Source organism: Acomys russatus, chromosome 11, assembly GCF_903995435.1.
Source record: "Acomys russatus chromosome 11, mAcoRus1.1, whole genome shotgun sequence".
Taxonomy (NCBI): Eukaryota; Metazoa; Chordata; class Mammalia; order Rodentia; family Muridae; genus Acomys; species Acomys russatus.
Genome location: NC_067147.1, coordinates 45,126,792 through 45,270,970, shown reverse-complemented (window position 1 = coordinate 45,270,970; position 144,179 = coordinate 45,126,792). Strand labels below are relative to the sequence as shown.

At 44.2% G+C, this 144,179-nt stretch overlaps 2 protein-coding genes across 3 annotated transcripts in view; one reads left to right on the top strand and one right to left on the bottom strand.

The window, feature by feature from the left end:
• Arid5b (AT-rich interaction domain 5B) overlaps positions 1-5,737 on the top strand; it is a 174,510-nt gene extending 168,773 nt beyond the window's left edge. For both annotated transcript variants that reach the window (XM_051153186.1, XM_051153185.1), the window contains 2 exons: positions 269-467; positions 3,566-5,737. In XM_051153186.1, the coding sequence (XP_051009143.1) occupies positions 269-467; positions 3,566-5,731 (2,365 nt within the window). In that variant the 3' untranslated portion in view covers positions 5,732-5,737. The remainder of the gene's footprint in view (positions 1-268; positions 468-3,565) is intronic.
• Positions 5,738-62,790: 57,053 nt separating this feature from the next.
• Positions 62,791-115,783, bottom strand: Rtkn2 (rhotekin 2). Its single transcript, XM_051152494.1, has 12 exons — positions 115,745-115,783; positions 115,295-115,491; positions 105,617-105,675; positions 101,986-102,039; positions 100,216-100,333; positions 96,779-96,973; positions 85,762-85,856; positions 79,166-79,272; positions 78,132-78,263; positions 68,905-69,067; positions 64,586-64,693; positions 62,791-63,338 (listed from the first exon to the last, which is right to left on the bottom strand). Exons 1-12 carry the CDS (start codon positions 115,781-115,783, stop codon positions 62,806-62,808), a joined length of 1,800 nt encoding a protein of 599 aa, XP_051008451.1. The 3' UTR covers positions 62,791-62,805.
• Between the last annotated feature and the right edge of the window lie 28,396 nt (positions 115,784-144,179).

Sequence of the window (144,179 nt, the reverse complement as noted above, 5' to 3'; positions counted from 1 at the left end):
GTTCTATTTTTAGTGGTTGCAGTTGCTAATCACTTACTCTACTTCATCTATAAATTAAACCTTTCCAGGTATTAAAGTGCAGGGAAAGTATAGGATACACAGAAAGCTTGGCATTATTGACAGTTTCAGCAAGCATGAGAAGTCTTAGACTGCAGCCCTATAGACGGAGGGTGGGGCAGTGTGCTATGGCAAGAGAAAAGAAGCCTTACAGTGATGATGTCATTGGAAGGAAGCAACTGAGGCACCATCTCTTCTGCTCTCCTTTTAGGTTAATCCTGCCATATGAAAGGTTCATCAAGGGGGAAGAAGATAAGCCTTTGCCGCCCATCAAACCTCGGAAACAGGAAAACAATTCGCAGGAAAATGAGAACAAAACAAAAGTATCCGGAACCAAGCGCATCAAACAGGAAATTCCCAAGAACAAGAAAGAAAAAGAAAACACCCCAAAGCCCCAAGATACATCTGAGGTGAGTCATCGTGTCTCTCAAAGACTCTGCCCTGGGAAATAGACTTTTCCTCCACAGCCTCCAGATCCCAGAAGCTGCTGCTGGGTCCCTGAATACCTCCCGGCTGGTTGGAGAAGTCACAGATTCTAAGCTTCTGGGCTAGCAGGATGGCTCAGTGAGGAAAGGGACTTGCCATCAAGTCTGATGACCTGAGTTTGAGCCTCAGGACACACATGGTGGAAGGAGAGAACTGATTCTGTCTGGAAAGTTGTTTTCTGGCACACATGTATACACACACACACATGTACACACACACACGCACACACACTCACGCACGTGCACACACACTTGGTTTCAACATGAATAATAATAATAATAATAATAATAATAATAATAATAATAATAATAATAAATCCTGCTGCCCATTTAAAACAAAACAACAGCAGTTACATTTTGGAGACAGCGTGTTCTAGAATTCAACCCCTGAGGGAATTTGGGTACTGATATTCAACAGCCTCTAAAAACTAGGCTTATAGTAGACATGTAAGAAACAGCTTCATTAAACATCAGTTTAAAACACAGTCTCTCTCTCTCTCTCTCTCTCTCTCTCTCTCTCTCTCTCTCATACACACACACACACACACACACACACACACACACACACACATCAACTCTCAGATGATTCATTTTTTAAAAGATGATATTAATTTCTTGCCTTACTGGAAACTGAACCTCAAGCCTCAGGTTTGGCATGTAACAGAGTTCTATCATTGAGTTCAGAAACAAGGGTCTCTGCAAGTTGCTGAACCTGGCCTTGAACTCGTTCTATAGCCCAGGCAAGACTTGAACACATAATCCTCCTGTACCAGCCTGAATCAGGCCTAACTTTATGAAGTTTCATGATTTTAAGCTCTAGTACCACTAAAAGGAAGAAAACACAAGACGTTGCAGACTTCTAAACACTCACAAGTTTTGCAACCTAAAGGGCCCAAAGCAAGGAGAGTCCACGTTAAGGCTTGCATTCCATTCCTCTTAGTTCTGCTGGTTTGGGGATTTATCATGGGGCTTTGGATTGGTCAGTTCTATTAGACACCAGAAGCACACCACAGCCAAAGCACCAGAGGATGCCTAGCGGATCCTGGGGCCAGCTGACCTTCAGTGGCTCCATCTGGGTGGGCAAAGTTTGAAACAGTGAGTTTGTGAACAGTGGGGAAGGATCCTCAGTCAGCGGTGGAGCCCCATTAGCTCAGAAGGTGACCGCTCCCAAGAACAAAGTGAGCGGCCTAGCTACAAAGAACCCAGTGGACCTCTGAAAACTGTGGGCTCCCTGTTCTGCACAAGAAGATCATGCTAATGCAATGACTCCCCCTTCCCTGAAATGGGCTCTGGGTATCTGGAGCCTCCAAGTCTGTCCTATGAAGTCCTGATATCTCAACCTCTCTGAGATGATGCATTCAGTAAGCACCAGGCCTATCAGTTCCATAGACCTATGCCATCTAAACTCAGTGTTAGGGGCTGCATTTAATGCTGCATTACAGTTTTGTTTTGTTTTGTTTTTTTATGTTTTTGAAGTAAAGCACTAAAAGCCCACTATCCCCAGGGATTACAACATACAGAAGGAGACATTATCATTGAACAGACCCAGAACATACAAGAAGCACCATCTATCTCTGGGAAAAAAGAAACAAATGTTTGTTCTTTTGTTGGCTGGTTTTCAAATCCCTCCCTAAGCGGGATTTACAGACAGGCATGCCAGATTACAATGTAGGTGAAGGCCAAGGTCACAGAAACTTTGAAGAATTGAGTACAATTTTCCCTTTGCAGTCTCTCATTTTTATCTTTTAGGTCAATGTATAAGCTCAAGAGACACATTATGATTATTAGTGTAGAGGGGGCAATGACATCTGTACTTTAAGAGATAATTCTTTTTTAAAATATATTTTATTAATTTATTCATATTATGTTAAAAGATAATTCTTATGCAAGAAGAGGGGCAGGCTTTTGGGCATCACACATGCCTGGTAATCGGGGATATCTTCACACATACTCAAAGGGGATAGCCACAAAATGGGTGCAAGTCCTTGAACATACTTTTCCTAAATATTCCTCCCGAAGCAGCGTTATTTAATCTTCCTCCAAGATAATGATGCAGTTGGTTGTTTCTTCAAAGCAGAAGATGTTCTGGTGATATAATTGGGAGTGGGGAGCAACTCAATTCAGATGGACCGTGACTGTCCCACCGAGGCATGTCAGATTGACCGTGAAGAACAAGGCTTGCCCGTCAGCTGTATCACGGTGGAGAGCCAAAGCTTATGTGACTCCATCATAAATGGCTCAACTGTGCCCATACCTCCAGCAAACGGGAGGTATTCATCCCACAAATAGAAAAGCTGCATTGGGGGTGGGGGGGTGACACTGCTCACCTGAGTTATGTTCCTTTTGGGCTTTGACGGCAACGAGTTTGGTATGCCATGGAAAAACTTAGAATATTCCCTGTCCCTGGGTGCACACACTCCATCTGTGTATGTCTTCGGTATTTTAACAAGACCTACACATGGTGGCGTTTTAAGGAATGAGTAATGTCTGAGCGTAGCTGGCATCCAGGGGGATCTCACTGAACTCCTTAAGGAAGGGGCGGTTCTCAAGGAAAGGCCAGGAGTAAGTTTGTTGTTTGTTATTGACATGGGATTGGTTCAATTTTTTGAATGAGAGAAGATGCTTTTTTAAAAAAAAAATCTTTTCTGAGAAGTATCATAAAATGCAATGTGTAATTTAAAACCTAGTTGGATAATTGACTGATTTGACAAGAAGACAACCTTAGAATTAAACTCTGTATCAGAACGGAGTGACGGGAGCCCGCCGTACCTCCCTCTGCTGTTTTGATAGATGTCTCATAAGGGGCTGAAGCGAATATGCTTAACTCCCTGGATGTTTCCGTAGTTCAGATGTCTTTGTTCAGAGCCATGACTGGGGAGTAATAAAGCCTTGCAGAGACTTGGAGAGTTGACCGACAAGCCTGGTTTCCAGGATAACTGCTGTGCATGATGCTTATTTCCTAACGAAGTGTGTCAGCTGTCCGTGGTCCCCTTCTGACTGTCTCCTATGATGTTCCTCTCCAGGTTCCATCAGAGCAAGGGAAGGAAGAAGAGACAGTGAGCCAGAAAAGCGTCCCAGAGCCTCTCCCAGCCCCAGAAGTAAAAAGGAAACCAGAAGGGCACAAGGATCTTGCACCGAGGGCCCCAGTGGCCAGAGCAGACCCTGAAAAGTGCAATGAAACCGACCAAGGTTCCAACAGTGAGAAGGAGGCGGAGGAGGTGGGCGACAAAGGCCTTGCCCCCCTGCTCCCAAGCCCTCCCCTGCCTCCTGAGAAAGAGCCAGCTCCAATGCCTGGGGCTGGCAAACAGCCCGTTGCCTCCCCCAGTGCCCAGATGGACTTAAAGCAAGAAACCAAACCCTGCTGCTTTACAGACAGCCCTGAAAGTGACCTCCAAGAAGCACCCTTTCCCAGCTTCCCCGCCACCCAGCCACCACTGGCAAGCCAAAACGAGGCCGAGGAAGATAAGCTTCCAGCCATGGCTAATTACATTGCCAACTGCACTGTGAAGGTGGACCAGCTGGGCAGTGACGACATCCACACTGCCCTCAAGCAGACCCCGAAGGTCCTTGTGGTCCAATCATTTGACATGTTCAAAGACAAAGACTTGACTGGGCCCATGAACGAGAACCACGGACTCAATTACACACCTCTGCTTTACTCCCGGGGCAACCCTGGCATCATGTCGCCGCTGGCCAAGAAAAAGCTTTTGTCTCAGGTGAGTGGGGCCAGCCTCTCCAGCAGCTATCCCTACGGCTCCCCGCCCCCCTTGATCAGCAAAAAGAAACTGATTGCCAGGGACGAACTGTGCTCAGGTTTGTCCCAGACCCACCACAGCCAAAGCTCTGAGCACATGGCCGTCAGCCGGCCATCGGTAATCCAACATGTCCAGAGCATCAAAAGCAAGGCCCCCGAGGAAAGAAAGAGCATCAACGACATCTTTAAGCATGACAAACTGAGCCGGTCTGATGCTCATCGCTGCGGTTTCTCCAAGCACCAGCTCAGCTCCCTGGCAGACTCCTACATCCTGAAACAAGAGACCCAGGAGGGCAAGGATAAACTGTTAGAGAAAAGAGCAGCCCCTCACGCCCACGTGCCCAGCTTCCTGGCCGACTTCTACTCATCGCCGCATCTCCATAACCTCTACCGTCACACGGAACACCATCTTCATAATGAACAGTCGTCCAAGTATGCCTCCAGGGACATGTACCCAGAATCTGAAAACAGCGCTTTTCTTTCTCACAAACACCCAGAGAAGGTCCACGTCAATTATCTCGCGTCTCTGCATCTGCCAGATAAGAAGCTGGCTGCCGCAGAAGCCTCTATGGATGATCAGCCAACAGACCTGAGCCTTCCCAAGAACCCACACAAACTAACCAGCAAAGTCTTAGGCCTGGCCCACTCAGCCTCAGGGCCCCAGGAGATCAAAGGCACCTCCCAGTTCCAGGTCATCAGCAGCCAGAGTCGAGACTGTCACCCCAAAGCCTGCCGGGTATCACCTATGACCGCGTCGGCCCCTAAAAAATACCCTGAGTCACTTGCAAGGTCAGGAAAGCCTCACCACGTGAGACTGGAGAACTTCAGAAAGATGGAAGGCATGGTCCATCCCATCCTGCACCGGAAGATGAGCCCTCAAAACATTGGGGCTGCACGCCCCATAAAGCGCAGCCTGGAGGATTTAGATCTTGTGATCGCTGGGAAAAAGGCCAGGGCTGTGTCTCCCTTGGACCCGGCGAAGGAGGCTTCTGGGAAAGAAAAGGCCTCGGAACAGGAGAGCGAGGGCAGCAAAGGAGCCTACGGTGGGCATTCTGGGGCCACATCGGAAGGTCACAAGCTTCCGCTCTCTTCCCCTATCTTCCCAGGTTTGTATTCTGGTAGCCTGTGTAACTCGGGCCTCAACTCCAGGCTCCCGGCAGGGTACTCCCATTCTCTGCAGTACTTGAAGAACCAGACGGTGCTTTCTCCTCTCATGCAGCCTCTGGCTTTCCACTCGCTCGTGATGCAAAGAGGAATTTTTACATCGCCGACGAATTCTCAGCAGCTGTACAGACACCTGGCCACAGCTACCCCCGTAGGAAGCTCCTACGGAGACCTGTTGCACAATAGCATCTACCCTTTAGCTGCTATCAACCCTCAGGCTGCCTTCCCAGCTTCTCAGCTGTCATCCATTCACCCCAGCACAAAACTGTAAGCCTCACGCGCGTGTACGCGCCGTGTGCCCAGCATCCCCAAATGGTGTGGTCCATGCATCAACCCTGGAGGGCTGGCTTGCAGAGTTTGGAAGTCAGTATTCCTTCTCATCTGGTTCGTCCCAGCCATAGAGGCCTAAAGGCCAAGGTGAACATACCTACCTTTTTGAGGGGGACAACCCCAGCCTGGTTGGCCAGTTATCACCTCCCTACCAACGCAGATGGCCTAGGGCCCCTCCAGGTCATTTCCTTTTCTCGTTGGTCTTGGGAAGGCATCTTGTGTCTATCCTAGAAGCACTCAGAGGACACCGTCTGAGTTTGGATGGCAAAGAAGCGCACTCTGAGCATAAAGGGGGCAGGCTTTTCAAAGGAAACGGCAAGAAAGACTGGCAAGTAACAGCCAGAGGACGTCCCTCTTTTTCATAAAACTCGCCAAGTTCAATCAATGCAATGTATAGTAAAACTTCAAGAGACCTTTCATTCTGACACTATAAAACAATCCAGAGAAGTAAACACTGTTAAACTGTATATATTCGCTTCTTAAAGCTACCCGTATCACTGTTCGTTTGCCTAATTTATATACAGGTGGTTCTGTTTTCCCCGGTTCCTTCTTGTTCCTGCCCTGGGGTATTTTGGGTTTGTTTATCTGTTTATCTGTTTGTTTGTTTGTTTGTTTTTTTAATTAAACAGCATCCCTTCTGTTTGCAGGTCTTCTGTTTTTTGCTTTGATTTTGATCTTGTTTGGTTCTGTTCTGTTTGCAAGGCTGTCTGACCCTCCTAGCTGTGGATGCGTATTTTAATCAGCCCCGCTCACATATCTTCTTTTGAGCAGCTTTGGGTGGTCAAGTTATTGTTTACAAATTGAAGCAACTGACTTCAGTGGAATGGACTGAAAAGAAACCCGTGGAGAGCATGCACTAGCGTAAAAAGCCTGTGCCTTTGCGGGTCTGTGCCTTGAGGATTTGGTCCCTCAAGTGGCATCGTTGAAAGAGCTTAAGACACTGCTCCCCCCCAGCCAAATGCTTTGCTTTCAAGTATTGGATTATGTGAAAACAGTAAGCATTGTGCTCACCTTATCTAGGCTGTGAACCCTTCCTACATACCAGAGAAACCATAAAACAAAAACCTTGTTGGCCAGAAGCCACTGAGTAAAAGTCTAGAGGACAAACTTGTGGGCTGTGGAGATGTTTAAGGTATTTCAAAACTTAGGACAAGAGCCAGGGTGAGTCACGCTGGTGCTGGAACTGCACCTTTTAACTGGTCTGGAGAAAGAGAACTTGGGAAAGAATGGTGTGTTACTGTCCAGCAGACCTTACTACCTAAGGTCTGGCCACTGGGCATCTCAGCCAGGCCTTGGCCCATTGAGTGGCAGGGTTATTGTCATCATCAGCTGGCTTCTTGGGTTTCCTTAGCAAGAGTCGCCCAGGTTACATCTTTGGGGAACAATTAGATGACCCGTTTCAAGAGCAAGCTATCCTCCTTGGATGTCTGGGGTAGGCATTTGATGAGTATGTGTACAGATAAGGTGATTGTATCAAGTTTTCCACCACATGGCCGTACTGGCCACTTTGGGAGCATTTTGACTGTCGCTCTTGACAGTTGATTCCATTTGCTTCCGAGGCACAAGATCTGCTAAGTGCAGCAAGTGGATCCTTAGAGTGGACTCTTGTTCCCATGTCCACCCAACCCTGCCGAAAGCTGCTTTGAAGCCCCCAGCCCTCCTCTCTCCCAACACTACCAGTAGACTCTAGCACCATAGTAACCAAGTCTCTCTCTCTCTCTTCTTTTTTTAACCTCTGACATATTTAAGTCTATGAAACTTGATGACAGTTTTCAACATCTCTGAATAGGTAACTGAACTACAAAAATAATCAAAAACCAGTGACCGTGAAACTACGGCTCTTACACAAAGCCATGCATGCCATTCATTTGTATTCAAATGTCCTCATGATGTGAAGCCAAATAGTCCATGTAGTAACATGCTATCCAAAGGTGGAAACAAAAGAATGTAGCGACCCAGTGTTAAGAGTTCCATTCGCTTCAATTAATTATTTACCTTCCTGTGGAATAATATATATATATATATATTATATATTTAATAGGACCATAGATAGACTAGTATAACTTAGATCATAAAAGTGCACTTGCAGATTATTCTGTTGTTGCACAAAAAAGAGTATGTGTTGGGGGGGGGGTGGCTGTGTCTCGATTCTAGCCAGCGTAGATACTGGCCAGGACACAGTATGAGAAAGTTGCACTAGATTGAGCGGTCACAGAATCAGAAAAGAAGAAAAGGAACCAGGGATTCTGTAGCAGGCATGGGCTGGAGCCATACACAGTCCCTGTGAGTTCGTTTCTTGAAGGAAAAACAGGGATGTCTGCCCCCTGCTCTCTCTTTCCGCCCCCCCTCCTCCCACCCCGCCCCCTCCAACCTCGAGCTCACCCATTTGCAAGATGGGGCGATTGTTTTCCTCAGTGCAGTGACTTGAGATGTGCTTGGTGCGTAGGAATTTGATCGCAACATTTTCAAACAATGTCAACATAGTCCAGTTATTGTTTTCCTCGTCTCTTCTGAGAGGAGACTCACTGTTTCTGTTGAAGGAAGCTCAGGCCCTCCACAAAACATCAGGACAAATGCAAAGACGTGGGGGGGGCGGGGAGTCGGTAGAGGCAGGTTACGTTCCCAACAGAGGTGGTGTCTATTTGTTTTAAAACTCCAGAGATCTTGGAAATCTTTCAAAAAGACCATTGAATTTTTCATTGGCTGAGAAGGACATTTTAAAAAGTCTTAAAATCGGGCTTTGTTTGCATTGTTTGAGTTCAAGGGGCCTTCTTATTGAATGGCATTGCACAAGCCTTTCTTTGTGCAATCAGACCATTGTTACTGGTAGAGTTCTGTAAAGGAAAACTGTGGAATCCAATTGGCACTGGAGTCATAAATCCGTTTACCAAGTGTGGCTTCCGAGAAATGTTGCAATTCAAAATGCACCAAGCCCGTGAATTATTAGAGATTTGGAGATTCTAAATAACATTTTAAAAAATATGTAATCTCCATGCAACTTCTGGTCTCACTTGTAGAAAATTCAACTTAAAAATAAAATACAAAGTAAAAATAAAGATACGAACCAAGCTTTAGGAATGAAATATTTTTCCTAGTAATTAATTCAGACATGTAGTGTTTGCCACAGGACTAACTGGTTTATTTTCTAGCTAGACGCTCTCAGTTTCACGTGTTCATCAGAGCATATACAGAAGGGTTTGTCTCGACGTTGAATTCACAGCTTTGCAACCTGGTGCATGAATCCTCAAGTACTGTATTCTCACTGTGTTGGTGTGTCTGATGGAAATTTCAAGGTGGTCCCACAAATATATTTTATGTAGTGTGCCTTCAAAGAGAACCATTTATTTCTCTTCACTTGTTGTCCCACTAAGTCACGTTTGGTGGTGGTCGGCCAAGTCCCACGTGGCCTAGCTTGACTCACTGTCCCGAGCTGAGAGAGTCACGGGAACAAACTCGCCCTGGTGAGACCCACACCACTGGAGTAGCGGCTTTGAGCACTTCCACTCCAGTGTCGGCTGTTGATGTCTTTGATATTCTACTTGTCTCCCCGTGGTGGAAAGAACTCTGAAAGAAAAAAAAATAGCAGCATAATCTCTTGGCTGTTTATACTTTTTTAAACTTCCCTGTGTTGTAAATATTGTACACTTTGAGCGACTTCAGCTATGTAACCTCTAGGCTCTGTAAGGTGATTATTTGTATATAGCAACCTGGCCCAGTGATGTGTTATATAATTTCCCAATGGAGAGGTTATTGAGTAGCCTCAGCTTTAGTTTAAACACTACCAGAAGAATGCTGAGCCAACTATAAACACTCAATTTTGTATGTTTTCCAAATTGTACTTATTACTGCTTTTGATACTGTACTCCGTGCCAATAGTTTCCCAATCACATAGCAGGCAAGAGATATTTTGTACTTTTTGATCCACTGTAATATTTAATAAAAAAAAATGTTACTATCTGTTTCCTTTGGGGGTATCTGTCACTTATTTCAGGGGACCTTTGTGGCCTCGGCAGAAGTCTCTGTTCTCTGAATCAGAGCTGGTAATGAGCGTGGCTTATTGGGAACCTGCCAGAAAGCGTCATGTATATATGGTTAAGGCTGATTTACTCAGGAGAAAACTATTGTTTAGAAAGGTTTTCATTTGCCCAAGACTTACGAACAGCATAGTCGAGATTAGAACTCAGGGCCCTAAAAGACCGAATTTCCTATGCTGGCAGGTCCCATAAAGTCACTGCTTGTTGATTTAGTCGACAGATATATCTTGAGACTTCTGTCGTCAGGCTTGTTGCCTGGAACTGGGAACACACTGGAAACTGAAACAGAAATACTGCCTGTGGTGCCTAAGAGTCTTGCTGAAAAGAGTCAGTCAGTTACCCTTTTAAGGGTAAGATCCTCATTGTGGGGGAGAAGACCTTAGTGACTAATGTGACCCATGAAGAGGAAGTCACCACTGAACCTACACGCAGGATAAGCATGAGTTATCTAAGGGAGAGGGGACTGGGAGAGAGTAATGCAAGCAGCAGGGACCATGTGTGCAAAAGCCTCAGGGCAAGAGTGAGCTGAACTTCTTATAGTATTGAACGGGGCGGTGGGGGGCGGGTAATAACTTTAGTAGGCATGATTACACCAATGGGGGAATGCAGTGAGGTGAGGGTAAAGTCTGGTAGAGACCATCTAAGTGGACCAGACGGAGCCTCTAGTTATTATCCTGACCAAATAGAGAGCTCTAAGCAGGGAGATAACAGGTTTGGGTTTGTCCCCATTGACGTCATTCTCCAAAGAGCTTCTCCGTGAAGGCGGGATGAGTATGGCCACCCATAGAGGTGGTGGCCTTTTCCCTGAGGTAGTAGACTGGATGACCACATCTCAGAGGGATTTGGAAGAAAGCAGCACAAGGGGTTGGGGAATGTAGGAAAACAGATTCCGGGGGTCTGTATCTTTTATATCCATTGGGTGGCAGTCATAGATGGAGATGCTGCATCTTGCCCTAGAAACCTGCAGTCTTGGCCCTGGGCCTCCTCTGCTTACCCTCAGTTGAAATGAAGCAATTACAAAGCAGCACTGCTCATGTCCTTCCCAAGGAGTGTTGGAGATGAGGCAGGAGGGACAGGGATGAGGTCAGGGGGGACTTTGGTGACAGCGTAGGCTTAAGACAACATCACATGATCAGGATGGGCTTTAAGTAGACAAAAGAGAACAATTTGGAAGCAAGCATGCCACCACTGCTCTGAAAGAGTGGGGGGGGAGGTGAACACATTTAGATTTTTAAAAAATATCTAGGACCCCTTTTCTCATTAGAATGGACCGACCAAATGGACTATGGGGCCAGCAAGAGTTGTAACAGCATCGCTGTGGCCTTCACACACTCCTTGCTGGCTGGTGTCCCCTTTCTGATGGGAAGAAGCCCTAGCCCCCTGGTTCTCTACCCATCATTCTGATCCATGTGAATTTCATCATGTAATGTGACTTGGTTGAATGCATCAAAAAACACCTACCCCTCTGTGACGCGCTCGGCCTTTGTAGGTCAGAGTCCCTGATTCATACACAACAGGAAACAGCATGATAAGTTATCTATTTTTGCCAGGATTGCTTGGCAAATACAGTCAGAATGGGACAATACTTTTGGTAAAGATTCACTCAGGGCAGAAAAGCAATGAAAATGCCTAATGATGCATTCCAGGAGAGTGGCCAAAGAGAACAAATGTTTTACAGCTGATAGCGACCAGGAACTAAGCAATTATTTACAGTAAGTGTAAGTAGCAGAGAAAGAGTTGGAGATGACCAGTGGTCAGGAATAGGGAAAAAGAAAAGAGAGCCTTAAGATTGTTCTAAAAAAAAAAAAAAGTTAAATCACATTCATTTGTGGTTCATGGATTCAGAATTCCTAAATCTGAGGACCTCTGGGCAAGTTACCAGAAGAAACATTGTGAGGCATTTGTTGAAATAGTGGACTATTTTTAATCATGTTTTCCAGAACCGCAGGCATTTAGCCAGCCACCTCATGTATGGGTCACTCAGGTTCCTTCTCAGAACCACCATGGCAGTCAATGTTGCTGATCGCTGTGGGGTGCAACTGTCCAGTACAACTTCCTGGGGTGGCGCAAGTGTTCTGGAAGTCTTCCCCAATATCATATCTCATGGCCAGCATGGCGACTGAGTCCCTGAAATGTGCCCAGCATAATGAAGGAGCTGACTCCTGAATTCTATCTAGTTTTAGCCATTAAGGTTGAGTAGCCATGTGTGGCTACACATCAAATGCGACAACATCGATCTAGAAGATCCAGTTGACCAATTTGAGTGTTCAGCTAGACTCAACTGTAGATATTCCATATCTACACTGTAAAGCAAGTGCTGTTGTGCCTCTTTTTTGGCAGAAAGGCATTAACTCATTAATGGTGATGCTCTCTTTTGTTCTGGATTTACACATTGCAGGAAGTAAGTCTTGGTGGATAAGTAAAGCAGTCACGGAGGAAGCACTAAGCAATTGCCTACAATTATGACACCTTGCAATCCAGCCCACCCTTTTTTTGATTAAATCTGAGTATGGGAAGAATAAACTCACTTTTCTGAAAGTCTGTGACAGGCTAGACACAGGCATATTCAAGTTACCCTACTTTACGGCCATTTGTCATTGACTGATGGAGCTGGGAGAACAGTCAGCATTAGATAGATTGCCAGGTAGCTTGCAATGAGGGTAGGGGTGGAGGTGGGGCATCATGTAAGGTAAGTCTGTGACAAGCATGTTTGGTATCTTCAAGCCTGGGTCTTTTACTTCCCTAATGTAGTGACATCAAATTAATTTATAATCTGACAGGACGCACCACCTACGCTGCTTAAAATGCTTTTTAATTGGGAGAGGGGTGAAGGTTGTCATAATAACCCATGGCATAAATGTGATACTTATTTCCACAAACACGGAAGTAAATTAAATGGAAACTATGATATTTATTTGTACTTTACAGTGGAAGAAAGGGAATCATTATTGAGAGTTTGTTAGCCTGTCAAGATAAGCCAGGCTGCCCTGTAGTGGTGGCTAAACTATCTGTTTGCTCTCACCCATTATCTGAGTGTACGCATCTTCACCTCTATCCCCTCTCTTCGACCCTAAAATTCCCAAAATCAAATCCACCAACATGCCGAGTCTCAGCATCCTAAGGCAATCTGAAAATTAATGAGACAAGAAGAAGAAAGGACAATAACAAGAAATGCTCTCAATAAACAGAGTTATCAAAGAAAACAGAGTCAACAGACTGTTTAGTTTATTAGAATCTTAAGTTTAAAGAACTTAGATGAAAAAATTATGAGTTTTTTTTGGGGGGTGGGGAGAAGGAAACTAACAAAATTCTCTCAAGAATTGTGAAGTTTATATAAATTAAAAAATTGGTTAATATGCAAATGTTTCCTGACCAAAAAGCACCAGGTTTTAGAACCATTTCAGACAACTGAAGAAGAGAAATGGGTATATAATTCTTTATGAGTTCCCTGTGATCTCATTGCCAAAACTTTGAAACAGCTAGTGAAAGAGAGAAAAAGGTACAGACTGATTTCATTCGTAAACCAGATGCAGAAATCTTAGTAAGATACTAGCATATACTAAAGTATACATATGCTATCATATTTTAAAAGTTATGAATTTATATATACTATAAAAGTGTATTTTCACATGTATATACATTTAGCTAGATCCATGCATGTGTATATGAAAATATACTCATAAAATTACATATTCTAAATATATTAAAATAGTATTAAATCATGCTCAAGAAAAGAGTACATATATATATACACATATATATATATGGATAGTAAAGGTTAGAAATTTTACTAATGAAATAATATGTTGAACCACCTGGAATTAAATTAAGTTGAGCCCATATGTCAAGCAATTGACGAATGAACTCCGAATGGATTAAAGATTTCATGCTAAAAAGATTTTGAAGAAAACACTAGAATCAATTCCTAACCCTCATAGGGGAAAAGTCATCCTAACTGCAACTCACGATTTAGACAACGTGCCAGCATGATCTATACAAAGTCTCCACTTGGAAAATCAAACTCTAGGTGATAATTTTCCTTGGGAAATAAAGATATGCATCTTCACACAAAGGCGTCATTTCTTTCACAAAAGACCTCTAGAAATCAAAACGGAAGCAGGCACAGGCGATGAAGAGCATAAATGTAAAGCCTACAGCTGGGTGATCTTTGGCAAATACGTTGTACGTGTGACATGTACTTACTCCCTCAGTATTCCCAGGGGATTGCTTTTAGGAACCCCCTGGTGGAGTTACTGAAACCAACAGTTAATCAATAGTCTAATATAAATGGCTCGGTATCTGGAAATCATCTACACACACCCTCCTGCATATTTGAAGTAATAAATTACTTTTAAATATATATTCATTTTTAGTTATGTGTACGTGTGTGTTTGTGTGGGGTATGTACGTGTGAGTGCCAATGCCCATGGAGGCCAGAAGGGGGCGTCTGATTCCCCTGGAGATGGCGCCACAGGTGGTCGTGCGCTACCTGACCTATGTGTTGAGAAGCAACCTTAGATCCTCTGCAAACGCAAGTGCTCTTACTCGCTGAGCCATCTTGCATGCCTATCTAGATTAATAACAATGTAAAATATGATATGATGCTATATAAATAACCATTATACTGTATTGCTTAGGGAAAATACACAGTAAATAATAGCAGTAGTAGTAGTAATCTTTTCATGTCTTGTAGAGATTCATTGATTTTCATTGCAAATACTTTACTTCCCTCTGTAACCTGACCAAGGCAGAATTCAGAAGGCCATCATAGCTGCACATAGAGGACAGTGCTATGAGGACTGTGGTCCTCAGGGCCGCAGCCAGCCAGCCACGCTGACCCAGAAGACAACTCCTCTTTTGTCATTTATCCTTAGAGATTTGCTTTGATGGTTCTCAACACTCTTTAAACAACTGAAATCGCAAAGCACGTTTACCATCTCTTTATTGCTTTTATTGAATAGAGAAGTGTGGGTCCCGTGCAGGGCCCTGTGTCTATACTATGAAACAAACAAACAAACAAACAAAAAAAGTGAAGGGACAGGACAGATGGCTCAGCTTTAAGGACACTTACTAACTTTCCAGGGGTCACGGATTGGGTTTCTAGTACCCACTCAGGCGACTGACAACTGCCTGTAACTCCAGCTCTAGGGAACTGGAAACTTTCTTCTGGTCTACATGGGTACCTACACACCTCTGGCGCACACACACACAAACATCCACACAGTAATAAAAATATAAACAAAAATTGTTAGAATGCTTAGAAATGAAAAAAAGCAAAATTAGTACTTTTTAAAATAATATGATTACTCATCTGAAAAAAATGCAAAAGAATTTGCAGATAAATTACTTACTATAATGAACAGGAGAGCTCCGCACACTTGCTTAATTCAAGATTAAAACACTGATGTCTGTAATAATTTTATCTGCCAACCACAGCTAAAGTGATATTTTAATTTTTTTTCCATTAAGGACAGCAGTAAGACTAAAATGTATCTAGGAATTAAATCTAACAAAAATAATTTTGAAAGCAATTAGGCAAAATGGAGTACAGATGTGTTTCATGGGGCTGGGATCTGAGAAGGAACATATTTAGGCTCCACTGAGCTCTCACACTCCTGAGGAGCGTATATGGGTGTCAATTTCAGAGTGGCTCTCCACACAGGAAAGCACAGAGAGAGAACACAAAAGCCTTCACTTACCAGGAAACTGGGACAGAGGGGAGGACATCCTATTTGGACTCCAGATGAGAGAAGCATGGGAGAATAGCAAAGTAGAAGGATCCAGAGGGTCCTAGAAACCTACAAGTAGAACATTATGATAGGCAGATTTGGGCCCAGGGGTCCCGCTCAAACTAAGGCACCAGCCAAGGATAATACAAGCGGTAAACTTTGAACCCCTACCCAGATCTAGCCAATGGTCAGAATATTCTCCACAGTTGAGTGGAGAGTGAGATATGACTTTCTCACGTACTCTGGTGCCTCACATTTGACCATGTCTCCTGGAGGAGACGACCTGGTGGCACTCAGAGGAAGCATAGCAGGTTACCAAGAAGAGACTTGATACCCTATGAGCATATACAGGGGGAGGAGGTCCCCCTAAGGAGCAGTCATAGGGGAGGGGAGTAAGGGGAAAATGGGAGGGAGGGAAGAATGGGAGGATACAAGGGATGGGATAACCATTGAGATGTAACAAGAATAAATTAATAAAAAAATTTTTTAAAAAAGCTTTCCAATACGCAGTGGAAACATTAGCAAATGGAACAAGAAGCAATAGGTAACTCTTTAAAATATCCATTTATCACTGTAAGAAATGACCAAAAAGTTAGCGTGCAGCACAAAGAAATGTGTCGGCACAACATTCATAGCCTATTGGTAATTCATAACATAGGGGTAAATGTTGCTATGAAAGCAAGGGGACCTGAGTTCAAATCCCCAGCACCATTCTAAAAGCCCAGGCATCGCCACAAGTGCCTGTAACCTGAGCACAGTGGGAAGCCAACAGGCAGATCCCTAGAGCTGGCTGGCCAAGCCACTCGAGATTCCATCTCAAAGAAATAATGTGGAGGTGAAGGAGAAAGATGCCCAACTTCTTCATCTGGCCTCTACATATGCATATACGGATATATATGCATGCATAAGTGTGTGTGTACACACACACACACACACACACACACACACACACACACACACCTCAAACTTAAAAAAATAAGGATTAAAAGCAAAGGAATAAGATACACACTGATATACTGTTTGTGGATATGCTTGAAGAACATATGAAAACATAAATAGAAACAGATGGTGGTACAGTCCAAGAGAAAGGGAGGAGATTCTTGTGGAAGAGAAGGTGACATGCATACATGCATACATGCATACATGCATACATGCATACATACATACATACATACATACATACATGGATATATATATGTATGTATGTTCTCTCTCTTCCTCTCTCTCTCTCTTCCTCTCTCTCTCTCTCTCTCTCTCTCTCTCTCACACACACACACACACACACACACACACACACATTCATATTGTAACTGACACCCATATACGCTCTTCAGGAGTATAAGGGCTCAGTAGGACCTAAATGTGTTCTCAGATCCCAGCCACGTGAAACACATCTCCACTCCATTTTGCCAAATTGCTTTAAAAATTATTTTGTTAGATTTAATTCATAGATACATTTTAGTCTTACTGCTGTCCTTAATGAAAAAAAAATTAAAATATCACTTCAACTGTGCTTGGCAGCTAAAAGTATTACAGACATCAGTATTTTAATTTTAATGCTTAATCTTAAATATTTAATCTAATCTTAATATTTATTTATATTTGAATATATAAAATATGAATAATATTTTTAAATGTTTATGTATATGGGTGTTTTGTCTACATGTATGGCTGTGCACAATATGTGTGCCTGGTGCCTTCAGAGGTCAGAAAACGGCATCAGGTCCCCTGGAACTGGAGTTGCAATGGTTGTGAGCCATCATGCGGATGCTTGGAATTGAACCTGGGTCTTTTAGAAGGGCAGCCAGCGCTCTTAATGGCTGAGCCATCTTTCCAGCATCCTTAATTATATTTTTAGATCTGAAGCCGAGTAGAAAAATCATGGTACTTACTAGACCTGGGTGAAGTGAATATGTCGATGTATAATTTAGTCTATTTTCATATATTTGAAAGGGCTCACACTTTATAAAACAAAACAACCGGCATGCCCTGCTGCCCACAGCTGGTTTACCTCCTCCAAGCCTCTGAGAGCAGCTCTGACTGTGGAGAGTGAATAGCTCTGCTTGGTCTCCTTCAGGGATGCTGTAAGACAGAGCCTCCGATGAGCACTGAAGTTCTGCACAGCCGCCGTGCAGCTGGTGCAGATGCTGGGGTAGGGAGCACCCCACAGCTCCAGGAGGCTCTGGTGATATGAGAGTCACCAAGTGGCTAGGTCCTCATTTGCCCTGTTAGCGCGTAACACGCATAGCGCCTTGAAGGAAGAAGGCCTGCGCGTAACACGCATAGCGCCTTGAAGGAAGAAGGCCTGCGCTGCCACTGCCACCAATTCAAAACCTTGGAAGATGCAAGCCTGAAAGGGCTAAGTGCGTAATGAGCCGGGGTTCCTGCGAGAGACAAGTTGGGCCCAGGGGCATCATTCTGGAAGGTGTTTCTCCTCGCCAGTTGGCCACTCCACAGCCAGACACATGGAGATGCGTGCCAACACTTCTCCTGTGTTATCGGACCCAACTCTTGAGGTTTCTATTACCAAAGACTACACAGCTCCAAGCACCACCCAGTTGGAAATCACATTTTAGCACAAATTTCAGGGGAATGCAAATGCCCAGTTCATAACAATAATATAATTTCTTTGCGAATCTAGGTGAGCATTAGTCCTTTGAAGACAATGCTTATGTTGCTAGTTCATTAAGGCCTACGAGGAAAAGCTACAGTGGCCTCCTGTTACAATGATTTGCTCCGACCTTAAAAAATATGATTTTTATAGGGAAAATAAAGACATATTCTGGAGTAGAAAACTACTTTCTTCTAAAGCGTAAGACAAAAAAAAAAAAAAAAAATCAAAGGCACCAAATAATGTTATATTTGGGGCAGCCCTCTTCAGACTGTCATGTAGCTCTTCATGACAGACAGACAGACAGACAGACCTCTGCTTGCAGGACAGAGGCAGTGACCCCTCTGTGCCTCCAGGAGGCTGAGGTCTACGGTAGATTCTGAAGTCCGACCGGGCGACCACAGTGACAACTGGGGCTCGAGGGGGCCTCTTTAAAAGGCGTGGCTGCTCAGCTGAGACCAGGGAAATAATAACGAAGATGCATGGAATCCCACAGACAAGATAGTGCACGCAGGGTGTTCTGGGAACCGGGAAGGCAGAGGGCTGCGGTCAGATAGAGGAAGCGGGGCTTGCAGAAGAAGTACTAACTTGCTGGGCAAACTTGGTGACTTGATAAATGTCGCACTTTTGGAATAATTGAATAGGGTGTGCTAGGCCCAGGAAATGCAAGAGTTCCATGTGAGTCTATGAGACAAATTGGAAACACACACACACACACACATACACGTGAGATCAGTGGCTTTCTTAAACCACAAACCTGTGCAAAAACAAAAAACAAAACAAAACAAAAAAACAAAAAACCTCACTCAGAATACCAACCAAGAAAATCCAAGAGGCAAATATAAGACATGACTTGCAGGGTGCTCATTATAAGCCCAGCCACAAAGTGCGAACAAACCCCAGAATGACTTAAGTTGAAAGACAAACCAGAGCCTGATGGGGAAACACCATTTCCCCCATAAATTAATGTTTAAATTAAATGGAATTCCAATAGAAGTAGCGATTTTTAAACATCTTGGTATAGGTTAAAGTAATATAAAGTTCATTTATAAACCAATTGTGAAGATTAATCTGAAACATTCTTGAAAATGAAATGTAATATACAGAATTATCCCAGCTTGACAGCTAAGGCCAACTTAAAGCGCCAGTCACTAAAATAGTTTGGACTAGAAAAAGAGTAGACCAAGAAATAAGAATAAAGACTCTATTAAATGAAACCAGGCCCACCTGAGAATTAATATGTGAAAAGGAGACATTTTAAAACAGAAGGAAAAGGAGATCCCTCAATTAATGACGCTGGATCAATAGCTCATTAGGAGAGGAAAAATTAAGTTGGCTCTTTGCTTTACTGGACACAGTAACATCAATTCCCAGTGGATCAAAGATTTAAATACAAAAAGCAGGGAAACACTGAAATTCAGACCCAGCACACACACATACAAACACACACACACGAGAGAGCGAGAGAGAGAGAGAGAGAGAGCGCTCACTCACACACACGAGAGAGCGAGAGAGAGCACTCACTCACACACACACACACACACCAACACACACACATGAGAGAGCAAGAGAGAGAGAGCGCTCACTCACACACACACACACACACACACACACACACACACACACAGAGAGAGTTTTTTTTTTAATCATAAAGGCTTAAAAAAGTGAATGGCTAATTTTATACTCCTGAAATAAGGAAGAGTTTTTTAGGAAGAACTGGACACATAGAAGCCTCAAAGACAAGATCAATATTCTATTACATAAAAACTGCTATTGGTGTTGTGAGTGGTGTGCCCTAAACCAAGAGGAAAGAAAAGTGACGGGCTCGGAAACTTCATAAGTCACATGACAGGAAGGGAGTGGATGCCTTTCTCTCCAAGAGGTGCATGCAAATAAAATAGAGAATTTATCCAAAGTCCAACACAGGAAATATGGACAAAGGATACAGAGACCCAATAGCTAAACAGCAAAAATAAAAATGCAATCAGTAATTACAAAAGGCAGCAAAAAAGCAAGCAGAGAATTAAAAAAAACAAAACAAAACAAAAGAAAAGACAAACAAACAAACAAAAAACCCTCAGACTTCGAGAAACTAAGTAGCGACACTCTTTTCTCAATCAATTATAAAGAACAATTAGCCTTGAGCAAGGCCAAGGTGGCAAATGGAGGGGGGCCCACGGCTGGTTCCCAGCATCTACATGGTAGAGCACAACCATCTGTAACTCTAGTTCCGGGGTATCCCAAGCTCTCTTCTGACCTCCTCAAGCCCTAGGTACCCTGGTGATGCACAGACATGCATGCAGGCAAAATATTGATACTCATAAAATAAATCTTTAAAACATTTTAAAAAGCGTTACTATTCATATGGGGGAAATTGAGGTGTTTTGTGTGTGTTGGGGAGCATGGTATATGACCGTGCACATGAACTCCTCTCTTTCCAGTCAGTTTTACAGAAAACAGTAGACTGATGTTCACACTGGCATGCATAGGTAGGCCTAGATAATTTTTCTGAAAATCATAAAAATCAACGTGTTTCCTTGGACACAGAGCTGGGGCAATGTCATTTTATATATATATATATATATATATATATATATATATATATATATATATATATATATATTTCTTTGTTCTACCATTAGATATTTTACTATTATTTTTATTTTATGTGTTTGGATTTTTACCTGCATGTACATATGGACCCCTTGTAGGCCAGAACAAGGAATTAGATCTGTACTAGTTAGTTAGATCGACACTTTGTACCACTGAACCATCTCTCCACCTCAACTCTTTCAAAGCTACAGGCATTTATTTACAGAAAAATAAAGTCCATCACTCCACTATCTAGGTAATTGATCCATCCTGAGCCAGGCTCTTGTACCAGCTCAGTATACTACATGGGCAGTACTAACACAGTCTCTACACCTGGAAAAGCTGCCAGGTGCTTCCAGGAGCCTCAATAACAATTAAGCAGCTGCATGAAGTGGAAGGAAAAAAATTCAAGCAAGAATTTGCAAAGGAACGACATTGATGATGAATTAATCCGGACCCTGTCATATAGCAAGGGACATCCCTGCATGTGTCCATTTCCCCAGCCCTGGGGCTGTAACTGCACCTGACATTTCTACCTAACTTTTGTGCGTCCCTGTCTTCACAAGGAAAGACTGGGTTCCCCAAATCTTCTCTCACACACATTCCAGCTCTGCAGAAAATAAGAACGACTGTCAATAGTCTAGTAGTTTTCGGAGCATAATACATACTTTCCCCCCCGCCCAAAAGTGGGGGGTGGGGGGAGGAATTAGGGTGCCCTTTATGGTCTGCTGTCCATCGGGCATCAACAAAGAGGTCACTTACTGATGTCTTCGGTGTGTCAGCCACGGAATGCATGCAGAGTTCAGTGTGTCCGTGGGTACAGGAAGAGGCATGGGTGGTATTGTGGAAATCCCTTCTTGGTCTCCGCCCCCTCCCCTTCCCTGTTATCGCGATGATCTGAGCTGAAAGCCAATCTTAGCCTGCGGTGCAAGCAAGTGTGTGTCAGCTTGCTGCAGGTAACTTGTGTAGCAATAAGGAAGCTCTAGCTACCATTTGTTTCTCCTTGACTCCAGTGGGGCCACTTTACTATGCAAAAATTACTGGGCATATGGGAGAAGACAGAATTGTTCATTCTGCATATGTGAGAAGACAGATGGATTGAAAAAGTGTGGTCCAGAGTCCTGGAGGGCTTCTGGGAAAAAAAAATATGTTCTATTAGTGCTTGACCAGTTCAGAGCACATATTAGCAAAACAACAACAACAAACATTTAATGAGGTGAAGACTCATCTAGCTGTGATTCCTGGGGGGGGGGGGGGGGATCCTACCAGCCAGCTGCAACCTCTCAATGTTTCAATCAACAAACCATTTAAAGTCTTTATGAGAGAAGAGTGGAACAAATGGATGGCAGCTGGGCCTCATGATCTGACTCCAACAGGATGGAGGAAGAGGCCCGCTATCACTCAAGTGTGTGAACGGGTTAAAACATCATGGCAGTCAGTGAAGGAGGAAATCGTTGTATGATCATTCAAAATATGTGGCACTACCAATGCCTTAGATGGAACTGAAGATAATACCACATACAAAGATAGCAAAGAAAGGGATACAAATGATTGTCAGTAACTGAGCATCTCACATTCTGACACTTAGCAGTGGTGAGTTTTTGGGGGGTTTCCAGAAAACTAGAAAAGTACTTGAGTCTCTTAAGTTTTTCCTCCTGTTGAGTTAACACTGTTTAATATTACCGTATTTTTGTTATATTTTAATAAATATTTTATTACACTAGTAATTTGGTTTAGAATAGTTTTTTCTTGTTTTACTGCTCTAAAAACTGGGTGCGCCTTATGGTCCAAAAAAACAAAACAAAACAAAACAAAACGGTAATCCCCAAACTCAGCAACGATCAATATATCTTTCATTGAGAACGTAGAAGACTTGGAAGACATAGGGCTTAATTGGAATAGAACAAGATGAGGCTCAGTCTAACTTAGAAATAGACGTGGGAGCACGTCAATGAATGGCAACAGAAGGCAGGGCAGGGCATAGGCAAGTCCTCTCGCCTCCAGATGCAGGCCGAGAACCAACAACCAGCCTTCCACAGAAAACTTGGGCCAAATGGCATAGTGGCCTAGGTGAGTTGGAAGAATCTCCTGCCCCGAGACAGTAGAACATCTAGACAATTCCCAAGACTGAAAAAGAAAAACACTGACCTCGTAAACACTTCCTTTCTTCCTCACCTTTGTGTGTCTGTGTGTGTCTTCCTCACCTTTTTTTTTTTTAATAGAGCAAAACTTTGAAAACTGCGCTGCAGAGGGCAGGTATAATTTGTCCTGACTCAGCGTGTGGGTATCAGGGCTTGGCTTCTCAAGCCTCTCTGGAAACCAGGGAAGAAAATGCTGGCATGCGTTCTTCCCATGCAGAAGCGTAAAAGCATCCTAGTGTGGGCAGTGGATGACTAAAATTCCGGAGACCTTGGCTGTGCCCGAGGCTGACTCCCTGGTCTCCTAATGTCTTAGTTTGTTTTCCTGATGCTGTGGTAAAACACCCTGACCAAATCAACTCGATGGAGAAAGAGCTAATTTCCATCATTTGAGGGAAGGCACAGTGGTGAGGACTGGAGTGAGCTGGTCACAACGCATCCATAATCCGAAACTGAGAGCAATGAATGAAGGCCTGCAAGGGCTTGACTTGGTCTCTGCATCTAATACAGCACAGGACCCCTATGCCCTGGGAATGGTCCACCCACAATGAAGGCAGAGGCTACCCTTAATGTAGACAGTTCCTCATGGGTGTGCCCTGAGACCCACTTCCTAGATGTCCAGCTGACAATATTATTATACCAACTTCTCCACGATTGAGTTTTCTCGTGTTTAAAGCAGGACCGGGTGGGATGGGCAGAGACTTACACGTGTGTCTGTGCTGCACAGATGCATCTGTGGAGACCGTCCCTACAGCAGGCATGGGCTGAATCACTGGTAATGCCATCATGACTCAAACAGATGACATCTGACTTCCTGAAGGAGTCAGACAATAGGTGAGAAAAGAAGCAGATAATTTTAGAAAACAAGAGAGGTCGTAGATAAGAAGCCACCACTAGGTCAAAGACTAGTGTCCAAAGTGAGAAAGCTAACTCAAAAGAGAGGCGTGAGGTATCCTGCACAGGGAGGCCTCATCCTCAGTGGAAGAGAGGAGCCAGCTGCTTCCTTTCCCAGAAAAGCTCCTGACTAAGCCCTTAGCTGGGACCTCAGATTCAACAATGCTACAAATATAGTTCCCCAAATCGCCTGGCTCCCATCCAAACCCCCGGACCCACAGTGCCATCACAAGGAATACACACTGTAGGTCTTCTTGGCCCATGGAAATCATCAGGGTAGCAGATGCAGTCAAATCCAGCACAGGAAGGGTACGGGAAGCCTGGCATCCAGACAAGCCAAACCCAGGAGGGAAGGCAGGGCATTCTGTGCCCAGTATCACCTACTTATGATCTTTTTCATTGTGTGTGTTGTGGGGTGTTCCTCAGAACAAAAATGGCCTATCGGGGGGGGGGGGGGGGGGACAATAATGTTAAACGGTGACGGTGTGTGAACTCATTGAACTTCCATGATAACTCCTTAGCACACACCGATGTTACTCCCTTTTCCAGTTGGCAAGAGCACAGACACAATCCAGAGAATGGTTTGCCCAAGTGTAAACTGGCAGGGATGGGGACCCGCCATCTGAAACCATGGTCATTTCTTTTAGCCATTGTACTGTGCAAACTTTTCAGGCCCATCATTTGTTTGTTCTTAAGTTTAATTGGGGTTCCTTGGAGGTTCAAGCTCAAAGTTTTATAGATGGGCAGAGATGATAGAAACTGGCCAAAGTTCTGGAGGTGAATGGTGCAGGTGGCTCAGATAATGTCACTGAATGAAGACTTAAGAATTATTAAGGTGCTCAACTCTATGTCACATATTATTGTAACACACACTAGCCATAGGATAAAGAGGTGAAAGATGTAAAATTTAAATAAATTTGCATAGATTTGTATCATTAAATAATTTGTATCCCTAAACTTGTCAACCACTTTAACATTTTTTAAAAAAATCTATTATCATAATTGTTGTTGTTTGAGATGGGGGTCTTGCTATGTTATCAGGATGGTCTCAAGTGATCCTCCAGTCTCAGCCTCCTGACAAGCTGGGGCTACATGACTGCCTTAGAGTTTTAGTGCTGTGAAGAGACACCATGACCACAGCAACTCCTGTAAAGGAAAACACTCAACGGGGGCTGGCTTGCAGCTCAGAGGTTTAGTTCATTGTCATTAGAGTGGGAAGCATGGTGGCACACAGGGAGGGATGCACGGTGCTGGAGAAGGAGCTGAGAGTTCCACATCACCCCCAGTGACACACTTCCTCCAGCAAGGCCACACCTCCTAAGAGTGCCACTCCCTATGAGCCTATGGCGGCCATTTCCATTCAAACCACCACAATGTGCATGCTGTCACACCTTTCTCACTGAACTTTTACAGAAATTAAGTAGAAGATGAGAAGGATTTTCTCATAGTCTAGAGAACATGGACCAAGGATCTCTCCCTCTTCCTGAGAACTCTCCTCTCTCTTGGGTACTGGGCAGGTCATTTTGTAGAGAATAAACTATCTTTTCACTTTGTGTCCCTCCTATCCAGAAGACCAAAAGTATGCTAGTTTGTCAGTTTGCTGAACATTTTTCTTGCATAAGTTCACAAGTGGCCTAAACAAGACCTGTACATCCATCTCCTTACAACCACTACAGAAGGTAACAAACCACATGTTCAGGGTCCTCCTTGGCACATCCGTGTAATTGAAGTACAAATAAAGGACTACTGCATGAGTCACAATGCACTTAGCCATCACCAGGGATGGGGGATTCTTGGAGTTTTCAAGGAGCCGGCACAACACTGAAATTCTAGGCAGCTTTGGTACCAAGAGCTGTGGGATGCTAAAGAAGGAGAGGTTGAGCTGGGCATGGTGGCACACGCCTTTAATCCCAGCACTCGGGAGGCAGAGGGAGGCGGATCACTGTGAGTTCGAGGCCAGCCTGGTCTACAAAGTGAGTCCAGGATGGCCAAGGCTACACAGAGAAACCCTGTCTCGAAAAACAAAAAAAAAAAAAAAAAAAAGAAGGAGAGGTAGGGGCTGGATAACTTGTTGTACTTAGTAACTAAAGGATGCCCGTGTGTGCGATGCAGCAATTTTCTCCCAATTGGAGATTTCCCCCTGGAGGTAGGGCATAAGCTCTTGTAACTCACAGGACCTAGGAAGCTCAGAAGCTTGCAAGGTGCACAGGCCCCTCCCTGAGGTTACAAATGCAGCGAGAATTGGTTGAGAGACGGTGCAGCTTTTGTAAGTTGTCACCCAGGCTGGGGCAGGCATTTTGGTGATGCAGCTGCCTTATTTTGAGTTGCCCATCTTGTTTTAGTTAAGGTTCTATTGCTGTGAAGAGACACCATGATCAAGGCAGCTCTTACAAAGAAAGTCATTTAACTGGGGCTGGCTTAATGTTTCAGAGGTTTAGACTGTTGTCATCATGGCGGAAAACATGGCAGCATGCAGGCAGACATGGTGCTGGAGAAGGAGTTGTGAATTCTACATCCTGATTCCCCAGGCAGTAGGAGGAGACTGTGTGCCATACTGGGTGTAGCTTGAGCACAGGAGACCTCAAAGCCCCACCCCACAGTCACGCACTTCCTCCCACAAGGCCACACCTACTCTGATAAGGCCACACCTCCTAATAGTGCCACTCCCTACGGCCAAGCATCCAAACACATGAATCTATGGAGGCCATGCCTATTGAAGGCACCACACACCTCCTATGAGCAACCCCAATAAACTCACTGGTTCACCAGGGAAGACTTGGGCCAGACCATCTCTTTTGTTGGTCATTGGTGCCCCATCCAGGATGAGTAAACATTTGTTAGTGTCTCCCCAGGAAAAAGCCACACCTCAGTGGCCACACAAGAATTCAAAAGTGGGTTGAGCTGTAGCCAGATCTCCAAGTTTCAAGCGCCAGTAAATCAATGAAGATGGGAATAAAAACTCAACACAAACTTGATCGTCTGCCCTAGTCTGTGAGAGATTAGATAATGTGGGGCTCAAGGGAGATTATCAAAACCTTTAGGTTCCTGATGTGTGCTGGCTTGAGCCTCCATGGGTCTCTCTTGGGTCAGCACATAGAAAGCAGAAGTTGTATAAAACTTTCATCTTCGTTGCTACTAAATTCTCTTTCTCTTCCAGTTTGGCTCTGAAGCCCACATTAGATCTCTTACTGCCCACATCTCTCCATACTGAGAACTTTCTAGAAAGTTCCCTTTCTTCTCCTTTGCTCATCCCTGCCTCTGGTTCTCTACATTCTCTGCCTCCTATCCCTTTCAAAGTGAACAGGCCTGCCTGGGTAGATGTAGGACTCTACCATCCTCAGGGGTCTCACCTCTGATCTCTGAGCCTATCTGGGGGAGTCAATGTTAAAAAAAAAAAAAAAAAAAAAAAACTCAAGATCTCTTGTCTCTTCTCTGGCTCAACACTTCAATTATGTAATCCTGTTCACCACCTCACTAAATCTCTAAGGCAGATGATATTAAATATATTTTACAAATGAAATAATCTCAAGTCGTCACTCAGTATCATAGTTACTGTGCAGAGACACCATGACAAACACAACTTATAAAATTAACTACTTATTTAGTTGGAGGCTTGCTTACAGTTCCTGAGGGTGAGTCCATGACCATCATGGTAGAAGCATGGCAGCAGGCAGGCAGGTATAGCAGATAGCTTACATCTTATCCACAAGGAGGAGGCAGGCAGAAAAAGAGCCTGGACCTGGCATGGGCTTTTGGTACCCCAAGGCCCACTCCTAAGGGACACACCTCCTCCAACAGATCCACACCTCTGAATCCTTCTCAAAATACTTTGATCAACTAGGGACCAAGCAGTCAACTATAGGAGCCTACGGGGGTCATTCTCAATCACCCAAGAAACATATAGTGGATGGAGGAGCTCTGCAGATCTCTGAAACCCAATGCTCTAGAGTTCCTGCCTGAAACCCCTGGGTGCCTCAGCTTGAGTGTCTTCTCTAGTGTTTCAAACATTTCTGACTCCAAAGAATGAGAGTTTAACATCGGCGTTTCTGGCTAAAGACTGTACAGCTCTGGGCTAACCAGGAGTCCCCTCCTCGGAGATGTTTGCATCCAGACTTTCTGAGCTATTACAGTGTACGTTGGGGAGCCTGGCAGGACAGGTGAAGGGATTCTAGCTGAGAAGGGGAGGGCAGGGGAGCCAGAACAGCTGAAACAAGGAAGAGGAGGAGAAGGAGGAGGGGTAGAGGAGGAGAAGGCTGGGGGAAGGAGGGAAGGAGGAGGAGGAGGAGAAAAACAAGAAAGGATGGAGGATTTACTCCTCTTTTCAATTTCAACACTTACTATAAGTTCTAGCATCAAGCAGAGTGTGACCCCGGCCCAAGGCTAGCCACCAAAGTCAATGACATAGAACGTGAGAATTCCGGGATACACATCTGCAGTCAGCTGACTTTTAACAAGGACACCTGCATAGCTCAATATGAACACCATGTCTCATCCTCACTGTCAACTAGACTGGATTTGGAATTCCTGGGAGACACAACTATGAGGGTGCTTCCACAGAGACGGGAAGTCCCACCTCAGAGGTAGGTGGCACCATCCTAAGGACTGGGCTCTCCCACTTAATAAGAAAAGAAGAAGAGTGTGACTGAGCACCAACATTTATCTCTTCTTTGCCTCTAGACTATAGATACAATGTAAGTGGCCCCTGTGCCAGGCTTTCTCTGCCTTGATAGACTGCATCCTCAAACTGTGAGCCAACATAAACCCCTATGTTGCTTTTGTCAGGTATTTGATCCATAACAATGACACAAGTAGCTGATATCAGTGTCACAATTGTTACCAGAGCAAAACAATAAAGTCTGCCCCTACCCCCCACATCATATGTAAACATTAACCCAAGATGACCACAACCTAAGTGCACAAACGTTGTGAAACTGCTACAAAGCTCTTAGGAAAAAAAAAACAGAAGGGACTATCAAGAAATTAAAAAAAAAAAAAAAAACAGTATAAAGAATTAGAGAAGATCAATCTGACAATATAACAATCTGACAAATCAAAATATCTTATTCCTATGCAGTATGCAGAATGCATAAACTTATTAATAAACCGGCAAATCAAATAAAAAATGAACAAGTTAGTACAGGTATTTACTCAAAGGAGATATGCATGTGAGCAACACACAGTTAGAAGATGCTTGACATGTCTGGTCATTAGGCAAATGTAAGTCAACACCCAATGAGGACCACTTCACACCCAGAAACATGGCTATAGCTTTATAAAAATAGAAAACATGTGCTGGGAAAGATGCGGGGAAATGATGAGCCTCACGTATTGCTGGCTCTGGGGATGCCTAATGGTGCAACCAGTTTGGAAACCAGTTCACCTTTTCTTTTAAAAGGTTGAGAACAGATTAACTGTGCAAGTCAACAATCCCAATGCTAAGTCGATGTATTACAGAAATGAGAGGTGTTTAAATAAAAATGTACACCCGGATGTCTACAGCGTTCACTATTTCTAGTGCCCAAACAGTGTACAGGATCCAATGAACAGCATCTAATGAATGGATAAGCAAGGTGTGGTCTGTGTTGTCCTGGAATGCTATCCATCCATAAAGTGGAATAAATCACTGATACCCCCGCATAACATTTCAGAGCTACACAAATGTCATGCTCAGTGAGCCAAACTGGCATAAGAGACCACAAAATCAGAAATTTTAATTTATATAAAATAAGCAGAATAGACAAAATCTAGGGTGATAGTTGCCTCAGGTCAGTGACAGAGGAAAGTGTGGAGGCACTGAGCTGATAGGTACAATCTTCTTTCAGGATGATAAAGCTGTTTTGGGATTATGTAATGGTGATGTTTTCACAGCCGCACAAATGAGAACCCTGAATAAAGCACCTTAAAAGGTTGAGTTTCTTAGCATATGAATTGGATCTAAATCAAAGGTTAGTGAAAAATAATCGCTCACTACTCAGTATTAAAGGAAGCAAAGGGGACTGGAGAGATGGCTCAGAGGCTGAGAGCCATTTATCATTTCCCAGTCACCAGTATCCACTTGGGCAGCTCACAGCCTGTAACTCTAGTTCCAGAAAATCTGAAGTCCTTTCCTGGCCTTTTGGACACTATATTCATTGTACGTACTCAGCACACATACATGGGCACACATGCACACACACCGACACACACACAATCAATCACTTTTTGAAAAAAGTCCAATACATTTTAAAAATAAAATGAAGCCGGGCAGTGGTGGCACACGCCTTTAATCCCAGCACTCAGGGGGCAGAGGCAGGCGGATCGCTGGAAGTTCGAGGCCAGCCTGGTCTACAAAGTTAGTCCAGGACAGCAAAGGCTATGCAGAGAAACCCTCGAAAAACCAAAAATAAATAAATAAAATAAAATAAAATAAAGGAGGAAATACAAGTAGTGGGTTGTTTTTTGTTTTTTGTTTTTGTTATTTTTCTCTCCGTTTAAAGTCTATGCCTTGTGGGATAAGAAATAACTATTCCACGACTAAACCAGCAACAGTATCGAGTAGTGGGAAATTCAAGAAAAGACTTTTTTCCAAGGAACACAATTGTCTTAGCATGCCCCCAAACATAGACCCTAGGATAAGCACTGAAGTACAAACGAGTCCTTTGGGAAATGAAGCAAATAGCAGCCAGGGAACACGGAAGTGAGTCAGAGGAGGCAGGGCATCCTCCACAGCGCCCATCACCAGGCAAGCTTTACTGGGGCCAGGGAGCTGGAGGCACCTGGTGCCAGGGAAACCTCTCTTCATAGTGCCCCACCCCCATCCAGCGCATGCTCAGTTCATACCCCAGCTTCTTGCCCTATTTGCGTTCATTCGGGGTAAGCTCCTCCACAAACAGGAGTAAGTCACTACCCAGAAGCCCAATGCTGGTAGTTGGAAACGGTGTGTGTGTGTGTGTGTTGTGGTGGTGGGGTGTTAGAGAGTGGAGGTGTGGGCTAACTCCCACTGAGATGGAAAGCCCCAAGGATGAGACCTCTGACAGCTCATGAGAGCCTCTGCAGCTGGGCAGAGGACATAGATTTGAAAAGAAGAAGAGAGCTGGATTTGAGTCTTAAAAAAAAAAAAAAAAAAAAAATCACCATTTAGGGACTGGAAGATTGATTTTTTTATATGCAAAATACAGGAGGGATACAGTAAATGTCCACTTTTATTAAAATGTCTTTTTATTTAAAAAGAAATGCCTGTGTGAGTGTTTCCCTGTGCATATGTACAAGAACCATCTATGTGCTTGGGACCTCAGACACCTGAAGAGGGCAATGAATACCCTGACACTGGGCTGTAGAGGGTTGCAAGCTACCAGGTGGATGCTGGGAATCGAACCCAGGTCCTCTGCAAAGAACAGCAAGCACTCTTAACCACTGAGTCATCTCTCCAGCCCCTCTTTGGTATTGTAATACATACCTGTGTGTTTTTCAATTTGAAAGTGAGGTTCTTGTTGACAGCATATTTGGGTCTTATTTCTTATTCCCTCTGTGAATCTCTGTTGGTTTTTTATTTGACTTTTTTTTTTTTTTTTTTTTTTTTTTTTTTTGCATCTAGACTAATGACATTTAAAGTGGCTATTTACATAGTTGGATTAATAGCTACCATATTTCTAACTGTTTTCTATTACTGCCCTTATTCTACTGACTTATTTGTTTTGTTTTCCATTCTCTTTTTCAAACGGCTCTGGTTTTAATTGAGCATTTCTTATTATTCCGTCTTCTCCCATCTCGGCTATTAATCATACTTACAAATATGTTTAACAACTAGGCGCAGATCTGCCATCCCAGCTACTCAGAAGATGGGAGCAGGAGGATTGCTCCAGTCTACGAGTTGGGGGTCAGCCTGGGCAACATCAGGAAACTTCCTCTCCAAAGTGTAAGCTAGCTTGCTCTGTGTCTCTGTCTGTCTCTCTGTCTGTCTCTGTGTCTGTCTCTGTGTCTGTCTGTCTCTCTCTCTCATCACTATGTGTTATTATGGAAGTCCTCAGTTACTCAGTCTAGGAACTGAACTTCCCAGTGCTCTCTATGAACAGATTTTCCATTTCATCTCCTGTTGTTTCTCCATTTGGTGGTGTTTTGTAGTAGTAGTTGGTGGTGGTGGTGTGTGTGTGTAGTGAGATGGAGCCTAGCACCTCAGGGATGTTAAGCAAGTTCTCTTCCACTCAATCCTCAGCCTGTGCTGCTTAGTGTTTTTATTATTGCTTTATACCCTGCAGCCTCAGAAAAGCCCCATAAGCTCCAGGTATCTCTGGCCCACCACTGCCTTGAGTCATCCTCAGGTCAGACTCCAGTGTCTCTGTGTGGAGGAAAGTACTATTGTGTCAGCATCCAGCTCCTCTGTGTGAGCTCCACCCTCGGGCTCCTGGGAACCATAGCTGTCCCTCGGTGTGAGACAGCCGCACTGTGCAGGCCAGGTAAGGTCATGGAGCTTCTACAACTCCTTCAAACTCACATCCTGTCTTTGGGAAGAATTCTCTCTCTTATCCTGGCCTTGGACCCCACTCAGGCTCCTCTGATCATAGCCTCTTAAGAATGGAAGCAAACGCGATTAGATCCACTAGGGCCATCCATTTGCATTCCTGAGAGAGAGGCAATGCTACAGCAGCCAGCCATGGTGGGTCTTCAGGGAACTAACTGGAGGCCGAGGCCATTCCATCTGCATTTGGACAATGCTGGAGGCCACTTAGGATTCACACCTGTACCCCTCATCAAGCTAAGCACTGAGGCCTCCTGCCTCAGATTGGACATCCCACATTTCTTCTGTGGAACCAGAGCGTCTTTATCTCTCTGCTTAGATCCCTGGTGATCCCCTTCTGCTCTTCTTACCCATCTCCTTCAGGAGGCACGTCCTTAGCCAAGCGCTTTCTCGTGACCCTCATCTCATAGCACTCCTGGAGACTCAACTCGGACACTGCCCAAATAGGTCAAGGTGATAAATGCCTTCTATGTCTACACTTCACGGACAATTCTGGACTCCAAAGTGGTTTGGCTTCTTCAAACAGAACAGCTAATACCATTTAAATGGCAGATGCTTATATAAAGAGAAAGACATTAAAGTTTATATATATATATATATATATATATATATATATATATATATATATATATATTATGTATATATTCCTAATATATGCATATATTTATATTTGTATGGGCACATATAAGTATATATTATTTGCATATATAATATATATTTTCTATCCAGCAAAACTCAGTGCTATTGGCTGTTTCCAATGTATTTACTTAATATTTCCTCGTGATTATTCTTCCCACCGTAGCCAGAGAATTAATTTATTTGATTGCTCACTCCACTCCAGACCTGAGTCATACTTCCTGTCTCTTCCTTTCACAACATCTCTTTATCTCTCAATGGCTCCATTGAGGCAAACATGGTACCGGAGTCTCGCCGTCCCAACCATCCTGTCAAATCCTGTTCTCGGGAAATGATTAAATTGGTGAGCAGCTGAAATGTTCAACTTTGAGCTGGCAGCGGAGGGAAGGCCCTTGAGAGTATTTCAGAAACCAGACAGTGGGTGTGAGGAGACTGCTGGGGCTTGCGATCTCCTAGATGCTCTGGTACCAGTCTCCAGTAAGTGGAGACTAGGTAAGGGCTTTTCTCGTACATTCGGGGCAGAAAGAGCAGAGACCTCGACCCCCCCTCCCCCCTCACATTCGGGTCTTCACCTGCTGCAGCTGAGAGCTAGTCACAAAAGGCTTCGTGATTGGAGGACAATCCCTGTTCAAATTCTGGCTCTACACTTGTTACCTGAACTAGCGTTAAAAACAAGACAAAACACCTAACCTCTTCGCGGCTCCATGTTTCTGAATGTAGAGAGCGATTCCTAGATACGAACAGCAGTGTGTACAGCAGCCGTGCCAGCTGTTTGGGAAGGGGGAATCCAACCTTCTCCCCACATCCTGCAAGAGCCACTCAACTATGCTGATCTACTTCTGGCTCAGGAACTGGAAGCCCCAGCCAACAAACCCCTAAATTCATATCATGAGACTTTCACATTAAAAAAACCCTCTTTTGGGGAGGGGGGTGCTGGTTGAAGCCACAGTCTTGCCAAGATGGACAGGGACCTAGAGAGTTGAGGGGCATGTTCAAAGCCCAATGTTTCACACCTGTTTAGTCACCGACCCTTTTGAAGTTCATATTTACACGTCCTAGATAATGTTTCACCAACTGCACCTCCCGGGTCACTTCCCAGGTGTCACCACTTGAGGTCATCTCAGCTCTATTCCAGAGCCCCAGGCAGTGAGTGAGGCAAGACACCCCACGTGGTTATGTTGGTGCTTGGCCACCGGCCATGGGTTTTAGAAACTTTGTTCCCCAAAGAAGGTCACACTGCACGTATGTGTGTTCTGGCAGAAATGTGAGGCCAAAGGACAGTCTCTCAGAAGCAAAGACAATTCTGTCCGCTTCTTGGTTTGGGAGTAGGTGGCTTTCTCAATTTTGGGGTTCTCCACAGAGACTTCCTGTCTGAGCCTAGGCTTGGTCAAAGAAGTCCTGCCCCCCCCCAGCCCCCACCCCCGTCTTGCCAGTGTGCCTATTTCTGCCCTACAGCCTTGCCGAAGCAGGGTGTGGTCCATTACCATGTCTCAGAAAGAGCTCTCACGCACAGCCAGTGATGAGCTGGGTCTGACAGCTCCCAGGACAGCTGTTCTCATGGTACCAAATGGAGTTGGTGTCACCAAGGAGAGTCACGATAAGCACCCGAGGGACCTGGTCTTCCGCTAGCACACCATGGTGGCTGGTAGCCCACTGTGGTAGCCCACTGCTGTGCCACCCAGGATCCTTGGAATCTGTGGTAACTTTGGGGGGGGGGACATATGAGAGCCTGAAGGTTGTCAAGGAGGTGACAGACAACATAGCACGGTCTCACTGGAGGTGGGAACAGAACACATAGGTGGGGAAAATTCTCCAGTGACCAGAGGAACTGTTCTAGCCCTTAGGGTGTCAGGCTTTACAGTAGCTAGGTTCTGCAAAGACCAAACCAGAACACCAGACAAAATCCAAATTTCAGATAACAATGAGTACTTTTTCTTATTTGTTGTTATGTGACACTGGGGGTGTACTCTTTTACAATGTTATTTATATGAAATTCAAATTTGACAGAGAATCGTGTACTCTTCCACCCTCAAACAGGAAGGTGACATTTTAAAATATCATTCTAAAAAAACATACATTCAGTGTCTGAAAAAATGTAGAGAAGTATGGAAAATAAAGATAAAACCCAGCCAAAGTTAACAAGTGTGAACATCTTCTGATCCTTGCCAGTCAGTTCTCTCTCCCTCTCTCCCCCATCTCTCTCTCTGTGTCTCTCTCTGTCTGTCTCTCTCTTTCTCTCTGTCTCTGTCTCTCTCTCTCTGTCTCTCTTGTGTTTTAATAAGAATCATATGCTTAAAAAATTTATAGTGCTTCAAACACTGTAGCATCGTGTGTGTGTGTGTGTGTGTATGTGTGTGTATGTGTGTGTGTGTGTGTGTATGTGTGTGTGTATGTGTGTGTGTGTGTGTATGTGTGTGTGTGTGTGTGTGTGTGTGTGTGTGTGTGTGTGTGTGTGTGTGTGTGTGTATGTTCTAAGGCTGAATTGATGACTCGGTGGTTAATAACACTCACTGCTCTTGTAGAGGACCTAGGTTTGGTTCCCTGCACCTACATGGCCGCTCACAACAGGCCCTAACTCCAGTTTTATGGTATCTGTCACCCTCTTCTGACTCCCATAGACAACAGGCATATATTTGATGCATTTAGACCTATGCAGGCAAAACACTTGTACACATAAAATAAATCTTTAAAATATGGTCTGCATGTAAGAAAATGCATGCAATAAAACATCTATTATGCTGTTTTTTGTTTGTTTTGTTTTTGTTTGGTTGGTTGGTTGGTTTTGGTTTTTTTGTTGGTTGTTTTGTTTTTTGTTTTTTTGTTTTTTTGTTTTGGTTTGCTGAGACAGGGTTTCTCTGTGTAGCCTTGGCTGTCCTGGACTCAGTTTATAGACCAGGCTGACCCGAACTCACTTCAATCTGCCTGCCTCTGGGATTAAAAGTGTATGCTACCATACCAGGCTTATAATGCTGTCTTTTATTTCACATGGCATTATCAATATTTCATATGATGCTTTGTTCTTAAACATTTCTTATCTTTTTTAAGATAGGGTCTCACTCTATAACTCTAAAGGGAAAGATTCCAGAACTCACTGTGTAGACCAGGCTGGCCTCACGCTCACAGAGATCCCTCAGCCTCTACTGTTATAGCATCATCTGGTGCTTTGTATTTAATTAATTGCTTGTCCCCCAAGATCTTTACTGTTCTATGAGCCAATACTCACATGTACCAAGTAATGCTGTGTAACCTTGCCTACAGAGTTGTCCCCAATTGCCCAATAACTTGCCTATACTTGGGTTGGGCAGAAGAGAGGTGGGCAGAGCTAAGGTTGGAGGGCTGGGAGGACAGGAGGATCATGGGAGAGAGGAGAGAGAGGAGAGGAGAGGACAGGAGAGAGGAGAGAGGAGGAGGAGAATTGACATGGGTTAGCATAAAGAAGAACCATGTGGCCGGGAAGAGCTTGCTTTGAGGATCGGGAGACAGAGCGAAGCAGCCCAGATGGAGAACATGGGCAAGTTTTTATGGGATTTTAGCTGGGACTAGAAAGGATAGCTTAGGGGGTTATATCTGCCCATCCCCAGTGGGCTATTAAAAATCTAACAGGTGTCTGTGTACTTTTACTGATGTGATAGTGGGTTAAATAATAATTATATGTATTAATAGTAATGTAATTATATGTATTAATAGTAAATATTAACAGTTTTCTACAACACTCTGCCTCCCAAGGGCCTTAAAGTAGCCACAAAGCCTTTCTCCGTAGACTTTTCTGGATGCCAACACTCACTTTTCTTCCATGCATGCAAAGTAGAGGCGAGAGAGGACCTGCTCTTCCCTGACATTTAGCTTTTAGACATTTGATGCTACAGGTCCAGAGCACCACTCCAGACCCACTGTAGGAAGCACACTTGCCTGGATTTTCAGCAAAGGGCTGAGAAAGCCTTCCACTTTAAATTTTATCAACATGCAGCATATTTGGGTCCAAGCCCCACTGGTGGGGGTCCTCTGGACACAGAGATGAGCAAGACATAGAAATCCTATCCAAATGAAATTTAGATTCCTCTGCAGTGATGGTAGCAACACTAGGGAACTAGAAGAGGAGCAACTAAGAAACAGGAGAGTTTCATGAAGGAGACCCGGAACCATGACAGCATTATCAGTCATACAGTGCCATGAACGTGCAGCCTTAAGAGACAAGGTTGCAAATGATAGCGCTAGAGTCACATGATTTTCAGGAACACTTTTGTATCTGGCGGATAGACTCTTTACCTAACCTGTACCAGATAGTCCATGCCTTCTTAGAAATAACCAACTGGTCTGCACATTTTTTTTCAAGCCCCCCCCCCCCCCCCGCAAGAAATCCTTACCAGTCTGTGTTGATTCGGTTCTAAAATGGTGATTTCAGTGTGTGGAATGGCCTCTGCCCCCACCCCCAGGCTCATAGGTTTGAACACTTGGTCTCCAGCAGGTGACACTGTTTGGGTAGGCTGTGGTACCTTTACAATGGTTCTCAACCTTCCTAACGCCGCTTAATATAGCCCCTCATGTCGTGGTGACCCCCACCATTATTTCCATTGCTACTTCATAACTGTCATTTTTGCTACGGTTATGAATTGTAACGAAAACAGCTGTGTCTTCTGCCGGTCTTCGGCATCCCCTTTGAAAGGGTCATTCTCCTTTAAGAGGCGGGCTTGATGGGGGAAGTGGGTCACTTGGCCCTGACTGCTTTAGCCCCTAGCCTCACTTCCTATCTGCGCTCCGCTTCCTGTCTGCAGATGCAACATGGCTGGCCAGGTCCCTGCTCTTGCCCACCTGTTCCTATTCCTTTCCCATCACAACGGGCACTATTCCTGGGACTGTGAAGCCTCTCCTGAATTCCCCCTTGAAATGTGTTTGGTCCCAGCAACAAACTCCAAATCCAGTTTATTTCCACAGAAAAGGGGGAAAAAAATTTAAAACTCTGAAACTAGACCCTCAAAAGCTTACCACTCTCCTACCCTTGACACCCGCAAGATGCTTCTGGGAGGATTCTGCTCACTAGACTCACCAATAACCTTGGCTCTATGCAGTCAGCTTTGCATCAGCAGCCTACAACATAAAGCAAAAGGCTTGGGGCCAGTGGATCCACTGTGATAAGGTGGAGTGGTCGTGTTTTTGACCAGATGGCCCACATTCAGTGGGATGGTTAAAAAGTAGTAAAATCTGAGCTGAGAGATAGATAAAGACCTGAAAAGGAATTTTTTTTGTTGGTCTTGTTCTATATTATGGGGACAAAAATACCAAGGTAGGGGCTAGTGAGCTGGCTTCAGGGGTAAAAGTGCTTGTTGCCAGACCTGCTCACCTGGGGGACCCGCATGGTAGAAGGAAAGAATTGACACCCATAAGCTCTGGTGTGGCTCCTCCACACACAAACACAAACAAACAAGTTTAATTTTTAAAAAATGGTATTTCCAGACCTGGGACAACAGAAGGAAGACAGAAAATAAGGCCAAGAGGACCTAGGAGGTAGGAGTACGGGTGCCCGAAGGTTCAGTTCACCGTAGAGTTTTTGCTTAGTGTAATTTAAAAACTAGATGACAAGCAGAGAGTCAATAGCCCTGCATGCCCTTCTCTTGCCTGGTATTTGTAGGAGGCCACTGCAGCTGGAGATTTAGCATGGAAAAAAGGAAGCCCCACCCACCCATCGCCAAAAACATGGAAAGAAAAGCATGGATGACCCCAATGCCACACAGCCACTAGCCTTGTCTTGCTGTATGTGCCTCTGATGTCTCTACTTCTAGCTGGGTAGTGTTTCCTCCCAGTAGCGGTCCCATCTTGGAGGTATAGGGGTTGCAGCAGCAGCACCTCCCTCCCGCGAGGGGGCGCTGTTGACTGCCTAGAGATGCCCTCTATGTTGGGTTTGTCTAGAGTGCCTCAGTCCCAACTGGTTTCCTGGAGAACAGTCTGCATCTTGTGACTAGTGGAGCAGATGGTCTCTTTTTTAGTTATTTATGCTCCAACTGGCTCCCAAACGTTTTAGGTGTTGCACGCATAACTACATGCCTTATTTAAAATAAAATAAAATAAAATAAATTCCATCAAAAATTTAAGTTGGTGGTTGAAAATACTCAGTGAGGGTCTGGACTGATGATGATGGCTCAGCTCAGCGGTCAAGAGTCCTTGCTGCTCTTGCAGGAGATTTGAAATCTTCTGACCGCTGTGGCACACATGTGGTGCACACACACACACACATACAGGCAAAATATTCATACACACGAGCTAAAATAAATCTAAATAAGACCCTCAATGAATCGTTTTCAGTTAAGGTGAAATACAAAGCCTCCTAACCCTGGTGAAAAGAGAGTAAAGCCATTTGGTAGGCTCACAGGAAAACAAAAAGAAATACAAACAAACAACAACAAAACAAGACACCAATGGCTCAGGAAAAGCCTGGGTCTTTCTAATACTGCATCGAAGACTTTGCCTTTAATAGTCCTCATAAAGGGGTTTTCTGCGAGATAGTAAATAAAAACATCCCTAAAATAAATGCAGCCGTGGCTTCCTAGAGGCTGTTTCTTGAAACACCCCTCCCAGAAGCATTATCTAGGCTCATCTGAGCATAATTCCTTCAAGGTGACTAGACCAAGAGGGCAGAAGTTGCGGATGCATTCTGCAGAGCAGCTATAGTTCACGGTGGGCCATGGGCAAGATGAGGATGACAGGTGTCCAGTAACATCTGACCATCGGTCAGGGCTGCATCTGATACACCTTTGAAAGGAGGCCATTTGGAATGGGGGGGGGGGGAAGCAGCTTTCCCCTGATCTTAGCTTAGCGTAACCTCGGGCCATCGTGGGGTTGGATGAGGCAGGTTTGTGGATGGAGAGTCTTCATGAAGTGCTAGAGTAAACACTTTGTGTTTTAAGCCAAGGAGGAAGGCATCTCACGGCAGGCAGCCTTGCCAAATGTGAGCAGGCTCTGGGTGGAGCCATCCAAGGCCCGTTTGCAGCTCCATTTGAGTTACCCCATTTCTTGGCTCTCCAAGAGTACTGTAAAATCCTACCCCTGACTGATGGTTCACATATGAAATGACAGGCAAGGCAATCTATTTTTTTTTTTTTTTTGGCGTGGTGTGTGTGTGTGTGTGTGTGTGTGTGTGTGTGTGTGTGTCCAGTTTACAGCCACTCCTGAGTTAACATGGAAGATTGACAGATTGTTGTCACATCATTGTGTGAACTCCAAATGGCTCCCATGTAAAGAACAGGCTTGGAAAAAGAAAACTATGGGGAGTTCAATAAAAATAAAAATAAACCTCTAAAACAAAAACAAACAAAAACCCTAACATCTCTTTTTCATCATCATTATTTTATCGAATCATTTTTAATGTGCTGGATCTCTATCTAGATCTCTGTGTAGAAATAGCCAACATACCCTGTCTTACATCTCACACATGTCCAGCGTGTTAGATCACACATTTATCGCATGCTAAGTGCCCTGTCTTATTAGGTGTCCATCTCATTCATAGATAGGAAAATGGAGTCTCATTTAGACTTTCCTGGTTTTTCTTTTGGGGGGGATGGGTAGTGGGTGTTTCGAGACAGAGTTTCTCTGTATAGCCCTGGCTATCCTGGAACTTGCTCTGTAGACCAGGCTAACCTCAAACTCACAGAAGTCTGCCTGCCTCTGCCTCCCAAGTGCTAGGACTAAAGGTGTGTGCCACTCCCATGCAGCATGACTGGCCTTTCTTTAAAACTACACGAAGTTGCTTCTGAGACCTAGTTTCTTAATTTCTGTCATCATTGTTGTCAATAGCATCATCTACACATGCTCTCTGTCTCTGTCTCTCTCTGTCTCTCTCTGTCTCTCTCTCTGTCTCTCTCTCTCTCTGTGTGTGTGTGTGTGTGTGAGAGAGAGAGAGAGAGAGAGAGAGAGAGAGAGAGAGAGAGAGGTCAACTTTACAGAGTCAGTTCTTTCTTTCTACCTTTACAAGTTTCAGGGACATGGGGTCAGCCTCCCACTGCAAGCGCTATGTATGACACACTGAGCCAACTTACTGGTCCTCTAGCCATATTCTTAGCCACTGGGGGGGGGATACAATTATCTATAGGGGACTCAAGACAAATGGGAAGATGGAAATAAACATAAATTGGTGTGTGTCCCAGGTGTAGAAAAAGAAATCAAGGCAGTCTCTAAGGAGTCCAGCTTCCAGGTTGGAATGAAACTTTGCCTTCTATTAATTAATGTCTTCTCTGGATGGGAACGGGATGCTCCCTGGCATTTGCATACATGCAAACTCAGACACCCAAGCTTTCCGCTATGGCTGCCTCCAATCTACGAGCTCGTTCTTCCACGCTTACCCCAAACGGTCACATCGATTTGCACCGCTAATGAAGTAAATACCCAAGCATCCCTGTTCATGAGCTATTACCTCCGTATTGATTGTAGCCTTAATTGACAATTACTTGAATAGGCTGGGCTACGCTGAGCTTTTATTAATTTTCCATTGTGATGCCCGTTACTAAACTTCATTACCATGTGTAACAATGCAAACTCCGAACTGTGGCTAATTGAAGTGGAAAATTCCACTGGCCCTGTCCCCAAATCTGTTTATTCTGGAAAATAAGGAATCTGGTATTATTAAATTTGATATCAGGATGCTGAGCCTCGGTTCTGTGGGAAGAGAATCGTGACTTTGGCTGTGAAAAATAAATAGAATTTGCTAAATTGTTTTTCCTTTGCTGTTATTCCAGAGGACGTGTAGTACCCAGAGACTAGGTTTTCTACTTCACTGCCTAAAGAAACAGTGAGCTCCGTGCCACTGACAAATTATGTTCATCTCCACTTGCCTCGCTTTTAACGTTTTATTTATTTAGTTAGTTAGTTGGGTTGATTTTAATTAGGAGAGAGAAATAGACAGAGAGATTATTCAGCTTTAGAATTTCCCTCAGCTATACCCTGTAAACAGAATATTTGTTTGTTCCTGTTGTTCTCCCCAGCAAACCACATGCCTTGCTTTGAAGCCATTTTTAAATAAGCAAACAGCCAAACACCAAGACCCTGCTGGAAATGGAAGTTGCAACTTTGTCAGAAACTGTCAGTTTTAGGAAAAGAAAAAAAAAAAAAAATGCTGCCCAGAGAACTCCAAGAGATACACAGGGACGTCGCTCCCTACTCCAGCCTGGCTAGCATCGTAGTCTGGCCTCCCTTTGTCATCTAGGATGCCCCTGATGGTCGATGATTCCACTGGAAATGCAAATGAGGAAGGTAGCCTAAATCACAGGCATGCTTGGAAAACGGAGAAAATGCAATTATGGGGGGGGGGGGGTCCCTCTGTCTGATCTGTGGTTGGGAAGGGCTGACCTTGGGGATAAGATTATGCATTCTGATTCTGAACTCACTAATTATATATACAAGGCCCTGTCCATCTTACACACGTGTGCTCTTTTAATAAAATTCAAACTTCATTTTCATTATCGTTGATGAAAATGTTAAAAATATATCTGAGTTGTCTTAGTCGATTTCTCCAGAAGAAAAGTTGTCTAAGTACCTAGAGCTTTATTGGTCACAGAAATGAAATTCTAGTTCCTATTCTTAACGTGTATCAACAGGAAGTTCCACTAGAGTGTGCCTAAAAAGACTTAAACTCAAGTGTATTATATTAGAATACAATTTTGTGAGATAAGAGAAAATAAAACAGGCAATCATGAAGAAAAGGAAGTAAAATTATGGTTTGTCAAATACAATTTTTTTTCTATGTATCTCTATTTAAATCATTGATGGTGACATCAAATTGCTATGAGCTTAAATTTTGTTAGGGCAATGCAAAGTTTGGGCATGTGGGAGGACATAGTTTCATTTTTTTATTTTATGTGCACGGGTGTTTGCTTGAATGTATGTTTGCACATCACAGGCCAGAAGAAGCCTTCAGACCTCCTGGGATTTGAACCTGGGTCCTCTGGAAGAGTAGCCAGTGCTCTTAGTGGCTGAGCTATCTCTACTTATAAATGTCAGGACTTACTGTGCAACGTGCGCTGCATGCCGCCTGGTGGCTGCGGGGAGTTGTGGCGACCTCACGCGTGAGGTCTTAGAACCGTGGGCTCCCCTAGATTTCTAACTACGAGGCCAGAATGGAGAAAGGAGCTGTTTTCTTCAGATTCTTTCTGTAGCTCCTTCAAGACAAGCACCACGGGGGGATCGTCGGGTGATAGAGGCTGACTGAAACGCCTCGAGCTCCTTGCTTGTCCCTTCTCCTCCTGCTCATGGCCTAAATTAACTTTACCTTTCTCCATACCATAGAAAGCTTCGGCCCCCTGGACATCACTAGCGCCCATTAATGCTTGTACTCACTCTCTCCGATGGCTGCCTGCCTACACTGGGTACATTTTCGTTGACCTTAGTTGAGATGTTTGGAAGACCAAAGCATGCTTTGGACTCAGTCTAAAGGGAAGTTAGAGGAGAAACATCACGGAGGCCCTGCCTGGCCCTCAGCGCCCCGTTTCTGTTTCAAGTTATTTTGCTGGAAGGTGTGGGCCAGAGTACAGGCCAAGTCCACTGTTTTGAGAATAGCCACCACTGCCTCTCACTTAATTCATTTGACCTAACTCATCAGTGCCTGATGAGGGAACTAGTACAGGGCATTTGTTCTTTTCAAGGTTCCTACTGCTTCGTAAAGACCATGATAAAACATAACACACACACACACACACACACACACACACACACCACCATCACCACCAACAACAAAAACCTCAGTGAGGAAAGAGGTTACTGCACCTCAGGGGTTATATACAGTCCATCACGAAAAGTAGTCCGGGCAGGGACACAAACAGGAACCGAGAGGCAGGAACGGAAGCAGAGACTGTGGAGGAATGCTTCTTCACTTTACTTTCTTATACATCTCAGGACCCTTTCACATCAATCATCAATCAAGAAAGTACCCCCGATGGGGACATTGTCTGAGCTGAGTTCCCTCTTCTCAGATGACCCTCGCTTGTGTCAAGTCGACAACAAACAAACAAACAAACACTAGCCAGGACAATTCAGCAAAGGCCAGCATTCTTGATTGTTTTGTTTGTTTGTTTGTTTGTTTGAGGCAGGGTCTCACCCCGGAGTGACCTGGAAATTCACAATGTAGCCCAGGCTGGCTGAAAATTCATCAGTCTTCTCTATGCTGACTAGGCAGATATCCAAAACTGTCATATGTTCTACTAATTATTCCCGAAATGACATTTTGTGTCCTGCATGCTATCTAGTTACTTTCCCATTCATTCGTTCATTCCTCTTAAGATGATTTCGTGGTTTGTTTTTAAATGAGCTTGCAACTATTTTCAGTTCAGAACTTAGCCGGAGAATCAATCTTGACTCAGTTGCTAGGATACTGTGTCTTTGGAGCAGAAGTAAAGAATCAATTTCCCTGCACTTTAAAGAACATGTATTTAAGTAAATTACTTCCCAGAAATATTGATTCATTTCAAAAAGCATTAAATAATATGGAAACAAGAGGATTTTTTTCTGTGAACACTGCATCTCGACAGTGAAGAGGATATGCGATTAAATAAGATATATTTACAAGGGTAATCTCGACCTTGTTCAAGAGAGAAGATAGACTTTCATGTAGTGACAGGACTATTCATGTAGTGAGCTCTCGTGGGCTGCTACATAAATAATGATTGCCAAATTATATGAGTGTTTTTATGTGAGAACTCGCTTTGTGAATTTTCCAAAGGAACGTAGTCCTGGAATTACATCCAAGGCTGAATTTGTTCTCTAGCAAATGAAGTATCCTTACGACATGAAGACATAGTCTAATGGAGACATCACAATGATGTCTTCCAAGATGTGTTTTAAAAATGCTTAAGCTTCTTAATGGGCTCCGTGTACCTGGAAGGGTTCCTAAGGCCAGTGACAAGCCTCACAGGCATCCTTGGCCATCAGCAGCCCTGCTCCAGGGAGGAAAGCCAGCCAGCCTGCAAAATGTTTCTGCAGGAACTTTTGGCTGCCTTAGGCGCCTAGAGCAAATGTTTGTTTGCTTCAGAGAGGGGAAATCAAATGCCTTTGTGTGAAAACACTTGCTCGAGAAACAAATGTTTGTTTTCGTAATCGACATTTGGACTGCTGGAACATTACCACTTCAGATATTGGTTGGAGAAATATACATTTAATATGGGAAACCATTTTAGGATCGAGCACCAATCAGAGAACAAATCAAGGCGGGAAGAGAATGAGGTTGAAACTGGACCCTGTCAGAACTGACTAGGAAAGCTCTGCCTTGTTTTACATGTTTCGGCTTGTTTCCCAGCAACAGTATAAACGAAGAGTGGTTTACGTCCTTCTAGAAGCGTATGACTTATAAATTATCAAGGATAGAAGCCAGCATGTATTTATCTAGTATTAATATTTAAATGCCATTTTCCTATTGAATGTACTGCACAATCTGTATTAATCTGTTACATCAGACTTAGTACAAATTCATGTTTCCTAACGGGAGGATTTCTTCTCTCGGTTCACTTTTGATTATCTGTGCTCAGTGGTGGGAGGACAGATACTCTCCAAACAGCAGGAGACACAGAAATAAACCTCGGCTTCTGAGTGCATTAAATTTTTTAGCAGCAGAAAGAAACTAATTACATTTTAAGGGAGAGAGAGAGATTTGCAAGTGTGGCAAGAGTCATTTATATATTAGATATATTATATTTGGCCATAGTTAATCCATAAATAGAAAGCACAATTACACTGAGAATGAAGATGAGAACAAAACATCTTTTTAAATTAAAACATTTTTTTTCATGTACAGTTTGAACAATATTTTCAGTTTGATGAAAACCAAGAGCGTATGCAAATGCATTCATTGGCCTTTATAGCAGCGCACTGGAGTTTTCGTTTATATGGAAAGAAATTGCACCATCCAGGTTCATCAGAACATTTATGAGCTGAAATCGAGAATCCGATTACTATATACTTTAAAATACAATAAAATTATAGCTCAGATTTCTTTGCTGCTAGCTGTAGCCCTATTTGATCTTCCACTGATGTGTATATTATGCACTGAAATAGAAAAGCAAGCCAGCGTCAGCTTGGAAACGTCAAATGGAAGAATTATTCATTAGAACTTCAAGAAACAGACTTTGTATCCAAAAATCCACCCATTACTAACTGTTTCCATTTGTAAATTTCATGAGCAAGATAAGTGATATAATGCATGTATATTTGAAGTACTTTGAGCTCCCAGAACTCAGTAATTCAAAGAATTACAGTAAATTCTCATTTCTTTTGAATCCAAACTACTAGAGAGGCAGAAATAATGAGATTTTTTTTGGGGGGGGAGGTGCAATTTATAAAATGGTAATGTCCCTGGAGCATTTACCAAATCCTAAATTCCTTTAAATGGTCACAGAAAGATTAAAATTTTGTTCAGCATAATTCTGTGGTAGGAATATTTGATAGCATTCTAATTCTTTGAAGATAGTATTTAATCTGTGGGTACCCCATGGTAACTCTTTTCTCAGCTTCAATACAGATTTAGTATCTTGTGTTTCCAGGAAATACGGGTCTTGTGTTTCTAGTTTAATCTGGCCATAAAGCGTATAACACAGATTAAACCTTATGGAGTTTGACAATGGGCACACATGTCTCATTTTATTAGCCATAGATGATGCTGAATGGTTCGCAAGTGATAGGAACCCACTCAGGCAAGTTAAAGGCTGGGAGTTGCTGATAGGACTGGGGCCCTCTCTTAGAACCCTCATCTGTGTTGGGCACACACCGGAGTCCAGGATGTGAGAGCTCTGGGAATCCTAGGGTTGTGTGCTGCCTCTCTGCCTCTCAGGGCTTCTTCTCCTTAGCATATCTGCTTTCTTCTCTTCTCATCTGAAAACCAACATTTACTCTTTGTTCTTTCTGGTAGGAGGGATGCTCTGCCCTTTCTGGTAACGTACATAGAGCAACGGCAATCTTCCTTGGGCCCTACTTGAATTGAAAGAGGAAAATAAGTGAGCCTCGATGGAGTCAAAAATCCACTTCCCAAACTCCATCAACCCTTCTGCCCCTCAGCATACCCGTCTGAGAAGAGGCAAAGAACCGCATGGCCTAGGGGAATGCCAGCCACAGAGGGCAGGAGGTGGCTGATAGCAATCAGGGAGGCAGAGTCAGGGTATCTGGGAGACGGAATGAACAGCTTCCTCACACATTGTTTTCAGGATCTCTTTTAGGGATGCCAAGTAGCATCTGTTCATTTGGTGAATAAGCATCAACATTTGCCACATTATAAACTAAAACAGAGGCTTAAAATTAAATTTTAACTTATTTAAAAAAAAATAGCAGTTCCCCTTGGGGCTGGAGAGATGGCTCAGCAGTTAGGAGCTCATACTGTTCATCAAAGCTTCAGAATTTAGTTCCCAGCACCTACATTAGGCAGCTTACAACCTCCTGTAATTCCAAAAGAAATCTGACACCCTCCTCCGGCCTCCACGAGTACTGCACCCATGTGCACATACCCACACGTAGACAAACATGTCCTTAAAAATAAAATACATCTCTAAAAACAAAACCTGGGCTATGTTAAAGCTGATAATATATTTTAAAATTAAACTAAAATTCCCCAAAAATAAATTAGAAATATGTGAGGAGAGTAACATCATTTTATGTCTGTATATCTGTAGTTTATAAATCTCTTTAGCACATGGCTTCATTAAAAATACATACAATGGGCAGATTCTCGGTGTCTGACTTTGCACTTAATCTGTTCTGGTAAGCTGACTTGGCTGAAGCACATGTAGGAAGCAGGCCTTACCTAGCTCAGTGTTTAGGAAAGGGAGAAGTTCTTTAGTACCCCTGTCCTATGACATGGCTATGGTTTTTGGTCATATTCCAAGAGCTGCCAAGGAATAGTTTGTTGCAGTACAGTCCTGTCATGAACAATTTGAGAATCTAAGACTCTCTCTCTCTCTTGAACTTTCACAGCAAGCAGTATTTTGTAACTTCATGCAGCAGAAATCTGAACTATATGATTGGCTGACACGGGTTTTGCAAATATTGGTACATTTCACCATCCAATACAAAGGATCACATTTTGCAGTATCACTGCCATTCATTGGAAGAGTTTTAAACTCCAGGAAGCCTGTCATGGAAGGTGACAGAGTTGGGTTTTCCAAAGTTCTCATTGTCCCTTGGAAGGCTTATGTTCTCACGCTAGCAACATATACTCTGAGCTGTGCATCCTGCAGGGACAGATTGACCCAGTTCATTTTTATTTATTTATTTTTAGAAAAACACATGATAAACCTACAAGTTGTTTATTTGAGTGAAAACAAAAGCAAGAGGCTGGCTGAACTCACAGCTCAAAGGACCGTATAACTATTTTTCCTCAGCACAGTCATTATACATTGGCTTCTGTGGTGGCCTTGTATGCCTCCTCTTTTATCACAGAGAACATTATAGACCATTACAGTAATCCAGGGCCAATGTTCAATAAAGTTGGCAATTGCTACCTGCTCTCTCAGGACATTCAATGAGCCCAAATTTCTCTCCTCTCCTTTCCTTTCCTTTCCCTCCCTCTCCTCCCCCGTCCTTTCTCCTTTCTCCTCTCTCCTTCCTCTTTCCCTTCCCCTAATCCTTCCCTCCCCTTTAGATGCCCTATGTTAGTTAAGGAATATAGTGGCAGTAAGATAGCCTGGTATCCACTGAGCCACCAATAGTTGTGATTGCACAGCTTTTCCCATGAGGACAAGTGTCAACACAGCGACGAAGCAGGCTACCTTTCTGGTGTTACTACTATAATCATTTTGCCTTCACATACTGTCAAAGGGCCACACCCATTACTACCACCACCAAAAGCTGAGGGCCACCTTCATTGTCACCTGTATGCCAGTCTGGTGGTAAATATCTATTTCACACAAACTGAAATAACCCAAAGCCCACATCTGATTATTTAGTCTGATAGCTTCTTATCACAAAGAAAACAACACATCATATTAAAAATTTTAAAATAGCAGATTAAAAAAAAAAACTATAAATAAATAAAATCTTGCTAATAATAGTTTGGGGGAGGGATGTAAAACCGAGAGAAGCTGAGAGATGGTAGAGTTAAATATAACATCTAACAGAAGACTATTTAGAACAATAAATGGGTTTCTTATTGACCAATGAATTTGCAGGAACTGAGGGCTTACTTACTCCATGAGCCTGTGAGACGTGGCAAATTTCCAAGTCACAGGGGATTTAAAAATGCAAGGAAATCCTCAGTGCTTAAACTGATGCAAACAGTAACAATAAAAACAACGGCGAGAATGTTGACTCTCAAAGGAAGCAGTTATAACAGGGAATATTATTGACTTCAGATCACGGTGTGAACAGAGGACTCCTGGCTTTGGAGGGAGGGGTCATCCTGGCTTCATCCTAGACTAGCTGTGTGATTGTGAGCAAAAAATAAGCAAGACAAAAGCAAACAAGGCATAGAAAATAGCTCGTCGTGGAAGATGTGGTGTGTCATGGTGTATCCAACAGCTACTGCCTCTCTCTCTCTCTCTCTCTCTCTCTCTCTCTCTCTCTCTCTCTCTCTCTCTCTCTCTGGTTTTTTGAGACAGGGTTTCTCTGTGTAGCCTTGGCCATCCTGAACTCGCTTTGTAGACCAGGCTAGCCTCGAACTCACAGAGATCCGCCTGCCTCTGCCTGCCAAGTGCTGGGATTAAAGGCGTGCGCCACCGCAGCCCGGGGCTACTGCACCTCTTAAACCTCACTTTTCATGCATGTGCAGTGGTATTGGTACTCCATACTTCCCGTGATACACCATAGTATTGCATGTAGTGAAAGTGTTGAGGGGGATCCTGCACATTGGACACAATTAAAAAGCATCCTTCCTCTAATCAGTTTAGGAGGCTGCAGTATAGTAGCGAAACTTTATTGTTTACCTATTAAAATGACTCTTATTATATACCTAGGTAAACTATTAAAACTCAGAGTTACACCTTAGACATTATAAAGGCAATTAGTTGAATAATTTAAGAGCTTGGTTAATTCAAAGGAGAGCAGAGTAGGGGGAAGGGGGGGACCAAAAGGAAACTGATAGCAACATGGTGAATTTAAGCCTAGTCACACCGATTATCACATGAATGATCTAAACAATCAGGCCTGGTAACTCATACCCCTCATTGTGGAAGTTGGGAGAGAAGACTGCCACAAATCTGCGGTTAGCCTGGACGATTATAGCGAGTTACGATCTAGTCAGAGCTATATGGCAAACCAAATTCCCAAACCTAAAGTCAATCAAAAATTGAAACAGCCAAATTTAAAAAGCTGAAGCGATGGCTCCTTGCTGCTCTTGCAGAGGGCCTGCGTTTGGTTCCCAGGATTCGGTAGGACGGCTCATAACTGCTGGTTACTCCCAGCTCCAGGAGAGCTGACACCCTTTTCTGGCCTCCATGAGCCCCTGCATACCATGTACATATATACACAGAGAGATGTACACCTACAGATAAATAAAAGAAATCTTCGAAACCCAGAATTCAGAGCAAATGAAAAAAAAAAAAAAAGAATGAGTTTACTAATCTACAAGAAGTTTGCTTTCACTGTACAGAGCAATTGGAGTTCATAAAAAAGGAAGAGACAAGATACATCAGATGGACCCTAATCAAAAGAAAGTGCTCAGGACCGTACAAACAGCAGCTAAAGTGAAACTTGAGGTAAAGAATGAGACCAGGGGAAAGGGAGGTCACTTCAGAACCAGAAAAGGATCAATTTACCCAGAATCCAAAATCCCTGAATATTTATGACTTTCAAAATATGGCACGGAAGCTGACAGAATTATAAGGGAAAGATAAGCAAACACACAGATCTAGAATTCTAGCACCCGCTCTGTCTCAGTAACTGACTGAGCATCTCGATGGAGTTCAGTAGGCTTATGGGTGATTACAAAAACTGATAATTAGAGAACATTTTCACCTGACCCCGCATCCCCAAAACAGCTGAATGGACTCTTTTTCAAATGAATTTGGAATGTGTAGCAAGAAAGATTACCCTCTAAGCCACGGACCAAATCTCCGTATATGCAAAGGATTCAGGCCACAGAAAACATGCCCTCAGAAATGGTATTAAATAGAAATCAGCAATGGAAAAACAACAAAAAAAGAAAACAAACAAACAAACAAAAACCAAACAAAACTCCAAACATCTAAAATCTAATCACATTCCTAAAGGAGTCACAACCAGAGATGACAACCAAGGAGATTGGAAAATACTTCAAACTGAAAAAAATATAGAGCATTTTACTTCTAAATTTGATGATACACTCCAGCGTTTTGCTAGAAACCCGTTGTCCAAACTTTTATAGTAGGTGAGAATAGCTCTGAATCTCGGCTAAGGAGATGGCTCAGAGGGTGAAAGAACTCACTTCGGCAAGTGTGAGGCCCTGACTCCAAATCCCAGAGCCCATGTAAAAGTTGGACGTCGTGTGGCGTGTGCATCTGTAATTCCAGAACTCCTCTGGCTACATGGGAGATAGAGACAAACTGGAGAATACCCAGAAGCACCCGGGGCCAGCTAGCTCTGATCCTACCATGGGCATTTTCATATTATGAGATAAATAGGAACTTTGGTTGTAAATGGTTAACCTTCTAGCTGCTCTCAATGGGTGTAGTGTGCCTAAAACTCTTAGGTGTTTGGTATCACTTCTTGCAGAGGTAAGTGGGCAGCCTGGCCTCCGACAGGGGCTCTTGAAGGACACTTGAAATAAATCTTCTAGAGTCTGGGACAGGAGAGCCTTCCTTACTCCCAGAGACTACTGTGAAGAAGCTTAAACATCACATGACAAGTTACCAGTCAGGTACATGACAAAGGGGTGGAAGGAATGGGAGAAGCAGGAAGCCAGGAAGAAGCTATAAAGGTGACATACCATCTTCTGAGTGAGGCACAACCATCGTCATCACAAACTCACCACAGCCGAGGTTGCCTGCCCTTGGCTGGCATGAGACTGGCCCCTCAACAGTCAGTCACGCATGTGGAAAGGGTGTGTCCAGACCCTACTCTGCTCTGCTAAGCTATTGGCTACTGATAGATTTTGAGAGATGGGGAGACAATGTCTGCTGAACCCGTAGGGCTCCAATGGATACTTGCAAAGCCATGGTCATACGGATGGCCCTGGTTTAGGTCATAAAATAAAATTTAAAAAGTCACAGTGTGGCAAAGGGGTTTGTAGGGAGGTAGGAGTCAATAGAGACAGGAAAAAAAGGGAGGAGTCAGGGGAAGGGTAAGCAGGATGAATGTATGAAAATGTCAAAGAACTAATATACTTAACAAATATAACTCCAAACAAACAACAACAAAAACATGATAATTATGGTACCTAATTAATCACAGGACAAATGTAAAACCCCAAACGTTTAGAAGAAAACATCTACCTTATGGGTTAGACACAAACCTTCTTTATTCTTTACTACGATGCCCCAAATTATACTCTGTGATATTTGAAAGAAAAAAAATAAAAGGAATTTAATTTAATCAAAACTAAGAATAACAGAGAAAGGACAGTCACCACTTGGGAGAAAGGTCATCGTGAGCCAAAAATCTGACAGAAGGCTCGAAGCCTGAGAATGCAAAGACTTTGACAATGCACCAAGCAAACACTACAAGCCGGGCACAAAGAGGTCTGCAGATCACGTGATAAGAACGTCACTGTGATGACTTCCGCTTTCATTCCCAACGTAGCTCAGCAGCCTGTCGAAGGAGCACAGAAAGCATCCATGGATGTTCACAGGAGTCCCCTGGGTACCACACTGAGCATAAAAGACAGTGAGCAAAGGAGAAGCAGGGTGACCACTGGGGCTACAGTAGTAACTCAAGCAAGAGATGCCCATGGCTTGAGTGCAGGATGAAGCAGTGCAGATGGCTGGCCTCTGCACGCCCATCGTGGTTTGCTGATAGAGAACAAACACACTGAGGAAAGGAGGAGCCAAAGGCACGGTCTTTTGATATGAGCAACTGGGAAAACGGAGTTGGTATTTATTAAGTCAAGAAAACAGAGGAGCCAAGTGATGGTGGCGCACATCTTTAATCCCAGCACTTGGGAGGCAGAGGCAGGAAGATCTCTGGGTTCAAGGCCGGTCTGGTCTACAGAGCCAATTCCAGGACAGCCAGGGCTACATAGAGAAACCCTGTCTCAAAAAACAAAGAGAAGTGAGAGAGAGAGAGACAGAGAGAGACAGAGAGGGAGGAGGAGAGGGGGGGGGGGAGGGGAGAAGAAAAAGAAAAGAAAGAAGAAAGAAAGAAAGAAAAAGAAAGAAAGAAAGAAAAGAAGAAAAGAAAGAAAGAAAAAAGAAAGAAAGAAAGAAAGAAAGAAAGAAAAAGGAAAAACTAGCTAGGCTGGGAGTGGGGAAAAGAGAGAAAAAATCACATAAAGTTGAAAATGGCCTTCAGACTCACAAGAGTAGTAAATAGGAGCTAGAACACATAACCTCACACTTTTAAACACAGAAAAAAAGACTGGAAACAGATACTAAAACCTTAGCAGTGGCTGAGGTCTCTGAAAAGCAGTAATGGAAACCAAGGAGGAGAAAGCCTACCTGCTATGTACTTCGCTCACATACTTCTGTAAGTGCACACGTAGAAGCCAAAGGTCACATGCCTCAGGTGGCATCCACCTTGAGTGTGTGTGCATGCATGTGTGCATGTGTGTTCTTTTATTTTTATTTTTTTTAAACAGGATCTTTTGATGACCTTGAACTTGCCAAGTAGGCCAGAGAGGCCCTGGGCATCCATCAATGTGTCTCCCCTCCACAGGTACTGAGGTTACACACCTGTGGCCACATCTGATTTTTGCTTGTTTGTTTTTGCTTGTTTTTCGAGACAAGGCTTCTCTGTGTAGCCTTGGCTGTCCTGGACTAACTTTGTAGGCCAGGTTGGCCTCGAACTTACAATGATCCATCTGCCTCTGCCTCCCAAGTGCTGGGATTCAAAGCGTGCGCCACCACCGCCTGCCTCTGACTTTTTTCATGTTGGTTCTGAGACTCAAACTTGGGTCTCTGTGTGTTCAAGGCGATCACCTTCCTACCTCAAGTCATTGCCCCAGATCTCAACACATATGTCTTGATTCTAACTATGTTCTGTGTTACTTCTATACATCATGTCTGTGCGTGTGCATAGATAACTTTTAGGATTTGTGTGATGGAATGGGTCACATGAACACACGCAGGTCTCATGAAACCCAAGATGGCATCCATGACGGACAGAGCCACTCCATCTGCTTAGGCTGTGACACAGATTTCATTTCATTCCTTTTCTAAAGACAGGCTCTCACTCCATACCCAGACTGGCCTGGAAATGACTATAGTTCAGCCTGGCCTTGAACATGCAGCAATCCTCCTGCCTCAGGTCTCCTGAGTGCTGGGGTTACAGCCACACTACCATTCACAACTCTATTTTTTTGTTTTATTTCTAGACAAGGTCTCACTGTGTAATCCCGAATGTCCTGGAATTCACTATGCAGACCAGGCTGGATTAGAACTCACAGAGCTCTGCCTGCTTCTGCCCCACAGAGTGCTGCCGGGGTTAAAGGTGTGCACCACTTGACCCTGCAGCTCTACTGCTGTCCTTACCTCCTCTTCCCTGACCCCGTGAATGAAATGCAGTATGCGTGAAAAGGAGGCTCATTCTCTTGACTCAGGTCGAAAACAACACTGTGAGGTTTTAGTACATACCTTGCAGGCAGGAAGTTTAGGGTGGGGCTTGAGATAAACTGATCAAATAATCTGAGTTAACCTTAAAAAACAAAACCAAACAAAAAACAAACAAACAAACAAAAAACGGGCTGTCCAAATAACATATAACTTCAAAAGAGAGTCTCTGGCGAACACTCAATGGAAAATAAATGATGATGCCTCTGCCACACACCCATCTAATGCTGTTTCATGAAACTCAATATAGAAACCCCCACATAGCATTTGAGGTGCTACTTAGGGGCAAGGGAATTAGGAGATACCAGTTTCTGGAAATTACATAGTTTACTACTGTACTGGCTAGCCTTTTTTTTTTTTTTTTTTTTTTTTTTAAGATTTATTTATTTATCATATATACACATATATCAAAGCCTGCATGTACACCAGAACAAGGCACCAGATCTCATTATAGATGGTTGTGAGCCACCATGTGGTTTCTGGGAATTGAACTCAGGACCCCTGGAGGAGAGCAGCCAGTGCTCTTAACCTCTGAGCCATCTCTCCAGCCCCACACTGGCTAGTTTTATGTCAAGCTAGAGTCATCCAGAGAGGACGGAGCCTCAGTTGAGAAAATGTCTCCATAAGATTGGGTTGTAGGCAAGCTTGTAGCTTTCTCAATTAGTAGTTATTTGTTTGGGAGAGCCCAGCCCATTGTGGGTGGGGGTCATCCTCTCCTCCTGGTCCTGAGTTCTGTAGGAAAGCAGGCAGAGCAAGGCACGGAGCACTCCTGCATGGCTCCTGCTTCCAGGTTCCTGCCCACACTGCTTGTGATAATGAACTATTATATGGGTCCCTAAGTGAAATAACGCTCCCTCCCCAAGCCCGCAAGTTGCTTCTGGTCCTGTTGTTTCATCACAGCAATAGTTAACCCTAACTACCACAACAGCTATTTTGAAAACATCACCTGTAGATCCACAGAGAGGAGGAGAAGCCCAGAAATTCAGCAAGGCAAGAGAAACAAAGGCTGTCAGTGAAAAGTGTTGCTGGTTTCAAGAAAATGAATTCTGGCTAGGTAAGGAAACCGCTCAGAACTGAAACTCACCAGAAGAAACAGGGACGGATTTTCTAAATAAAATAAAATAAAACAAAACAAAGATGGCTCAGCCGGTAAACTGCAGGCCACTGAAGCCCAAGGGCCAATGTTGGAATCACAGGGCCTATATAAAAGCTGCATGTGACCGTCAGCATCTGTAGTCTGAGCCCCCTTGCTTATGGACGGACTGGAGGATGCCCCCAGAGCCTGCCGGCCAGCCAGGCTACACAAAGTGGTGAGCTCCTGATTCAATGAGCGACCTTGCTTTAAAAAAACAAAGTGGAAAGCAACTGAGAATGACACCAGACATCAACCTCTGGCACACGCATGCACACACATGCACATACACAGGAACCATGGACACATATACATATGCATAAAAGCAGAGCAAAGAACATGTCAGTCGGAGGCTAGCTAATCCTGGGTTGAGGCGTCACTTCTGTCTGTGAGAGAAATTGGATTACTTTTGAGGTCCATTCTTTCCTGAGGAGCTCCTAAGCACAATGATTAAGGAATTAATTTTTCCCCAATGGAAAGACTTCTCAATAAACAAGTATGCCAAGATGCTAATATTCTGTTCACATTTTATAATTACTTTACAATGATCTCAAACGAGAGCTAAGCTGGGAGAGCAAACAGGCCTTTGGATGACTGAACAGCAAACGAAAGTCTTGCTTTCAGGAGACGTTCTTTTGGCTAAGATTCATTTAGGAAGCTTACCACTCAGGGCTGAAGAGATGGATTGCTCAGAAATGAACTGCATTTGCTGCTCTTGCAGAGGTCCCAAGTTCAATTCCCAGCATTCACCTGAGATGACAGAAGCCCTCTTCTCATCCCTGTGGGCACAGCACAGCACAGCACAGCACACACAAAGGAGAGATAAACTTGTTTTTTAGGATCCCAAGTGTGGGATTGGAACTGGCTTGTGAGAGAACAGGTGAGGTTAATCCACTAGACGACCAACTACCTCGTGCGGGAACTAGATTGTTGTCAGCTGAAAAGATCCCATGACCAAACTCTGGGAGGAGATATATAAATGAGCCAAAAGCTAGAGGCGGGGCTTTTTGGACACTTCAGATAGTTTTGGCTGCTCATGGTTACACTTTGAGACACTCCTAGAGAGAATCACTCTAGGAAAGGCTTTGGGGCTCCAGCTCCTGCTGAGGTTCCAGGTTCTGGTTACTCCAGGTTTCAGCAGAAAAAAAATCCTGTTGTTTACGCCAGAAAAATCATTCCTAGGAACTGATATCCTTACGGTTTTGTTATTGTGTCTGTTAATCCTCTTTTACTATTGTTTTTGGTTAGTCAGGCTATAATTGGCATACGCTCGATCAGTAAGTTGTAATAAAAAATATTGGTTAAGAAAATTGAGCCCCCCCCCCACATACAAATAAAAACTAAAAAAAAAAAAAAAAAAATCCTCGCCACTCTTTCTGGTAGAACACATGATTGACTTAGGAGGTAACCAATGGTTAGCTAGCTGCTCTTCACTCCCACAAAATCCTAAATCTTCCTCATTGGGTATGCCTCCCTGATGGTTCCCATGTGTTTCTCATGTCAGTTTTGGGTATCAATGAGTTTTGTCTTTTCATAGTTAACACGTTTCTCTGCAATGTTTCAAAGATACTGACAAAGATACTGAGAGTCCCTTCCAAGTTAGAGGGTGACTTCTCACAAGGAAGCTTTCGGTTTGGTTTTATTAGGGAGAGACCCAGATAAGTTAACATCTGAATTGATGGGACTGTTACACATGACCGCTGACTCCCTGCCAACCTTATATTGGAAGTTTCCTAGACAGTCCATCTGCTGTGTCATGCATGTAACCATGACAGGGGTGTGGGGCAATGATCACAACCAAAGTAGCAAGTATTGAGCACTGTCTTCTTGGGATTTTACATACAGTTGATTACATGCTGGTTAAGGCCTTTCTGGTACTACTTTATATGCCTTAACAGGCTTCAGTTGGCCAGCTGATGGTGCAGGATGCTGGCCACTTACCGTATCACTGTAAGATGTGCTGCACATGAGAAAGCCCAGAGCTATCAGTCATCTTTGGGTGCCCGGCTTCCTTCTGGGACTGCCCACCCCAACACACACAGACACACAGGCACACTCACCTGTTCCTAACATATATATTCTTTCATCTCATATTGTTACACATTTGGGGACTTTCTACAGTCTAGTTGAAGATTTCACTGAATGTGACCAGCTGGACAATGAGGAGCTGAGATGCCCCTTTCTCCATAACCCAGCTAAGAGTCATTATAGTAACTACACACTGCTGCCGTTTGCACTTGCTCTCTCTCTTATACTCTGCCTTCCACAGAGAAGCAAGGAAGCTGGGGCTGAAGGGACAGACTCCAACCATGTCCCAGGCTACCAGGTATCACTGGAGCCATTAGTGCTAAGTTAACCCCATAGGGTTACTCTTAACCCTTTAGATTCTGGTGCACTGGCCTGTAAGCTCTTCGTAACTAAAAACAATACAAACCCTCCCTCTTTGTGTGGCATATGCATGTGGGGACAGGTATGTGGGCACACGTGCAGATGACAGAGCAGAATGGCAAGGCTGGTGGCCCCACTGAGCCTTCTCCCCAGCCCTATCTGTTTTCTCTCCCGTAGATATTTTGCTATAAGACACAACTCTTCCAGTTTTGACAGGATTTACTTTGGTGTCTTGGAACATGTTTGTGGCACGGTATAGTTATGCAGGTAGCCTCCATCTTTTCAGCTGACCTCTCCTTTAGCAGTCTCTGTAGGAGATTACAATGTTTCCCAAAAGAAAATTACTGCCCACCGAAGGCATAGCTTTCTGCATGATCTCACTTAATGGTTAAACATGCCAGAACCAGCCCCCTTTCCTATACTCCCAGAAGAAAACAAAATGTTTCCAAACACTTCTCTCTCTCCCTCTCTCTCTCTCTCTCTCTCTTATTTATTTTTTATTTGTTGAACCTTAAGGTCTTTTGTTTTATCCACACCCACTGATTGGTTATCCTCTCTCCTGAGAGAAATGGAAATTTTCTTTCAGAAAGAAATGTAATGTATTTCAGATCCTACAGCACACCTACAGATAAAATAGTGAAATGGAAGACTCAAGGCGGGCTTGCCCACATCTCTCCCTCACCACCCGAAGTGCTCAGAGAGTAAATTTAGCACGAGGTGGGGGGAGGGGGGGACAGAATTAACACAGGGCGTTTCCTCCTGCCTAGTGACTTCCTGGGGGAGAACCTGGCTTGATAAACTAAAAACAGGGGTACCTCAAAGACTTTTTGGAATACGCAGACTATACTGAGAATTCAACCAGACCGCAAGGTGCCTGGATATTGAGTTTTCTTGTATCTGAGGGTAGATTTCGCTCAGAAACCACCTGTCCGTCTGTATCTACCAGTTCAGTCCAGAGGAAGAACCTCAGGGAACATGCTAGAAAAAGGCTTCATGAATCACATTCTTTAATTACTACACACGTTTTAATTATGTTGCTTAGACCCTTTTTAAAGTACCTTTGGTCTTAAAAGAAAGAGTGAGACAGAACTAATATTCTCGGATCCAGAAACTTGATCCACACATATGATTAAACACTGCTAATTATATAAACATGTCAGAAAATAATACAATCTACTTTCACATGAAACTCTGCCTTTTGAAAACTCAAAGGTGGGACTGGCTTGATGGCTCAGTGGATGAGGGTGCTCGCCAGTAAACTCAAGGACCTCAGTGCAAGTCAAAGGACCCACTGGGTTGTCAACTCGCTCCACATGTGGGCTGCGGCACGTGCACCTTATAAACAAACTAACGAGGAAGTAAAATATTTAAAAAGAAACACAAACAAAAATGCCTTAAAAAATGTAAAAGTGGTGTCTTCCCCTCCCTACCCTTCCAGGTTAGCTAGGAAAATACACAATCCAGGACAACAGTTTTCATGGAACTATTATTAGCAATAAAGTAGGTTAACATATTTTGGGCCAAATAGATGGCTCAGTGGCCAAGAGCGCTCGCTGCTCCAGCAGAGGACTTGGGTTTGGTTCTTTGGCACCCACAGGAAGATGATCACGTGATCCAGTTCCAGGTAGTCCAAGGACTTCTTCTAGACCCCACGGGCCTTCATGTTCTCATTCTCAATCTCTCTCTTCCCCCCACCAAATTAAAAACAGAAATGCTTTTTAAAAAATTGACTCCTCAAGACATGGTTTCTCGGTGTAGCCTTGGTTGTCCTGGAACTCACTCACTCTGTAGACCAGGCTAGCCTCGAACTCAGAGATCTATCTGCCTCTGCCTCTGAGTCCTAGGACTAAAGGTGTGCGCCTCCATCACCCGGTTAGAAACCCTTTGGGAACATAACAGAGAAGACAGCTAACTGCTGGAATGCAAATGGTCACTAACTGCAGCTTAGCTGCCGTCCACTAACCCACTCTTGAACATACCAATGTTCCAGGTAAGCTCTCTGGCCGGGGGAGACATTTCACTACAGAAGCCTCCCCTCCCCCTCCTGCTGCACCTCTAACATGGGTGCCCCTGCTGTGTCGCACAGGTGATTGCATTTGAGTGGCATTTAACATGAACTACACCAACTGCCCCGTATAATTTCAATTTGGGCTGAATTAATTAACTTCACAGTAGGTGACTGAGGTACCTACAAGAAAGACTTGACAGTGTCACCTACCTCCCTTGCACAGGCTGTCTCTAAGCCAAGACAGCTCCTATACTTTTTTTTTTTTTTTTGGGGGGGGGGTTTGAGACAGGGTTTCTCTGTGTAGCCTTGACTATCCTGGACTCCCTTTGTAGACCAGGCTGGCCTCAAACTCACAGTGATCCACCTGCCTCCGCCTCCCAAGTGCTGGGATTAAAGGTATGCACCACCACTGCCTGGCTTCCTATACATTTTTAGTGAATGGTACTGAGAGTGAGAGGTTTTAACCTGAAGGGCAGAGACGAACATCGACAAGGGACGTGTGGTGTGTCCATATGCAGTCATATCTGTTTGGAAGGAGTTGTGTCTGCATGGAGGATGCAGACAGCTAAGAGTTCCTAGAGTCAGCAGGCACCGCTGCACTTTGTATTTTTGATAGTCTCTAGCTTGAGGAGTGTGTATTTACATTAAAAAGTGTTCTTTCTCTTCGAAAGATGTCAAAATAAGGAAATTACCGTTTCCGCAGCAATTAAAAAAAAAAGATACCACTGTAAATGCTGTTGTAATTTACATCTCAGACCTTGAGATGTCGATGCAATTGCCCAAGACATTAGCTCCCCATCATCAGAAGTACCAGAGTATAAAAACATCCATTTCTTTTAACATTAAGTTTCTCCGATTATGATTTTTATCAAGACATGACAACAAAAGAAGTGAATCGGAAGGACACATGAGGACCAGCTGACACATAGCTGTGGCACCTTTCCTATCACATGGCCCGTCCCCTCCATCACAGTTCTGGTTCAGTAAACGTGAAACTACTTCTAAAAAAAAAAATCCCTCGGCAGTTTTTAAGTCAGTATCTTCAGATATTTTTAAGCTGTGAAGGAAAGACCTTTTCAGTTGAACAAAAACCAAGCCACGCCCATCTAGTCTTGAGGTTTCCCATGGGGGGAGGGGGTAGGAGTCTCTCTCCACACAACCTTCTACTTTCATGGAGGGCTGTGTCTGCTCTGGCGTCACAGACACCAGACAGACACTTGGTGTGTCACTGCTCCCGGGGCTCCACTCTTACTGGCAAGCAACAGTACACTCGTTACCTGGAAGTCACAGGTTCAGAAATGAGCCATAAGACAAGACAAAACAGACAAACAAAATACCTCTCTCTGCTACCTAAAAACAATGAGAGGTCCCGGTCACCGCCTGCGTCGGTCAGGCCCTCATCTTAACTCCGACGCAGTTCCCCATGCAGATCAGCAGAGACATCTCTCTGCAGTTTCCTTCCTACAGCCTGATGGTTTCTGGTGATGGTTAGGGCTTGGGCGGTTCTGGAGTTTCAGAGACCAGTGTTGACACCTTCTGGGAAGTTTGACATGGAAACTCTGATGACATTTAAAAACCGCTCCGCTGTGTGTGTTGTTTACAAAGAGGCTTATTATAGAAAGTGGATTTTCCCTTTTGTCCACTTAAGATCCTCTTGCTGTTTATCCCCCATCCAGTGCATAATCCTGTTTGGGTCACTATGATTTAGTTGCTATGGCGATCAGTGGTGCCCATGTGATTAGGGAGTGAATATGACTTTTGATGGGTAATATCAGCAACAGACATCAACCCTGACTCAAAAGAGGAACTCTAACTAAAAATTTTAATAAAAAGGACTAATTCTGAAAATGACTGCAGTCAGCTTTCCTGATAATTTTTGAATCTGCCATCTGCTTTTTAAAATAAGTATTACATAAATTTTAAGGCATTAATCAGCTACTTGCCTCCCCGAGTTCCAAAGGGCACAATGGAGATTAACGTCATACAGCAAGCTGAGCGATGGGGGTGGGGAGGTGGGGGGGTGGGGGGGGGGGACAATTCCATTTCTCTCACTAATAAGCGTGCGTCTCGCTGATGAGCAGGCAAAGTCAACAGGATTTCAGGGCTCATCATGGAAATGGCTTTGAATAGCAGATTACAAATTCCCTTTAAAGACAAAGAATTTAATATTCTAAAATTTATCCCAGGAATTTAAAAGGTCAACCCTGTAAGCCATTGAGTTAAACAATAGAAGGTGGGGGGGGGCCGGGGGGTGGAGGGGCGGTGCTGGCGCACCGTTAGGGGAAATTTTTCTTGGGTGGATTCTGTAATTTGCGGTTTGAATAAGACCTCTGAAGCATTCCATTAAGTATTAAAATCCTCACAATGAGACTATGGCTTGTATTTAACATTTTCTACATTACTAGACTCTCCTCTCCAAAAGAAACATCAATGTGTTCTTCCCCCTACTGCTTATTCACTGGGTGCTACTAACTACAGAATAAATTAACCCTTCTAACAATTAGGATACTGTCTAGAAACGCCTCTTTTGCTCTGTGGGAGAAAATCATTTATATTCCGGAAATGAGAAGTAAAAGAGAAATCCCATTTTCTATTTAAAGGTGCTTTTCTGTACCTAATAGCTTATTAATGGTTTAGGGAAATTGCTACGGTCTTCACCTATACAACACTACACGTATAAGGCCCGTGACCTGGGCCTCTCAGCTCGAATCACACAGTCCAGGCTTCCTACACTTGTGCTTGGAGCCATGACCGAGGGTCCAGAAGGTCTCGGATGGATTTCTGCCTTGGAGCTGGCACTGGCTTCTCGTCAAAACTGGTTTTCATGTCCGGGTGCTCACCATCAGCTGAGTTGTTTTTCCTGGCAGGGGGAAGTTTGCGAGGGGCAGCCACCGGTTTCTGCAGGTGATGCGCCACCCCTGACAGTCTGGGATCTGAAGGCGAGGCTCCAGTGATGCCCGCCTGCGCCCCGCTGTCCTCGGACTCATCTGTGCCACTCTGTGCCTTTACACAGAAGGCAGGCTGGTCAGTAGGAGGCAGTGGAGCTCGCCTCTTTTTCCTTCTCCCTTCAGGGGCCGGTTTGTCTGCGGGGGACAACACTTTCTTCTGGATCACCATTTCATGGTTGCCATCGAAGACTGCGGCCCACGGGGGAGGGGTGGGTCCTTCATCCTGACCAAGAAGGAACTGTCCGTTTGTCTCTCCAATTCTTTTTTGTATTATGTCCGTTAAGCTTTCAAGTTTAACAGGTGAATCGATGCCTGTAATAATTTTAAGGAGAAACTTCATGGGGGAAAAATCCAATATATATATCCAATATAATATATTATTATTATCTAAATCAATATGTACCTATAATGGCTATCAAAAACTTGGGAGCAGGATAGGTAATAAAAACACGTATTTGTAAAAAAAATGTAACCTATCCAGAGGGTCCCCAAGCAAGGCTATCATATGCCATACTATAGGCATGCATTAGACATCATACACACAACATACATAGTACATGGAAAACACACAGCATTCACACATACACAACACGGTGGATGCATGAGTGTTCCTGAATGCTTTAGCTTAAGTATTTATTACACAGTAACTTTTCGTAGACTTAAACCCTTATTTTACCCACTAGGCAGCTTGCTGTGCTATAGGGACGAAGGTAGTGAGTCAGCAATTTTCCCTTTAGGCCCGCAAGTCTCTGCTAACAGTAAAAGACAAAGCAAAAACAGACAGACAAAAGCCTCCAAAATCAATGCTCGGGGACAGAAGCCCGAAGCCCTCACACGATTTTGGTGATAAGGATGCAGGGTAAAATTTCCCTTGGGAAAACTGAGAAACTCTGTCTACTGATTGAATCCGCGATATTTTAAGCGCATCTCTTGGACTCTAAGACTGTGAACGTATACCTTTACACACACACCCTTGTGAGCACATTAGCGGAACAGACAGACACAAGTGTGCAGAGGGCCTCCTGCATGACTCCATCTGGGCGTGCACCCACAGGACCAGACAGACGCCTTTCAAAGTGCGGGGCAGTGAGGTAGAAACATTAAGAAAAATAAATTTCTGAAGAACTCGACCTAACTAGTTCTTTTTGACTAGAGATGAATTTCTCCACTATTTTCCTAGTGGTAATACTAAATAAACAAACAAAAAGCCTCTATTAGAGAAAACAATGACCAAACAGGGTGACATCTCAGAATCTGCACGTTTATATTTTCTACTCTCATCGGCTAAGTACTTTATTCTTCTAAGCCTGGAGTTTTCCGTTTGATCGTGAGCGTTCGAACTAAGAAAAATACGCATTCATTAATCTTGTATTAATTCATCTATTAAACATGAGCTCCTCAGTCTATAATGATAGTCCTTTTTTTTTTTTTTTTAATTCAATTTGATTGTGCCTTGAAATTTTTTAGCATTTTAATGTCAATAGAATAAGCGGCTGGGGAGGCATGTGGTCAGTGTAGCTCTTGTCACCCTGCAGCTTAGGAGAGGCAAGCCTACTTACTCATATCGTGGTACACGGAGGTCGCCTCCTTTGCCAGGAACAAAGGTGGTTTCCGTGGTGACATAATCTCAATTTTCATAAGTTCTTCACAGCAATGCTTCCATTGGCCTAAGAGAGAAAGAGAGAAGCAGGCTAGTTTGAAATATAAATGTGAAGCTACGTATTTCATTTCCACCAATATCAGCACGTGTGTGTGTGTGTGGTGTGTGTGTGTGTGTGTCTGTGTGTGTGTGTGTGTGTGTGTGTGTGTGTGTGTGTGTGTGTGTGTGTGTGTGTGTGCTGGAAAATAACATTTTATCAATAAAGCCTAGCTATCAGGAACTTGCATAAAAACCTGGTACAGTCCAGTTTCCAAAGCTGGTTCTGCATAAATTAAAAAAAAAAAAAAAAAGAGTTCTGGGTAGACACGGGATCTATAGGCCGTCAGCTAGTACCGCATAACACAAAACCATCAACAATTGCATTAAACTTCATAATCGTGATGCAAGTGCGCACAGCCTCTCTTCTACATTATAGATAAAAACACCCAATAGTCAAGACATCTGAAAGGCAAAACCCCACTGAAACCCAGTTGTCTAGGAGAAGAAACACAGAATTCAAGTCCTCTAATATTATCTTGAATTTGGAATTTTAAAATAACAAATGAGAATTATTTAATAGGTCTACTACTAAGGTAAAATGTCCAAGCATGGGCATCATCGAGGTTGCTTTTCATTGTTTCACTACTGAAGCCTTAAGGTTTTCAGACTTAACTTCTCTGTGGATAAAAAAATAATAATAATAATAATAAAAGACTGTTATTTGCTGAGTTGTATTCCTGCATACCACTCATCTCTCCAGCGACATCACAGAGGTCACATGGGGCACATGGCCCTGTATCTCACATCACTAGAAAGGTAGGGACGTCCCACCAGATACCCTAAAGGTTGATTTATTTCTTTTCCTTTTTTTTTTTTTTTTTTTGAATAGTCTCCATGTGTATATTCAATCCGTCCAACGTGGTGGCTTTCCATGGTTAAAAATTTAAAGAGGCTTTATGCTTTACTTAATTACACATTCATTTTGTTGTCACAGCACATGGTGATAAACGCCTATATTTTGAATCCATTACTATAACTAGTTAAGACACATGAAAAAGCCTTTCAGGATATTTTATCATGATGCTGATTATCACACAGCAAACAAACAGGAAATAAACCCCTAGGACACAGATGCCAAGGTCCCTCCCTAGGGTCTGAATCCAGAAACGGGAGCTGACATCATCTTACCCCCTCCCCCTTTTCTTTTATAGATAAATATGTAAAAGCCAATTTTCCCCCCTGCTTTGTTACGGGGGAGAGGGGCATGGTATTTAGTGAAAAATAATGACTCATTTAAAATGTGCCAGCACTTCTCTTCCACATTCTTGGACGTACCATGCTGTGACGTGATGATTTCTATGGGGGGGGGGCGTGGTGGGGGATCGGGTGGTTGTTAAGACAAAGTGGTCCATGGCTGCACTAGAAACAGAATGCTAGCCATGCTGCAATCAGGGGCGTAACCCCGTGCTGGCCACATGTTCCTGATGTCAGAGGTGATTCTGTAACTGAAGAATTCTACTGAAACTAAGTCTATTAACGGGAGATAAATTTCAAGTAAGCTATACTGTGTTCATACAACCTGCTCTACTTTGAAGATGCTGCCCACAATGCTATGTTACCTAATAACACGCACAAGCACACACACCTGCATGCATGCGTGCTGTGGGGCTACTGTGGGGGAGGATTGGGGAGGTGGGGGGGTTGGGGGGATGGGGGGAGCCCGCAGAAGTTGCTTCACTCCTTCCGCCACAAGGGTCCTCAGAACGGAAAGTTTACAGGCTTGCTGGTGAGTGTCGCTACCTGCTGCCATCTCACTGCCTCCACCACACTGTTTGCGTTCCACATTACAACGATCTATTATGCTAACCTGTTTGTGTCACTCAGTATTTATAGTAAATACTTGAAAAATTAAACCTATAATGATCCACGTTCTCTCTCTGGCCTACCATTCCTAGCTACCGACTATACAAACAAGGGCCATGCCTCTTCTATAAGCTCTCAAATACTAAAACAGCAGGCCCCCTTGCCCCTAACCTCTGTACGTGTCTGTTCGGGCAAAGCACGCCCACGACTACTGATGCTTCCTAACGAGTCCTTATTAGCTTACTCCCCTGCTTTTCCATTCTTACATTGGTCTGAAGCACTGAAATTTGGCCCAAATATTAAATTGTTCATGTTGTTCTATTCTTGATATCTTCCTCTACTTTGTCCTATACACCATACCAAGATGAGGAAGGCAGGCTTGTCACTAAGAAAATTAGAATAATGAGGCTAGCAGGACGGCTCAATAGGACAAAGAACTCAACACTGGGCCTGAGGACCCGAGTTCGGTCCCCAGCAATCCACATGGGGGAAGCTATGCTCCGACCAGCACACATGCCCTGTGACAAACACAGACCTACATACACAGACACAAACGGACAGACAGATGGACAGACACACCCGCAGACATAGAGAGGCACAAACAGATTAATGCTGATTTTTAAATTTTTATTTATTTACTTATTTATGTGAATGTTCTATCTGCATATACACCTGCACGCCAGAGGAGGGCATTGGAGGGTTTAGGTGGTTGTGAGCCACCACGTGACTGCTGGGAATTGAACTCAGGACCTTTGGAAGAGCAGACAGTGCTCTTCACCTCTGAGACATCTCTCCAGCCCTAATGCTAATTTTTTTTAAAAGACAAAAAAATTTAAGAAAATTAGAGAGCTCATTATTTTGGATAGTGTAAACATTTCCATCTTTGTTTCACTGGCATACAAAATATAAAATGTAAAAGAATTTGCTCTTTAGAAATGACAAGTTGGTACAACTTGGTTTAAAAGAAAAAAAGGTGTTTATTAACATCAAAGTGACGTGAGGAGTTACCTAGAAAGTGGGCTCTCCCACTAACCCCATGGATACCCAGACTAGAGGGTTCTGGATTAGTGCTTTAAATGCCCATAGAAAGCATAGGCTGCCAAGAACCATTTCTTAAAATAGTATCTTTTTTTAAGTCAGACTCACTGAGAGTCTAGGAAAGTAGTCAAAATTCTAACTACGATCTGCAGAAGAACGAAGGGAACTGGCCAGGCCTAGCAGTACACGTTTGTAATCCCAGAGGCGGGATGATTTCAAGTGCGGGGCCAGGCTGGGCTACAGGAGCTCAGCAGCATCATCACCCCACATGCCCACCACATCAGCACTCAGGACGCTGAGGCAGGATCCCGAGTTTGAGGCTAGCCAGGACACAGTGGCTTAAAAGAAAAAAAAAAAAGCCAAAACAGAAGAGAGGCTGGAACTGAAGTCCCTCACGCACACAGGGTCTGCAGCAACATTAAGCTAAAGAAACTCAGGACAGCTGCAAGAGGAAGGAAACTTAGGTGCTTGCTGCACGCCTCCCGATGGTGCTGAAGGAAAACGCCTTGAAGGGCTCTCCTAGTTCAGTGCTGCAGACCACAGGCCTCTCCGTGTCTCACTTTTCTCACCTTGAGTGTAGAGTCAAGTAACTTACCAAGTGGGAACATCATGAGAAGTGGGCAGGGCCAAGGAGCGCCGAGTCATCTTCACGCTCCTTGCCTGTCCCTGCCTCCTTCCCAGCATCCACCTTGACACTTGGTGAAGTACCCATCAGAGCAGGCCTGGGAACTGCTGGGTAACAGCGGTTTCTTTTCTTTTTTCTTTTTTTTTCCACAGTGGTCCATAAATCACTTCATTGCTTATAGATGTGTCTGTAAGCCTTCTCTAGACACTAGATACTAGCTGACTCTAGCAGGAGGCTTAGCTGGATCAGAAACAGTCATCGCCCACAGCCCTGTTTTCAAACTATCACAGGTAACACGTAGGCTGCTCGGTTCATCACTAAAGCCAAGAGTCTACCTGTAAGCAAGTCTCCCTTGGATGGAGAATAACACCCAAGACTCTCACCTATTTCATGTACAGCGCTGAACCGTGTTGCCTGAGATGGAAAAGGACATTTGTGAGACTGAAACTCGACTCTGGATAGAGCACAAGATGGTGTCATAACAGACCTGCTGTTAGCGGAAGGTTACTGAAAATGAGACATCTCTCACCATGACAATCTCAAGACAATGGCTATCTGGAAAAGGTTTGTGGTGTACGGACATGGCTTCCAGGAAACAAAAAAAAAAAAAAAAAAATATCTGCTACAAATTCTTTACCTTACTATTTGCACTGCTGTGTCCAGCCTCTCAAGTCACATGAGTACAGTACTAGAAGATGCAGATATCTACTTACTAAGATCAAAGAAATGCTGCCGGAAGGCACCCAGCCACCCTTGGAAGTCTCCCAGGCTGTCGGCAGCAAAGATATGAGTCACCGCTCGCCCAGCAGCTGTGTTGATGACACAGAACCGGTGTATTGTCTTTGAATCCTTTTCCATGGTTTGAATTCTGGTCTCCTAAAAATTAGGATAAAGCCGGTGGTTTATAAGAGAATAGCTCTGAGATGATCAAATATTTAGCACTTAGCTACCGCATTTGTGCAAACTATACATTCTTACGGCTGACGGTTTGAAATTTAAAATACGTCACGTGAAGAATTTTCAGTATTCCAGCTCAAATCTAGAATGCCTTCAAGAAACGTTTGGTTTTTTTTTTTTTTTTTTTTCTCATTAATAAACGTTTTTGGGAATATGTATATATGATATTATTCTGAATTATATGTTCTTGGAACATAGCTTCCATTAAAATCTCAGCTTCCTGCCTTTTATATACAACTTAAAATTGCTGTAAAGCAAGTGTAGTATGCCTTGGCTTTACCAGGGATTGTATATCGACTACACTTCCAACAGTCATAAAATTGAATGAGTCAAGTAGGTTTCTCCTTTATTCTAGTGGTCATATAGATTACAGGGTTATCGGTTAAATTAGTAGAAATGTAACGGTTTTTTTTTTACAAAAACAAAAACAAACAAAAAACCCCAACAACAACAACAGGTCTTTTTTCATTAACACTCATTTCAGACATGGCATCCACTTATAATGCTCTCAGCTCAAGATCCATGCAATTTATAGACATCCCAATGTTCACGTTATTCCTTCGAGGCCGAGTACAACACTCTACCACGGTCTCATACTTGCTGGCAATCTCAACCCTCTCCTGAGTGGTACCAGACAGGACAACGCCATGACACTCATGGTGCGAGATGACAGAGGCCAGTTCCCATACAGTCCCATCCAGGCAAGTAGTGCCAGCAACAATGAGTGGTCCAGACTGCAGAATATTGGAGGAATGAAGTCTTGGACAAAAGATTCATTTTCCATCACCCAAGGGCAGCACTCTTCAGTAGAAACACGGTGGGAGCCACGGAGGCCATTTAGAAATTTTCAGAAACATGTTTACAAAGTACAAGTGGGTAAAGTTAATTTTAATGGTATATTTTATTGTCTCTGACATAAAGATACTTTCTATTATTTTTTTTCCATTTTTACTCATCAACATCCAGTTTGTAGTTTATATTTAAGAGCACAACTCAACTCTAGCCTGTCTCACTTGCACCCAACAGCACCGAAGGCTCCTGGGAGTACAGTCTGTTCTAGAGGGAGACGGTTCGGCTTTCTGCAATGTGTGCAGAATGTACCACCTGTAGCTACAGACCAGGACTGGGAGTGGGGAGAAAATAACAGCCTAAGCTTACATGCACCTGCAGTGACTGTGATGTGCGTTTCGGGGAAGTAGTGGGGTTGGAAGGAAGAATAGGTGAATCCTGGCAGCTGAACACCATCTGTACCACACAGGATTTAACTCTTCCAGAATTTCAAGGGAACACACATGCTGCAGAAAGCCTTTGAACCTTCAGAGTAGTATAAAATACAAGGACTGGCGCCATCTTGGGATGGGTCTGACTGCTGGTCGCTGGGAAATTAGGGAGTGTGGATGGTCTCTAGACTGCAATGGGACATGGGGTCAACACAATGATTTCATAATGACAAGGTCTTTGTACATTCCTGTCTTTAGGCAATGAACTGTGTTGATTATCTTGGTTAATAATCATTTATACAACATAAAAAATAAGTTAAAACACTGCCTACTGAATGGCATCATTTAAAGCCACAACCACCAACCATCAGCCAACCACTAAACACCCACCCACTCAACCAACCTCAATCAATCAACTACCACCCACTCAACCAATACCAACCAATCAACCAACAATAATCAGTCACTCAACCAACCAACCAACAAACCAATCAACCAACAACCAACCAACCAACCATCAACAATCATCCAATCTTTTTAAAAACCAAGTTTTATAATCATTAGCCAAGGATGACTTAGTTCTAGAACCATCTCCAGGATGCTTCTCTCAGACTAACTGAAGGTTGAATTCAAGTGGGGCAGGGGGCTAAAGAAATATTCTTGTTGCTGGGATTTTGACTGCTTCGGCTCAGTTTCATTTCAACATGAATTCTTGATTACTCTTGTAGATGGGATTAAATAGATTCAACTTCTAAATAATGAAAATGGGATGCTTTGTTCCTGTTTACACTTTCAACAAAGTATTGTTTCTAATGACGCTACCAAGCAGAGAATGATGAAGCAGACCGTTTATATCCTAGGAAGATACAAGTTAACACTACACAGATAAACACTACACCCTCCATTAACTACAGTAGCCATAAGCATTGCTACAGATTTTAAACATCCCAAGGTAGGGCTTTTCTTTGAGAGAGAGAGGGGCTCACTAGGTAGATCTGACTAGCCTGGACTCACTGTGTAGACCCTGGCTGGCTGTGAACTCAGAGATCTGCCTGCCTTTGCCTCTCGAGTATTAAAGTATGTCAAAGAATTTGGATGGTTTGTTTGCTTTTTAACAAGTGGAGATAAAAGGCAGAGTTTAGATTAAACTGTATTGTATCACCCAGATTATCTAACTAATGGGAAATATTTGTAATTAAAGACCGTATGTCAAAGAAAGAGTGCTCAGCACAAGTGTGGCTTGTCAGGTGTTGCAGTCCACCAAGGTGCTTGTTGCAACTGGTGACACTAAGCTGGGCTCAGCCTTGTCCTCCTCCAAAGAGGAGGTCATGAGAAAACAGTAGGATAAATTTTAGGACTTAAATCCTAAACTGTCAGTAAGGACAGGCACCCTATGTCTCTCCTAGCAGGACACAAAAGCAAACAGTCAAGAAATTACCCAGGCCCGGGATTTGTCCCATTTCAAGTACCATTTTAGTACCTAGCACCCAGGAAGTGGCTCACAGTTTTGAATAAGAGAATGAGACCGGGGAAGTACCACACAAGAGGTTGTGCGTCACCAGTGCGGAGCCCAGGTCCGGCCTCTAACCCAGGTGCTTCGCTCACAGATGTTCTAACAGAGAAGCGGTCGATGGGACCCAGCTTCCTGATTTACTTTCTTCTAACCTCGGAAGAGCCGGTTTGGTTTGAGAGCAGTGAGTATGTGAGGTCTTTTCCTTCTCCAAGGATGCATTATTCCTGGTTTGTGATGGACCTGGGACTATGGTGAGATTCTGATCCACAGCTTGCTTTGATGGGGAACTGCCACAGAGCACAATGGAGGAGTTCCCTGGGAAGGCCATGAGAGCTCAACCCTGCAGCAGAGACACTGGGGTCGCAGAAGTTTCCTTTCGGCTTCTATTACCTTGAGTTAAAATGTGTCTCACCCTCTCCATTTCCAGGAAGATTGGGATCAGGCAGGCCTTCTGCTGAACCCAGAGCTCAGTCTCTAAGCACCTTTCCTAAAAACCACTCTGGGAAAAGGGCTGGGTGTGTGTGTGGGGGCGGCTCAGGATGCGAGAAGATGCTTCTGAAGTCTCTGGTCCCACCAGAATCAAAGATGGCTTGGGTCCTGTCAAGAATACCACCTTAAGGACTCCATTAGCTCCTGTTAACAACAGAAGCATCAATAAGAGCAACAAAGGAAGTCAGGTGTGCTGGCTGCACACCTGTAATCCCAGCACTCCAAGAGGCAGGGAAGTAGGCGGATCTCTGTGAGATGGAGGCCAGCCTCATCTACAAAGTGAGTCCAGGGCAAGCCAAGGCTACACAGAGATACCCTGTTATGAAAAACCAAAACCAAATCAAGCCAAACCAAAAACAACAAAGGTCAAGGTCAGATTGTGACTGGCCCTTGAATCCTACAATGCATATTAACTGCGAACTACTTCAAGGGTCACCTTCGAAGGAAGTTCGTTATTTTGATCACACTCACGCACATGCATGCACGTGTGCGCGCACACACACATACGGGGCATCCTGCTGCTCCCTCATAGGTACCTAAGAGACAACCTAGCAGTAAACACAGGATGCTAAGATGCTGACAGCTTGCAGTTGGCAATGGAAGACCGTAAGCAGCACCGCGGGATGAGCATCATTAGGAGCTCAGGCTCAGACGTATTTTCTGCCTCTGTACACAAACATACACTTTTCAAAACATACTGCCCCACTACCCAGCAACCCAAACACAGTTGTAGAGACTCAGAGATGCAAACAGAGGAATACAGGAACCGTGTAGGATGAACAACGACTTCTCCAAACAAGAAAACTATGTTGGGGTTTGCCGGGGAGGGGAGGTGGAACCAGCAACCAAGGTCATTTAGAACTTCGGCCGCTTCCAATAAGGCCCTCCATCTGGAATCTGACCCAAATGGTTACAAAATCTATTCAATCGGGAAATGGGATCACTACCTGCAATTTTTTTCTTACCACATGTTAACTACGTATGACTACCTGTATATAAAATATATCCTGTTGTCACACACTGGGAGATAGACAAGGAAAAAAAGAGCCATTAGGATGGTACGGGGGAAGAGAATGGTTCAGAGGGGCTCGCTTACATTGTTCTATATCCACCATCTTGAAAATTTAAAAATGAAGTATGTCGTAAAAAGCCTCTTTCCGGCTCCGAGTTAAACTTCCACACAGACAACATTTCATCCTATGTCACAGTATGTCATAAAGACGAGTGAGGCGTTTGAAAAGTGCTGGTCTCAAGCCCAAAACCAACTGCTTAAAACCAACACCAGGGCTGACACAGGCCCAGCGACGGAGCGCGCACACACACACCTACCAGACAAGGATGGGATATCTGAACCGTGGAGAGCGCAGTCATCGATCGAGCCAAGCGTCAGGCATGGCCAATATCAGTTTGAATTAGTTACTTTCAATTTTTGTCAATAGCGTCAGATGTAAACGCCTCAAGGAAAAGGCTGCCAAATAAACAGTTGCTGTGGCTATATTTAATAAAGGACAACCGAGTAGCTGACAGGGTTCAGATATTAAAATGACTAGCACGGACGGGAAAACATGCCGCGCGATCTGTGGTGGTAACTGGGCTTTCTAAATGCTCTTGATAAATATAATAGTTAAAAAAGCATTTTCAAGGCAATTCAATAAAACCTATCGCACCAAGTAGAGTTATTGATTGGCTCAGCACAGATACATTATTGAAACATCTGATGTCTAGTATTTAAATCAAAACAGATTGCTGGTCCCTTGCTTCTTTCCCACCCCACCAGCCACGGATAAAGCTTCAGCTAATAAAAGTGCCTTCCGCAACGTGCAGGGGGCTGCTGCTAAGTACCCGGCATTGAGTGTCTTGCTCAACATCATTCAGAGGGAAGTTTTTTGAAGTTGAAGCAATTGCTTTGAAGTAAATCACCCTTTCAAATTTGGACTGAAAGTAGGTGGAGAATAGCTTTTAGGCTTTTCTTCCCTTAATGTGACTATTTCCACAGATGGCTCCCTATGAAAATTAATGAACCAACTTGGCCTTACAGGAAGCGCCATTTAGAGGGACAAGAATTACAGTCAGAGAACAACAGATCCTGCAATCCGAGCAGAGGACTAACTGTACTGGGCGTGCCGAAGAGGCCACCAAACTTAACCGCGCATATCATTTTTACAGTGGCCGTAAACAAAATGATTCTTTGAACATCAGGAGAAAATGCAATCACGAAAATCTTTTTTTTTTTTTTTTGTATGTGTGTATTTTAAAGCTAAGGAATGGGGCAGGGGGCAGAGAAAACAGACAGTCTATAAGAACCACAAAGCCAGCCCCTAGGCCAGCAGTGATGCTGCTGGCTTGGGAAAGAAAGCTAACTGAGATACAGCCCTGCATTAAAAACACAAGCTAAGGGCATTGTGGGCAACAGCAGAAAAATTTAAAGATGGGCTATACGTTGCTGCACTGTTACATCTCTCAGGTGTTAAAACGGTGGCGTGATCGCACGGGCGTGACAGAAGTTTTAGAAGTTGGCTGTTCCTCAGGGAGGAGTGTCAGCCTTGAGCGACACCAGCAAAGAGTCGAGCGAACACCACAGTTCCGTCAGATCTCGGCGCTGGGTGCCGGCTCATCACCGTTTCTTCCACCTTTCCTGCACATCTGAGTCACTTTCTGAACTGAGAAAAACTGAATAAATAAATTATATAACTGTTATGTTTTGGGGAGTGACAATATGCCTGGGACAGTGTGGCAGATCCGAATGCCTGCTCACTATGAACGACACTTACTATCAGTGGGAAGTTTTGAGGTGAATGGAAAGGCCTCAACAGAGGGAGGAGGAAGGCTGCACAGGAAAGCGCCTCCAGAGAACACGCCAGAACGTACTGAAAGGCCTGATGTCTAATATTTACGCTGAAAGACTGCCAATCTCAAAGACTCAAACATCTTTCCCACTCTAAAGCTTAGGCTGATAGAGCACATTCAAAGTCAAATGTCATCTCTTCCTACCTTCTCATAAAAGCCTGAGTCACCTAGTATTCCTTACTAGTCTGGCAAGTTCGGCCTAATGGCAATGTCCACTTGTTCACTTGTCAAACAGAAATAATACACCTGCGAAAGAGGGGTGCCGGCTCTACTACAAAGCTGAGTGAGGTGAGCTGACCATTATAATGGCTTTTCTCTAATAAAGCAAGTGAGTTTAAAAATGTCATTTTCGGAGCCGGAGGGATGGCCCAGCATCAGGAGAGTACTTATACAACCATGAGCACAAGGTCCCAGCCCCACTTCATAGCTGAGTGTCCTGTAAATGCCCACAACTCCAGCCTCAAGGGATCGGATGTCTTCTAGCCATTGTGTTTGCATAGGCTGCACAGAGGCACACACCTATACGTGCTCACAAGCGTGTACACGTGTATACACACACATATACGCATACACTCACATACACACACACACATGCACACACACTAAAAATCTACTATTTATTTAGACTGCATTTTATCTTGGCTTATGCCTCCAAATTCTATGGTACAAAATGAAAGGAGATTTTGGCAGGGTTCCATTTTTACCACCCAGCTATTGAGGGCAAATAATCTTAGGCACTTAACCACACACGGCCCATTTCTAGTCAAAAATATACAATCTGAATGTGACAAACCCATTTGTCATATACAGCTCCCCCTCAAATGTGACCCGAACTTTAAAAAAAAAAAAAATGTCAGGCAAAGAAAAACAAAGGCAGGACAGGACATGATTAAACAAACAAAGCAAAGGGGTCTTGGACCAAAGAAATGAATAAACAAAAATTAGACGTGTTAGGGACACTGGGGCAATCTGTTCTGTATACAGTAATACTGTGTCAGCAACAAATTTCCTGCAAGTGACAATGTTATAGTTATACACAAACTTGGAGTTTCCTTGGAGTTAGAAGAAACATGCTGTTTGCAACTGATTTCAAATGATTCGTAAAACAAAACAGTAAGTAGGAGAAAGCGCATTAACAACAGCAGAAGACCCAAAGGAGGGCAGGTGAGAGGAGTTCTGTCTGGTCAAGGGTATGGGTGGCTAGCATTCTGTTTCCACTTTTTGTACATTTGAATTTTTGCTGTTGTTGGTTTGGTTTTGGTTTTTGATTTATGTTTTGTCTTTGAGACCGAGTTTCTCTATGTGGCCTTGGCTGTCCTGGGCTCCCTTTGTAGACCAGGTTGGCCTCAAACTCCACAGAGGTCTGGTCTGCCTGCCTCTGCCACCTAAGTGCTGAGATTACAGATGTACGCCATGACTCCTGGGTTGAATTTTTTTAAAGTAGTAAGAGACGGAAGAGAATGCCACGTTGGGGGGGAAAAAAAAAGAGAAGCTGGCAAATAATGAGAAAGCATATGAATTTTTCATTAATAAAATTATACATTCCATAAACTCAATTTTCTAAACCAAGATAAATTTGTTATGTTTTAATATTGCGGTATTACTTATTTATATCTTTAAAGAATAACCTTAAACTTCATTTTTTAATTAAAACTTTATTATGAAGAACTTGCAAATAAAAACATTAAATTAAGTGGACTTAACTACATGATTTAAAAAGCCTTGCTACAAAATTTCCTTTGGGTAAAAAAGCAACAATTTCTAAAAACAGAATAGACAAAAATTGCTGGAAAAGATGACAGAACTAAATTCAAGTCCGGACAGATCAGAAAAAATAAATGGTTCCCGTGTTTTCGGAAATGTGACTATTACGTGACAATCACTTGGCTTTATGTCACTCCTCAGAGTAGAACATGTGACAGTTCCCATTCAACCACACAGTGCAGCTAGACCTCTCCACAGGGAAGAGGCAGGGGCAGAGCGGGGAGAGAGGGGGAGGGAAAGCTAAAAACAGTTAGGATTTGGCTCCAGAAACATCACTGAAAGTATCATAGAGGGCACTGTCAGAGGTGGGTGGGTTGTGATAAACACTTGGCTAGAGAGGTGAAGTTAAGACTGTCAGGAAAGGAACTCGGCCTGTGCCACCCACTCACTTCCCTGCAGCATTTCAGGTGAAGAACAGCCAACTAGCCTGTGGTGCTGCTTTGGTGCACTGGGCAGACTCCTGGGTTGGGAGGTCTAGGTGCGGCATATGCCCTCACGTGTTCCAAGTGTGTGGTCAGTCTTTCCTGTGCTGGCAGAGGTTGGGACAGCTGCCTGTTCATCCCAGGAGAAACGAGGAGGTCTTTTTTAATGAAGCCATTTGAATATTAACTAGATGATTTACAACATCCTTCAAGTTAACAGTAATAATAATAATAGTAATAATAATAATAATAATTTTTTCAAAAGACATTTAAATTTTATTTGTTTGGCTCGTGAGTGTGTATGTCATGTGTATGCTTATGCCCTCAGAGGCCAGAAGAGAGTATTGATCCCCCGTAGTTGGATAGTTTGTCAACTGCCTGATGTGGGTGCTGGGAACCAAACTAGGGTCCTTTACAGGCGCAGAAAGCCATCACGACCAGTGAGCCAAGTCTCCAGCTCCCACACATATCTTATCAACATGGGGTCATACTCTGGGCTTTAAGACCCATGTGCTTCCATTATTATGGTGATCCGCCCCATCAATAACCTCTACCATGCGAAGAAAGAGAACATTCAGTTAATAACCCATCTCCACAGACCTTGCCTCCTCCTCTTTATGATTTCAAGGATGTCAAGAGCATCCATGGACACAAACATCACGAACCACAATGTCCTGGGGCTATAGCTCAATGGTTCAGCGCTCACACTAGAGCAATGTGCTGCTCACCTTGTCAACAGGAACCACCAGCGTCGGGTCCACTTTCGCTTCAATTTCTTCCGGGCCATAAAAACAGCGGAGTTTTCCCCCTCTCAGAGCACAGTACAGCCTTCTCCAACCAACCAGACCCTTTTCTGTTTGCTGGAAGAGGAGGAGGAGGAGGAAGAGGAGGAGGAAGAACAACTAGTCAAGCAACTATCTATTTAAATCACTGCAACCTTAACTCTAAACCCAGCTTGGTATTTACATAATCAGTCAAGATCTAGAACTTCTAAAATGTGACAGAACTAGCTGTTCATCTGCGGTACAATAAGTCTGAGGGCCCCAAATCTAAGAGCAGCGGAGCCTGGAATTCTCAGAAGCATTAAGCAAAATGAAGGTAATTATTACCACACAATTTTACACACAGAAAATCATAAATCAACACAGATTTGGGAAAGCTAGTCTATTAAAATCTAGTGCTTAGAATTCCACAGCAATTCATCAAAGGACTCGGGCAAATTATAAAAATAACTCTCTCCACAGTGAAAATAATTTCCCTACACTTCTTTCAGCACGCTAGAGAATGTTGACTACCTGGTAAGAATGCAAATTTTCTTTCCTCTTAATGGAATCTTTTAGAAAAAAAAAAAAAGCTATTGATTCATTGAAGCCCACAATTAATTATTTACTGAATATAAATAACTACGGCTATAAATAAATCAGGAGTAGGTGGCACAGAGGGAGCTCTGGAAGCCCTGAGGCCCAAATGGTGCCAAACACTGTCTGCCAGAAGGGCCTTTATGTGAAAGGTGCTGGGCAGCCAGAGTCTGTTTCCATGAGAGAACTGTTGCCACGATCCTGTGGGATGGTGAACCAGAGGGAACAGGAGAGGCAGCCTCGCAGTCGCCGGGGCTGCAAGCAGGCCCTCTCCCGCAGCCACCCTTCCACAGCTCACGTCCAGCAATATACAAAGAGCTTCCAGAAAGGCCACGCAGGCAAATGCCTGTGTACCAAGAGTCCAGTGGGCGCTCTACGGCTGAAGGCTATATGAAGTGCCCTACCTGCTCAGTAAGGAATCCTGCAAATGCATCTTCAGCCATACATGCTGGCTGGGCCACCAACCGGCAGCACACGTTGCCATACAAGGGAAGCCAGAAGGAGCACTCCTCTGTTTAAAGAAGAGAGGGAGGGTGGAAAAAAAAAAGCACATTATAAATACATGTTTAAGGTTGTATCCAGGAATTTTCTTTTTATGATTTTTTTTTTTTTTTTTTTTTTTTGGCTTTCTTCAATAACATTTTAAAATGAATTCTACATAAAGGTTCACCTGCTTGCGGACTGATGGCATACTAAAGGGTATATGAGGATGTGGAGAGGTCAGGGCGGGCCTACGCCAACAGTGTGGTCAACAGGGAGAGCAGTGGCCTTTAGTCTCTTGACTTCAGAAGCAATTATTCGAGGGAATTGTTCAAAGTTTAATACAAAGTAGTCTAATAAAGTGATTTGTGTTCACCAAATTTCACTTCTTGCTCTAGCATTCTTTATAATAATTAGCAAGGTGAACCTCCAAGTGGAACATTATTTTACTCACATTGAGACATGAGTCACAAGAAGCAGCCTGTAGTGTGAGGCTGTGTGAGAGGGTAGGAAAGAAACTGTGAGGACTGCCCTGGGTGATGGCATCAAGCAGGATGAGGAGGGACAGGAGGAGGGAGAGTGGGGAAAGGAGGAGGGAGAGGAGGACAGCCAGTTTAAGGCATCACAGCTTCAAGTGAGCTGGCCAAGCGTGGCCACACCAGGGCAGAGCAAAGACAAGGGGTGTCTGGCCTAGAGAGAGCAGAGTAAGAAAGGTGCACACACCTGGAGTGAGGCCATGAAGGGTGGCCCGGTGTGAAGGGTCACAACCATACAGAGGAAAAAAAAAAAAAGAGTGACCATGTTGGGTGGGCAGCCCAGTCCCTGAGAACACTGAGAAGATACCATGGAGTGTTGACATAACAGTGTGAGAGCGCTAAGTGAAAGGGAGCAAGAGCCAAGGTGAGAGCACCAAGGGAAAGGGAGCAAGAGCCACAGTGAGAGCACTAAGTGAAACGGAGCAAGAGCCGAGGTGAGAGCGCCAAGTGAAAGGGAGCCAAGAGCCAAGGTGAGAGCGCCAAGTGAAAGGGAGCAAGAGCCAAGGTGAGAGCGCCAAGGGAAAGGGAGCAAGAGCCACAGTGAGAGCGCCAAGTGAAAGGGAGCAAGAGCCAAGGTGAGAGTGCCAAGTGAAAGGGAGCAAGAGCCAAGGTGAGAGCGCCAAGTGAAAGGGAGCAAGAGCCAAGGTGAGAGCGCCAAGTGAAAGGGAGCAAGAGCCACAGCGAGAGCGCTAAGTGAAAGGGAGCAAGAGCTGAGGTGAGAGCGCCAAGTGAAAAGGAGGAAGAACTGAGGTAAGAGCGCTAAATGAAAAAGAGCGAGAGCCACAGTGAGAGCGCTAAGTGAAAGGGAGCAAGAGCTAAGGTGAGAGAGCCAAGTGAAAGGGAGCAAGGGCTGAGGTGAGAGCGCCAAGTGAAAGGGAGCAAGAGCCAAGGTGAGAGCGCCAAGTGAAAGGGAGCAAGGGCTGAGGTGAGAGCGCTAAGTGAAAGGGAGCAAGAGCTGAGGTGAGAGCACTAAGTGAAAGGGAGCAAGGGCTGAGGTGAGAGCACTAAGTGAAAGGGAGCAAGGGCTGAGGTGAGAGCGCCAAGTAAAAAGGAGGAAGAACTGAGGTAAGAGCGCTAAATGAAAAAGAGCAAGAGCCACAGTGAGAGCGTTAAGTGAAAGGGAGCAAGAGCCACAGTGAGAGCACTAAGTGAAAGGGAGTAAGAGCCACAGTGAGAGCGCTAAGTGAAAGGGAGCAAAGGCTGAGGTGAGAGCGCTAAGTGAAAGGGAGCAAGGGCTGAGGTGAGAGCACTAAGTGAAAGGGAGCAAGGGCTGAGGTGAGAGCACTAAGTGAAAGGGAGCAAGAGCTGAGGTGAGAGCACTAAGTGAAAGGGAGCAAGGGCTGAGGTGAGAGTGCTAAGTGAAAGGGAGTGGGCTGAGGTTCCCCAGCAGGGATGCAGCAGGGGAAAGTGTACAATGTCTGGAATATCTTGGTATCCCAGGAGGCAAGAAAGTGCTCCAAGAGGGGCCTTAAAGTGACAGGAAGCTTCTTGACTGGCTCCCTGCGGGCACATCTGCACATCTGCAACAGATACAACTTCAGAGTGAACAAGGACACTGGCACATGGTGATGCTCCTCTGACCGCAAGGCCAGGAGGAAATGCTTACTTACGCGTCTCCGAGCCACCCACTCCAACCACAGAATACGTATTAATTCCAAGGGAATCCGAAGACAACCTTAACTGTCAGAAACTTGGCAGAGACCACCTTTAACCCCCAATGGGCAGTGAGCAGGGCCATGAATACATATTCAAGTTACATAATCAGCCAACACCCAGCAAACTCAAAGGAGGGCATCCCACTCAAATAATAGGCAATCCTCTCTTAAAAAATGTCGAGTCTGTGAGAGTCAAGAGGGACACTTGGGAATGGATGCGGAGGCAATGCGTCCATCACTGGAGCAGGCCAAGAAGCACGGAACCTGAAGTCTGCACATTACAAAGGGCTTTGCTTGCTCCTTAATACATGTTAAGACTCTTGGGTTTGCAAAGCACGCTGTAAGCAACTTGGTACCGTGTGTGTGTGTGTTTTTGTGTGTGTGTGTGTGTAAGATCTTTACAATGAACCTGCATGTTTTCTGTAAGCTGGAGATTATCATGATGGCATTCCTCCGATGCAGTACAGCAGTGGGCATATAGCATATGTCCCTCCTACCCATATGGAAGGAATGCACTAGGTAATGTACTCCGGGCATCGGGATGTAAACAGGACATGCCCTCACCCCAGGTTGTCCCACTTAGAAAAGATGCTTTGAATGTTCCTTGCGTCCTGATAGCTAGCAGTTGGCTGCAATGATTAAATTTACTTAAAGCCCTAGGGACAATGAAAAAACTACTGGCTTTGGTAAAAATGAAGCTGCTTCGTGTGCTACTTTGCTCTCCGCTGCTGTGATGAACGTCATGACCAAAGGCAACTCAGAAGAGAAAAGGTTCATTTCAGTTTATACATCTGGGTAACAGTCCATCCTTAAGGGAAGCCGGGGCAGGAACTCAAGGAAGGAACCTGGAGGAATGTTGCTTATCAGCTTGCTCTCTGGCGTCTGCTCCGCTAGGTTCCGTATACAGCACAGACCCACCTGCCTAGGGACCTAGGGACGGTTCCACCTACAATGGGCCAGGGCTTCCTATATCAATTAGCAATCAAGAAAATGCTCCACAGACCTGCCCACAGACCTATATGGTGGAGGAAATTCTTCAAAGAGGTTCTTCCTGGGTCTGTCAACATGATATTAGAAACTGACCTGGATGCTGAGCATACACTAAGATATACGGTAGCTCAAGTTTAGTTACCAGTCAAGAGGGAAAACCAGCCTCAATAAAGAGCACAAACGAAAGCTAAAGTGCTGTAACAGCCTCCCTAGGCATCAGCTTACTACATAACACACCTTCTAGGACTAATGGGATCTGTTTTTATTCAGGTCGTAGTAAAAGGTGACCTGGTTGGATACACACAAAACACACAGTGATTCCACAGTGCAGACACAAGGCAGTAAGTGGGAGTTGAAGTTTCTAAAGCAAGCAGTAAACAAAATAAAAATCCTCCACAGCCCAGTGTCTGGGTAATGCATACACTTCTTTCCCGTAGGCATCTCAAATTTATGAATGGCGTATGTTGTAAATATTTGTAAGTTGCTTATTTTTTATCTTAGAATGTAACTCCACAAGACACAGAATCATAAATGATTAGATTCTCAGACAAGTCCATAAAGTTTGTGCAATCAATAATGTATTTGAACCTAACACAGCGCATCTAATAACATGCAGCTCATAAAATGAGCTCAGGCTCCATGTAAGGAAGGGGAAAGTCTTGCTTCCTGTAGCATCCTTGAATGGTGATGTTAGATGTGGGATCCCCTCTGACAGCACCCTTGAGATTGGAATGCACATTCTTGAGAGCAGATGTGGCAGAATCCCTTTCCTACGGCATCCCTGAGAGGTGATGCTGGCCCCCTAGCTCCACAGGGCACTTGTCACATTCTCAGCCACTTCTCGCCCAGGCTTTCTTACAGCTCCATACTACCGATGAATGAGACAGTCACACTTCTCTCTGTTTGTCACAAGAACGAGGGCCTCTACAATACCCACTCGGCCTGAGTATCAACTTCTACACTTAAAAAAAAAGTCACCTGCCTTGGGCAGGACTGTCATGTACATATATGTGTATGGCATTGATCATGGGCCTGGCACATCCTGGGAGAGCCTCACTGCCATAGTCCACTCCGTCCATGTCTCAAGGCCACTCTCAATCCTAGTGTCCAAGGATTTGACACATTTGTCAAAATACTTAATCATTCCTTTCTATTCAAGGGACAAATGAGGACAGGATAGACAGAAAGTCAAAATATCAACTATGTCCCATAACAATGCCTTTCAAAGGTGAAGTCAAAAGTTCCAGCCCCCCTCCCACCAGAAAAATAAAACAAACAAACAAAACTTCCTAAAAGAAACTCTAGGGATTGTTTTAAGAAGATCTAAAAGCCATGCTGTCCTTATGAACACTTAGAACATGGGGTAAGACCTGGTCAGCAGTTTAAGTTCAAATACCCTGTGAAATTTAAAAACAAGCAGAATTATATTCTACAGTAAGAACACACCAGAGAAATGGAGTCGAATTGTTCTAAAGTTTTACACTGTCTGGGAAAAAGCAAAAACTTTCTCTTACTGTTTATTTTGGTGATTATGATTGAAAGCTAATTTTACCAACAGATGAAAATTCGAATGATAAAAGTAATTACCCCTTGTTTGAAGAGGCAAGCTTATGATGTGTTAAAAAAAAAAGATTTACATATATATGTAAAAATAAAGACACAATTTAAAAAAGTACGTGCACCAAATAAGAAAGGCTCAAATTATACAAAGCAAAATAGAACAACCATGAAAACTGGAATACAAAACTAGATTTGCTCATACCTCCTGTCAGGCTATGTAAATCCATCATTATTTCTAACACATAACTAACATGCTAGTGGATGAGGCTGACAACCCTATTTTTGGACTGAAAATTAAAACAAAGATGAAAATCTAGGTGTGGTGGTGCGTGCAGGTAATCCCAGTAGTTGGGGAAGCAGAGGCAGGCAGATCGCTGTAAGCACAAGGCCAGCTTGGTCTACAAAGCAAGTCCAGGACAGCCAAGGCTAGAGAAACCCTGTCTAGAACCCCATCACCTAATAATAAATAAATAAACAAACAAACAAACAAATAAATAAATAAATAAAAATTTAAAAATTTTTAAAAAAGCAAAAAACAAAACAAACCTAAAAAGCCAAAAGACAAACAAACAACAAAAACCCAAAGATGAAGTCAGTCTGAGAAACAGACTAGACTTGGGGCAGACAGCGCTCCAACGGCCGTATGACGTAAGATACTCAGGGAGACGTCGTGTTTATAAAACCTATGTTCAGACCATGTGCACGTGGACCTACGATATACTTTCCGGAAATGACTCAAGATACGGGGAAGCAGAGAGCCAGCAGCTCCTTGAAAACAATGCTGTGTAGAAGTGCAGCAGAGAGCACCTAGGAGGAGCAAACACAGGCCACTAAACAAAGTTTACCACTTCCATTCACAGTCCACACACAGTTCAAGCCATGGCGCTCAGGGAAGGGACATACAGATGGCCGAGTCATAAAAGACCAGCAGGGAAGGGCAGGCAGGCAAGCTGGGACATCTACACCCAGATTCCCAGGGGACCTGGTATCGGTGAGGGTGGGTGTATAAAGACTCATCCTTAAAACATGCTTTACAGCCCCCCACCTTCTCTCTGTTCTTAGTACATGTTCTTGTAACGTAAGAGTCACCATGAAATCGTCCATCTCATTAGCACTGCTGGTCCCCACCCTCCCAGCCCCCCCATCCCGCCCACCCCCGCTGCTCCTGCCCCCCCCCCCCGAGCTTTACAGCAGCAGCCTGATGCTCACATGCCTTCATGCACTGTCCCTTAGAAAGTGAGTGAGTGTGTAACTCGGGTCCTACACCTGAGCTCCCAGCCCACCACTCTGCACTCCGCATCCCAGGAACAGCCGGCAAAGGGCTCGCAGCCCTTCCTTGCCATCTAAGCTTCTTTGGCGAACTCCCATAGACTCCTTTCCGGAAAAAAAAAAAAATGAAATTACCACTATTATTCGAAAGGAGAGGGATTAAAATTAATGGAACTCTACTTCCTTCATATCCTCTGCTTTCTATCAACAGAAGGAGTGGCTGCCTTCATTACTAACTTTAAAAACAGACACATCTGACTGTCCAGCTAGCAGAGTGGAGAATGGTAAAAAAAAAAAAAAAGTTAATTTTCTCCTCTGGGGAGGAGAGAGACACGCTGGAAAACAAAACAAAACAAACAAACAACAACAAAAACTCCAAAAGAGTCACTCGTGTATATATTTATAAAGCCAATATCCCTTCCAGGGGAACATGCTAAAATGAGACATTACCACTGCCACATGCACAGACCTGATACACACAATAACTAACACACGGCGGCACACACTCACCGTCTCCGTGAACAAACAGATTGTGGGTCTTGAAGCAGTCCCCGGCACTGTCCAAGGTCAGGGTGGTGTGAGCTAGCAAGTGGTACTTTACGCCCCTGAGAACGAGAAAGAACGCATCTTGAGATCTCCTTAGGTATTGCATCTATGAGGTCAACCATTCAAATGTTCAACCAAGTAAAATCCACAAACAACCAGATCTAAAAAAAAAACATGGCAAGTGACTCAAACTTGACATTTCTCCCGAAACCTACAAGAGGCCCAAAGCAGCAACAAAGCACGTTGAACATTTCCAGCCTAAGTCAAGCGCACAAAGGCTCCCTCCACCCAACATCTACAGCTGGAGTAAAAGACCACTAGTCTAAACAAATCTGAGGCAGGGGGACAGAGCCCAAGGAATGCTGGCTGGGCTGTGGCCAATCCGGAATCTTACACACCTGCCAGGGGCAGCAAAGAGGCAGCTGCTGCCTAGGGGAACAGCACAGTGGTTCCTCCAAAAATAAATAAATAAATAATAAACAAATAAATAAATAAATATCACAGGGAGACCCAGCAGTTCTGATTGTGAATATACACCCACAAGAACAGAAACCAAGGATGGGAAGAAATAGGTTACGGCAGCATTCTGTACACAACCTGGAAGGCTGAAAAAACTCAAGTGTCCATCGGGGATGAATGGATAAATGCCATCTACCTACCTATCTATCCAACTATCAATCTATCTCCCAATCACCGGCCATCTATCTATCCATGTACTGGAAAGGACTATAAAACCTTCAAAAGGAAGAGAATTCTCACATAGTCTACATACGACATGGATGACCTGTGAAGACATTATGCTAAATGAGATATTTCTGCTACAAAAGGATAGATCTCGTATGATCTCACTGATAACAAGCATCTACAATAGTCCAACCTTTAGGAGGCAGAGCGATGGCTGTGGGAGGCTGAGTGGGAAAGAGGGAGGAGTCAGTCCTGAAAGGGTGTGGCACTTCAGCTCAGGACCCTGAGAAAGTTCTAGTGATGGCTGGTGGGGCTGGCCGTGCAGGACGGCAAACTAAACATACTCTATACTCCCGAACTGTGCTCCCAAAAACTGTTAAAATGAGCAATTTAAGTCACAAGCATTCTGCCATAATAAAAATGAAAAAGGATTAGCCACACAAGACACCCATGATGGCGTGCCCAACGGTCTCAGCATGTTGGAAGAAGAGCCAAACGGCGGTGATCTGGGACTCCATAGTAAGACCCTATTTCAGAGTTTCCCCATCGCCAATTTATACATCACACATGACAGATTTATAGACAGTGCAAGCTATTAACTAACTTGGCAGCTTTATCACTTTATACTTTGCCCATAGCACCTCTGAACTTTTTATAACACAAATATTTCAATGAAGGGTCTCCATTTTCCCAACACTGTGCTAAGTTTTGTGTTAGGTGATGGACATTTGGTTGTAAATCAGATCCAACATCGTATTCTGGCACAGGCAGGGGGGAATAAAAGGAGTAAATGTCACCAAACACAAATATATAAAATACCACAATCGCTAGTGGTGATAAAACTTTTTCTATGGAAGAAACGAAGTGGCAAGCCAAGAAGGTAAGTTATAGAAAGCATCTCTGAGGAATGGCGCTTATGTAATTACAAAGAGATCTCAGGGCTGGAGAGATGGCTCAGTACACAATTGAGGACCCAAGTCCGGATTCCCAGCACCCATGTAAAAGTCACACGACACATGTCTGTACTCTCAGCGCCTGGAGCTAGAGATGGGTGGATCCCTGGAGGTCGTTGGTCAGCCACACTAACTACACGGATGAGCTCCGGGTTGAGTGACAGACCCCAAAATAAGGTGATGAGCGATCCATCAGGAGACTCACTGTTGACCGTTGACTTCGACAAGCACACTGAGCACACGCAGACACACTCAGGATCCCGCCCAGCAAATGAGTCAAGAAACTTGAGGAGATGTGGCTTGTGCAGGGAATGCTGGGAAAACATCTCCAAAGCAAAAAGAAAAAAGAAAAATGGACGCAGAAGTGTGGCTGGCACACATGGAACAGCCCGAGGCTGAAAATGCATGTGGAGATAAGACAACACGGGTTTCATGAGCCCTGGGGGAGGCGGGGAGGGGGGATGTGTCGTGTGGAAGGGGACAGTCATGGCAAGTTGAAAGGTGGGTGGTGAGACGCCGAGCTATATAGACTTTACAGGGAGAGATGTAACAAAAAGCCCCACCGTGACCAGTCTCTTGTCGGGCTTCTCTGAGACCTCTATGGAACCAGGCCTCAGTCACGGCCTGTGTAGAACCCAACACCAATATTCTAAGAGTTCAAGGTCTGAGGCTGAGAAAGCGCAAGGCCGCATGAAGAACTTCACATTGGTTTCAGTTCTCATCTAAAAACGGGTCCCTGTCTCCCAGTCTGCTTGACCAGCCTAACTCGCCGGAGTTCCAACTGGTAGGACCAGGTAGGCTTCACCCAGACCCCCTCAGGCCTCTTCTAGTGGCTGTTTGACCTTCAATTTCCTTGACTCTGAGCCCTAGCTCACCACTTAGAATTTTGTTTTGTTTTGTTTTGTTTGTTTTGTTTTCTCAGTCTTCCTTTAAATCACCTCAACCTGGTCCTTGCCTGCCTCTGCTCCCTGCCCAAGAGCTCGCTGTTAGCGTCTGCCTTTACCACTTTGGCTCCTGCCCAGCTGGAATGCTGACGAATGCAATCTCTCTCCAGTTACGCACTTGAAAGGTCTGGAGTTTCTGCGGGCGTGTGACGAGCGAGGCGTGGCTGTCGCTTCTTCTCACTGTAGTCCTGCTACGTGCTTGTATTGACATAGAACTCTCACTGAAATTCGTAAGACGTTCTGGAGAAGAAATTTGTATCTTGGTAGTTAGTGGTTATAAAAATTGAACTTGGGGCTGGGGTTGTGTAACTGACAGGTAAAGTGTTTGCCGAGTATATGTGAGGCCCTCAGTTCAATGCCCAGAACAGAAAAGAAAAAGAAAAAAAAAGAAGAAAAAAAAAAAGAAAAAAAGAATTTCTGTCCATAAATACCAACTGCATTCTCTGTGCCAATAACCTTATGAGTTTTCATTGTTTTATTATTTTCCAACAGTAGACTTTAAAACCATCAAGAAACATGGTAAAGGTACATGTATGCACACACAGATAGAGACTAACTCTGGGGAGAAGACAGGTCTGACAGGAATTTCTATTCACCGTGCCAGGTGATGTTTCACAAACTCACCGCCCACTAAATCTTTAATGAGATCTCTATAATAAAAATGGGCGCACAGTTAGCAAGCATGCAGGCATTCTTTAATGGAATCTCTATAATAAAAAAATGTGTGCGCAGCAAGCATACAGAGGTGCCTCCATCTCCTCTAAAATAAAATGATGCCCCTGAAAATGTTCTCCAGCCAAGTTTCTGTTTTACAAAATTGCGTTTTAAGTTTCATGTGTACGAGTGTTCTGCCTGCGTGTATGTCCATGTACCATGTGTGTGCTTGGTGCTCATGAAGGCCAGAAGAGGGCATCAGCTCTCCTGGAGGTGGGGTCACAGATGGCTGTGAGCAGCCATTGAACCCAGGTCCCATGAACCACTGAGCCATCACTCCAGCCCTTTCTCTTGGATTTTAACTGTATAATCCTTACTGGCCAGAATAACTTTCACACACAGTGTTTCTGGTTAACGTTTACGGGGGGAAACTTGTATTTTTATTTCCAGGTCTCACCTTGACACTTGCAAGAGAGTGAGGCATGGGTACAACTTCAGCTATTCTGAGCAGCTGCTGGGACGCCGGACTTGTTCATTTTTGCACATGGTCACTGAGAATCACATCGCCACTACTGAGGCCACTAGCCTCATGCCCTGGGTGAGCTACCCTCTCCTAGCATGGACGCACACTGTGCACACTACCACAGGGCCTATCGTAGCTAGCTTTTCTTTCCCGTTAACATCTATGCGAGTCCCCACAACCCCTGCAAAAGCAAGGAAGTATTGGAGGGAGCTGGGGACCGAGTCAAAGCAACTGAAGCTCGCCACCACAAGGAGAGAGCTGGTGGCATGCGAAGCTGTCTGCTCCTACGGTGCCAGCTGTGTGTTAACAAGGTGTAATACGCGAAGCGCTCTCTCCAGATGCTCATTTGTTTTATGGAGCTACATTTTTTGAAAACTATAAGTGTTTTAAATTGATAAAGCAATATCCTTTTCCCTTGTGAAAGGGAAAGGAACAGACGCCCTATTGACGACTGGAGGCGAAACGTGCTGCCTTTTGGAAGAGGGCTCGCTGACAGTGAGATAGAGTCGTCTGTGGTTGTCAGGGAGGCCGTGGTGGGCAATGAAGAGTGGAGGAGTGCTCTCTTAAAAGGAAAGAAAAACTGGAAGGAAAAAAAAAACCATAATTATATTAGGTGTATGAGGCTAGGTGGCTAGGTAAGGCACAGATGGAGAACTAAGGTGGAAAGAAGACGTTTCACAGGGGGAGTGGGGGAGGGGAAGCCCTTCAAAGGCAACTCATGTTTGTGTGGAGACCTGAACGGAAGCAATGAGCCATGAGCAGGGAAGGACACGTGCCTCAGGCAGAGAGGGCAGAGGCCGTGGGAGCGCACACCAGGTGTGGCTTAAAGAGAAGAAGGGCGGTGATGCCTGCTGTCCAATGGGCGAGCTACATACAGCACCACCTGGAGGACAGGGTAAAGACACTGGATCGTTCTCCGAGTGACACCTGGGAACTGTGGGTTTCCTGGGTTTCCGGTACAGGCAGCTGCTGTGGGTCTGAGCACTACCAGAAGGACGTGGTCCCTGTAGCTGTTGGATGGAGGACAGGTTGGGGGAGGGGGCAGGGAAACAGAGACATCAACTAGTCGGGGACGCAGGCCTAGGACAGTGTGGAAGGAGGTGGCAGGCTTCACACCTCCTCAGAGCTGGCTCAGTGAGAACACAGCTCGGGAAAGAACACCCCAGGACAGCATCAAGGCTTTGTGTTCAAGCGACTAGGAAAATGGAACCACTAACTGAAATGGGGCAGAACGGGGATTGGACATGGACCTCAGTTTGGATCAATTCAACTTAACTGCCCATTATTGGGCAGACAGGTAGGTGGTGGTGAGTCTAGAGGCGGAAAAGATGACACTGACCATGTCAGTTTGGGAGTTTCCGGTACAGAGATGGAATTTAATGAAAGTTAGAAAGCCAAGTAAAGGCCAATGATCAACGACAACATTTTGGATCAAGTTGAAAAGTAATGCGCACAGGAGAGACAGACAAGAAGCGGTCACTAAGGCAGAGGAAAAACCAAGAAAGCGCCGTCCATGAAGACATGTCCAAGAGCTACCTTGTGCAAAGTGATCACCGGGTTTGACCGGAAGGAGGAGGCGCCGATGAGCTAAGGACAAGATGCGGGGACTATAGATGCCTGGCAGATGGCACCAGGACGTTCTGTGGGCTGCGATGGAGGAGATATTCTGAAAGTCAACTAAAATGAGCCAAGAGAACGGGAAGAGAGAAAGGTGAGATAGGACGATGCAAACCATTTCTCAAGACCGAGAGCTGGGGAGGTCCTTCCAGAAGCCTCCCGGTCCCTCTCGGTGCTTCCGTAGACCGAGCTACTCAGCCGCACTGACTTTACATCCCATTAACACCACAGTTTCTAGGGCATTCAATTTTAAGTTTTGGTTGCACGTACATCTGTGCAGCATGCATGTGCAGTGCCATCAGAGGCCAGAAGAGAATGCCAGGGGCCCTCTTCCTGGTGCCACAGACAAGTGTCCGCTTTAAAGAACACTGGTTCCCTTTACGGCTAAGCCATCCTTTCGCCCCAGTAGCTTGCTTGTTTTGTTTTTCAATTAGTTTATCTTTTAGTCAACAAGAATATCACAAATGATACTACAAGTTGTGACAGGATTTTTTTTAAGTATGTTTGAACAATGAAGAACACTGTCCTAGTTGCAAACAAAACAAAACAAAAAACAACAACAACAAAAAAAACCCAAAAAAACAAAAAAACCCCACAAAAACAGTTAATTCAGCTGTTAGAGGAACTGGCAAGGTCTAGCTAAAGAGATTTCAGTAAGCCCAAATTCCACAGATAAAAAGAGAAAATGAGTCATGTCAGGGAACATACTAAAAATTACCAAAAATGTTCAGTGTCTTCTTTAAGGCCAACAATACCATTTTATGATGGTATTTGAAGTTGCTTCATTTTTAGCCCATGACTAATTACATGGGCATCTTCCAAACCAACAGTGACTTCACTTTCAGAGCATTCTGGTCAGGATAACATTTTGTTTCTAAAACATTACACTCATTCCTTTGAGCCAACCCCAATACTGAGTTCCCAAACATTTAATCAGCCACATTTTTCTACCAAGCAGGCTGCTTGCTATAATACTGGGGGAGGGGAATCAAGTGGTATGAAAAATAAAGACTACTTAGATGGTAGTGGGGGGTGGGGGGCGCGGAATGCATTCTTGTCAAGGAAAAAAATAGCTATATTTGGTCAGACACCATCTCCTAGTTCCATACTATTTTATAGGCACTCATTTTGGTTAAAGACTAAATAAGACCTTAAGTGAAAGTTTTAACATTGAACTCGATCTGTGTTAAAAGACCAGACTTTATCCTCTAATGTTTTCTGTATAATGATGTTGTTTACAAACTCCCATGAGCACCACAGTGAGCGGTGAGAGAAGCTGTGGGCCGTGGGTAAGCCAGCACACCCTGCACGCACACCCGACAGGCCAAGAAAATGCTGGCACTCAGAGAGCATGACTGGGTACAATGCGATCATGGTTATCGCCACATCTTCTGACAGACTTTAGTAGCATAAATACTCAAAGGTTCCTGGAACACGTCTGGAAAAAAAAAAATTGAGCATTTAAACTCATGGGTGGATCATAGAGGCCAAATGTGAAGAGAGGAATCAAGACCCTTGTCCCTGTGAGCCAAAATATAACACAGACCATGACACTCCCAAGAAAACTGCCAGGCTTCGCAGAGAAATGCGGGCCAAACAAAGGGTCTAGCCTCATCTACATTATCTTCTATTACAAAGGGGGCCTGGTCATGAGATCACATCTACACTGTATGTCCCATTTCAAGGTTCTAACTGTAGGGCTTCTGCAAGAACTCAGGGGAAAAAAAAAAAAAAACCCTGAGAAAAACAGTAACAATAATGTAAAGGTGCAGTTATTAAATGCCTACTGTATACAAAAATGCAAGAATTAATTTATTGAATTTCATAACGGTGATCCTATGAAATTAGAGATTATTGCATTATTATCCTTATTCTCTTTGTGTGGGGCAGGGCAGAGAGTATATTAATGTGCCTCTGGGTCACACAAATACTAAAGTGATAGAATAAGAAATAAAGTACTCGTTGCCAGACAACAAAGCTTTCAAGTGTTTAGAACACCATTCAGTGTTGTCACTTACTTTCAGGATGTCTGAAGCCCCCAAAATGTGGGCTGGCTGTAGGCACCCCTGCCTTCTGGTGGAGACGAAGGCCCAGAAGGCCCAGGGGAAAGGCAGCATGCAGGTGCAGCTGGGAGGCAGCCTGGTGGTTCTGCCAGTTCTTAAACAACGTCGCTCTTAAGAAATGCAACACTGTACTAGGCCATCACCTCCGAGTCTCTTTCTAATCAAACGTTTTTCATCCTGAGAGCAGAATGACGTCATCTCTACAGGAAGTGCTTCTACTGCTGTGCTGCCCGGAGTAAGATGTTCCTCACAGTCTCCAGCCTTTGAATGATTTGTCCCCAGTTGGTGGGCCCTTTGCAAAGCTTGGGGGGTGTAGCCTTGTTGGAGGGAGTGTGTCATGTCACACGTGGGGGGTGGGTGGGCTCTGAGGATCCAAAGCCTTGTTATTCTCTCTCTCTCTCTCTCTCTCTCTCTCTCTCTCTCTCTCTCTCTCTCTCTCTCTCTCTCTCTCCCTCTCCCTCTCCCTCTCCCTCTCTCTCTCCACTTTAAGATGTGAGCCCTCAGCTTCCTGACCCTGCCTGCGTGCCTTTGCTCTGCCATCACGAACAATGACTCCGTGGAACTATGAGCCCTAATAAACTCTTCCGTCTATTACAATCCCTCAGCCACAGTGTATTGTTACAGCGAAAGTCACTGACATGAATACCTTATGGCAGAGGGAGAACCCGTCCCAGCAAACACCCTATAGGATTCCAATGTAAAAGAGGTGTGCCAAGGCAGTCTTATAACACAAGGAAAAAAAAAACAATGGGCCCCTGCCTCTGTTTTAACATCTGCACGGGAGGGAATCTTCTAGGACTGTTTTTCTGATTGTAGATTGAGATTTGCTTATTCATGCATCATAAAAATCAATTTAATGTCTCATAGATGGCATTTTAAATAAATCCAAATAAACTATCCAAAATATACCTAATACTATATTGCAAATACTTAGGGTTAATGGTGCCACCCTCTAGGCACTGTGCAGCCAGTTGTGGCATACAGTACATTTCTTGGTTCAAGCCTCTGTCAAAACAATCAAAGTAAAAGCTGAGCAGTGGTGGCAAATGTCCTTAATCCAAGGACTGGGGAGGCAAAAGCCTAGTCTACAGATCGAGGTCTAGGACAGTCAGGACTACATAGAGAAACACTGTCTTGAAACACCAAAAAAGATATCAATCTCTTTTTGGTAGCCTGCTATATCCTTCCTCTGAGTGCCACCAGGCCTCTCCATCCAGGGGACATCGTCAAATATGGGGCACCAGAGGGAGGGAGGAATGGGAGGATACAAGGGATGGGATAACAATTGAGATGTAATATGATTAAATTAATAAAATATATTAAAAAACAATAACAACAACAACAACAAAGAAAAATGAAAAAAAAAAAAAAACCCACAGTGGAAGGCCACCAACATATCTGGCATGGGAAGAATTCATAGCTAAATCTTGTTGGCTGAGGCTTCCAGGATCAACACCTAGAATATTTCTTGTCTGTAATTGTAGAACCTTTGAGATATGCAGAAGACCCAGCTCTGGTAGCCGTGCAAAGAAACTCCAGGAATGTGGCCGAGCCAAGCCTTTCCCAAGGAAACGCAGACGCAAAGCTATGGAGGAAAACATATGTTGAAAGAAAGTACGCGGAGGAAATCAGGGCTCTGTGCAGAAATGCTGATACCGGGCTCAGCAGAAATAAAAAACACGACGACGAACAAAGAACCCCCCGAGCACAGTAAACAGCAAGGATGCCCCCAGAGAGGAGCTGCGTGGAAGGATGTGCCGGTCACTCTGAAGGACTCCCATGATCTCGGAGGGAGATTCAGAACCATAGCACGAGGAAATACAGAAGTGTGAAGACCTAAGAGCCTCAAATAAGACGTTGTTCACCGAGAAAACACAGATGTGTAAAGCCTTGAGAGTGCAAATAAAATACTGTCCACTTCTACGCTTGGGATGAACACACATTGATTGTAAACCTCGGAGAAGCGTTAAAGTTATTTTGTCTCTCTCTCTCCCCCCTGACTTTCTTGCGGTTGCAGACAGAGGATGTGTGTGCGGAGAGACTGTCTTGTCTGCAAAGAGTGCTGGCTTAGCAAGGAACGCAAGGCAGCCGAAAGGAACGCAGATCCTGCACCTCCCCTTCCCAAGGCTCAGGGGTAGGTGTAGAAGACAGAGTAAAAACAGCGTAAGAGCCAGAGGTGGGGCTAGGGATAACTACCAGAAACTTCTGGGCACAGCAAGGCAGCTGTTCACAGGAACTCACAGTGGGTCCCACAGCGCACACGAGACCTGTGCAAGCCAAGGCCAGGCCAAAGCCCAGCATGACACACAACACCACCCCTCTCTGTGGAGCTGTTGGCAATGGTTAGCTGCCAGCGAAGAGAAAGACAGCATCTTCTAAGACTGAAGCACCTAGAAAAATCAACCATGCTCCACATATCCAAGACGATTTGTGTAGCACCAATTGGTCTTGAAGGATTTTCGGAGTTAAAAAAAAAAAAGACATGAAGGTGAATGGTGAAGAGGTGGCGGATGGAGGTAGGGAGAACTGTGGAAGAGGCCGAATATGATCCAAATATATTGTACCAAACTCTCAAAGAAGGAATTAAAAAGAAGAAGAAATGCAGGGCAAATCTAAGGAGCCATCAAATCATAGTCTCCAATGAAACAAAGAGGGTGATGGCTGCTAAAAGTGCTGGCTAAGAGACAAGGTAGCAAGCTTTATAAGGGACACATCAGGCTGGAAACATCTGGACTCAGAAGTGGGCCAGGGCCTCCTCGTGGCACACAGTGAGAGTGCATCTAAAAAGATGCCCTGACCAAGAGAACCCGAGTCCAGCCAGTCTCTCAGAGCCATTACAAGGAAGCAGGAAACACAGGAGCCAGGGAAATGTTTTAAAAACAGCACAGAGATACAATCAGCTAGTTTACAAATACAGGCACCCTGCGAAACCTGGTTTCCTCAATAAATAAGGCCAAGGGAAAAACAGTGGATGGAACCGTGACAGACCCTAAGAAGGCTAAAAGACTCGTGCCACTGTGTCTTTACCGGCTTCGTCGGTCCTGATTTTAAGACACACCTCGAAGGCATTTTTCTAGAGTTGTACAATTTGAATACAGACTACCAGGTTACACAGGGATTTTTTTTTTAATTTGTTAAGTGTGATAATAATATTGTATTTGATGGTTAAAGGATAGAAACATTAAAAAAAAAAAAAAAAAAAAAAAAAAAAAAAAAGCGAGGCACACATATAGAAACCCAAGTAGCAGATAGGTACCTGACATTTACGAGCCCCTTTTGAGAAAAACACTTCCTCCTCCGGGCGGATGTAGAACTCCAGACAACTGAAAGGCAGGTCACCTGACTTCCATCCTTCAAAGGAAGGGCTAAGCACGCCTCAGCTGGGATAAATACCGCACAAGCAACATTTCCTTCTGTTTCAGGATGCTTTTCCATTTAAAACGCAAACATACATCTCAAGACAATACTTTGAAACCACACACACACACACACACACACACACACACACACACACACACACACAAACTATACGAGAGTGCTTACGCAACAGAGCTGAGGAGCAGGCCTGTCTCCTGGTTCTCTTCCTGAAGTGCTGAACTTATTTTCCTTCCTGCAGCTTTGCTGATGGATGTCTTCAGCTTTTTGGCCAGCTTTTTGGGGGTGTTGGTTATGGAGGACTCCTCTGCACTACAGCTGTACACTTCTAGCTTTATCTGGAAGTCGGGTCCTGCTTCGCTGCTAAAAACAAGAGCAGTTACAATGCTGGGGACTCTTTGTTCAAGAGAAAATAAGACTAAAGCACTTTGGATGTCTGTGCGATATTCAAAATCAACATTTAAACCATACATAAGGAGACACAATGTCCATTTATTTAGTTTCTAAATGACCTTAGAGGGTTGCTGTAACTTTTAGACCTGTTAGCTTGCCTCTAAACCAGAGTCCTGAGGGAATAACATTTTTGTTTTGGTTTGTTTTTTTCTTTCTTTCTTTCTTTCTTTGTTAAAACACTTACCAAGCAAGCATGTGTGTACCTGAGTACACTGAGTTAATTCGCCAGATTTAATTCTTTTTTTTCTTTTTTCTTTTTTTTTTTAAGCCAGGCACAGGCACAGCAGCATGGGCCTGTAACCAGGGCTGCAGAGGTAGAGGCAGGAAGATCCTTGGGGGGGGGGGGGGGGGGGAGACGGTCACTGGTGAGGCACCTTAGCCTAACCAGGGAGCTCTAGGCCAATGAGAGACTGTCTTTAAAAGACACAGTAGACAGGGCCCAAGATTATCCTCTGGCCTCCAAACGCATATGCACATATATGCATTTGTACAACCTCCCCCCAATACACACACACTGCACACGTAAGAACAGGTATGCATGCACACACATACACAACACATGCAGACAAGTGAGGGTTATGCTTGGGTTGAGTCAACAGACACAGGTATGGTTCTTAAACAGTACAGAGAATGAGACACTTGATAATGTTGCTGCTTTCCTTTCACGGTCAATGTCCCAGTTTTAATGGGTTTGTGTCATATCAGTAACTTTCCCCTTCTGGACAGAATCCACGGGACCTCAAGTTCCCACAGCCAGACGGTCAACCCACTGTCTCACCACAGCCAACAGTGATCGACCTTCCACTGTTTGGTCATAGAGAGGGAAAAGAAGGGCCCCCAAGACTAAGATAAAGGGATGTAATTGAAATCACAGGCCCCCAGAAAGGCAGGCACTGCCTCGGTGAGGGCTGTGTCTTCATGACATACTGTGCCTACAGGTAGAAGAGGCCTGGTCGGCATTTACTGACACCCACTCAGAAATGCTCTAGTTTGGCTAGGGAGGTGGTTTGGTGCGTAGGTGTTTGCATAACAAGCATCAGGGCCTTAGTTTAGGTCCCTCAATCCAGGGTGGCCCGTGACTGTAATTCCAGCACTCCCTCAGCAAGAGCAGAGGCAGGCACAGAAGGCTCACTAGAAGCCCATGGGCCAGCTTGCTCGGTATTCCTCTCCCATGAGGCCTAGAGGCTACGCCAGAGGTTGACCTCCATACTGCTCCATTTCACAAGTGTCCTCTCACTCTCTCACACGAATGTGCGACCAAAGAAAACAAACAGATAAATAAGCAGAGACTCCACAGGACGGTGAGCACAAAGACCAGCTTTCCTCCTTCTAGGTACGATGAACCGCCACTGGCATGGAAACCCATCCTGTTGTCATTCACACCAGTAGTCCCAGCACTCGGAAGGCAGAGGCAGAAGGATCTCTGTGAGTTCGAGGCCAGCCTGGTCTACAGGGAGAGTCAAGGACAACCAGAGCTACACAGAGAGACCCTGTCTTGAAAAACAAAACAAAACAAAACAAAAAACCTAAGAAAAAAAACATACTTAGGACCGCATCCATCTGCAGATGCCACCTGAAGACAGAAGGTGCTCAGTCCCTGGGCGTTAAAATTCAAAAGGCCAGCCTACAGTTTGGATAAAGCCAAGAACGAACTAGCAGATTTTTTTTTTTTAAAATAGTTTCGTACTTGGCAACTTCTGAACATACAGTATTCCTGGTAATGAGTAACAAATGTCAATATTTAGAAGAAAACCAGAGATTCATAAATATTGAAGACTTATTAAAAACAAGCATTGTAACAAAGAGCACATTTTTTTAACATTTAGAACATTTGTCAGCAGTTATTTTTAGGCCAATTTAAAATATTTGTACAAAAAAAATAGCAATAAATCATATGTTGTCTTCCAAGTCATTTGTATTGTTCTTCCTGAGGGGGAGGGAGGGAGGGAGGTCTAACTTTTGTCTTTGTGGCAAAACACACACACACACACACACACACACACAAAACAATAGCAGCGTGATGTGAAGAAAAGAGCTGATTAGTGAGTGAGATAATTCTGGCAGGGACAGAAAAAAAAAAGTCACTGGCAACATCTGAAAATAGAAATAAAGATATAGAGATAATGAAGGAACTACACTTTAGCCTGAATTAAACAAGAACGGGGGACTGTTCCTTAAGCTGGGGCATAACTAAATTCCTTTGGCTTAAACACAACTTGTAAAAAGGCCTGTGTTACTGCTAACAGCCCAGGATAACACGCTGTCCTGTCCCATATAATTACTCCAGGACAGGAGAGCAGAAGTCACAGAATACTGTCGGCCTGGCCCCGCTCCCCCAGTGTCACATGACTGGCCAAACCAGTCCTCTGAAATCTTAAGCATCACTGGACTTGGCCGAGGGTGCCCTACAGAATCCACGTGCGCTAGTACCACTCGACAGAGAAATGGGATCTTGAAGAAAGAGATCCCATGAGGAGGCAGGCCAACAGTCTTTGAAAGAGAGGCCAGGAAAAACGCATGCTGGTTAAAAACGACCTCCATGGCTACCCAAGGAGCTGATTCTGCCTCTCTGTTTGATGACCATAGTAAAATGAGCCTGCACAAAGTAGGGCAGTAAAAGAGTCCTTAAGATGGCTGGGCTGTTCTTCATTTCTGAGGACACGAGAGAAGTCTGCTCTAAGAAATAGAACACCCCAAAATTCACCATCTTAAGCACTTAAGAGAATGGCTCATAAGTCAATTTGCTTTACCACTTTATTGTTTTTGTCACTAAATTTCCTGGGAAGAAAAAAAAAAGTCAGCTTTATGCCCGAATTCACTGTATTACATCAAATATAAAGCAAAATTCTACTATACTCATAATGCCCACAGCTTGGTTAATGATAGAAATATAAATATTTATAACAAGTTTAGCAGAGGCAATGCATCAACTATTTGCTGCTAGTATTAATTATAAAATTTCTATTTTACTCTGAATCCAAAAAAAAAAGTGTAATTTTTAAACATTTCAAAGCTGCTAATGCTTTGAAAAGACTCCAAGGACCATGAGGGTGTAAGCCACCAGAATTTAAAGACAGTGTTAGGCCTTCTTTGCAGAAAAGAAAAAGAGGCAGATTTTTAGATTTCACTCTTTAAGGATTGAAGATACTTACAATATAGTGACATTTTCAAAACATATATCTGTGACCGTCTGGTCCACAATCACCATGTCGGTATCAAACACTTCGGCCCCCATCCGGAATAAGCAAAAGATGGCATAGCGCTGTGAGCCTGGAGGAGAGAGAGACGGTGGTAGGACTCATCCCAAGCTGGACAAATCCTGCCTGTGTGAGACACTCGCCTCATGCGCTGAGCACCACCCTGCTACATCTCTAGCCGCTGCTCTGTATATGCGGTGGTCCCTCCCCCAACTTAAACCCAACCTCAAACCAAGGAGCATCAAAATTAAACTTTAAGCCTGGCGTGGTGGCGCACGCCTTTAATCCCAGCACTCAGGGAGGCAGAGGCAGGTAGATTATTGTGAGTTCCAGGCCAGCCTGGGCTACAAAGCGAGTTCCAGGACAGCCAAAGTTACACAGAGAAACTCTGTCTTGGAAAAAAATAAATAAATAAATTAGTAAATTAACAAACATCAGCCCCTTGGCATCCCAAAGATATTACCAGAGTCAGATCTGACCACAAACACACTTGATGCCCTATTAGTAAATTTAGTGCCCCACATAATGATCCCTCTGTCACTGGATGTCCAAGTTAAGAAAAAGTGATTTTTAATGGCAGGTGTATCACTAGTAGCCAAATGGCTTCCACCAACCTACAAGCAAGGGAAGAAACTACCAGAAAAACCTCGACAAGCAAAAGTCTTGCAAAGCAATAAAAAGGGACAAGGGCTACAAAAACAGCTGCCAGGCCTTTCAATTTGGTGATGTTCTTAAAAATACTAGGTGATTAAAGGGCTAAATCCTCATTATTGAGAAAAACATAGCTCCTTAGGAAAGTTTATTCTCTGTAGTAATCGGGAATTATATGTCCTAATTGAAAAACAAACACTAAACCTGATTTAGATTCTTCATACAAAACTAATTATGCTCAATACCGTCCGGCTTTTAGAATATGAAGAAGAAAGCCACCATAGCAGACGAGGCAGGTAAAGGACTATCGGGGGACTCGGCTTTGCCTCACACAGCTTGGGGGACATCTGAGGTTAACGCCCGTGATCCAAGCGACACACAGACTTGTGAAGACTGCGTACAGGCGATAAAAAAGTGAAGGAAAAAAAAAAAAAAAAAAGAAGATGCATAAAGCTAAGAAACCTTTCATTGCATCCTCTTAAATAATCTGACAAAGCGAAACACAGACCTCCCGGGTCATAGTAAGAGAAGAAAAAATATGGCACCTTTGCTGACGCACTCCATGCTTCTTGTTGGGGGAACAGGAGTGGGGGAACACTCGGGGTGGGGGAGTGTTGTACCTTTCTCCCTGTCACACAAGTTCTCATCGATCATGGCAGAGTATACTTGGTATATGTATCTTTTTTTAAAATTTCATTTATTTATTTATTTATTATGTATAATGTCCTGCCTGCAAGCACACCCGCAGGCCAGAAGACGGCATTAGATCACATCATAGATAGCTGTGAGCCATTGTGTGGTTGCTGGGAATTGAACTCAGGACCTCTGGAAGAACAGTCAGTGCTCTTAACCTCTGAGCCATCTCTCCAGCCCCAGTGTATATATTTTAATCTGAATCAGGTATATGATATGCTGACCCCAAATCAGGAAACCACAGTTCACCACCACTGTGCTTATTGTCAAATGGCAGCAATCTATCTCAGAACCAAAGAATTCTGCCCTTAGAAATTACAAACTCGTGTGTCCTATGCACTAAAGAAAATGTTTCCGATTACAAATTTAAACCATACGTACATTCTTTATTACTGAAGTGATCGGAGTCTTTCCACATTAGTGGTATTCGAATGTCTACAAAGAAGGCAAAACAAACAGAATTATTTTGGTAATTTTTATTTCACCCATGATATGAACCTCTGAACTCCATAACAAATTGTGCCCACCAAAGACAAAAAGAAACATACATAACACATTTTCTAACTATTGATTAAGAGTTGATTTTTAGAAATATTATATTCGTTTTTATGCATATGGGTGTTTTGACTGCATGTATGTCTCTGTGCCACTCGCACATCTGATGCCCACAACAGCCAGTAGAGGGCACTGCACCCACTGGATCTAAGGCTGCAGGTGGTCATGAGCCTTCATGTAGGGACCAGGAACCCAGCTCAGGTCCTTTGTGAGAGCAAGTACAGGCTCTTAGCCACTGAGCCATTATCTCTTCAAATCTATAAGTGATACTTTTAGAAGTTACTAAATACAGGTGACATTTGGGGGGTATTTGAAGTGAAAATGTATTGTTTGTTTGAAGGCTGGAGACCAAGCCCGGCTCAGAAGAACCTCCCATTGAGCGATGCCTCCAGCATCTACCCTTATATTTTAATTAAGATTATTCTTATATATTAAGCGCTTGAGGGGAGTTGCTATTTTATTGTAAATTACATTTTTCCATTATATTCTCTAGCAAGTTATTGCTGGCTTTAAGAAAAACTACCACTATTTATTTCTTTACCCTGAGTCCAGTCACATTTTACTGAATGCTTTAGTTCAAGTGTCTCAGGCACTTCCCTTAGGTCATGTCCATCTGCCATTCATTAGTTTCAAAAGTATCCAATCTGCCTATTCATTTTCAGTAGCTTTGTCTTTCGGTCATTATTTCAGCTACAATTCCAAACCAGCGCTGAATCATGTTGACATAACAGGCATTGCTATTTTGTCCTTGATTTTAATAGGAATGCCTCTATTGTTTTATAACCGTAACCCGGCTGATGGCTTCTCCAAACTCACTTCTTGCTTGACCACAATGGCTGCCTCGTGGTTCCCACTCACAGATGTGTTGAGAAAGTTTAAACTCTTTACTCAGCTCCATATAACCAACGGGAGAGGGAGCATCACTCATCCGGGTCCCTGTTGGCTGTGTATTCTACAGACAGCGAAGGATCCAGCTTCCAATGACAGAGACCCCTTCTAGATTCTGGCAAACGATCGGGTGGGTTTTAGCTTACAGTGGTCCACCTTTTTTCCCCTAATGTCTTTGCTGACATGGCAAACAAGGACAAGCATCACTAAGCCGATGCATCGGGTCCCAGACCATAATTTTGGAAAGAGAAAACTAGGGACTGGGGCAATGGCTCAGTGGTTGCGCATTTGCTGCACAACCACAGTTCGGATCACAGAACCCACTTACATGCCAGACGGCTGTAGCAGCCCCTTCCCCCTTAATTCCAGTCTCGGGGTGTCTCCAAACAAAGCTGGCTCTGGGGACTACTCATCACCAGGGACGTGTGGGTTTGACCGGCAGACGCTGCATCAAGATTCACAGCGTCAAAGAATGGCTGAGAATGACTCAACTGCAGGACCCTAAATATGTGCGCATGCACTTACACATGGACACACACACACACACACACACACACACACACACACACACCTGGTTTTTTGTTTGTTTGTTTGTTTTAAGTTAGGAAGATCTGGCCAGTGGAAGCAGGTAAGGAAACTCAAAATCCACATCTGTCCTGCTTACAATGCGATCTTAGGAACTTGTCAAACTTGGCTGCAAATGTCCGGGTACCCAAATTCTTATTAATGATGGGTGCATCCCATCTTCTGGGATTCATTTCCTTAATTTGATTTAAAATGTCTTGGGAAGAAAAAAAAAATGATTTGGGGGAAGACAACTTTGGCTTCTGTACAAAGGTGTCTGTGATCAAGAAAAGCACCCCCGCCCTGGCAGAACAGGTCTCTTACCTCATTTGCCTACAGAGTGGTACGTTATTAGAAGCAAGGAAAGACAACAGTGTTTAAGGGATGGTGGAAAATCTCCTCTAAAGATCTTACACACACACACACACACACACACACACAGAGAGAGAGAGAGAGAGAGAGAGAGAGAGAGAGAGAGAGATTATTTTAGTGTTGTTGGTTGTCCCAGAACTTGGTCTGTAGACCAGGCTGGCTTCAAACTTAATAGAGATCCGCCTGCCTCTGCTTCCCAAGGCGTTTGCCACCACTACCCAGCTAAAATCTGCAGTGTTTAATCTACTCACGTGAGAATGTACTTAGACACAGCAGAGAGGGCTCTGCAAATGTCTTCTGTTTGGCAGCAAAAGGACACTGGCAAAGGAGCGGGCCAAGCATGAAAGGCCACCGGCGACTCAGAAGACATATCAGCCATAGCAGAAGACTGACCATGAACGCAAATAACACAAAACAGGCAACAGGTTTTTGGTGCAGTTCATCTAATTTTTCGAAGCGCCCTTTTCCCCCTCAGCTGAGGGCAATTCCTCCGATTTTTGCCAGTGAGGTCCTAAATAAAATGCTGGCCTGTCCATCCTATGTGGTAACTTTTGTTCGGCCATGGTTGTGAGCGATGGAGGTAGAGAACAAAGGTCCCTTGAGCCTTGAGCGACAGGCTAGGTGACAGGGCAGCAGGCACTCCACCTCGCTCACGCCAATGGGATGAACCAGCTGTTATTGAAGGACAGCACAGGGCACAGTGCTGTGTCCAGAGGGTGCTAATGAGATCTCTGCAAGCCTGCAAGGTAATTGGTAATCCTGTGGCACCTCCACGCTGCTGTCTTGCCCCGCCCCCGCCCCCCCCCCCCGCCCCCCCCCCCCCGACATTTCGGAGGAACTGAGACTAACAGCCTAAGCGCCATCTAGTGGCAAGATGCCTCCTCACTCTGTCGGCTAAACCACCTCACTGCAGTTGGAGCAATAGTGGGAGGGTTTGAAGAGGAGCAAACAGGTCCTGGAGAAAATGCCACAATTTCACAACCCACTTAGACGTCTCAACCAAGGGCTGTGTTGACAAGGGGAGGGAATATATATATATATTACACTGCTTAACGCACGTGTAATGGAAGACAGAGCCAGGGAAAAGAACTGTGCCAGAATAGAAAACTTGGTGGGGTTGGGACAGTTTGGGGTTTACAGGCTCAAAGTGGTCAGTCATCTACCCAATATTCACTAAGCACCCAACAGGGACCAAGCTCAGTGACCGCAGCTTTGGTATAATGCGGTAAGCAAGTCAAACATGGGTCAAGTGCCCAGGGAACTTGCAGCTTGGACAATCATGAAAGCCAGAAAAGGCAGGGAGAGAAAGCTTGTGGGTTTACAGCCCAGCTTGGGCACTTAAAGCAAGCAGGTGACGTCACACACCTTCCACACACACCCAGCCTGAACAGAAGACAAGCCTGCACAGTGTAGGTAGCATGTGACGCAGTTTCCCCAAACCACAAAGTTCCACGCAATTATAGAACTACAATGATGTAGAATTATAATGACAAAATCCTTAGAATAAATATTCTGCGGGGGGTATGAACAATGAATCAGGGAGACTGAGAATACAGAATATATGAGGCCGGCAACACTAGTCACTTTATAAACTTTATAATCAGCGATAGACAGTGACCTGTCCACGGCATACCTGACAGAGCGAGCTTTCCTTTGCAGGATTTTCGTTCTTTACTTTCAAAACTCACACCACTGTTGAGAGAAAGAAAAAAAAACAAAAAACAAAAAACAAAAACACGTCAACACCAACAAAGCTCTTTCTAAATAAGAAGGTTCTTTTCCAAGTCTTTCATAAGCAGCTGAGCTTTAAAAATAAAGACGTACCTACGAATGACTAACGTGAAGTAATTGGCTCAAAGGATGGTTAGTCAGCAGGTAGCTGGCTGTCAGGGACACAGAAAGATACTCTCTTTTAAGTTTGCATAAGCTATTATGCTTCCTGATAGTGTATGCTGGTTACCCGGTGATGGTGGTCTTTCTGACACTCAATCCGATGGACAGCATTGTCCCTGGAACAATAAACGTCACACTCGAGTCCACTAGCTATGCTGGCCTGAAAGAGTAAGGGGTTGCTCACTCCTGCTGGGGGCTGCTACCCCTGATGCTGAGAAACACCCCTCCGCCTTACGCCCAAATCACCTTACACTTTATTTATGTGCGGTTGGCATAACAGCTCACTGCTTGTAAGTTCCAAAGCACAAACACAGTACATTAATATGAGAGAATCGAATGGGGACAGGGAGAGAGAACCATTTCCAAGGAAATTCTGAGATGTAAGACAACTCTCCGGCCGCTTAGTTAGGATTTCATATCACTCCAAGCAAAGTGAGACATCATTCAAGGTGGACAATCACACACTGAAGGCCAGCCTGTGCTAACTCTGGAGGCTTTGTCTCACCAGCAAAGAGAGGGAAGGGGAGATGACTCAGTGGGGAAAGGTACTTGCTGTAGGACCTGGGGACCTGAGTTTGATCTCTAGGGGCCACATAATACCAAAAAAGAACAGATTCCTGCAAAGCTATTATGTAAGACTAGTCTCAAATTATAATATAAATCCAATTGACCATACAATTTTGCACAGAATTAAGTTTGTTTTTTTTTTTTAAAACTGAGGGGGGAAAAAAATCAAACCTCAAATTTCAGAAACTTTAGTTATTTCCAATTCAAATACTCTCAAAAATGTTATTCTGGGTGCAGAAGCGGGACGTCTTCCCAACTCATCCAAATTAACAATAAAAACTGCCAAATGCAGTCCTTATATTAAGATATGCTTGCTTGAAAAACTGCAGTGTAAATGTCCAGTCTGAATGCTGGAATCGCGGACTCAGCCCGAGCACAGAACAAAGTCTGTGACAGTGCACTTATCCAAACAAACCCAGTTTATAACATTATCGTGTAAGAGCCATAGGTGCTAACTTTTTTTTTTTTTTTTTTCAGAGCTGAGGACCAAACCCAGGGCCTGTCGCTCTACCACTTAGTAAACTTCCCAACTCCTAAATGACAAATTTAACAGAAACTAATAAAATTTCCTGTAGGTACAGAAAATGAGCAACAGAGGGCGCCAACCTGCCACTCTGTTGCTCAAAAATCTGTATGAAAATGCTCTGAGTAAACACAGATTGGCCTGTTTTATATTGTTCCATATGGGGATTTTAAACAGCATTTCTTTGCCAAAATTAGCGTATTGTAACAATAAATAGCATAATGGCAACAATATTTTACATTTCCTTAATGAAATAATAAGAGGATTCTAAATGGGTGTTCTGTAGTTTAAAGGCAGATTATAAAACCCTCCACCTTTTATGCAAATAAGTGAAAACTAAAACACTCAGAAAATCATAGTATGGAATTTAAAGTCTACAATACAACTATGACATAGCAATAGCTTCATGATGTACAGGGTTATATTCCACGTGTGACATAGTCAGCCCGCTTCCATAGACAGCAAACCGTCTAAAATTTAAGAAACAAATTCAGCAGCGTCTTTAAATACATGCTTCATTATGGAACTACGACGAGTACAGAATTTTTACCTCCCATCTATGCTCTTTCTTCTTTTAACTTATAGTACGTAAGCAATAAAGTAGGAGGCTGGGGTGTGAGGACTGGCAGTCACATTCAACTTGCAAAGTTATTTCAGCACTATTAAAAACTCACAATTATGTTGAATGACACACATAATTAAATCCTATAAATGACTCTAATTAGCATTATTTTTTACAATGCCAAATAAAGCATTTCAGATTTTTTTTTTAAGAGTGGAGAAAAGCTGGATTGACTTGGGGGTGGGGTGGGGGGAATGGGGGCTGACGGAGGACAGCGTTGAAATGTGCGTGCAAGCTGTGTGAGCGTGGAGGAGGGTGCTGTGTCTGAGCGCCCCACCCCACACCGCGCCTCACAGTGGCCAGGGGCGCCTGGGACTGCTGCTGAGAAGGGCAGGAGGGGAAGTGGCTGGCACCTGAGGCAGAGCTGGACTCAGGCTGTGGCCTTCACCCATCAACTACTAATTCCCTTAGTGAGTTGCTGTTCCCCTGGCAGCATCCACAGAGAGAGAGAGAGAGAGAAGGGACGCATCTAGTTAATTTCGCGCAGCTGCCGAACAAAGTGACAGCTCTAATGCGCCTGTGGAATTCTTTAAGATGTCACAGGGACACCAGCACTGAGCTCTGAGTACTGATGTTTTAGCTCCAGGTTTAGGGAGAAGACACACTCGCTAACGTGGTCAGCGTCTAACCCACGGTTCCTGTATAACTGTTGTCTAAGACTCTGCATATCCCACCAGAGCTGAAAAGCAAGGCCTCGTATGGCTTCCCCCCAGGAGCACAACCAGAAAATGGAGGCTGTCAAAAATCCCGCTCTCTTTGGAAAACATGGAAGCCAGCTCCTGGAGACCTCACCCCACAGAGTTAGGCCGCCATTAACTAATGTTATGTTAGCCTGGACAGGTAGGGAATGTGTATAAAGCACGGAGAATACCACAGCACTAGATCCCGGGGGCTGAAAAGATACTTAGGTTCAACCACTGTTAATACTGTGGAGGAGAGAGGCATGCAGTGGAAGAAGTTTGGCATGAAAATAAAAAGAAAGCAGTTAACCTTAAGAACCCTGAGAAATGATGTCATATCCCAGAATCAGAAAACCAGCCAGCCAACGTCCCAGAAGAATCATCATTACTAAAGGTATGGTTCACTACTCTAAAAACAAAACACTATTGAGTAAGAAACCAAGGAAGGCCTCCTAGCAGCATCCCAGGTACTCCACCAGGGTCTTGGTCCAGGAAAACACTACTACATCATATGAACAAAACAGCAGACTCCAAAGAGAGCCCTTCATATCCACACAAAGCCACTCCAAGGGAGAGAATCAGCTGATAAAAATACCTAAGCAACCACACCTCCAAAACCGAGAAAATAACCCAGCTCGTACACAACACTCCAGAGCAAGTTATGTGCGGTTAAAGCATGCATGTGAGACGAGGGATGTAAATGTGACTGCAAGAGCCTAAAGCATAAAACTTTGGACTGAAGAATCAACCACAGGTGGTGACACGGTGAGAAGAAAGGATGACAACGGAACCAGGAGGAGCAAACCACTCCTGAAAGCAACACTAAAAAGCAAATTCGGGGTGCAGCTGGCAAGAAGAGGAAGAAGAAAGGATAAAAATGATTGAGCGCTAAGAGATCACAAGAGACAGTCGCAGAAGGCGGGCTAGGGGCCAACATCTGCGTAAGTGGCAAGAGCTTTAAATAAGCAAAAAGGTGATCAGATAAAACTAACGGTTCCTTTCCTAAAATGAAAAGTTTCTGAAAATAGAAAAAAAAAAAAAAAAAAAAAAAAAAAAAAGCCCAACAGATGTTTTTCAATGGTCTTAAGCCAGCTGTGAACCCTATGAGCTATAATAATGTCTTGAGCAGGAAGATACACCCATGGGTGCTGCAGTGGCATGGGTGTTGTGGGGTAGCCAACTACTTTCTGCTGGATTTAACGCCTGCTCTACAAGAGGTGGGGCATGGCCGGTGCTGTAAGTCTGCTCATGAACCCATCGTCCAGGAGATCTTGGGCACCAGCTGTGAACCCCACTACCACTGTTTTGCTAAATGGACATAGCATCAAAATTGCCTTGTCAGGCAAGGTTATCTCTCTACCCATGAGTCAGCGCAGCTCTCAAACCTTATGAAAGAAGTGTCCTCTTTGCAGTGGACAGTGGTGGCAGATGTAAGAAAACCACCAGTCAGGTGTATACGTAGAATTAAGCCTCTGCGTGGTGCTCATCCGCAGGACATTTATATCATAACCCCCCTCTCTCACATCTCGGGGACCACCCAAAAATGGAGGGAGGAAAGATCGCTGAGAGCCAGAGGTCGGGGAGGACCAGAGCCAAACCGTGTCTTCTGGGCATGACAGGACCCTGAACTCACGATCTCACAGCAGCGGGGTCACCTGCACAAGATCAAGCCAGTTAACGGTTCAGCATGGAGGTGGAGGGGCGGCTCATGAGACCTACCCCTAGCTGAGGAGCTACCGGCAAAGAAGGCTTGGGGGGAGGAGAAGGTAGGAAGAGTCCATTTTCTTTAAGGGTATAGCTATGTGGGCCAACCAAGCTCTACTAGGGGCCACACCCACGAGAGCATGCACAGTCAAAATGGGACCCGGGCAGTTATTGACAACAGACGAATCTGGAAGGTCTGGGGACTGAAGGGAGAGAACTAAATAATCAGTGGTTGCAAACCCCTCTGCAATAACGGATTTAGGAGAGGACTAGAAACGGACGGAAAAGCCACTGAGGCGAAAGCTTGCTGGAGAGTATCATACACACCCAGTCCCAGCACCCAGACTCCACCTACAGAAGAAGGCAAAGAGAGGAAAAAGGTGGCAAGAAGCTGAACCCAGATCCAGTGGGAAGTGGCTGAGTTAGCTCGGGCCTATAATCCAGGCCCGGGAAGGCATGGGCAGGGTCACCAGTTCAAGGTCCGCCTGGGCATCTTGGTAAGACTCTACCTCAAAATCAAGAGCAAACACAGGAGCTGATATGGGGCTTAGTGGTAGACACCTTCTTAGCATGTCCAAGGCCACAGGCTCAATCTCTTATGACCCTATGGTCAACTTCCAGCTACCGTAAAAGATATAGGAGAGAGAGAGAGAGAGAGAAGGCTACAGAACGATGCAAGGGAACTACGGGACCAGTGCAGAGTGTAGCATATTTAAGGTTTGAAACGTCTAGACTCTTCAAAGCATCAAGGACAAGGGAATTTCAGAAAAGGTTAATTAAAAGAAACCAAAGGGATCTTAGCCAGACACACTGCTAAGAGAGATCTGTGGGCAATTAGATAGAGATGGATACAGAAAATTATGCAATTATTGACATTTTGCATGTAGTCGTATTTTGACTATGCAGAATGCCGAACTGCTTGGGTGTGCATGTCCTGTCCGCAGCTCATTGTCAAACGGCTCAACGGAACCACGCGTACTCACTTGCGCACGTGGCAGGAGATTAACAGCCTGGGATGTTTATGAAAGTTGAGGATAGAGAAGTCGTTTTTAAAAAGGCAGAAGTAGGCGAACTGAGACACCGTGAGCAGCAGGAGGCAGGGAGAACCTCGGAACTCGAAAGGAAGCTACAAGGGGAAGCAACATAGCTAACTGCTGATACAGGGAAGCTTAATTTTCACTGTAACTTAGGAGTGGACCAGGGCAAATGGCCGCTGCTGCCGCTGCCTCCGCAGCCTCCTCTGCCTTTGCCGCCTCCTTCTCGTGGACTTGCAGAGTGATTACTTTATGCTTTCAATTCTTCCAGGCATGGCATAAACCCAGCACTACTCCAGCAAGCAGAAGTTCAGCCGATGAGCGCAGCGCAGGTGTCCTGCAGCCCCGGTTTTAAAAGCCTTTTGACTGAGATAACCTAGAAGTGGTTTACGACACAGAACACTTTAAGTGAAGACCGGGTAGTCAGCCCAAGAGGAATACATCCACTGGTTTCCCTTTCCTCCTTTCTCTAATCACACCCTTTCAGGGGCTGGGGAGATGCCTCAGTGGAGAGCGGGTGCTGTTCTTATAGAGAACTGGGGTCCGGTTCCCAGCACCCACCACTGGGGGAAGGGAGGGGCTCACAACAGCCTGTAGTTACAGCTCCAGAGGATTTAGTGCACTGTTCTGGTTGTCCAGGGCGTGTGTGTGTGTGTGTGTGTGTGTGTGTGTGTGTGTGTGTGTGTGTGTGTGAGACACACACACTTAAAAATAAAGTACATCTTTTTTTGAAAAAAAGGTATTTCGTGCGTGATGGCACATCCCTATAATCTCAGCACTAGGGAGGAAGGAGGCAGGTGAGATGCTATGAGTTCAAGGACAGCCTGGTCTACACAGCAGGTTCTAGGCCGACTAGCTTTACACACTGAGGCCCCGCCTTCTAAAAATGAAGACAAATGCTACTTCATTATTAGAGAGTGAATGCCTGTGTCTCCTTCTTCTTAACCACTGGTCCTAAAATGCAGTTACGCCCATTGTTTTGCTCGTAAATAGCCCTCTGCTCCTATACAATCTCCCCAAACACTAGTTTATTGTGACCTCTTTTAAAATAAAACGGTAAGAGAGAATATTTAAAGAGATACCCATTGGGTGCTATAATCACTAGACAGCTCTGAGAGGTAGAAAGAAGCAAGGGTGGCCTCAGGTGGAAACGGGGCGGTACAGAGCCTGTGAGTCCTCGGGGCCCCTGGCCTAGCTCTCTGGGCGCTATGTGCCCTGGGCAGGCTGTCTAACAGCGCTGGTTCCCAGATCGTTAATGAAGACAGGCAGCCCGATGTCCCCGCGGTCCATCCCATGTCTTCCCCAGCTGTCTAGGCCTTCTGCTAAGAAACCCTACATAGGTCACCACCAAGCGCATCTCTTCACTGTCCTCTTTAGGCTTGCGTTTGCTATTTGCTTTTTAGGAAGCAATTTCGTGCCTCCCGCCCCCTCCCTGCTGTCTTCCTCCCCCTCCTCCCCCTCCTCTTCCTCTTCCTCCCGCCTCCTTCTCCCCAGTGACACTGTTTCCTTCAGTCCACAAGATCCAGTTCACATCAGCTGTTTCTCAGCCACAACCCTGCACACTGATTTGATTCTGAAAAAAAAGAAAGAAAGAACGAAAGAAAGAAACCTTATGACAGTGGTTCTCAACCTTTGGGTCGCACCCCCCCAAGACCACCAGAAAACAAAGACATTTACATCATAGTTTGTAACAGTGGCAAAATCACAGTTGTGAAGTAACAACAAAAATAATTTTGTGGTTGGGGGTCCCCGCAACATGAGGAGCTGTATTAAGGGGTCACAGTGTTAGGAAGGTTGAGGAGCACTGACCTAGAGTAACAGTCTATAATGATTTTTTTTTTTTTTTTTTTTGCATTTTATTGTAAATTTTTACAAGAGTTAGACTGGGGTCATTAAAATGGCACTTTATCCGATGGTAATACATACACATATTACATATATGTAAATATATGCTAGAGCAACTTTGTCTCTCTCAAAGACTAAACACACTAAGGGACAGACTGCTGGCTCTCCAAGGGCAGCCTGTTTGCTGCAGATTCTTATGTTGCCCTGCGATGACATACTGTCACACCGTGTTCTTCAAACAGGGACATCCGAGCACAGTGTTTACTAAGCTCACACAAGTGGCAGCTGCTTGGTGACCCTAATCAAACGGCAGAACCTGTGTCATTTTCCTCAAGGAACGAAAGGAGCTTTGGGAGGACCCTCACTAGCCTTGCAGTGACTTTTATCCAATAAGAAAGCAAGAACTGGGGCTGGAGAGATGGCTCAGCCGTTAACGGTTCACAACCAAAAATAAAAGAAAGCAAGAACTGTAACTCCCATTATATTTGGTCAGTGGCCTCAAGCTGTATCTGCAGATACAAAAACAGATGGGTCACACACAGGAGTCAGGGGTCATTTTAAATCCCAGAAATATCAGTAAAGGGTTACAATGCTTTCATATGAATGATAAAAATATAAATAAGTATATGCAAAGAAAAGAAGAGCTTTTCATTTGTGAGGGAAAATTAAAAAAAAAAAAATCCGGAAATTTGTGCTCATTTTCAGCACAGAGTCCAAGATTCCCTCTCCTCGCCTTTGCTATATAAATCTCATATGGATCAGGCTTTCTTGCTATCTTTGTAAGTCTCCAGAAGTGCTAAGATGCCAAGTTAACAAAATGCTGAACTCACAATCTGTTACAATTACAATTGCTTAAGGAACAGTAAATAGGTGCAAATGTGGGTCCCTGAACTAGAGAAATGACGCAGTAGTGACTGTCTGATCTCACACTCTCTTAAACCAAGGCTTCTCAAACTCTGCCACTTAAATGATCCCTTGCTATCAAGAGCTCCTCATAGATGCACAACCTTTGCCTTCAAAACTATCCTGTCAGCATCTAACCTTGGCATAACTACCAATTCACAGCACATCCTCTCCTGACCTGGCTTAGGAACATCAGCCTCCACTTGTCTTCCAGGCTGATGATACTGAGATACATTTTATTGGTAATCCTGGGGCATGCGAGACAAAGAATAAATTTGTTGAGCACTAAAGCATTCCATTGGGTGTACACATACATGTATATATGTACACACACACACACACACACATATATATAATCTACAAAGAGGTGTTACCTTATCACCCCCACGTAATGCAACACAAGGACTAAGGCACAAAGGTTCCAGCATCTACAGTAAGGTAAGGCCACTGACAAACTGGGCACGTTGCATAGAGATGTCAGCTGTGTCACAACCTATTTCTGTTTCATTCTCTGACATGTCTCTACGTTACTTTTAAGAAGTTTAATGGAGGGACACAGTGCCCCACCCGATGACCAAGAAAGCACACAGAGATACTTTCCACTTGTACCAGAACTACAAACAACCAGGGAGACACTGAAGTCTAGCCTCTAAATTGAGTTCACCCAAGGCCCAGGTAAAGGCATTGTCGTTGTCTGTGAAATGGGATACAATATGACACGCAAATGCCACATCAACTCCACAAGGGCAATGTGGAGTGATGGGGCCCACAGGGCCAGAGACTAAGCAGCGAGCCCTGACTGGAACGAGTTGCCACCACTTCTGAGAACACCCCTCTCTGGGACTTGCCCACCGTAGCAAGGGCCGTGCTTGTCTAGTTTAACCTTCCTTTCCTGCGTGTGTACGCTCTGTGGCCCACTCAACACAACCTCTCTAAGCTGCGGTTAGCCTTAGTGTAAACAGCACGTCTATAAACAATTGAGTTTGTTTGTTTCTAAGCAACTACTTAAAAAAAAAAAAAAGAGTTATTTTAATTTTACTCGTATGGGTGTTTTGTGTGCGGGTATGTATGTGCGCCAAGTGCCTGCCAGGAGCCCACAAGACAGGAGAGGGCATAAGGGCACCCAGTACTCCTGTTACTGGTAGTTGTGAGCGGCCACGCAACTGCTACAAGCCGAACCTGGGTCCTCGGCAAGAGCAGCCACTGAGCCACGTCTCCAGCACCGGCGATTAATTTCTTATAGCCACTTTTCTATGGATTCCACTCTCGGCCTCAGTTCCTCCTTCTTAAAACACTGTTCATCCTTTGCTCCTCACCCGCGTTAGAGTGAAACAGAGCGCCTCGTTAGACAGCTCAACAGAAGCTGCTGTTCTGTGAGTTCACTTTGCTGTCCACACAGCTATCGTTGTCGGCTGGCCCTTCCATGCTAGCCTTCAAAAGGTCTGGTGACCTGACATATTTTACTTACCCTTAAGTGACACTGTGTCTCCTGTTCAGATGCTGGAGTGCACTAAATTAAGGTCAATTAAACAGCACTAACCGTCTTCCGGTTTGCTTCCCAGTCTGCGCTTCTAACTTGCGAAGCTCTGCCGTGTACGCCTCGATCCGAGCACTGCACACCATGAGGTTCTTCACGGCATGTAAAACCTGGCCTTTTTTTGTAGTCAGGGAGAGCAGCTTCCATATCCCTTCTCGTATTCGGATTTCTAAGTCTATTTTCTCTCGGATGCTGCAGTCCTAAAATAGAAAATCATTTTGTAAGAGGCAGCAATAGTCTAGAACCGTGTTTGGGACAGGCGATGGGAAACGTGCTAGACATAGTTTGTTTTCATACCATTCTGAGAAGGAAACCAAGTTCACGGAATGAAACAAAGAAGGCTATTTCAAAAGGCTATTTGCAAAACTCCTAAATTTCTTTCATTATTAGGAATTCTTCCCAATGTACTGGCTCAAACCAACAGAAACAAAGATGAGAAAAACATGTTGCTACCAGAAACTCCATTAGCTCAAAGGAGTTCTCAAAATTCATGTCCACCCAGAACTCGAAAATGTGTCCTTATTTGGATACAGAATTTTGCACGTGTTATTAATGAAATGGGGTCATGTTGGAATAGAATGGGTCTCAGATCTCAATAAGGCCTTGACAAGACACAGACACATAGACGGCCACATGAAGACACACGGACTCAGAGAGAAGGCCACAAAAAGCCACAGACACACAGAGGCCACGTAAAGACACGGGCATACATACAGAGGCCACATAAGGATGCCGACACATGGGGGGCGGGGCTACAAGAAGACACACACATAGGGCTCGTCGTATGAGGACACACGGAAAAGGGGCCCTATGATGACAGATAGACGAGGAGGCCATGTGGACACTAAGATGGAACCCAGCAGGTTGATGGCAACAGCTAGGGCCGTGGAGCGTGGAGCGTCCCCAGCACACAGGTCGGGCAGATCAAAATCGCCTGTAACCTCTGTCCTGGGGAAACCAACACCCTCTTTGTTTGACGCATGTGCATATACCTCCAGCCCCGCCCCCACCCCACCACACACATATAAATAAATAAATAAAAACTTAAGCGTACAATACTAACTGTAAGCAAACATACTACACACATGCTCAGATCATGAGTGCTCTGGGAGGCTCGGATATGTATGACCGAGGAGCAGCAAAGAGCAGACAGCTGAATACGGGAACCAAGGCTCAGAAGCAGAGGGCTGGACTAGCCGGCACAGTGAGCCAAGGCTGGGAATCACCAGCTGCCTCAGCTGCCGGGACAGAGAGAGACCCGATTCTGGACGTGTTTATTTCGGAGTCATCAAGAAATTTCCTTGTGGTTTAGTCCTGGCTCTTGGCCGTATCAACGCCGTCCCTTGCTGGTCTCCTTTCTTTGTGCATGGCTACACTTCTTCCAACTCTTGCTTCGTCTATGTATGACTTGTCAGCCCCAAAGTCTTTTCCCCTCCTCACGTTACCAACAATTAATTAGAAGAACCATCTATCTATGTGACCCATATGTCTATAGTAATAAACGGGTGGCAGGCTGACTTAGTGCTGGCAAGTGCATGCTGGGAGCGACTTGAAGCCGGGTCGAGCCACTTTACCCCCACAGCACAAATATAAATAAGTGCCATCTGGTGCCTCAAAATTCAGCTTTGCCTTTTAGACGCAGCAGTGATGAGACAGTTGATCGAACTAGCACAGGGGTTCGGGAAACTGGCTACATCTGAGAATCGACTGCGCCACAGAGAAAAGCTCTTATTAAAGTATCTGTCCCATTCGATTAGGGCCCAGGTGTTTTCTCACACAAGGGTGAGTGCAGTGTTTCTCAGTCACCACTCCTTAAGGTTCATATATCAGATAGCCTGCCTGTCAGAAATTTACATTTATAAAAGTAGCACAATTAGAGTTATGAAGCAGCGGCAAAATAAATTTATGGTTGAGGGGGTTGTCACAACAAAAGGAACTGTATTAAAGGGTGGCAGCGCTAGGAAGGTTGAGAGCTACTATGCTACTGTTTTAATGGCTCAGCTGGACTGTGCGTGTGAGATAGTGAAAGTCAGCGATCTTAAGGCTGCAACCACCCGAAGGAACCAGCAGGGGGCCACAGGCACTCTACACGTTAGCGTGAGCCTCAGAACTTCCATCCTATCTGTGAGAGCCTTCTCCCATCACCAGTTTGAAAAACACTCAGGGAAATTAGAGGTTTGGGAAACAGTAAGGGCAAGAACTCTAAGGTCTGAAAAACAAACAAAGCTTAAGCTAATTAAGATTAAGTTAATGTTCACTAAGGAAATGAGGGATATGTGGCAGTTACTAAAATTTCATTCTTTGCGGAAGGAGTTAGCAAATTGGCCTGGTTGGTGCCGGTTTTTTGTTTTTGTTTTGTTAATATGTAAATAAGGTTGTTGGACCTGAATCACACACTAACCACAATGGCAGAGTTGTGACACTTAAAAGATTGTGGCCAGCAAAATGGGAAATACTTACCATGTGGGCTTTTACCCACGCCGGTGACTATGCGCTACGGACTAGGCCCCTGCCTCCTTTGTTCAGGCCAGTCAAGCAAGTGGGAGAGGGCTGACGCAGCAGAACTGACTGCTAAGTGCATGTACGCATCGCCTTTGAGTACACACTAACAGTGTCCGCTACTGCAGCAGCTCGACGTTAGCACGCATCCACTCTAGATGGAGACGGACGGAGAAGGAAACCTCTCACACCAGCACGAAGCAGCCCTGGCAAAGGAACAGTGTATACAGCAGGACTAGTCTTTACTTAGTAGGTGTCCATGTTACTACTGGGGAGGAATTGCTGCCTGGGGCTATCAGCTGGGAATAAGGATCGTGACTGGAGGGGAAGCCTACGGAGCACGCAGCGATGGAGGGGAAGCCTACGGAGCACGCAGCGATGGAGGGGAAGCCCACGGAGCACGCAGCGATGGAGGGGAAGGCCACGGAGCACGCAGCGATGGAGGGGAAGCCTACGGAGCACGCAGCGATGGAGGGGAAGCCCACGGAGTATGCAGCGATGGAGGGGAAGCCCACGGAGCACGCAGCGATGGAGGGGAAGCCCACGGAGCACGCAGCGATGAAGGGGAAGGCCACGGAGCACGCAGGGATGGAGGGGAAGCCCACGGAGCACGCAGCGATGGAGGGGAAGCCCACAGAGCACACAGCGATGGAGGGGAAGCCCACGGAGCACGCAACGATGGAGGGGAAGCCCACGGGGCACGCAGTGATGGAGGGGAAGGCCACGGAGCACGCAGCGATGGAGGGGAAGCCCACGGAGCACGCAGCGATGGAGGGGAAGCCCACGGAGCACGCAGCGATGAAGGGGAAGGCCACGGAGCACGCAGGGATGGAGGGGAAGCCCACGGAGCACGCAGCGATGGAGGGGAAGCCCACAGAGCACACAGCGATGGAGGGGAAGCCCACGGAGCACGCAACGATGGAGGGGAAGCCCACGGGGCACGCAGTGATGGAGGGGAAGGCCACGGAGCATGCAGCGATGGAGGGGAAGCCCACGGAGCACGCAGCGATGGAGGGGAAGCCCACGGAGCACGCAGCGATGGAGGGGAAGCACGCAGCGATAGAGGGGAAGCCCACAGAGCACGCAGTGATGGAGGGGAAGGCCACAGAGCATGCAGCGATGGAGAGGAAGGCCACGGAGCACGCGGTGATGGAAGGGAAGGCCATGGAGCACGCAGCAATGGAGGAGAAGGCCACGGAGCACGCAGCGATGGAGGGGAAGCCCACAGAGCATGCAGCAATGGAAGGGAAGCCTACGGAGCATGCAGTAATGGCGACTGGCCTCCAAGAGGGATGAAGAACTAAAATCATTACTGTTTCTTGTTTTGCTTTGTTTTGTCTGAGATAGGGTTTCTCTGTGTAGCCCTGGCTATCCTAGACTCTCTTTGTAGACCAGGCTGGCCTTGAACTCACAGAGATCGGCCTGCCTCTGCCTGCCGAGTGTGCTGGGACTAAAGGCTTGCGCCACCACTGCTCAGCTTAAAACCATCAGTGTTTCTGCCTCCGCCCACAGAGCACAGCCAGGCAGAGTTAAGGATGACTGCGGCCAATGAGGAAAGCTGCTGTACTTGCATCCTGCTGGAGTGTTGGAAAGCGAGTCCCCGAGAGGAATGGGTCAGTCACCCTCTTTGTCAGGGTTCTATTTTCTGAATAAGGGCACCTGTGTATACTAAGGTCAAATAGAAACCCATGTGCTGCCCTGATACGGCGAGTAGTTCAAGTTAACAGCTAAGATGAAATGCGAAGAACAAAGCTAAAAACAGAATAGATAGACTCTTTGAAAGTATAAGGCAGGGGCCCGGAGAGACGGCTCAACAGGAGTGTTTGCTGTTCTCCCAGAGGATATGAGTTCGATTCCCAGAACCTACAACATGCAGATCACAGCCACCTATGCCTGCAGCTCCAGGGGACCCGACACCATCTCCTGGACTCCCAGGTACCCCACACACGCGCCCACACACGCGCACACACACACACACACACACACACACACACACACACAGAGAGAGGCATAGTGACACACACCTTTAATCTCAGCACAGGCATGGCAGAGGCAGGCAGATCACTATGATTTCAATGTCACCCTCCTCTACATACTGAGTTACAAGCCAGCCAGGTGAGACCTTGTCTCAAAAAAAATAAAATAAAATAAAATAAAATAAATGTGGAAAGCAATAAAGGAAGACACCAAAGTTGACCTCTGGCTTCCATATGTGTGTGCACAGACAAGCATAGCTCTACACACATTCCTATGCAGAAACTGGAGCTGGGGTGCGGCTCAGCAGTGCAGTGCCTCTCTGGAAGGCACAGGGTCTTGAACTTGATCTCTAATGGCCCAGAAAAGTGAAACTTATAAGGGAGATGATCCAGATTATGGAAAAGAGACGTCTGAGAGGTATTAATAACTGGAACAGCACCAAGGGACGGCCTTAATGGCAAGCCTAAGAAATGACTTTTAAGATTGAAAGCAGGAACGAGGGGCTTGGTAAAACGAGACAGAAACCCCCATAATTCTGACTGAAATTACTACCCATCTAACAACTGTAACTACGACATGTCGGTGAAGAGACCAAAGGAAAGGTAAAGATAATAAAAAGTTGTTTACATATACTCTATTTGCTTTTTAAAATATATTATTATCGTTATTAGTACATATGTGTGTCCTGTGTATGTGTGCAAGGTGTGTGTACACAGGTACAGTGTGTATTTGTGTGTATAAGCTGTGTGTGTATAGATACTTGTCATGCCATGGTATTCATGTGGTGGTCAGACAGCAACTTTTGGAAGTCAGTACTCTCTCTCTCTCTCTCTCCACCTCAGATCTCAGAAATCAAGCTCAGGTCCCCACCACGTACAGCAAGCATGTTTACCCCTGGAGCTGTCTCACCAGCCTGAATCTCTGTCCCTTAAACAACATCCCATGCACCAAAGAATTGTTTATGTACAGAAAAAAAAAATTTTTTTTAAGCACTAACCAACACAGGGAACTGGAGTGTAGTTAGTCTACTTCACGTTCTGAAAACACAAGAATGAAAATGCTTCTTCTCCTCAAACTTTGCTTCCACTTGCGCTTTCTGCAGAAGCTTAACTGTGACAAGAAAGAGCGGCTCACTGCTCGGAGGAGTAGGACAAAGGGATACAATAAAAATAGTCATCTCTGATACCCTATGAGCATATACAGGGGGAGGAGGCCCCCTCAGTCACAGTCATAGGGGAGGGGAGTAGGGGGAAAGTGGGAGGGAGGGAGGAATGGGAGGAAACAAGGGATGGGATAACAATTGAGATGTAAAATGAATGAATAAAAAAAATTTTTTTAAAAAGTCATCTCTCAAGGTTGTCCTTCTGCGGCCGCTATGCTCTTAGAGCGCCTGTCAAACCCTACAACTTTCTAAGGCAGGCATCTCAGCCACTATGCAGCTGAAGTCTTCGCACGTGGGTTACTCAAAGTTGCACGGCACTGTGAGATTTGACCCGCATCTCACACCAAAACCAATATGCCGGGTGTGAGGAACCGGAGACACCTCCTAGGCTGAAGCAGAGCTCAAATGAGTCTAAACCTCTGGTCTCATCCCTATTAGATCACAGATCTCACTTAAGGAGGAAAAACACACACCAAATAAAAGCTCAGTGTTATTCAAGAATAAAGTTCCCCTGCTCAGTATTCCTGTGGAGTCGAAAAGTATCACTAGTTTGTTGTCTTCAAGACACTAACAAAAGCCGGTTCTACATTTGAATTATTTTGATATTATAATGCTTAGAAATTACTAACTTACCATATTCATACAAGCCAGCCTTAATATATTTGTTATATATAATATTTGAGTACTATACATATCACATATGTAGTATATATACATACATTATGTGTACATATATATTTATTTTCCTTCCATACAGCTAAGCTTTGCCATCCTCTTTTCTGTACCATTCTTAAATGTCACTGCAGCAGACACTAATGAGCACATTTGAACTTGGGATGACCACACCAACACTCACATGATCCCTACAAGAAACGCAACAGGCGCAGGGCATAGCGGCGCACGCCTTTAATCCCAGCACTCGGGAGGCAGAGGCAGGCGGATCTCTGTGAGTTCAAGGCCAGCCTGGACTACAAAGTGAGTCCAGGACAGCCAAGGCTACACAGAGAGAGACCCTGTCTTGAAAAAAAAAAAAAAAAAAAAAAAAAAAAAACACCACCAACAAAAAAACCTCAACAGATCTTTAGAAAATCAAGACTGTGCTAACAATCAACATAGATAGCAGTGAGATATAGCTCAGCTGACAGATGGCTTGCCTGTCTTGCATAAGGCACTGGGTGAGACCCCACCTCCACCTAAGTCAGGCCTAGTGGGGGACTCCTATAATCTCCACAGGAGGAAGGTGGAGGCAAGAAGAGCTTCAGGAGTTCAAGGTTATCCTTTGAAAACGCAAACAGGACAGCCAGAATTCATACTAAAATAAGAGGAAACAATTTACAAGAGATTTGAACGTTTTGTGAGTGTTAGTAGAAAACAGCGCCTGATACTACTTGTACGGCTTGCACAATGAACTCGAAGCCTGGCTCAACTTTTCAGAGAATTTCAGAGAACTTCCTAACAATGCCGTATCTACTAAAGAAATTCTATGAAACTGCAGTCTTCGTCTTGACCCGCAAATCTGGCAATTGCATGTGGTTCAAATTACAATACCTCAGAAACCGGTAAAAGAAGGTGAAAATTAAGATGGAAGTGAAGATGTAGCTAAAAAGGCAGGACAGTTTTCTTTTCCTTAAAATGCTAAAATAATGAACAGGGAGTAAGTATACTTTTAACACTTGACTGATATTACCAAGAAATATTTTCAACTACACTAAGTGCAAACGGTTTTGAACACAATTGACGTGGCTAAAAAAAAAAAAAAAAGCAAACGCTGGATTTGTTCGCAGCTCACTGTCCTCCGTTTTCCTAGTATTTGTGCAAGAATCAACGTTTAAACTTATACCTTTCTATAAAACTAAGAATATGTCCTTTGAGCGTCCACCCCGCTGCCCTCCACAGTTTGATGCTCGCCCACACCACAGTGAACGGCGCCTTGCATTAGAGGCTCCGGGCGCTTTACCTCCTTTGCAAGCTTTAAGAGCGACAGGTGGGAAGGGCCCCGGGCGTCCTTCTCCAGCCCCGGGCCACAGCCGGCTCCTAGGGTGCAGCCTATCGGCGTGCAACGCTACAGAGCACGCCCGGCTCCGGGTCTCTGTCCCGGCTGCAGCTCGCCAGTGCCCAGCCTTGCTCACCTGCTGCACGGGGATGCCCCTCAGCAGCTTCCCCTCCATTTCCACGCAAGTTGGAGACGATTTGAAAAGCGCGCCCCGGGGCAGCAGCTGCAGACCGCACCAACTGCCGGGCCGTACCAAGTCCGGGCTGCGGGGGGGAGAAACCCAGCCAAGGACGCCGCGCACGCGCACTGGCGCGCTCCGGCTGCGGCAGACGCCGTAGGAAGACGGGAGGGCACTGAGGAGACCCTCGGCAGCAGCCGGCCTTAAGCGCGGGCGGGGTCTGTGAGTGTTGTGGGAGGAGCCTTCTGGTGGGTGTGGTCTGTGGTGGGCGGGGCCTGAACTAAGGACCCGCCTGGGTGGGCTGCACTGGAGTGGTTGTGTGTGTGTGCGTGTGTGTGTGTGTGTGTGTGTGTGTGTGTGTGTGTACGTACACTCCTTCCTCTCAAGTGGATAATTGCATGGTTCAGAGCCTCTGGACTAGGTGATTCTAGAAGCTTCCCAGTTAGGAGTAACTTTCCTCTTATATTAGCAGCCTGTAATGACCCACACTTGCAAAGCATGTGAAACTCAAAATTACCAACAGCCAACTCGCCCAGTTCCCTCCAAACACAGGTCTGAATTCCACTGTCATTAGGCGCCCTTTGCCTTAGCGCACAACTCTTTGTGCTACCACTTTGTGGCCTAATTATCCCCTACCAACGTGAGCTTCAGGAGCCAGGCATACTAACTGACTCACAGAAGAAATAAACAGAGAGCTCATCTTCACACGCACAGCGATTACCATGTAACTCATGCAGCTCTCAGACTCAGACCGAAATATGCGCCAAGGGCAGCACCTTGAGAAAAGCAAAAAGCATGGCCAATTTCAAATCGGGCACTGACGTGGAAATATGGATCGATGAGTGTCGCAGGTGTGATAATCCTAGGAAGGAATCCAGGAAAGGCCATGTTTAGCCCTTACCTGTAGACTATAGCTAGTTGCTGCTAAAGACCTTCCTCTTTGGAGGAGAAATGACGTGGGCCTATCTCTTTCTTAGTCATCGAGGGATGTGTCCCGGAAGCGCTTAAGTAAGTGCTTGCTGACAAGCTGGTGATTAAAGTAACTCAGAATAGGATTTCTGTTTCCTTATTTATCCCCAGGTCCTTTCTTGTTACTGCTAGTTTCATCAAACGTAGTTCTCTTTGATGTCTGTAATGCATACAAAAATAGAACCAGCCAGCAAAACACCAGAAGGTTAAAGAGCCCGCAGCTGAGGATGTGCCCCAGTTGGCAGGATGCTTGGCCTAAGCCTGTGCAAGGTCCTGATTTCCTTCCCCAGCAGGGTATCACCCGGGCTTGGTGGTACCCGCTGATAATCCTAGCACTCCAGAAGACGGAACAAGACAAACAAAAGTTCCAGGTTACCGTTGGCTACAAAGTGAGTTGAAGTTCGTGGGGGCTCCAAGAGACACTGTCAAAAATAAAATAAAGTGGGTTAAAAGAACATAGAAAGTAATTGTAGTAATTTAAGAATTTACTAGAGGAAAATAATAAGTACTATTTTGTTACTATTTCAGAGCTAAGTTGAGGTATTTTTCAACTCTCCTCGGGCTCTTCCAGAATATGTTAGGCATCCCCCCCCCCCACCTGCTCAGGTTTAATTCAGCTGGAGGCTGAGTAAGGGGATCATTTCAGTATTAATTATAATACAGACATTATTTATATTAGCTACAACAAGTAGAGGTTAATTCATAATTTAAAAAGAAACCAGTAGAAACAAAGCAACCAAATGAGGCAATAAATGTTAAAAGTGTCTTTTCCTACATTCTTCTTCTTAGTTGTCACTGGCCTGGGACTCAGAGATCACCCTACCTATGCCTTTCAAGTGCTGGGAGTCAAGACATGCCCTCCTGCAGCCAGACCCATTTTTTTTTTTTTTAACATAGCTTATGGCAGAATAGACAGCTTTTAATATATTTTTATTTCACTGAAGATTCTCCAAAAAAAAAAATCTTATCTGAAATTTATCTTGACCTGTCAGTGAGCTAGTTTAATAGGTAAAGGAGCTGCTAAGCCTGGAAACCTGAGTCCCAGCCCAGGACCTGCATCATAGAAGGACAAAACTGACTCCCATATGCTGTCCTCTGCCCACACACATGTTGTTGCATACGAATGCCCACCCTGCCCCCACAACAAAGAAATAAGTAATAAACAAACAAACTTTTTTTTTTATTTAAAGAAAATTATCTTGGGGCTTTCTTTGTAGATGATGGGATTAAAATAAACTCCATAGAGGGTTATGTTTTGTATTATATATGTAAAAGAGAAGGAAAGGAGTAAGGCGAGCGAAGAAAGAGGGAACTCGAAGAGGAAGAGAGGAGAAGAGATGAGGGAAAGGGAGGGAGAGAGGAAGAGAGACAGACAGAAACAGAGATCCAGAAAGACAAACAGGCAAAGATGCTAAGCAAAGACAGTGTCTATTAAATGAATAAGCCATAATCTACAAACAGCTGAAGCATCATATAATCTTACAAAGAATATGGGATGCTGAGTCTGAGGACTCAGCCCTACAGCACCGGGAAGGCCGCTCAGTTTCCTTACCTGTAAAACAAGAATGCTAACAGCTAGCTTCTCTTTCTAAAGTTGAGACAGAGAGCGTCAAGTAAGAGAAGTGCCCTGTAACCTTCTCATCCCACACACACATCACTAACAAAGGAAGAACATGCCAGTACCTAAAATCAAGCAAAGAACTCTAAGAGCAGGCTGGGGAAACATACACACACACACACACACACACATATGTGTATATATTCAATATATACACACACACACATATATATATATATTAAAAAATACTCAAGCTTTATCACCCACCCCTGACAATATGAGAATCTGTGCATGTAGGGGTTGGGGGAGGGAGGCTGGTACACACCTATCATCTGAGTTGTTCTGAAGGCTGAGGAAGGGTTAAAAGGTTGAAGGCACTGGGATAATTCAGCCCTAGCCAGTCAAAATAAAATAGGAAGGGGCTGGAGATATTAACTCAGTGGCAAAGTACCCAACAAACACAAGACTTGGGTTCGATCCCCAGTGCTGAAAATCAATACGGTCATAAAACTCCATCTGGAAACCAGCCAAACTGTGTGGCAGACATCAAGAATAACATTAAATCCATAAGTAAATAAAATATAAATAGTGTTCAGGGTTATTGTAAGTCTGTAAATTGCAGATGAAAGATGAGAGGGTTGAGCTTTTATGGTTACTAAGTTGATCAATATTAATCTAATAATGCTAAGGTTTGGAAGGTGGAAATCTGATCGATATGAAACATTGACAGAGAAGATGTAAATGTGCTTAATCATTTTGGGAGGAAAGTAGAAATATAAGGTTGAAAATATATGTATGTACAGACATATGTGTGTCCATATATAAATTCCACTCTGAGGTATATATTCTTTCCTTTTAAAAAAAAATACTTGCAAATCTGTACTGGCAACATTGTGCTTGTAATAGGAAAAAAAAAATACCAAAATAACCCAAGTGTTCATTTCAGGAGTGTGAATAAATTATAGCACTCTCTACCCAGAACACATACATCTTTAAAAAGGAATATACCATAACCCTGTGTTATATATGAGTGTGTTGGTACTTCACTAAATGAAGGAAGCTAATTTCAGAAGACTGCGTTGGATATGATTTTTTTTTTTCTTTTTTGAGTTTCAGTCGCAAGAGAGTTGAAGCCATATTGTTCATTGAAACCCACGTGGTAAAAGTTTACACTTAACACAGAGGAGAAATGTTTGTGATGACATGTGTCTGAAGTGTCCTCAAAGGCATATAGCTAGTTACGTGATGGCCTCTGTGAGTTTTCACGTGCGTCAGCCCTGTTCTGTCTGGGAGGTCTTCTTTCCTTGGAGTCAACTACACCCTCTGGCTCTTACAATCTCTCTCTCTCCTTTTTTGCAAAGTTCCCTGAACCCCGAGGGGGAGGGATCTGATGGAGACATCTCACTTAGGACTGAGCAGTCTAAGCTCTCTCGCTCTTGGCACACTGTCCTGTTGTGGGTCTCTGTATCTATGTCCATCTGCTGCAGGAGGAATCTTCTCTGATGATGACAATCAGACGCTAATCAATGAGCATAGCAGAACGTCATTAGGAACGTCATTAGGAACGTCATTTTATTGCTAGGTTCCTTTAGCAGAACAGTAGTGTTTGGTTTTCTCCTAGGTCCCTGGCCTTTCTAGTCTCAGATTCTTGGCCACCTGAGAGCAGTGTCAGGATCCATCTCAAGGGTGGTCCTTTATTCTATGTGGATGGAGTTGATCTTCTCTTTCTACCTTTAGGTGGGTTCCAGGGACCAAACTCGAGCCTTCGACTTGCAAGGAAAGAGCCTCTATCTGCTGACGCATCTCACTAGACGCTTACAGTTACCATCTTCAAGGGGCTGTTAAGAGCCTAAGTGAGATTACTAAAAGGTTCCCGAGGGACACCTGGTAGAACAGTAGTTCTCAGCCTTCCCAATGCTGTGACCTTTCAATACAGCTCCTTCTGTTGTGGTGACCCCAACCACAAATTATTTTTGTTGTTACTTTATAACCGTAATTTTGCTACTGTTGTGAAACGTAATGTAAACATCTGTTTTTCCATGGTCTTAGGTAACCCCAGTGCAAGTGTTCTTCAACCCCCAAAGGAGTCATAACCCACAGTTGCGAACCACTGTAGTAGAATCACAGTTGATAAGGTGGAAATCTCACCCATAAGATGCAGGAGGGTAAGATGCCCGAACAGCACGCAAAGTTAAGAGTTTTGTCTGAGATCTGAAGGCCATTTGGGGAAAGAAATGAATGCACTTCTATAGAAGGTCATACACATTCAAGCCTTAAGCCTGGACCATTGTTACTTTGACATCTAATGTCTGTATGTAGAAGGACTATTATTTCTATATTCCATCTATTATTTCTATTAGCAGTCATCACGGCAGACCTTGATTGTGGAGAATTCCTGCCTCTTTGCTGGCGGGAGGCAGCACATACCCTGGGAATCGAGAACTCTCCTCCCTTCTTACATCCCCATAATTTCCCTACTCCCCTACCCTGCCTCATGAAATATCTATATGAAACTTGGAGATAATAAATGGGATTTGCATATTGCTTGGCAAAATGACGATGCCGTTTCGGGGCTGCCAAAACTTGACATTTAATCATTTTCTAAGACCTCATTTTTATTATGAAAGCCCGGGCACCATGTTACAATGCTTGCTGCCGAACAGCTGGCTGTGTGGACCACAGCTTGGGAATTCTGGGAAGTGGCTGTCCAGGGGAGTTCACAAAAGAATGAGTTGCCCATGGGGGGGGGGGAGTTAAGGCATACTGAAGCTGTTACTGCTAACATGACCCACCTTTACACACTCTCCTGAGGAAATCAAGGGACATTGCAACCAGGGTGTTCTTCACGGAGCTCAGGAGTCAGTGAGAGAAACTGGTAGTACGCCTCAGATCAGCGTTCTTCCCTCAATATAGATGATGACCTAAGCAATTGTGAGGGGCTCATTATCAAGTTCCTCAGCTTGTATTTCCTGTCCTGAAAGTGGCTTTCTACTTCCTGGACCTTCTGCTAATCTTGGATTTCCCCAATCACCTTTTTCCATTCAGCAAAAGGAAGACCCCACTTGCATCTGGAACTGAAGGGACAATTAAGGTCACTGGTGTTGATGTTGCCATAAGCAATTAATCAGGAGCTTAATGCTCATGTTTATAAAAATGAGCCGCAGGTGTGGAGTGGAAGTGGAGCCCTGTTGCATTCTAGCATAAGTAATATTTTCTCATTGAGACCTAAATAATCAGAAGAGAAGGGATCTTTCCGTTCAGTAAGATAGGAAAGTGTGTAAGATTTCAATTTACATGAATATGTTGCGAAGAAATACATCGAGGCAAACAACTAAAAACCTCATGCATAAAGTATTTTACATTAGCATATACATTTTGGGGGGTGGGGTAAAGGATATATTTTAGAAGGAAAGGAACATGTAAAAATATTGGACCTAGAGATAAAGTTTTTATTTTTAAATGAATGATGGTATCACCTCTTTCATTAACTACACTTAATACAAACACAGCTAACAGTTGTAATAGGAATTATTGTCACTGCACCAGGAATTGTATCCTTTGTTACTATGTAAGCGTGTATTCATACATGGTTGATATCTAAAAAGTTAGTAAGGATAAAAGGGATTAAAAAATCCTTTATCAATATTTGCATAATATGGGGAGATGAATACTGATTTCAATGCATCATAGCTTCCCACTACAGCTGGATGCATTTGTGGGTGACAGAAGGCACCCTTCTTCTGCCCTGCTCCCACCAGCTTCCAGTTTCCAGGACACCTTGATCACCACATCTGGGTAACAGTTTCTTAAGCCACGTTGCTACAGTGAATCAGGCAAATGATAAATTCCTCTCTCCCTCATTTAGGTCTAGAAATAGTCTCCTTATAGACGCACACCAGCTTTTCCTCCTCGGGAGCGCCTTGGCTGTTTTTGGCCCTTTGCTCTATTATTTTTTTGATTTTGACTCAACTCCTCAGTTGTAGAAGGAGCAAACCAGATACCAACTGGAAAGCCAATGAAATGGCTTGAGGGGTTAGGGGACTTGTCCTCACATTCAATGGCCTGAGTTTGGCCCCAGGGACCTATATGATGGAAACAGAGAGGTGATACCCATAGGGTATTCTCTGACCTCTGCTGAAGCATGCATGTCCCCATGTCTCTCTCTCTCTCTCTCTCTCTCTCTCTCTCTCTCTCTCTCTCTCTCTCTCTCACACACACACACACACACACACACACACACACACACACACACACGGTAGCAAATATCCATTTTGAGCAAAACAGAAAAAGTAGCATTTTCTGGATGGTAGAAGCAAGGATTATGAAAAATAATGGGCTGCAGAGTCCCCTCTCAGGTCAGCTCAAGGAAAACTCCTCTCTTGGTGGAGACAGAAGAGCTCTACAACATTTACCCTTATGAGCTTTCACAGCTACAGCCCAGATTTCTCCTTTCTAGAAGTAATTCCATAAACACATCCCCACTGAGTACTGAACTCATGAATGCTGGACTCAGGGGCAGATGGCTTTTCTTGTTTAGTTCATGGGTTTTGTGTCCAGAACACTTCCAGACAGAAGCACACAAGTCCTCCTGATGTAAGAGCTATGGCGTGTCACTCAAGATCCTGAATGTGAGCATCGGGTTCTCCCTCCATGGAACTGAGTTTGCTCCTGCAATTCGCAAATGCCTGTAACCCATAGGACGTAGAACGGAGTGAGTATTCTGTGCCTGTCATATAATTAGCAACATTTAAAAATAATTCCAGTTTGTTCTGCTTCCCCAGAGGGTTGCCTGTTTAAAGGCAGATGTTCTGTGAGATTTTAGCTGATGATCTGTGGGCAGAACAGGCTGAGAAAAAAGCTTTAAGAGCAAGGGGGGCATGGGGGATGTGGGAATGGGGGTGAGGGGGTGGGGCGGGGGGTGCGTTAGCTACTGCTTGCAGTTGTCTTTGTTTTTGTCCCAGTGGCAGGCAAGTTTCCAGAATGCGAGTGGTGTGATGCCCTGGGTTTCATAATAGGAGAACTTAAGAGTCATCTTGTGGGGCTTGTATCACGAAGCACATCCTTTGCTTCGAGCTTGTGGGTCTCAGGACTTTTGATGCAGCAGAGTCACCTGCCTTATGCCAAGGGATGCAAGTCCTGCCCTGGTTTTGTTTCTGCTTCTGTGATCAAATGCCTTGGGGGGAAAAGCAACTTATGGGAGAAAGGGTTCATTTTAACTCACATTTCCTGGATAGAGGGGATTATTATAAAGGAGTCAAGGCAGATAGATAATCACTTCGCATCCCTGGGGAAGAGCAAAGAGACGCAAAATGGCAAATGCTTACTGCTTAGCTTGCTTCTACTCTTAAATGATTTCAGGACCCCCAAAACTAGGGAATGGAGTCTGACACTTTTAGGTAGAGCCCTTCCACGTCAGTAAAGTAACCAAGACAACCCCCACGCCACCCCCAGATATGCCCACAGGGTGTCCTGATCTAGACAACACTCAGACTCCCTTCTCAGGTGACTCTACCTCCTGTCAGGTTCACAGCTGAAACCAACAGTCAGAAGCATCAATCAGGAGAAGAAGGATTTCAGTGTAGTATTAGCCCGGCCACCTAATACCCATTCGATGCTTCGCTTCACATCTCAGGACCCCAATTTATTAGCTTATAATGTAGAATTAAAAGTTTTCCTGTCTGCCTCCCAGACTTGCTTTGGGTGTCCTGTCTAGGGGAAGGTGTTTGAGAAATGCAAAGTACGTGCCACTACTTGCCCAGAGAGTTGGTGTACTCTCGTAATGCCAGCCTCAAGAAGAAAATACTGGAGAAGCTACAGGAACTCAGGGTCTACTTGAGATAAGTGAGGAATGAAGGGCTTGGAAAATTCAGCAGGGAGTGGAGCTGCTGCCATCCAAAACATCTCAATGACCACACACGCCCTCTCTCCCAGCCCAGGGGCTTCAAAGATGCCAAAAAAGCTTTTGGAATTCTATTGTAAGTTTACAGTTTGTCCAGTAAAAAAAAATAAATAAATAAAACCAAAGAAGATTTTTAGAAAACAAGGGTTTATTTCAGTGTTGAAAAGACTAGCTTTTAATGTTTTGTGACAGCAAAGTGAACACTGAGCTGGCTTACCTACCACCAAGTCTAAAATCTTGCTAAACCACATTTCAAGCTCCATGTGCCTCTTTGAGCCCCGGGGCCAGTGAGACCACTCCGTTACGAAGAGCAAAGAAAAGTCTTGGAGTGTGCCTTTCCTGGAATTTCCTGTCAAACATAAAGCCATACCGTGCTTTTTTGTTTGTTTGGTTGGTTGTTTGGTTGGTTGGTTTTGGTGTTTTGTTTTTTGAGACAAGGTTTCTCTGTGTAGCCTTGGCTATCCTGGACTCCCTTTATAGACCAGGGTGGTCGTGAACTCACAATGATCCACCTGCCTCGGCCTCCGTGAGTGCTGGGATTAAAGATGTGCGCCACCACACCTAGCTCATGCCATGACTTCTTAAAAGAATTTGGGAGGCTGGTTAGGCTGCACTCAGAATTTAGGAGGCTGCTTAGCCTGCTCTCAGAATTTGGGAGGCTGCTTAGCCTGCTCTCAGAATTTGGGAGGCTGGTTAACCGGCTCTGCATCGGGTTACAAAGACTATAAAGCCATCAGTTCAGCTGTCAGTATGAGGGAACGTTGTTGGTTTTTGCTTTCCATCTGCTGTGATGTGAGTGTCTGAACAGGTCAGGCAGGGCCCCATGGTGATGCTAGGAAGTGCTGTGTTGATGGGTGTGTTGCTGGGTACTGCTGGAAAGATAACAGTTTATGATGAATAATCACATGCCAGACCCTGTGTGCCTGCTCTTATTAAACACCTGGGGTGGATTACCCATCTCCATCCTTTCTAATTTTGTATTCAGAGGTGTAAAAGATTCAATTTTTTTTTTGAGCTGTTTATGAACTTCACTGGCCCTTTGCATTCAAATTAGTTGGTAAGTAATTTTCTCTCAACTTATATAGGTAAAGGAAACAAACTTAAATGTAGAGTCTATATTTACTTTTACGTTTTTTTAAAGTTGTACTTTATTTTTGAATAGCAGTACAGTTTACATATTAAACAATGCTATAATGGAATAATTAATGTAGTTTTAAACAGAAAGACAAAAAGAGAAAATTTCAGGTTACAAAGTCCCTCCCACCAAAACAAATCTCTCTTTCAAAGCGGGTCATTGCGACAGATGTACCCAGTGGCTAGTCTTGTCAACTCCTATTGTCCTGATGGTCAGTGGAATTCAGAAGAAAGCCCAACTTTCAGAATCACTGCCTCAAAGGAACCCTGTTCTTTAGAACTACAAAAATGGTTCTTGCTTCTTCAGTACCCAGAGAGCTAGATCCACACACACAGGGTGGGGTGGGAGTTGGGGGAACGGCACACGCTGAAAGTGGGAAAGGCTTGGCTTTATCTCCTGCTCCAGCTACAGTCTGAGCTTTAAATAAACTTCTCTCTGCACTTATGCCCCAGTTTGCCGTGGAAGTGATGTTCTAATGTGTGATGAACACTTGCCTTTCGGCTGCTCTTTCCTAATTCCTTCCTACCGGTTTACTCCGCCCCGAGCATGATGGTTCCGTTTCCTCAAGCTTTCTCTTGGTCACATACAGAAAGGTGACCGTTTGTTTCTAAAATGTACATGAAAAGGACATCTCCAGTTGAAATAAATAACCCAAGATGAAAACAGCATCTAATATCAATATGGAACTTTTCGTCACCTGTGGTCCCGGTTCTGCCCCCGTGAAAAGGATGTTTCTGCAAACCTGGAGAACATGGTTATCAGACAGTGCTTTTTATTGCTTCACGTCCAACAATAGCTCAGCACTGGAGTTCCACTGGCTGTTGTGGAAAGTGGCTGAGCTTCCCCCACCCCCAGCAATCTTTAAGGGCTTCTTCTTAACGTGGAAATGCATGATAATCGTACCCTTGACTCGCATTTGAAAGTGCTCAGCCAACGCATGCTTTTATAAAGTTGCTATACACTCAAACAAATAGTAAAATGCATGGTATAAGAGAAGGGATTGAGAGAGTTCCTCACCGCGGGGCTTTGTTCTCCAAAGTCCAGTATCTTTGTTGACGTGAGCTTGGCTGGTCTTTGTTTAAGAGGGTTCTTAGCTCAAGACAATTTTTGAAAGTAGTTTTTTCCCCCCACACTTATTTAGTGTGTGTGTGTGTGTGCGCGCGCGCGCGCGTGTGTGCGTGTGCCTGTGCCTGTGCCTGTGTGGACCACAAAGGGCATGCGGACGTCAATTCTTTCTTTCCATCGCATAGGTCCTGGAGATCCACAGCGCATCCTAAGGCTTGGAGGAGGGCACCTTTACTTACCAAACCATCTCTCCGGTCACTAATGCATGCCTCTTCCGTGTAGTTGCACATATTTTGAAATACTCTGTATGGTAACCATCCACCTGGCTTCAAAATGTTGAACTAAAGCACACTTACTAAGTACTCTTAGTAAGCTACTAGGACACATTTTATCCTAAAGATCTTTATAAAATGTGATAAATTGGTGGCTTTGTTATCTGTTAGAAGTACTGATGTGGCATTTCAGGACATGTGCTAATGTGGCCCTTGGATGGCAGCATCAACTGACAAGTACTGAATTGGTCAGTAGTGGCTCACACAGCATCACCTCCTGAGGACCATTGTCCTGTGTTCTCTTGGCTAAAACGGCAATGTATGGAAGACTCATACTGTGCTTTCTCTTTCCATCCATTGTCAGACAGTTAAATGAGAAGGAAAGAGTGAGGGGGAAAAAAGATGCTTCTTGTGTTCAATCTGCTGTATTAATAGTCTTTCTGCCTTTCATATCCATCGGTTTATGCGGCATTCTTTGGTCAGCTGGAGCCCAGTGGTCAGGATATTCACAGGAGATGCTGTATATGGCTAGGGTATAGCATAGTGTCGCTCATCATAGGACAAATGTATTCACTCGGCCGCTGACACAATATTATTATTTTTTTCCCTTCCTGACAGGGGCAACAATTTTTAGAACCCAAGCAGAGCATTCACTTTTATGATAGATCTTGAACAATAGTCACATCTGTTTCTTCCAAAGCAGTCAGTCTCAGCACTGCTGAATTCATCTTCAGCTTTGAGTAGAAAAGGGGGCATTGTTAGAAGAATAACCAGACAGCCTTTCATCCGCTAAATCGCAAGTCTCTAATTTTTCAGATGTAAAGTATAATAAAAAGCCTTTCAACTCCTACCTTCCCCGCCCCCAATTCCATTCTCCTATAAACTTTGTGAAATCCTACATGTTGAACTAAGGGATTTTCAGAGCCGCTATTTCTCCTTATGGCTATACTGCAGACTTCAAGCCGACAAGATTAATATCAAAAGGTTGCATTGTACAACATACAATGTCTGATACCAGAGTAATTTGTTTAAAAAATGAGGTAGCATGTCTGAATCTGTTGTTATGGGCATGATATTTATGCTTGTGCGAATAAAGTTATTCACTCCCCAGTGGTAACAAGATGGCTTTCATGGATTGTAAAGATAACTTATGTCAAGCACTTGGCATCTCCATGATAATAATTTATTACAAATATCTAGCAAGAAAAACCAGTAGACATTAATTAATGATCAATTAGGATACATTCTTTCTCCCAACTCTCGTTTGACTTCCTAATAACCAATTTGCTTCTTCCCCCCTATAATGGGTCGATAGGAAACGAATCCAAGTTGTTTCACACTTCCATTTTCTAATAAACTGAAACTCTTTAAAGAAATTCGTTATTCTCTTTCAAGTTGTTAATCCTTATGGATGCTATATATCATGTTTTTATCCCATAGATTTTTACATGCTCATTTTCTCTTTAATTACTGCATGCTAACCCCATAGTTCTGGGGCAATTTTATTAGTTCTAACACATTTTAAAAATGGACTTATTCTAAAATTAATATTTGAATTCATAATACAAATATCCCCTCATCATTGCACTCCTGGTTAGGGGAAATTATTCCTCAAAATGTTTAACTAAAAGTATAAAATGGAGGACATTGATATCTTTAATTTCTTAACCATTTTGGACCTAAGAATTTTTGTTTGTTTGTTTGTTTGTTTTGTTTGACTCAACATTTGGCTCACAAACTCTCATTAATTTAAGCTAGAATCTTGGAGATTAAGAATCTAAATCTTTGGGGTTTTTTTCCTCAGCAGAGGATGCAAGAGAGTCGTCTTATCTAGCACACTATAGCAGAGAACACACGTGAACAGGAGTTAGACCTTTGAACCTCCAGCATATTGAAAAGGGATGCTGGGCCTGTGACGAAGGGCTAAGCTGCTTCTATGGTAGCTATCGGAAGGAAAGACATAGTTTTGCATTTGTATAATTTACTATTTCATCTAGCAACTGCTAGTTATAAGTGAATTCTAAAATGGAGAAGAAAAAAAAAAAGCAAAAATAACAACAGAACAAAGATAAGGAGGATCATTATCCTGAAGATAAAATTCATTTAAAAAAATTTACCATGCAGTTACTTTCTTTCTTTCTTTTTGTTTTGTTTTGTTTGTTTTTGAGTCAGGGTTTCTCTGTGTAGCCCTGGATGTCCTGGACTCACTCTGTAGATCAGGCTGGCTTCCAACTCACAGAGATCCACCTGCTTCTGCCTCTGCCTCCCGAGTGCTGGGATTAAAGATGTGTGCCACTATTCCCTGCTGCCATGAATTCTGGATGTATTTTCTGACTGTATATCTCATCATTTAATGTAATTGGGGTCAATTCTTCTTTTACTTATGCTACTGAAAACTTGTATTTTCCCTAATGGTTTCAGTTCAGTAGCTTTTTTCACTCACACTTTAGTTATTTCTCTTGGTCATGGTGCAACAAGCTGGAAGCATGCCATCTCTTTGAATGTCTTCTTCACTCTTTCAGTATTCTCTCCACGGGGAAGAGGAATCCAAGGCTGGTGTGTTTGTTATCCTAGCCCTTGGGAGGGGGAAACTAGGGGGGGGGTCAATAATTAAGGTTGTCCTTAGCTATGCAGCTAGTTTGAAGCCAGCATGAACCACATGAGACCTCATCTCAAACAAGACAAAACACAAATAATGGGATTGAAATCTTGGGGCATGGGAGGGGCTAGAGAGGGTGCTCAATGGTTAGGAGCATTGGCTGCTCTTTCAGAGGACCTGTGTTTGGTTTCCAGCACCCACATAGTGGCTCACAACCACTTATAATTCCAGTTCCAGGGGATCCAACATCCTCCTCTGGCTTCCATGGATACCATACATATGTGGCACACAGATATACACTCAGGTACACACACACATGCACATAAGTAAACATTTAAGGAAAGAAATCTTTTTCTTAGGTAATAACATTTTCCATAGCCATATGATATGAAGGACGAAACAGAGACATGGTACAGAGGACAACAACAGACGCACATAATGCTGGCTTGGGATTTCCGTTTTGCAGTCATGGCGCTTAGTGCTCTGTGTGTTTTATCTTCCACAGTCCTCATCATACAAAGCAGGGAAGTACCCAGAAGGAAACATGTTCAACTCACACAGCTATAGCTGGAACATCCTGACTGTAGCCCCAAGCAGATATCTGATTCCATAGCCGACCGTGGCATGTTTTCAAATGGAATAGAATGGGGTGGGATGGACCCCGCTCTCTTTTTGTCAACCAGCCTGTCTCATTATCTTCAAGCTCTGGTGTCTCCAGAATGCTGGCAAAGTGACATTCAGTCAATGGCATCACCATTTTGTAGCAAACAGGGCCTTTCCTGTCATCTATATCCAGCCACATTCTGAGCAGTCACTGGGGTGATCTCTGAGAACAAGGACATGGCCTCTGTGGCTCCCTCTCCTGCTGAGTGGCCAAGGTCCCTTCATGGCTGTGCAGACACTTTTCCCCAAGATACAGGGGCATATTCACCCTACCTCTATCCAATTCCAAATTGGCTTTCACCTTTTTTTTAATGTTGTAGAGAAACATCCCACTCTTTTTTTTTTTTTTTAACATCCCACTCTTGATACCAACTTCGGTGTCAGTCTGTACCCGTGTCATAACAAAACCTCACAGAATTTAGAAGTCATACAAAGTTATCTTTTGGAACTAGAGGCCTGGAGGTCCATGGCCAGTTTTAAGATTTGGTGTTTAGTGAGGATCTTTTTCTTACGGGCTATGCTCTCTCTGATTTCAGACGGTGAAAAGAGAAAGCAGTTCCTTTTTATTTATTTTATAAGGATGTTAATTCTATCTGTGAGGGTGGGTCTCTCATTATTCAATCACTTCCCCAAAGGCCTCACCTGAATACACTCATCACGGTGACTGGCAGACAGGAGCTGGGGGGGGGGGGAGGTGGCTGTCAACCTCCAGACTGCCAGAGGTTACACTGATTACAAATAATGGATACTAAATATTTATATACTGTGGTTGTAAACACAGTCATAAAACATTTGAAACACACATTTGTGCAGTGTTAGAAATTGTTAACAAAATGCAGATTTATTAAAATTAGAGAAGGCGTCTGCTATCTTCTTTTTAACTAAACCCCTTGCAATGCCAGAATGTCCTTTCCTTTATTGCATTCAACAGTGATTGCAGAGGTTAACTTGACTCCTTAATCTTGGGATTTTTAAACTAATTTACACATATGGTAATAGGCAGGTAGTCCTCCAACCAGGATTTGTTTGTTCTAATTTATAATGCTTCTGAGGAGGTCTCTGCCTCCTGAGAGCTGGGATTACATTGATAGGCAACCGTGCCTGCCTTTGAGTTAGCTTTTTAAATAACAATAACAAAAACACTTGGAAAATATTTAAGAAGTCAAATTTAAGTGAAATACTTGTAGACCCCAGAGCTTTGGTTCCGTCCCCTCAGTAGAAGAAGGTGATGACTTGTTGTAAATTGGCCAATAGACCCATCCAGTTGAGATGAAAATGACTGCATTGCAGTGTCTCTGTATAATTAACTTAGTAATGAATCACTTAAATCACCCCCCCCCTTTTTTGTAAAGTTAAGCTGTTAATGTAGCAACATAGCCTAAAGCTATTAGAAAGGCATGCTTAAGTATTTTATAGGCTGTTCTTGTGACAACTACGATGATCTAAAGAGAATAACTTAATAAGACCTCATACCTGTCATGTGGTTTCAACACTGTCCACTCATAGCCAATCTTCTTTTATCTGAGTCATTCCCCCACCCCCTCCAGCCCTCACACTAGTCTAGTCCAAACATTATCTCTTTGCTTGTGAAGTGCTTCAGTCATCTCTGATAGACTTTTTTTTTTTTTTTTTTTTAAAGGCCCTAAGCTCAATCCCATGACTCTAATGATGCCTTATTATCACGAAGTATCTGGCAAGTGCGTTCATAGTTCTCACCTCACATCATTTGATTCTTCGTGTGAGTCAGGGTCAAAATAGAGCTCATGTATTTTGATGGGCTTTTGTCTTTCTACGGGCAAAAAAGAAAAGGGAGGGGGGGACAGGTCATTTGATCTGTGGTATGGCTCACAGTCTAGACTTTTTTGATTATGCCTCCAAGCCAGCTTTACTCTGAATTTCTTCAAGATTGATATTTGAATTACAAGTAATAGTCTTCACGTAGAGTGTTTGTAGGTGAGTGTTGTAAGTGGAATCTGACTTACAGAGCCTCCACTGTGCCCACCATATACAGAATATATGAAATATATACAGTAAAGTGATAAAGTGAAGGAGAGAAAGGAAGGGAAGAGAAGCTACTAAGGAGGACTAAAGATGACTAAAGAAGGGTTCTTCTGGGTCATTCCCATGGGGAAGGGTTCAGAACACCAGTCAGCTGTCAGTTCATCTGAACATTGACACCTATTCAAGATGCAACACTTTCCTTTGAATGCCTTTTGTTTAATAAATGTTGATTTATTTTTTTAATCATAACTTTTTAGCCATGTTATCAAAGTACTTCTGTCAAACAATGTACATTACGTAAAACTTACGCTATTCTAAAACATCATCCTGATGTTTATAAAAAACTTGGAATACATCTATCTATCTTGATAGATAACACCTTAGCAGGTGTATTAAATCCATGAACCATCCCTCTCCAGGCTCAACTGGTGACATATTAGATTTCATCTTGCAAAATAGCTTCCACTGTAGACATTGTGCTGGGTAGTTCTTTTTGTCAACTGGACACAAAGTTAGGTCGTCTAAGAAGAGGAGCCTTCAACTGAGAAAATGCCTCCACTCGAATAGCCTATAGGTGAGTCTGTAGGTCTCTTTCTTGATTAATGATTGCTGTGGGAGGGCCCAGACCACTGTGGGTCATTCTAGTCCTGGGAAAGTGGTCCTGGCTTGTATAAGAAAGTAGATTGCTCTAACTTCAGGGAGCAAGCAGTAAGCAGCATTCTTCCATGGGTTCCATTTCAGTTCCTGTCTCTATGCTCCTACTCTGACTTTCTCTCACAATGGACAATAGACTATAAGATGAAACAAACCCTTTCCCCCTAGTTGCTCTTCATGGAGTTTTATCACAGGAGTAGAAAACTAACTAAGACAGAATTAAAGAGGATTCTGATCTTCCTGTCTCGACTTTTCTACTCCTTTAAAAATACCATCAATAGCTACGGAGAATTCTTGTGTCTACGAAGCTCCAAACTTGAGCTTGAGAGAAAAGTTAATATTTGTCGGGTAAACACTGGAAGATTCCAGTTCGGAGGTTTAGCATTTTTAGTGTCGTGTATTTCTCACTAGAGTCAAGAAATTACAGCCGAGCAGAGAAGCCACTTAGCATGCTTCAGTTATTCTTTCAGAAATTAAAGTGGAAAAATAAAATAAAATGAGCTTTAAAAAAATATTTGACATAGTGTAGATTTGGTGTTCCTGCTTGTTTCCAAGTTTGGCAGTGAGTGACTAAGAAAAGATCAATGTCAGAAATATTAATTGTGACACACTAATTTGAAACTGTGACAGACGACCAGAGGAATGGAATGCCTGATTTATTTGAGTGAGCAAAAGACCAATTCGGAGGACTAATGGGATCTGATGTAGAAAACCATGAGAGGGCACGAAGCTCATTTAAAATGTGTTTGTTGTGTTTCCTTTTATTAGGAAATTTCAACTCTTTGTAGTTGAAGCCAAGCCATTATTTTGGAAAACAGACTGTTCTTCGTTTTATTGAACTAACTGGCTATTCAGCAATGCTGTCAGTACAATAGGAAACTTGGAAGAGGAAGAAACCGCTGCAGCTTACCACACAGTGCAACAGATAGAGCACCTTGTTTCCCACTCTGCGAAAAAGGGACCTTTCCTCTGGTCTGGATTCCACAACTGTGAGGGAGTTCTGTTAAGAGTTGACTACTAAAAGAGAGAGGGAGGGGTTGGGAGAGGGAGGGAGGCTCAGAGGAGATGAGGGAGGGGGCTATAGTTGTGATGTACAGTGGAAAAATTAAAAATTAAAAAAAAAAAAGAGTTGATCACTACACTGAGGCGATGGCTCGGCAGATAAAGTGCTTGCCTTGTAAGCATGGATCCCTGAGTTCAAACTTTGGAAACACTTATGCTCCTAACACTGGAGAGGCACAGACAGGAGGGTCCCTACGACTCACTGGCCAGCCAGCCTAGCCTACTAGGTGAGCTCTGAGCCAGTGAGAAATCTGGACAGCTCTTACGGAGCAACACTTGAGTTTGGCCTGTGGCCTCTACACACATGTGCACAGAGTGCATGTGCACCTGTGTACACATGGACACACATGTGCACACACACACACACACACACACACACACACTTAGAGCATATGATTTGATTGTCATACCATTGGTGCTGCTATAGCTACTGATTGCCTTGGGCTGTACTTGGAAGTTAAGGCCCCTCCCTGGGAGCCACCATTTGTTACACCAATCTCTGATGACTCACTGCCATCACCATCTCTGAGGCTCTTGGGGGGGGGGGCTTTCTGAAGCTACACATGCCACTGTTGCCACCCCTTGCAGCATAAGAAGCAGAGAGCTCTCTTCAGCTCAATGGAAATTGCCATCGACTTTTGTAACAACAACAACAACAAAAAGCAGCTGCACAAACAAACATACATCACTTGTCTTGGAGACATCATTTTTTATGCTCTGGGAGTCAAGAAAGGAAGATAACAAAGGGAGACACTCCATGAACAATTTTAGCTATCTGGAAACCCAAATAAACACACATTCCACAGTAGGCAATGCATAGGTATGGGTCAAAAGGTACCAAAAGTTGTGACGTTACAACTCATCCCAGCCTCAGCCCCTCCCCTTAGAAAATTGATTTGTTCTTTCGTAAGTATTTTAAGTGTGACTAACTGCATGTACATTTCCTCTTTCACTACCACCTATCTGTACCATCCCCACCCCCACCTTACTGCTTCATATGCCACCAGTGACTCCTGAGTACTGTCATAGTTTGCTTAGTGGTCTCTTGCGAGCTCTTTGGCTGGTTAGACGTTTGACAAAGGTGCTAGGAGAATTGACTGGTGAAAGTGTTGTCTTCTCGACCCAAGCAATGGGTCATCCACAGACAAAGCCAAGGCCCAAGGCCGGCAAGAGCCTCAGGGAACATGCAAGCAAACAAACAAACAAACAAACAAACAAAACACCTAATGGAAGTGTCTAACTTAAAGTAGTAAGTTAAAATCGAATGCCTAATTTTCTCTTAAATGTGAAAACAGCACTATAAAACTTTAGGCTAAAATGAGGTGAAAATCGTCATAACCTCCATTTTAAGTTAGATGTATGGACTTTGCACTAAAGGCTTAATCCATTAAGAAAAAACCCCATAATTTATACTTCACCAGATTTTAAAAACTGTTCTATGAAAAATACTTAGTAAGATGAAAAATAGGAGTTATGGAATAAGACAGAACATTTTCAAATCACATGTCTCATAAAAACACTCATAGCCTACATATAGAAAACCCTCTTAAAACTCAACGGTAAGGGCTGGTGTGACAACTCAGAGCTCAGAGGGTGAAGGCACTCATCATCAAGGATAACAAGCTAGGGTTCAATCCTTGAGCCCCACATGGCAGAGAGAGAGAAACCTGACTTCTCTGACATTTGCACGCGCACAGACACACACACACACACACACACACCACATACACACACAGTGACAATAAATTCCCCCAGCTAAAAAGCAGCCAAAAGACTTGAATGCCCACTTTACCCAAGAGAACATACTTTGTAAATTGTGCTCATGCTAAGAGTGTCAACATCATTTGTCAATAGAAATACTAACCCAAACTCCCACGAGACGCCACTTCAAAACTATTAGGTTCAAAACACCAAAAGCAAGCCTCTCTATTCCCAGACCCCACCCAACTTTGCTGACGAAATTCAGCGTGGTGTACAACACAGCATAACTGCTCTGGAGAACTGTACCAGATTGTTCCAAAACGAAATACTCACTTACTATCTGGCCTATGCATTCAAATAAAATGAAAACTTACTCTCACACCCCCCCCCCCAAACTAATGTCCATAGCTGTTATAATAGCAAAAACCAGACAAACAGGGGCTGGAGAGATGGCTCAGCGTTTGGGAGCACTGACTGTTCTTCCTGAGGACCTGGGTTCAATTCCCAACACCCACATGGCAGCTCACAACTGTCTGTAACTCCAAAAAAAAGAAAGAAAGAAAGAAAAAAATCTGACACTCACAGACATACAATGCACATAAAATAAAAATAAATAATAATAAAAAATCCAGACAAACAAACAAAACCCAAACCAAAACTCTCTGGAAATAATTCAAATGGTGAGTGTGTAAATAAACGTAGTATCACCATCCAACAGAGCATAGTGCTTGTAATAAAAAGAGCACATGGTTTGATTCACACAACCCCTTGGGTGAATGTCAGAAGCATGATGCCAAGTGAAAGAAATACATTTCAAAGGGATACATGCTATGTGCTTCCATTTATGATGACTTTGTCAAAAAGGAAGAGGCTTTAGCTATAGGGTCATTTTGGTGCTTGCCCAAGGACACTCCCACAGAGGCACAGTATGGGCAAGCACTGGCATTGCAGGAATTATACATATTCCAATTTCCTCTCCTAGTATCAAGATGTATTATAGAGCCTGTAGCTCTGAAATGATTCGGTCTTGTGGCAATAATAATAATAATAATAATAATAATAATAATAATAATAATAAAAAATAAGACCACTGAAATAGACCAAAGCATGGAAATAGGTCTTATGTAGAAAATGGCATGGAAAATCAATGGTAGAAAGATAGCCATGTCATTAAATGGTACAGGGACAGCTTGAGTGTACATATGAAAGAAACATCTTCACGTTCTGCTCTCAAGCAAAGCTTTCAGAAACTACTTCTACATGTAGACATAGTCAGAACCTCAGGGAGAGTGTCTTAGTTGGGGTTTTATTGCTGTGAAGAGATACCAGGACCACAGCAACTCTTACAACGGAAAGCATTTAATTGGGACTTGCTTACACCTTCAGGGGTTTAGTCCACTATCAGCACAGTGGGAAGCATGACAGTTTGGCTTGTGTGAGAGAATCTCTAAGCAGTTTTTACATATTATATGGGCTTGGGAGGCCAATTGATTCTCCTCAG

Coding starts and splice junctions, on each gene's coding strand:
- Rtkn2 (XM_051152494.1), bottom strand. CDS start 115,783: ATGAATTTTGAGAACTCCTTTGAGCTAATGGAGTTTCTG. Junction 115,492..115,744: donor TTGAGCTAATGGAGTTTCTG/GTAGCAACATGT, acceptor TTTCTATTTTAG/GACTGCAGCATCCGAGAGAA. Junction 79,273..85,761: donor TCTGTTTGTTCACGGAGACG/GTGAGTGTGTGC, acceptor TTCTTTAAACAG/AGGAGTGCTCCTTCTGGCTT.